The sequence below is a fragment of the Enoplosus armatus genome, chromosome 13 (genome assembly GCF_043641665.1).
Source record: "Enoplosus armatus isolate fEnoArm2 chromosome 13, fEnoArm2.hap1, whole genome shotgun sequence".
Taxonomy (NCBI): domain Eukaryota; kingdom Metazoa; phylum Chordata; class Actinopteri; order Centrarchiformes; family Enoplosidae; genus Enoplosus; species Enoplosus armatus.
In genome coordinates this window covers 3998307-4114831 of record NC_092192.1, presented here as the reverse complement: position 1 = coordinate 4114831, position 116525 = coordinate 3998307, and the positions used below count along the sequence as shown (strand labels likewise).

General features: G+C 40.0%; 6 protein-coding genes across 7 annotated transcripts; 4 read left to right on the top strand and 2 right to left on the bottom strand.

The window, feature by feature from the left end:
* Positions 1–3917: 3917 nt before the first annotated feature.
* mpzl1l (myelin protein zero-like 1 like) lies at positions 3918–17585 on the top strand. Its single transcript, XM_070918028.1, has 6 exons — positions 3918–3990; positions 6898–7079; positions 11160–11370; positions 13451–13580; positions 16475–16580; positions 17298–17585. The coding sequence occupies exons 1-6, from the start codon at positions 3918–3920 to the stop codon at positions 17391–17393; spliced, it is 798 nt and encodes a 265-aa protein (XP_070774129.1). The 3' UTR covers positions 17394–17585.
* A 10041-nt stretch (positions 17586–27626) lies between these two features.
* Positions 27627–36784, top strand: lrrc32 (leucine rich repeat containing 32). Of its 2 annotated transcripts, none has more exons than XM_070917565.1 (3): positions 27627–27737; positions 29839–29932; positions 31983–36784. In XM_070917565.1, the coding sequence occupies exons 2-3, from the start codon at positions 29843–29845 to the stop codon at positions 33822–33824; spliced, it is 1932 nt and encodes a 643-aa protein (XP_070773666.1). In that variant the 5' UTR covers positions 27627–27737; positions 29839–29842; the 3' UTR covers positions 33825–36784. The 2 variants fall into 2 exon arrangements, with proteins under 2 accessions (XP_070773666.1, XP_070773667.1); XM_070917566.1 differs by having other exon boundaries at positions 27702–27732.
* Positions 36785–45576: 8792 nt separating this feature from the next.
* emsy (EMSY transcriptional repressor, BRCA2 interacting) lies at positions 45577–62283 on the bottom strand. Its single transcript, XM_070917164.1, is given in 20 exon segments — positions 45577–46841; positions 47407–47811; positions 48273–48842; positions 49811–49971; positions 50654–50809; positions 51562–51771; positions 51932–52115; positions 54700–54873; positions 55870–56006; positions 56095–56268; positions 56474–56623; positions 57057–57275; positions 57692–57926; positions 58009–58268; positions 59331–59486; positions 59572–59747; positions 59877–59951; positions 60083–60182; positions 60508–60616; positions 62101–62283. Coding segments are annotated over 20 exon segments (3837 nt in total). The 5' UTR covers positions 62104–62283; the 3' UTR covers positions 45577–46658.
* A 1360-nt stretch (positions 62284–63643) lies between these two features.
* LOC139295091 (rho guanine nucleotide exchange factor 12-like) lies at positions 63644–95150 on the top strand. Its single transcript, XM_070917176.1, has 38 exons — positions 63644–63710; positions 73170–73261; positions 75311–75409; positions 75764–75813; positions 75947–76004; positions 76614–76846; positions 77954–78031; positions 78212–78325; positions 78518–78634; positions 79339–79464; positions 79648–79746; positions 80265–80375; positions 81168–81266; positions 81369–81411; positions 82064–82169; positions 82287–82424; positions 82539–82571; positions 83015–83129; positions 83302–83407; positions 83607–83840; positions 84061–84211; positions 85082–85251; positions 85347–85493; positions 85937–86022; positions 86490–86615; positions 87239–87353; positions 87460–87560; positions 87656–87733; positions 87920–87995; positions 88231–88398; positions 89144–89231; positions 89312–89392; positions 89470–89564; positions 90117–90404; positions 90599–90826; positions 91209–91405; positions 92329–92401; positions 92498–95150. Exons 1-38 carry the CDS (start codon positions 63679–63681, stop codon positions 92509–92511), a joined length of 4365 nt encoding a protein of 1454 aa, XP_070773277.1. The 5' UTR covers positions 63644–63678; the 3' UTR covers positions 92512–95150.
* Positions 95151–97187: 2037 nt separating this feature from the next.
* LOC139295751 (TLC domain-containing protein 5-like) lies at positions 97188–98642 on the bottom strand. Its single transcript, XM_070918005.1, has 2 exons — positions 98453–98642; positions 97188–97729 (listed from the first exon to the last, which is right to left on the bottom strand). Exons 1-2 carry the CDS (start codon positions 98640–98642, stop codon positions 97188–97190), a joined length of 732 nt encoding a protein of 243 aa, XP_070774106.1.
* Positions 98643–102178: 3536 nt separating this feature from the next.
* Positions 102179–114226, top strand: rcc1l (RCC1 like). Its single transcript, XM_070917869.1, has 11 exons — positions 102179–102463; positions 103353–103482; positions 104113–104241; positions 105843–105909; positions 106560–106611; positions 107504–107588; positions 108431–108612; positions 109687–109774; positions 111536–111709; positions 113181–113266; positions 113867–114226. Exons 1-11 carry the CDS (start codon positions 102179–102181, stop codon positions 113942–113944), a joined length of 1356 nt encoding a protein of 451 aa, XP_070773970.1. The 3' UTR covers positions 113945–114226.
* Positions 114227–116525: the final 2299 nt, after the last annotated feature.

Below are 116525 nucleotides of genomic sequence, written 5' to 3'. Positions count from 1 at the left end.
ACGGTTCATTCATCACTACGAGAAATTCTGTTATCTGTAATTCAAGGGGTCAGCTCACTTTAAGGATGTCAGTGCATTAGAAGAAAACCACGAATGGTCTGTGTTTGACTCGTGAAATGATTTGTAAAAACAGCAACAACTAAATGGAACATCCTGAAGACTTTGCAACTGTGCTTCAGTCACCAACGTCGCTAAAAACACAGTTCTGCTTCACCAATAAACCTGCCAGTATGTTTCATCAGAACTGCTTGTCGGACGGTCGGATAGCTTCAGAAACCTCCTCTGTAACTTTTGGAAAACTGACAGTCCGACATTCACGCTCACTTCATGCCATGATTGGTCAGCACTGTGAGGAAGGAGCCAGGGTTTAAGCTCAGCTCTCTTTTAAATTATAGACACGACTGTTTCTGTCACTTAAAATGTGAACAACCCAATAAAATACAGTGAATGAAAAGATGTGCTGTTATGCCCGTATTTAAATTATTACCACGTCTCCTTCTCTCTATGGTGGCCGGCTTTTCACTCCGTCCTCGAGTGTGGCCGTTCAGAACAGCTATAAACACTTTTGGACAACTCGTCGTACAAACCAGTTCTTTTGAAGTATAAGATGATCCTTAGAAGTTGATTTAAACACCTCAGTATGCTTCAAAACAAAGTCAAGTTGTACAACGTGTCACAATGAAGTTTAAAGTGTGAAAGTGTTCATACTTGTTCCAAATGGCTGCACTCAAAAGAACACTTTGTACTCTCGACTCAGTATATCTTACAAATGGGGATAACAGTGCTCGTCTCTCCTCGAAGGCGTCTCTGTGTTTCACATGAAAAGTGGCAGAAGTAGTTGTGTGAAGAACGAAAACAGAAAGTTTGAGAGAGAAAAGTTTGAACCCTGGCTGCGTAAAGACAGCGCGATTGTCAGATTGTCTGTTTCTGGAAAGTTGTAAATTTATGATGCAGATTGAAAGCGGGATTCAGACGCTGTTAGACGATCCGACAAACGCTTCGTTTGAAGCACAGCGAGGCCTTAACCCATTCTGAAAATGAACAATTGCACTGTGTCCTTTTAAAATAATTAATAATCCATTTTTAATCCAGGCAGTTTGTTTAAGAGTAGGATGTTAAACTGACAAAAAAAAACAGTCACAATAGAACCAGAGAGATTGCCTCAACCGTCTTTCTAATGTGCAGACAGAGAAAGTGATTTTGAGAACTACAATTAATAGTTTCACTGTTTTCAAACTTTGAATAAAGATTGTGAATCAACGCTCTCCACTCACTTTCAATGATTGCACACACGAAACTGCAAATATGGAAAATATGAGGCTGAAGGAATTTTTCTTCTTTGCATTGCGATTAAAACAGCACACAATAATAAAGAAAATATATATATATAAACATGCATACAGCAGCATTGTATGGTTTAATGTTGATCACTGTGGGTTTTTTTTTTGTTTTTCCACTTGCATGTATTGCATTTCCTTATGTTGCATATGTCTATACTGTAGATATCTTGAGTTGATATTTATGATAGAGTCATGCGATGTGTTCTGAGATGATATGGATGTGTGGGCGAGCCAGCCTGAGTTGCACTGACAGAAAACTTTACGTCTTCGGCTTGTATGATTGTGGGCTGAACTTAAAAGTAGAAATTTTACTTTGTGAATTCTGGACGTTCTGTTTTTTTTTTGTTTTTTTTTTCTGAAGGCCTTATTGCATTAATAGCTTGGTGTGTTTTTAATTTTATTTGTGACGTTTAATTTAATGTCTTGTCTATTACAGTAACAAAATCTGGCCCATATGGCATTAATATGAGGATTCCTCTGCAGTCATCACTCACTAATTCGTTGTGGTCATGTTTAAGAGTTGATTTTTATTGAGTAATTTCTGATCTAACATTGCTGGATTATTTGAAAAACGTTGAATCCCAGAAAATTATTGGAGTAGGTGGATGTTTGAATCTGTGGTCAGGGTCTGAAAGCTCACGCTGTGTACTACATACTACTTCAGGATAAATAGAAAAGTCACGGCAAATAAAGTGCACTCAAAAGCCCAAATTTGTTTGCAGTCTGAGTATTAAGTATAATTAGTTGTTTTTGAGGAGTATGACACGTGTACACTGAAAATTCACAATAAGATGTAACAAATTAAGTTTTGTCTCCGAAAAATCACAATATTACATGTTTAACTGGGAGGTGACAACAAAGAGCAGCATGTGGAGGGTTTTTTTTGCACTTTACTGGTGATTTTTGTTTCGGTTACCACTTAATACTGACTCGAGTGCACAGTTTGAGCTTTCACAGGCAGCTTTAATCATTCCTTTTGATTGTGATGGATCAAAGCATTGTTATCATACATGTTTTATTAAAGATCTGTACTAGGGTTAGACCGATATTCTCGTTTTCAGACTGCATATTTAGCTAAAATTAAATGACATACAGTTTAAAATATACACTCCAGATCCAGTTTGAGTTTATACCTTTTTATTTTTTTTAATGAATAATAAATTGGCCATAGGAGTTGCCGTCTATTCCACCTAAAATTATTTTATAAGCATGGGTTTCAGCAGAGATGTAAATGCTGTTTCACAACAACAAGAAGTCTTAAATACCTGTAATTTTGGGGGCTTTTATGCCATAAAAATTAAAAATCTTAGTAATGTCAGACTTTCAAGAACCCATATCGGTCTAATCCTAGTGTGTGGACCTGCAAACTGTCCCAAAAAACAAAACAAAACACAAAAGGTGAAATGTTTAGGAATTGTAATGAGCTGAAAGAGAGGCATGAGCAGCACGCTGAATGATGAATACCATGACATTTAAATAATATTTACCATAAAGTTCTGCCCACTGAATGTGTGTGTTGAGTTTTAATCATGGTTATCTTTCTATCACAGCGGGATTTGTAATATATGTGGCAATTTTTAAACAAACTACTGATGTCGTACTTGCAGACAGAGTGAATCCCCCCCCTCCCAAAAAAAAGAGAAAGATTTAAGATGATTAAAATAAATCATGAATTCAAATATTGGTCACACATGTTCATTTAATGGTGACTGCCAGGGTCCTGTCCCCAATAAGGATCAATCTTAGAAGTTAAGATTAAAGTTTACTACTTGATTTGAATCTTTTCTTTTCATGCCACTTTCTTCTACTCATCTACATTTCAGAGGGAAATATCGAACTTTTTACTCCACTACATTTATTTGACAGCTTTAGTTACTAGTTACTTTAAAAATGAAGATTTCTGTACACAAAATATATTTTGCTATAAATTAAATTACTCAACAATATGTACAGCTGAAACAAATGGGAAGATTTGCTGCTTTTCCTTTTGATTATTTTAATAACCTTCATTCATTTTTTTTTAATGAATTTTGGGCTTGGCACTGTTGGACAAAACAAACATTGTGAAGGTGTCACTTCTGGGTAAATATGACAACATTTATCAGTTTGTCAGAACTTTGACAAACCAAACAATCAATTGATTAATTGAGAAAATAATCAACAGATTAATACATAATGAAAATAATCATTAGTTGCAGTCCCATACACGACCTCAGCCAATTACAGTAAACAGTAAAATCCTGCTTTTACATTCATAAATGAGTAATAATAATCTAATGATATATAATAACAGTCACAGGGGACATTTTTAAATACGTTTACTTAAGTAACATTTCCAATGCATAAGTATTTTTACAGTGTGGTATTAGTACTTTTACTTAAATAAAGGATCTGAATATTTCCTCCACACACTGTACAGTGAAAATGGCTGCTGCAAACCGACGATGCACTCGGGCACCTGTAGGGGGCAGCACTCACATTCAGAGCTGTATAGCCGCCGCTGCAATTTTCCACGAAGAAGAAACGACTTTTCGATAGAGGGTTTGGTGAGGAACTACTCCTGTTTACAACAACATAATGGAGCCAAAATGGTCAAATACCATCTGCAAGCGAGTTTTATTGACTGGATTTACGCTATGTATTGTATTAGGTGAGTGCTGAAGCCCAACTTGGGCTAAATTTCAATTTGGAAATGCTTGATTTTGAGCTTATTATTTAAGGTGGCATATCAGGTTAGCTAGCTAGCGATGTTATATCGCATCTCATGTACGGGAGTCACCTAACTACACCCCTTACCTCTGTTCACAGTCTTGCTAATTAATGTATCTTTGTTCACCCTCATAGCTGGAGACTTGATTTAACAGTACCGAAAATAGTTTTCTTGGGAATGTTAGCTAGACCTTCCCTGTACACACATCGACATAACGTTACAGATAACGTACTAAAGATTTGTTAAATTCACTTAAATCTGAATGAGAATTGGTACAGAGTGGTGGCTACCGCCCTTGATGGTGTCGTACTGTGGAAGGTGATGGTGGGACCAACCGAGGAAGTAACGTTAAATAGAGAGGCTAACACTGTAATATTGAGCTGAATTAAGGGTTGCTGGGTGTTTTGAGTGTATGCCGATTTGAAGAGTGTCTTCTAGTAATACAGAAAAGTGTTATTTTTAAGTGTTTGCTGTCCTGGAGGCTCTTTGGGCGATAAACAAAGCCACATTTAAGTGCCAGATTTTTGAATGACGGTGTTGTTAAACGTTAGACGGTCACTACGTGTCGTCCGGGAAAGTCGTGTAAGTTACTAAGCTGACTAGCACCCCATATTAATAGTGTCTACAGTAATTTACAGCAGGATATATATTTATTATTGGCATTAACTAACAGTTACTATTACTTTATTAACACACAGTGCCAACGCATCAGCTCTGTAGGAAGCCAGACTATCTACCTTGACTAGCTTAGCGTCCAAAACCTAAAATAACATCTAATTTCCTCGTTGGCTAACCTCTTCCTGACCAAGGTATTAAAGTTACCATCAAATATACATTATGCACTTAATGATACAAGTAGCAACACAACTGTATTTGTTTTATAAGAGTTTGTCTTAAGATTTACTTTAATTATTTGGATTGCCTCGTCTTTTAACTACGTGGTACTGCTGCTACCACTAACGTTATTGCTAATGGCTGGCTATCCAAACAGCACGAAGCTCTCAGCTCAAACATTTGAAATAATGGATTGCAACATCCTGGAGTTTGGAGACTTTCTGCTTTCAATCTCAGACTAACAACATCTGACAGGAAGAAATGGATGACAAACTTCCTTCCGTTTCATATTGTGAAATTATCTTCAACAGACTGGCAGTTTCTCCTGCTTTTAATGCTCAGTATTCCCTGGAGTCTGAATCTCTGTCTTTGTGCATTAGACAATATTTGGTCTAATTGCAGAAGACGGGGACTATCTACGCTAAGGTGTACATTAAAGTGGGTGTACTGTCAAATATTCCCTGTTCAGAGCTGTCCCGTACAAGTTATTAATCAATAAGCTGTGCAGTCAGCACACCTGAACAATCAAATACAATCTAAAGCAATGATTCTGCAACAAACTTGTCAAGAATATAATGTTGATGTGTTGTTCAGGATTGCCTGTCAGGTGTTATTTCTGTCAAATTTGTTGCACAAATGAGTTCAGATCAGTTATCATATTAAAACTGTTTAAAGAACCTTAAAGATAAAAATGGTTGTGTTTACCATCCAGAATTTCAAAACATACCCACATCTCTCAGTCTGAAATCAAAGCCATATTAAACCCTATCAGCTCATTTAGATAGCCCATGATCTGACCTTCACTGTTTATTTTGCACTGCACCACACAGGGTTATGTATGCGTTTAGCACACAGCTGCCCAGCAAAGAGTAAACAAGAAGTACCAAAACAACATCCAATGTAGCAACAAAACAAAGACAAAGTTTAGAAGGGACAAGGACAAATGGTTTATAATAATAATAATAATAATAATAATGACAATAATAATAAGTGGGAAATAATTCAGTAATTTGTGGGCACCTCCAAAAACACAGCTGCCAAACTGCAACAACCTGTAACCTCCGTTTTTCTACTGCCACAATAACTCAATGCTTTTTATTTGAGGCAATTAATTAAGTAATTTGACTTGAGGGCACAACTTAATGAATGTTTAATAATTTAAGGACATGAATTATTAACCTTTTTTTCTTGATATTAACCGCACACCATAACTGAAATGCCAAACATTCACTGCTTCGTGCTTTCTGTCTGGTTCCGAATGAGAGTATTTGCTGAGTAGTCTTCTATGACAGTAAATTCTTGAAATATTTCTTAATAAAATATCTGCCATTATCCAATATCCATTATCTTAGTGTGCAATATCTTTGGATGTTTGACTGTTAGTCGGACAAAACAAGACATTTGAAAATGTCATCTCTGGCTCCAGGAAACTGTGATTTGTTTTTCACTATTTATTGACCAAATAAATAGCAAATTAAAAGTGGATTTATCGGTAATGAAAAATAATAATTGGTGGTTTCAGCCCTGAGGCCGCGTTCAGACCGTCAGCCCTCTCATTCACTTCAATGATGCCGGTCCGTCTAACGTAGGTCATCACATGGACATCCAGTAAAAGTCAAACAACTTGTTGGCCAATCAGATACATGCAACGGCACATTCCTGGTTGATTACTTTGTAACGTAAACATATTTCTACTGTTAACTTTGTGATTGTTGTGACAAAAGATAAAATAGTTATAAAATCCTGTCTGTGAGTATTATAAACAAACAAATTAATCTGTTTCTCTAACTGGACTTCCTGGGTTGTATTTCATTGTCTCACTGGTACCTGAAACAACACACCCCCACCAACGCAGCCCGCCTGTGTTGTTTTAACACAGTCCCTGCTAATATGATGGGGCTGTACTTATAGTTATGTTGCACTGGTGTTCCCCACAGTTTTCCTCATCCCACTATACCATTCAAAAGTGCATTCAAAATTTTTACTTATTTTTATCCCCTCGTTTGTTAACAGTCACAAAACCTACATCAGCAATCGACATATATGCCGACCCTGAAGTGACGGTACAGAACGGCACCGTGGGAACCCTTCGATGCACCTTTAAGTCGAGTGAAGTGGTCAGCAGCTTCACCTCGGTGACCTGGAATTTTCAGTCGAGTCAGCCCGACAACAAGTACTTCAAATCTCCATACGTGGTAAGTCCTTGATGGTCTGTATCCGCCCGGGGAAGATTTCTCACAGCTCCAGGATGTTTTCTTGTGATTGTTTTATCTGTGCTAACACATGGAGAGAGGCTTCAGCTGCTCCTCAGGGTGGTTTCAATATACAATAGGTTACAGTTTCATTCTTAAATTTTTAGACACAATCTCAGTGCCAGGCATTTATTTATACAGGGTTCGTACAAAGTCTTGAAAATTTGGAAAATGTTAACCGTTTGTTTTGAAGGTTAGGAATATGCTTGAATTTGAATACATTCTTTGAAAAATGCTTGATTTTTCAACATAATCTGGTGTTTCATCGACACATTCACTCATGAAAACATAAAATCTTTTCATATTTGAAATGAAACGATCCCGTCGTCATATTTGTTTGTTTGTCTCCTGGCGTCTCAGCAAGCATTTAATAATCAGATCAAAACACACAACCAAAGTTGTCAAACATACAATCAAATATGAACAGCTGGTTAAATAAACAAAGTGACAATGTACATTGATTTCTGTGGGTATGAAGGAATTATCTAAATTGAAAAGTGCTTGAATTTTACTCTTAAAAAGCTGTACATAACACTTAAAGTCCTCTGCACTCTGTTTTTACTCCTGCGTCCACCTTGTATCACTGTGTATCTGTCATGTTTGTTTTCATGTGATTTTCATGTTTCCTTTCATCTATTTATCTTGTGTGTCTGTCGTGCTTATCACGTTTTACTGTTTATTTAATGCAGCACAGTGACGACACGAAGCTCTTTGGTAAACACTGGGTTTCAGACGAGAGCTGATTTTGTTTGTGGCAAAATGATTCATGAGGCTGGTGATTACCACAGATTCAAAGACATTTTCAAACAGTCAAGATTTACTGTCTCAGCTTCAGGGGACATAAGTAGTAGCACATATGGCTGTGATTCTATTAGTGTACTAATGTGAGACACTGAAGCGTGTTCATGTACAATATTTAATATATCACTAACAGTAGGTGCTCTGAAAGGTTCACGTTTAACTGTCACATTAAAGGAGTTTTACTTTAAACAGTTCATCTTAGAGAGCAAAGTCTTTTGTGCTGAATCCAGAAAGTGTGTGGCGTGTCGAGGACTACATATTATGTCCCATTCACGATGCGTACTCCTTTTTGTTTACAGGCTGGGTGGGGGCTTACCTGTCTGCTGTGATCTCCTGCAGTGCAAACATAATGATATAGCCGTAGGGTTTTTAAATTGCAGAGTAGTCTTGACAAAACAGATACACGCAGTCAACACTTGGACTATGTCCACTTTAAGCCGTTTGAATTTGTAAACGCATCTTTTTCTCTCAGTTTCAGCCCTCCGTTCAGACTACAACTAAAGTGTTTCTCCCCAAAAACTTAACTTTTCCAAAACTGTCTCAGAGTCTATGAGTCTTAAAACGTCAGCTCGGTGTTTCGGTGTGGTATGGTATTTATGAGGCGTGGATAAATCACCATTTCATACTCATTTACTTCTCTGACAACAAAAAGAGGTAAATATGTAAATGAAAACAAGTCATATTTTAATATAATTTCCCCTTTTTTTAAGTTCATTCTTGCTCTTTTTAATGTCTGCTACTGCTGGTCATGCTAATTCGGACCAATTAAGAGTGTCAGCATTCAACATCATTTCTTTTTCCATCAGGTCTTTGTTTGAAAGCCTGTTGTATTGTTGCATTCACATTTAATCTACACAAATGTAAACTCACATTTCTAACAACAGTGTGTTCTGAAGTTGCTTGACGCCTCCCAGACCCATATTCTTCATATATGTGTACAATCTATAATTTAGTCATCCAGGTTGTCCATAAGGTGATTTAACACACGACATCAATGCATGTCTGTCTGTCCTGGGAGAGGGATCCCTCCTCTCTTGCTCTTCCTGAAGTTTCGGACACTTTTGTTCCTGGTAAAGTTTTTTTTTTGGCAACTTTTTCGTCATCAGAATCGAAGGTCTAAGGGCAGAAGGTGTCGCACGCTCTACAGATTGTAAAGCCCCTTGAAGCAGATTTGTGGGCTTGACAGTTTTTCCTAACTGGAACTTCTGGACAGTCACGTCAGTGGTGGGCTGTCATTTCCGGAGTCCAAGTGTATGAGAGAAGCCACTGTCTCTTTCCTCAGCCTCTTTCTCAGACAGAGGTGTAACTCTGTGACACTCTGCAGAGTAACGCTGCCTCTGTAGCCTGCGTAGACTCAGTCGACTGCGCGGCGGTGAAGTCAAGAAGACAACTTTCTAACCTTTTCTGTGATCTCTCATTTTAAATGTTGATATAGGCGATGATGTTGCCATTAACCTGTATTTATATTGATTTTGTCAGACGACATTGCGACCATAAAATAATGACTTCCTTGCCAGATTTTGGCGGTGATGCACAGTTTTGTTGATTGTCAACAGAGGAGAATTCAGCAGGTTTTCTGTTGTTTTCACGCCAAAAAATGGCGTAATGTTGATGTAGACTCAGTCAAGCTAAACAGATGCTGGCAGGATCTGAACATACATTTGATAGTTCAGTGCGACATCAGGCTCATGAATAACAGGAATTCCTTCTCAGCATTCGTCCTGTACTTTAATGTGAAAGTGATATCAAACCGGACTGCTGACTAAAGCTATATTAAAGCTATCCTCTGACTGCAGGAAACAATTCATTAGAATAGAAATTGTTCCTCATTCAGAGCTCTGTTTACACAGCTGACACTGCTGAAAGTAACAAGGTCCGTGGCTTCACAAAAACTCTGGCTTCTGTATGAACCAGAGCCAGATTAGTGTTGAGGATGCTTCAATCAAATGTTTTTATTTTTAACCGTGGCACTCTCAGCAAGGGCAGGTGTGTGAAAGAAGAGTAGAAAGACGAAATCCTGATCTTCATTTACTCCAACAAAACAGAATATCAGAGAGGATCAGGCTTCGACTTATGTTATGCTTCTGCCCTTGCTGAATTATCTTGACTTGATTATGCACTTCGTTGTTGTCCTATAAAGACAGTAGCCATGTTTAATGTCAATGTGGTTTGAGTTTTAAGAATGAAGGACCAATTCTGCAAGAGGAAGCAGGAGAAGTTCATGGCTGTTCTTCATGTTCTGATTATTAACAACTGGCTTTGATGATGTCCGTGTTTCCCATAAAGAACTTTATGTTGTTGTGTCATGCAGCTTTAGGCCTTTTGACGTGTCAGAGCAGGAAAAGCACAGGTGGAAATAATAAACACATGCTTTTCCCTGCATTACAAGTCAAAATATCTGCTGTGATAAAGGCCTGTTAGACTGAGTAGTCTGATTCAAAAAAATGTGATAGAATGAGTGACTATTTTCATAGGAAGTACAAATCTAGTTAGTTAGTTTAGTCTATAAAATGCCTGTTTTAATTTCTCACAGTTGAGTTGATGTTTTCATACAACTTCTTTTATTGGCCCAAATGTCCAAAACCCAAAGATACCAATTTACCATTAACCTTGTGTGTTGTCGGGTTTGTTTGCCCTCTGCAGCCGCTGTCTGTACTCAGCCAAAGATTGTTTATAAGGTAAAAGAAGCATCACTCGTTTTCAGCCCTCAACAGGCTCCCGCTGTGGTGTGACTTTACGGCTCATATCCGGCCCTGAGTTGGCAGCCAGTGTGTTTCTGAAGTTCTCACAACGTCTTCTCTCCAGTGGGTCGCTTCACGTCAGTTTCAGGAGTCCCATTCTTCCAGTTAAACTTTCATTCATATCATATAAATAATTTAAGGTTACCAGCTTTATAGTTTTGAATCAGGACCTTCAGTTTTTGGATCAGGAAGCTCGTGAAAATTAAGATGTGCCGACATTTAGAAGGCTACAGCTGTTCAGTGTGTCGGGTACATATTTAATTAACATTTAAGTAGATATAAGTGTTGGATCAGACTCGTTATTGGCAGATACACAATATTAAAGGACTCTTTAAAGGAAATACTTGATTGGGTCAAAGAAAAGCATAGAATCTTTATATTTGATGGGCTGGAACAAGGGGATTTTTATACATGAGTGAATTGTGTCAGCTGAATAATCTCCAGTTTACACAGTTAAACCTGATTTTCCTTCTCTTTGTAGATTTTCTACTTTTTCAATGGGAAAGAATTCCGGGGAGCAGATGAGTTCAAAGATAGAGTGCAGTTTATTGGAGACATAAACAAGAGGGACGTGTCGATACAGCTGAATCCGGCTCAGTTCAGCGACAACGGGACCTTCTTCTGCAACGTGAAGAACCCACCAGACGTGATGGGAACAGAGGCCAGAATAGAGCTCAGGGTCGTTCTGAAAGGTGAGCGCACAGATTTCTCTCCAAACTGAAATCATATGTTTTTCTGGACATCAATTTAAGGAATACTTATATAGATTGTGATCACACGAGATGCTTTTTTTTTTGTCTTAAAATGCTGCTGCATTAAGTTTTTAATCTAGTTTTAAACTAAACTAAACAGGATTACCTTTTTAAACCTTCTTTAAATCTCATCTCTAAACCTACATCATCTCCTCCCGAAAACAAATGTTAAATGTGAGAGACTGCAGTAAAGTTAACAGTTAACCATGCTGTGACGTGAGCAGTGCACTCATGGTATGAGAAACTTTCCGTCTGACAGGATGTAAAAGGAGTTTATCTTGGTTACCGTGGTGTTGGAGGTGTGCCTGTTCTCACAGACAGCAGTAGAACCGGTTACCTTCATGCCGCTCTTTATTTAATCGGCACGATGTGGCTGCTTCGTGTGCTGCTGTATTTAAAACTGGTCCACATGTGCTGTAAGAGGCGCTTGTTGTGCACATGAAGCTGTAGAATCAGAATCAGCTTTATTGACAGTATGTGTAAATAAACAAGGAAGTTGACTCTCAATGCAGAACAATTTACAGGAAAGATTGAAATAGACGTTCAGCTAAAAACAAACACAACGAAGCTGAACAAAGATATGAAAAATAAACAGAACGATACAAAAAGTTGCATATATAAAATATATAAAAACATCCAGTGTCTCTATACAAATCAAGTGTTTCTGTAAATTGTAAACAAGTAGTGCAAATGAATAAATATGGAGTGGGTAATGTAATAGATTACTTTATATACATGAAGTTGGTGGTTATGTACAGTATACGTGTGTATATACAGCGTGCAGGATTTATAGGTACGTACATGTTAAAGTATGTATTTGAAACTGTGAATATTTGATTTATAATTTGTAGGTAAGTAGCCGCTGTTCGCAGTTCTCTTGTTAGCGCCTACCAGAGCAACCGCAGCGCTAACCTTGTTCCTGTAGCTGCTTTACAATAACAGCATCCATCTTATTTGCCTAAAGAAAGCTTTTAATGTGAAATGCGAGCAGCAGGAAGGGTTGGTTTTAAATTGCGGCTCTAGTAGAGCAAGATGATGGAAATTGAATTACTTTTAAACTGAAATGCTTTCTGATGGACTTGTAAACCCGCAGAGATCGATGTGTTGGTGACACGCTAATTAAGTTTAAACTGACACTTGACACGGTAAAAAACGTGGGTTGATTTGGATGTCCAGATTCACGCAAATATCAAACACATTTTGATTAAATTTGCCTTGTTCTCACTCTTTTTGGGTACACAAATAATACCTGCTCCATAACCCTCCATAACACTCCTAACCCATGCCATCCAGCCAATCAGAAGTGAGGATTCCCAGGGGTCATGGTATAACGAGGATTAAGCTTGAAGTACTTCTTGTTGGCGTAGCGCCTCCAGTAGATTTCCTAAGTTAAAGTCTCCTCACACAGTGTATTTGCTCTGTGAGGTCTGGTGTCGTATAAAAGCCGTTCCAGCAGGTGCATTCTTTTCATTTGTTTTCAGTTGCATGAAGCCCACATGTGCATGTGATGGCTTGTTATCGTTCTGTCTCACTGGTGGTTGCCCCAGCTTGTTCTATATCTAGCACGCTTGGCCAGGAAGCAACACAGTGTCGACACAGGCGACGTCTGTGGGTTTGGGGAAAAAATACCAGCGATTCTTTGCAAGAGCTAAAATAAACACACAGATGTTTTGTTACTGCTGGATGGCCAGGTATCAGTGACACGCCCAGCTGTGCTTCATACCTGACCATGACTAAAACCTGTTTTATTTATATTAACATAATAAACACAACATAAAAATGTGTTGTGAAAGACATTAAAACTTTAGATTGAGAATTTACATGTAAATAGTATAGTTTAAATGTAAATAGTTTTATATCTTACTTTTCTGTGATGTATTTGTGCGTATAAATAGTGAAAAAATATTTTTTACAATCATGAACTGTTCTATAATAATATTTTGAGTGGTTATCGCTGAAGATGTGTACATTTTTATAGACTTTTTTCTTGCATTTGTGTGTGTGTGTTTGTCGTGTCCAGAATCTCTTCCTCAGAGCAACACCGCCGTTATAGTCGGAGCAGTTTGTGGTGCTTTATTTCTACTCGTCATCATCGCCGTAGCTGCCTGCATCGTCATGAGGGTGCTTCACAGCCGCCATGACTATGAAGGGTGAGTGTGCCGTCTTACTTGATTCTACGTATATTACAGGTTAATATCGATTCCCAAAATAACAAATAGGATTCAAAAAGTAATTTGAAGTCCACGAGAATGTTGTTACTTTACTTTAACCCCCTTTAACTATTTAGCATTTATAAGCAATATATAAACATTTAATGAATGTAGTTATAAGCAGATAAAAGCGTTTATTAATATATTTGTCAACAACTATAAATCCTCCCATGGGCAACCATAATGGAGGCTGGTGTATAAACAGATAATGAATGACAATATAGTAAAACACAGTATATATACAATATTATAATATAATAATAATCACTGAAAATATCCTTCATATTTGAATACGAGTGTGTTATCAACTATTTATTACATGCTTATATACTGCTTATGAATGCTAAATACGGGGTGTGAAAATAAAATTACAATATTTAGGTACATTTTAATGCCAGTTTTTATTTTCAAGTCTTGTATTTGTTCCACTGTTAAGATGGCATTCATTTCTACATAAGATTTTTGACTTTGCCACGCGGAAAACACCAAGTGGAAGAATTTGAACTGTATTTACAGCTACCACAGAGGTAAAACGAATTATAATTAGTAATTTTAATAGGTAAATGATTAGTGGAAATATGTGTGACATTAATCCTCAAAGAAAATAAAACTCACAAACTAGTTTAATAAGTGTTATTTTACCTCTCAAACTAAGCTAATATTAGATTGTCCCAACTATAGATATTAATTTAGAAAGATGATGAGGATGTTACATCATACACACCTCTTGGCCAATCAGAATTAAGTATTCTCTGTGGCTATTGGATCATTCAGCTTCATTGAGTCAATCTACTTGGTGCATGCAGCGTTAAGTGCTCACATTCAGCCAGTGCATCTCATGTACGATGAAGTTTTCCTCTGTTGGATTTTACGCCTCGTGCGATTCAGCTGGTTTTTCCTGTAATATTTTACTCCTTCAGAGATTGAATCATCAGACCTTAACACCTCGCTAACTCTTTCTGCATGGGAGCAGGGTTCACTCTCTCTCTCTCTCTCTATCTGTGTGTTAAGATCTGATGTTGTTACTAATTATTAATATGTTTGTTGAGGACGTGGTCAAAGACTAGACTTCCTTTGTGTGTTTGAGGTAGTTTGACCATGTCTACCTCGCATGCTGCCGTCTCTCTGCCCCTTCATCTCGATGGGATAACCACATAATGACCCATAAACGTGAGAGCTGTCGGAATTAGCATTAAGATTTAATCTAGAGCAAGAAAACAAAGCTCCTGTTTGTCTGCTGGATGTTGGACGGTTTGAGCCTGTGAGCTCCAGCTGTCTTTGGGGTTGCTGCTTGCACTGGTGCCAGTCACTTTCCTCCATTACTGTGTGTTAACGCAACTGATCTCACAGCAACGCAGTCTGTTAACATCACTGATTAACAGTGAGCTTATCAGCATGTCGTCAAGTCATCGTTCATCGTCTTTTGTCACTAACACTAAAAACTAACCACTGTCTTCCTCATCTGTGTTCCTTCATCACCAGATTTCTTTTATTTTAAAGATGCAAAATGTTTCGAGGCATCACGTTGAGTTCAGACACCTTGAAATGTTAAGACAAAAAGCTCTTTATTACTTCCAGTGAGGTGAGCTGTTTGATTCATATGTCAGTGGACTGATGGAAGAATTGATCCAAGTACAAACCAGCTAACAGTAGGGCTCCAACTAGCGATTATTTTCATTACCGAATTATCTGCAGATGATTTCCTCCATTAATAGATTCTTTGTTTGGTCTGTAAAACATCATAAAATAGAGTAAAATTAACATTATAATGTAAGACTTCCAAGTTCTTTAATATCGTTTGATCTGATACTTTATTTACTTAAATATTGATTAAATCTTAAACACATTGAAATAGCAGCTGTAGCCTTCTTTATCTGACATCCTTATCCTCATTTTTCTACTTAGCTGCTTAATCGAAATACTGGAGTCTTGGTTCAAAAATATTACATTTATAAACTTGAATTATTGATATGATATGAGTGTAAGTTTAACTGGAGGAATGCAACTCCTGAAAGTGACATGAAGCCAGAGCGAAGACCTATGAACTGTATAAACTACAGAAACAATCTTTGTCTGAGTACAGTTGTCAACAGAAAAGTAAAATTTTAAAGTAAAGAAAGGATCTGCAGTATTTAGCCGATACGATCATCGTCACAGCTCTAGTAAAACTGGTAAAAGCGGCAAATCTTCACATTGCAGAAACCATCAAATGTGTTCGAAATCAGCTTAAATAATGAATATCAAAATAGTTGCCAATAAATTATCTGTCGCGCTGATCATTGCAGCTTCAGTTATTTTTGATATGATAATTGCTTTCTAGTGCAAAAAATCACATATTTAAAGTTTCATTAAACAGTTAAATAATGATAATTATTAACAAATAAACGTAAAAGCTGGTGAACAGATAAGAAGGTGAGCGTTTAAAAATAAAAGAACCCTGTAGTTTTCCTTTAAGTCAGGACTCATTTACCTGTGAAACCAGTATCTACTACAGTACACTTTAATCTGTTCACACCAGGAAATCGTTGTCCTTCCTCCAGAAACGTTTTACATTATTTTAAGTGTGTATCATAAAGGTATTTATCATAAAAGTACTTGGAAGCTGCAGCAGCAGCACCAGCCTGATATCATCTCCCAGAGTCTGTCACTGCTTTCAGGATCTCTGCCAAACCACTGGGAGCTGCCATTCACTTTGTTTGCATCCAGTGCTTCATGTGCTCACCTCTCATTGTTTTATTTTTGTCTCGTGTCCCATTATTTGTTTGTTCGTCTCCATTTGACTGTGCACCAATGGTTGCTCGACATCGTGGCAAAACCGTAAACCACTAAAATAGATGTACGTCCTTGGAAAGCGTGAGCTCTCAGGCTCCGAAGCCACGAAAGAAGGTGGAGTCCAGTCTGGAAGGCTCCAGGTCTACCAGTCTCTCGGGTCCACTACAGGTAGGAGCTGGGGGACAGAAAAATCCACTGGCTGCCACCATTTCACCCGGAAAATGTTGCATTTATGTTGTTTAGCCCAACGGACTGAAATAAAATACTTCAGTACTTAATAATAATAAAGTTGATTTATATCGCAAAACAAAGTGCAACATGATACAAAAGCAATATTTAAGATCATGTAGCAAGAATATTAACGTATAAAAACCGTGGGAACACAAAGACACTTTTATAGAAAACACGTATTTGCTTTCTTGCAGAGTTAGATGAGACAATTGACAACACTCTCATGTCTGTATGCTACGTACTGTATGTATCGATTAGCTTAACTTAGCGTAAAGACTGGAAGCAGGGGGGAAAATGGCTCGTTAATTTGCTGTTGATTGACTAATCGATTAATTGACTAATCGATTCAGCTCTACTTTTTACAGCTGTGTGCAAGAGAAGGCTAACTTGGTGGCTAATCGCTAATCAAGCCAGCCAGAGTCAAACTCCTTTTCATTGTGTAAAAATTGAACAAATCAGAAGTTCGACTGGAAAAATACCAAAATACTTATTGTTATTATTATTATTACTTGTCTCTTGATTTATGTTTAACCACCTGTGTGAGTTTAAAAATGACGTCGCCGTTAAAAAACAAAGGTCCTCTGCATACGTCGAGGTTCCCGCTCTGATGTGTCTTTTACTGACCGCTTCCCGCCGTTTCTCGTTATGTTTCAGGGCCCGGTGATATACGCCCAGTTGGATCACTCAGGCAGCAAAAACTCATTCCATAAGATGGAGCCAGTGGTCTACGCTGACATTCGTAAAAACTGAAGAGGAACTGGGGACCAAAAGAATAAATGAAACACAGTAAAGTATGAGACCTCTCTATCAGCTGCTCTTGGGAAGGGTGGGAATATTTCAACAGGGACAGAAATTGGTGCAGTTTCTTTTTTTTTTCTCTCTCTCTCTCTCTCTCTCTTTTTTGTCCTCTTAAAGCATGATGCTGTTATATGATAAAGTGATGTCTCCATGTGGTTTAAGCAAAGAAACACTATAGTGAACACTACATTACTCCATCACATCAGCATTGAAAGCATCTCCAACAAAGGGATCAAAGTAAAAATCAGAATGCCTTCATAGATACACTATATTGCCAAAAGTATTGGCTCACCTGCCTTGACTCACATATGAACTTAAGTGACATCCCATTCTTAATCCATAGGGTTTAATATGACGTCGGTCCACCCTTTGCAGCTATAACAGCTTCAACTCTTCTGGGAAGGCTTTCCACAAGGTTTAGGAGTGTGTTTATGGGAATTTTTGACCATTCTTCTAGAAGCGCATTTGTGAGGTCACACACTGATGTTGGACGAGAAGGCCTGGCTCTCAGTCTCCGCTCTAATTCATCCCAAAGGTGTTCTATCGGGTTGAGGTCAGGACTCTGTGCAGGCCAGTCAAGTTCATCCACACCAAACTCTCTCGTCCATGTCTTTATGGACCTTGCTTTGTGCACTGGTGCACAGTCATGTTGGAACAGGAAGGGGCCATCCCCGAACTGTTCCCACAAAGTTGGGAGCATGGAATTGTCCAAAATCTCTTGGTATGCTGAAGCATTCAGAGTTCCTTTCACTGGAACTAAGGGGCCAAGCCCAGCTCCTGAAAAACAACCCCACACCATAATCCCCCCTCCACCAAACTTTACACTTGGCAGAGTGCAGTCAGACAAGTACCGTTCTCCTGGCAACCGCCAAACCCAGACTCGTCCATCAGATTGCCAGATGGTGAAGCGCGATTCGTGACTCCAGAGAACGCGTCTCCACTGCTCTAGAGTCCAGTGGCGGCGTGCTTTACACCACTGCATCCGACGCTTTGCATTGCACTTGGTGATGTACGGCTTGGATGCAGCTGCTCGGCCATGGAAACCCATTCCATGAAGCTCTCTACGCACTGTTCTTGAGCTAATCTGAAGGCCACATGAAGTTTGGAGGTCTGTAGCGATTGACTCTGCAGAAAGTTGGCGACCTCTGCGCACTATGCGCCTCAGCATCCGCTGACCCCCCTCCGTCACTTTACGTGGCCTACCACTTCGTGGCTGAGTTGCTGTCGTTCCCAATCGCTTCCACTTTGTGATAATACCACTGACAGTTGACTGTGAAATATTTAGGAGCGAGGAAATTTCACGACTGGACGTGTTGCACAGGTGGCATCCTATCACAGTCCCACGCTGGAATTCACTGAGCTCCTGAGAGCGACCCATTCTTTCACTAATGTTTGTAGAAACAGTCTGCATGCCTTGGTGCATGATTTTATACACCTGTGGCCATGGAAGTGATTGGAACACCTGATTTCAATTATTTGGATGGGTGAGTGAATACTTTTGGCAATATAGTGTATCATTCCACATGTTTAAAAAACTTTTTATTTTATTAATCATAGCTTTGTGCCTACAAACGATTCTGCAGGCTGTTGCACCAGCCGAATGTTTGTGTTATCACGAACGATGTGCTACACAATAAATAACCTGTTCCGCCTTGACGACAGTTAATTATGAACGGCTGAAGCTGGACAGACATTGGATTTATTAACTCACCTGTCAAGTTTCAACTTCCATGTTCACACTGTGCGGTTTAATCATCCGCTCATGACTCTGGTGCTCACACTCAACATAAACACAGAAAAGAAGATGGCGGCATCCTCAACACTGTTGAGAAAAAAAAAAAAAAAGGGAAAGACCGTTTTACTTTGTGCAATTTTACTTTGAGAGTTAAGAGAATATGGAAAGACGAAGATAAGAAGAAGTCTGTTTTGCAGCATAATTCTAGCTAGCCGCTATCGCCCAAGTCTCACACCTAACAGTTGGTGGGTGAGATGCATTATGGGTAATGTAGACGGCAGGTTTTGACAAGGAAGGAAGAATGCGTGCAATAAAAAAAAAAAAAACAATTGATCTTTTTGTTTAAACTGTCCATCATGAGTGTGACAATGCTAACGCTAGTCCTCTTGATCTGTCCAGTGTCTGTCCAGCGTTACAGCTTCATCTCAACTCTTGAGTCGTAAACTAACTTTTATTTTTCTATAAAAAGTTATCGCCCGACTCTAAAATGACATTCCAGCTAAGCTACGTTTTGAATTTACACATCGCTGGTGCAACGGGCTGCCGAAGCCACCGTTCATCCCCCTCTGTTGGGCAGTTCCATAGTGATCTTGTTTTGTAGGGGCGTTTAATGTAGAGTTAGATTTTACATTGCCTTCAGTAAGTTTGCATGCAGTTATAATGACGACTACACACTAAATCTGGTACTCCTCAGCTTACTTATAAAAACAGAAGAAGCCGTCTGACATTGTATTACTGTGAATGCTTCAGTTTTCTGTAGAGTTCTGGCATGTTGTTGTGGTACCTTTTTTAAAATAAACTGCCTCCCATTTGATTTTCACCTCAGTGGAACAAGTTTTTAACCAGTTTTTGTTTCCTAACTGCTGGTTTTTAAACTCATTTCGTTTGCTCTGAGTGTCTGTATTTGTTTTCTTTACTTAAAAAGTGCATGTGATCACACGGGAAATGCAACCCAGGTAGAGTTTTTGTGTTCTGCGTCACACTAAAAGATGATTTCCTGCTTGTAGGTGTGATTCAAAAGAGTAAAAAAAAGTTTGCTGCTAGTGGTGATAACCTGGGCAGTTTTATTCCAGCTTAAGTTTTGATTCATTTTGAAATATGCATGTTAAAATGTTCAACTGAGGTGAAACATCTCTCAAATGCTAAAATACACTGTTTGCATGCAATTTACTAACATAACAATCATTATTATGAAAATATCCATCCTTGTTTTTCATCTGTCTATTGTGTAAAGCTCTTTTTTTTCCAAACTAATGGGCCAAATATATTAGATACGTTTCTTTCAGATACTTTTAAGCTTTAAAATGCATTCCAAATTTGTATGGTTTTCTTTTGTTTCGAAGCATTTAAAGGCCAAATGTATGTTATGATTTAGTTTGTTAATGTTTCGGTGACCTACGAGAATGATATTTGTGTTGCAACCAGTCTAAATGCCTTCAGCTTCAGCTTGTGACTCCGAATGCAGTAAATTTCCATGTTGACCAGTATTTGTATATACTTCCTGCTCATGTAAGATATAGTGCTGTTTACTGTAACTCATTCCAGTGTGGTGTGGCTGTGGATGTCTTTCCAGAGAAGGAAAGTATTTTGCTGTAGAGGTCTAGAAAGTTGGTGGCATGCTTAATGTTTTCTATTTTTAGTCTTAATTATTTTGTCACCGCACAACCCAACGTACAGTATACAGCGCCTGCAGGACGTGTTGAGCCTGTCGATTCAAAATGGCTTGAATTAAACTTTATTTAGACAAAAGTGTGCATAAAACCAAATTAATGTGGCCTTTGTTGAGTTTTAAGACAATGTTTGTTTCAAAACCACCTTCGTATTAAACCCAAAAGATGCATCTCTATTTGGCCACTGGAGGGCAGCAGAAACAAGTTGTGAACATAACATTGACATATCATAACTGGTATGTTGAACTAGTTTACACATCCAGCAGATACAGAGCAACATTATCATTCATCTGGGGTTGTGTTTGTGGCCACCTGATGAATATAAGTTCAATATTTACTCTCTTTTATCTCTGTTTGAACTCCTGAGCTGCCGACTCCGTCTGTAAATGACACAATGAGAGTGGTGAGAGTGAACCAAAATGGTAAAGTTGCAGGCGGATTAGTTAATTTAACATAAACTACTGCTTACAAGTATTGCTTCCTTGTCCAAAGTAGGTTTGATTGTATCATTGTGAATGTTTCAGTGTGTTTATGCACCGCTGTGCTCATAATATTTACCTTGTACAAGACAAAAAAGTCTGTATCCATAATGGCTGTAAAGCTCATTACAAACCTGAAAACTTAATCAGTGCGTAGAATAGAGTCTAACTTTATTGTCCTACAAATAAAGCCACTTAAAAAACACAGTAAAAACAATAGACACAACACAATAGATGAGAAAACTTATTAAAACGATCTTTTTTTATCATGTGCTACATTAGCATTCAGCCTTAATGTGCCTACAGTTAGCATGCTAACAATAAAGAATGTTTAGCTTGATATTTTACTAACATGCTAACATTAGTATGTTGACATGTGAAAGAGGAATTTGATACCAGGATTGGGTGTGTTGGGGCGTGATGTCACGGTGTACTGACATACCCTTGAGTACACTTCTACATCACTGCAGCAAGGTGAGACGTTGAACCAAAGGATGTCAGCAAATACAAGATTTACAGATGCTAAGTTGCAACATGCTAGCATTTAGCATGCTATGTTAGCGATAATCGCAAAATGTAGCTGAAGCTGGCAGGATTTCAGTCATTAGTTTAAGAGGAAATACAGCGAGAAGTCAGGAGCCACAGAGTGATCAGGATTCATCCTCTCATCCTTAAGAGATCAAGAATGTTTCATCCAAATATCACAACAATTAATCCAGAATGTGGGAATATTTTCAGTTAATGATAAATAACTGACATGTCTGCACGACTCTGGACTGTTATTTTTTTGTACACACCTGACCAAACATTTAATTAGTTGCTTCTCCAGAGTTATTTCAGATGTCTTACAGAGTTATCCTTTAACTTATTCCAAACTCTCTCTGCATTTTGGCGAAACACTCATTTACTTTGAAGATATTTTCATAACTTCCTTCCGAGTGAAGAAAATCTTAATGGAGTCCATTTTGACTTGACTGTGGCTGTGACAACACACAATGCAGGCGCTGTAGTCTTCCAGGTCTATCTTTCACGTTCAAGTCTTTTCTGTCGATTTGTTTTTGTTTTTGTTTTTTATTTTACTAGTTAGCATGTATTTCAATGTATTCACCAAATCAAAAAGAAAACAACCTGTATGATACCGACAAACCTTTACTGCTGGTCGCTTTGCTCCTGATTGTGACATGTTGCAGTGTTTAGTGCTGTTGTAGAAATTGTGATGTAAACTATAAATTATGAAAGATTTCCAGTTTGACCAACGTTTGGTGTGTTGGTGTCTTAAAGTTTGGAGCGAATGCAGGTTGCGATGTGCACTCCGCTCACGACGAGTCTTAACGTGCGTGCTTCGTGTTTTTCGATGGTAAATAGTTGTGTGTTATTTGAGAATTGTTTGGTATGTTATGTTGTAAAATCTGCACTATGTCTTGCATATCAAAGACAACAAATTCCCTGTGATTTTTGTTCTTATTTTGGTTCATTTGAGAATGACCCTGGCCTTTGTTTAACGTCTTTAAAACTGGAATGTTGTACATTTAGTGCCTTTTACATTTCATCAGCTAACTTGAACATCTGCTCCAAATAGAAAAGATAAGATTCATTTATTTTCCTTTTATTGTATGTATTTTTTTATACACATAATATCGCCTCTGTATCCACTGTTCAAATTTTATATAAAACCTATTCCTGGCCAACTATGTGTGTGTTTGTTCTGATTATTATATTCTCCGAAGAAGAAATACAAGTCGTAGCAGCGAGGAAAGTCTGCTGCTGGTCGAGAACGTAAGTTAGAGAAAACACAAGTGGAATCTATTCGCTTTAGCCGCACATTCAAATTTTCCAAGTAAAACATTAATGCGATAATGAAAGCAAGTTCCAAAACAGACAAAACAAAGTGATAATAGGTTCATGGTTCAGCTTCATTGTCATTATATAATATACGGTTGCACAATGAAATGCTGTTGTAGCCCCCTCGACGCTGCACACAAAATGTATAAACTAATCTTTAAATTTAAATACAATAAAACAAAATAGAATAAAGTCTGTAAAAGTAGCACTGAGGAAGGAATGAAAGAAGATATACATACACATATACACAGAAAACGTGTATTATGTGCAATATCGGTGTAATATGAGGAAAACAGGAATGGTTATAGTGTGACAGGTGGTGGTGTGTTCATGTGCAAAAGCAGCATAACAGAAAGTTCCATGTGAAAAAAACCCGAAAGAAATATGACCAAATAAATGGTTCAAATACAAACTTATAAACAAAATCAAGGCAAATAATTTACCAAACAAGCACAGACAGAATGATGAAAGTAATAATTACCACAATACAATCAGCTACAAAGAACACAAGCATCCATGAAATTGATAAAAACTAAGGCAACATCTGGTGGGAAGATTTGTGTATTCAGTTACATTCGTCTGTCTGCCTTTGGTGCATCTTCTAATACTAATCTGATACTGACTGATAACTTGTTTTAAAAGGTTAATCTAATTGTTGTTTATCAACATGCCGAGTGGGAAATATATGTAGTGTTGTGGGATATGTTTATATGAAGTGCAGACAAAAAAGATGCATGGAAATCAAACAACTCACGGGATTTTAATCTGTCATCTGACATCATTAAACCTGCTGCAGCCCAGTTAATCCGTAAATCACTCCCTTTTTTTTGGTGTTTCATTCTGTAGAAACAGACAAGAAAGCGAAGGGGGACGATGTGGAACAAAGATCTGAAGCCGGAATCGAAACCGCGACTTTGTAAATACATGTTATATACACCCTACAGACCATTAAAACTCATCCGAAAGGCACCCAGACTGGTTTTACTTTATAACACTGAAGTGTGTGTGTGTGTGTGTGTGTGTGTGTGTGTGTGTGTGTGTGTGTGTCACTTCCTGTGTGCTGTCGTTATGTTTTACAGGAGTTGTTCCCAGTGTTTTATTGTCAGAGGAACCCAACAAGTATAACTGACACCTAAACTGTTACGTCACAAATATTGATTTTAAACTAATTATTTAACTCTTAATTATAGAAAAATATATAAAAATGTTTTCACACAATTGAATGAATGTTTAGGTCAGTTTAAGTTAAGTTTCCATTTGCATCCCACAAAAGTATTGAACACAATTAACCAGCGGTGGAAGAAGTACTCTACTAGTAAAAGTAACAATATCACAGTGTAGAAATACTCAGTTACAAGTAAAAGTCCTGCATTCAAAATGCTACATGAGTAAAAGTACAAAAGTAATACCAGCTAAATGTACTTAAAGTACTAATTTTCAGAGTGTTATATTATGGTGCCTTCAAGGTCCCAAAAGATGATATACATTTTTAAAGTTATACACACACGACATGAATTAGTACATGATAAGAACATAAATCCTATAGAACTATAACAATAGAAGTTAAATACATGTAGTGGAGTAAAAAGTACAATATTTCCCTCTCAGATGTGGTGGAGTAGAAGTATATAAAGTAGTAGAACATGGAAATACTCGAGTATAGTACAAGTATGTCAAAGTTGTAGTTTGCAAGCAGTGAGGCGAGTTACTGGGAAACATTAAATGCTGCACTGTGTGAGTGTGAACAGCAGGAGGCAGAGTTGATCTTTCAACTGCTCCTCCCCTCCTCCCCCTCCTCCCCCTCCTTGTATTACTGATTCATTTCTTTTTTGGAAAAACATCCCACTGATCTCACCGTCTCCCTCCAGGAAACAAATATCTGGGGAAAAACAAACAAACCCAAACCTTCCACACACCCATCAGCGAGGGCGACGCTGAGCTGCATGGAAAGGGAAACAAAAAGTCTGGGAATCCCGGTAAATAAAAGGGGACAATCCCCCGAGGAAGGTGTGTTTTATTTGTAATATGAAGCGGTGTGTGTGTGAGTGTGTGTGTGTGTGTGTGTGTTTGTGGGTGAACACATGACACCACTGATAAAACATAATGAAGGATGAAAGGAAGGTGAATGTGAAACCAGACGTGATGAGCGAGACACTTCAGAAGAACCAGGTGAGACTTCTCCTTCTGCGCTTTTGTTATTTATTTATCATCTTTACTCTGTTTCACATGGTTTTATGTGCTGAGTGTGTTTATCCTAGTACTGTACTTGCAATTCTGAGGTACTTTTACTTCGCCCTCCACTTAATTTCAGAGACAAATATTGTACTTTTCATTTATATGACATCTGTAGTCATTTTATGTACAAAACATGAGTATATGTTTATTGTTGACGTTGGTGGCAGTATTTTGACAAAACAATCCCAACTCAAAGCCCACTTACTAGATTGATTCAGGAGCTTTGAACCACATCTTCATCAGCGGATTAAGTTTCCTCGGTTGCCATAGAGATGGATCTGTTGACCAGTGGCTTTTGTGATCGGACTCACTTCATTTTTAAGGTCTCGAGTCACGAGTCATCAAAGTTGACATGTTTGACATCGGAAATATTAACAATCCGAACTCTTTTACCAGAGCTTTCAATCATATTACACAGTCCTCATCAGCAGATGGAGATCTTCTTCTTCTTCTTCTTCTTCTTCTTCTTCTTCCTTGTGGGATGTTTTTTGTGAAGTATATGAAGATGTTAAAATTAGCTCCAATTGCAAAATATTACTTATACATAATCAATAATTATAATAATAATAATATGCAACACATTTTGCATAATGAGTACTTTTACTTTTGAGTTCAATTTGTTGACTTCTGTATGGAGGTCGGAGTATTTTTACATTGTGTTATTACTGTTTGTATTTAATTAAAATATCTGAAATCTTCCACAAACATATTTATACAATAATATCGACCTGCAAAAGAAGGAATGTGAAAAATAATTGAACAAGATGAAAAACAGATCATTTTTAGAATTTTGCTCCTTTTACCAAAGTAGAAGATCTGAATACTTCGTCCTTTATAGGACTAGTACTAGTGTATTGAAGTACAATTTTGAGATACATGCACTTTAACTATTTCTATTTACGCTACTTTATACTTGTATGGGAAACTTTTTACTCCACAACATTTATTTGACTGTTAAAGCTGCTGGTTACGTTTTATTAGTTATTATTTTAGATGTAAGTGCAAAACAGAATATTAAATAATAAAAGAAAACAACAGTAGAACTCTTTTTTTTAGCAGTAAATAGACAAAGTTCATCAGCTTATGGCAATGATGTGTTTACAGTGTGTTTTGTTGTGCTGCCCCCAAGTGGCAAAAAAAGTAAAAAAGAAATTAAAACAGCTTTAAGAACATTTTGTTGATAAAACCCATGAAAACAATGCGTCTCCAGTTTTGGTGATTTTGAGTTTTTCTCATAAACTGAAGGATGAAGTGTTTTTTGTGGGTTGAGAAAACTCTCAAGTTAAATAAACCACTTAAAAAGTTGATGTTTTGGAGATACATGGTTTCCACAGTTTAGCGACTTTTTAAACATATTTAATTTTGTCAAGTAGAATCTTAAAGTCCAAAAACAGTTTGTAGCTCATGATACCGCCAAAATAAAAGGTGATTTTCTGCACTTGAAATACTCGCAGTACAGTCTGTGGTTGAACACAGAAGTCTTGAGCAGTTATCACTGAATGAGGAGAAAGTTGTACTCCTTCACGTTCCCAGCTGGTCGAGACATTCAGACAAGTTGTACAGTCATTTAAAGCTAATGGTCTGTATGTGTAAACTGGTCTTACTCATTATAATTACTGTGCTGTTTGTTTACAGTACGGTGAACCAGAGAAAATCCACATGACAAACCAGACTTACTCCCACAGACTTGAAAAGGATGTGTGATTTTTCAACACACCCACACGTGTCCGATGGGCGGACAGATCCATCAATAACTGCTGCTGACATGTTGTTCTCTCTGGGTGGAGATGTGGAATATCAGCACAGTCTCTCTTTTCAAACATTTATCCATAAAAGGTTGCCTAAAAAAGTCAAAGATAATAAACATTTGGAGAACTAAGTATGCTTTGAACTTTTAGCTTTGTGGTCAAACATATTAAAATGCCCCAAATTCCCAATGGAGATTGGTGTGTGAGAACATCCAAACCTTTCTCTAAAGAAACCTTCCAAATTTAAGGATTAATAGAGGGTATTTTTGGAGGGGGTGGGGGGGTTGTGTCTCCTTGAAGTGGAGCATAAAACTGGACTTCCCAACCCCCCTTATAAGGCATTTCCCTGAGAACAGTGGGAGGGGGGAAGAGGGCCGAGCGATGCAGGATATTCTCACAGGATGTGATGGCTGGACAGCAGCCGGAGCCGTGCACTGTGGAGGGAAGAGTCAGCTGAGAGGAGCTTTTGGCTTGCGGTGGTTTGCTCGGTAACTATCGATCTGTGAGTGGGTGGGTGTGTGCGCTGAGGATGTGAAATCAACATGGTCAGGAGGCACTGCGACGATTAGTCATCAGCTGAAAGTGAGGTAAATGTTCAGCTCTAAAAAGCATGTTGTTGTTGCATGGTTTGGTTCTGGGAAGCCTTGGACTGGACTATGGGAGCAGATGCTGCTTGTTGGGAGTATGTGTGCATGCTTACCAATTGGAGTGGTGGAAGAAGTACTTGTAAACAATGTAAAACTAGTCCTTTACAAGTAAAAGTCCTGCATCCAAAGTAAAAGTACAGAAGTCTTATCAGTTACTAGTTTGCAGAGAAGATTTTACATTAAAAACGTGATGATCTAAGTACATGTTTCAGATAAAACATCTGTATTTTTACATTGTGTTATATATATATATATATATACAATGCTATATATAGAATATTTTACTTTCTTAAATCTAAGTCTGTGGATTGTGATACCGCCAAAATAAAAGTTGATTTTCTTCGCTTGAAATAGTCACAGTGGTCCTTCTGCTCCACTGAAGCAAGTTAAATAACTTGTACATTTAGTATTATTAGCAAAATGTACTTGAAGTATCAAAAGTAAAAGTACTCGTTCTGCAGTAAAATGGCCCCTGTGATTGATATATTATCATAAATGACATTATTAGATTGTTAATACTGATGCAGCATTTCGCTCGAGGTGGAGCTACTTTTAACTGCTTTACATACAGTTCGAGGGACTCAAGGTAAATCTGAGGGGTTGGAGACGATTAATGGGAGACAAAAGAGGAAAAAAGTCATTTCTGACACGTTTGTATTTGTTTTCACTAATCTTTGCTTTTTTTGTGAATTATTGGATACTTTAACCTCTTTGGGCCTCGAACATTATTTAAATGAAACGATGTGAGATGTTCAGAGAGGAAATGTCTCTTTGGTGGAACTGATAACAACTCGTGACGAGGAGCATCACCCAGACGTTGCTCTTTGTAAGAGAAAAGGTTGGAAACAGCTGGTTTAATAAGTACAATTTTGTGTGTAGTAAAAGTATGATGGGGCACAAAATGGAAATACTCAAGCAAAGTACAAGTACCTTAGAATTATACTTAAGTGTATACTTGGAGTTCAGCTTCTTGCTTGGAACAAAAGAGCGTTGATATTTCTGGTTGTTGATTAACGACCACAATGTTTTTATCAGACTGTAAATGTTTAAAAGTTGTTCTGTTATAAACTTTGTGTGTTCGACTTCAAACATCATTAAAAAGAAGCCGTGCGGCTTTTGATCTGGCTGAAGTAGCAGATAAATTTAATCTTTTTATGGTGCTTATTGAACAAACATTAGTTTCCCATTTCTATCTGTAAATTGCCAACAAATCCAAATGCTTTCCAGCAGCCCTAAATGAATGATGAGTTTGTATTTTAAGCGCTCTTCGTCTGCTTAGAGTTACTCACAAACATCACATGAGAGCACTGCGATGAACGTCTGTATTAAATTGAATTTGCTCACAGACAGCAAACTCGTGGATGTGTGAAGGTCTTACATGACGTGAAGGGACGATCTCACATAAACTAAACTAAAACTTTTGATTTCTACCACTTCTAATTCAAAAACCTGACTGGGTGTTTTGGCTATCTGCAAACCTCTTTTGCTTCACCTAAATTTCCACGTCCTTATCGTCCCCGCGGGTACTTACCATGGCTGCGATGCTAATTACTCCCACATTGTCTGCTCTGCAACTTTGCATGCTGTTTTGTTTGTTTTTTTCAAGGGAACCTATCAGGAGACATTTTAGTAAGTTTCCGAAACATAACGAGCCACAGAACATGTGTCTCGTAAAAAGATGACTCACCAAGACAAAACAATCTCTGCTTTTTCTGTTTCCAAACAATACCCACCAGTACAGAGCATTTACTCACAGAAACCCTTTAGCTTCGTTTGCTTAGTCATACGTTCTCAGCACTACCAGTTCTGCAGCTAAATACAGTATGTAGAACAGTGTAAGAGAGAAATGTCACAGCATACAAGTAACAGAAAGCCCCTTTTGTATCGCAGGGCATAAATAGCACGGTCATAGGTTCGCATGTCATACAGTAGGTAGGGCTACTTTCCTCTTCCTTCCCTTTTTGAGTCATATCACCTACAGCATGCTTCCTGCATTCATGTGTTTCTAACTGGTGTGATCTGGACTCTCCCTGTGCTGCAGCACCATGGCCGCCTTCCAGCTGCTCTTCCCGCTGTTGGTCAGCTGCGTGGCGGCATCCTCAAGCCATCCCCGCCACCTCCACGCATGCCAAGTTGTAAGTAAAGCCTGACAACAACAGAGACGCACACTTCTTGTAGTGGTTCGACAGTCACACTTTTGACATTTAAATTCAGATTCTTCTCAGTTTTATGGCATCTGCTAGGGCACATTCCTGACATTTCTAGTTAAATAAATCCTGAATATATGTAGGTTTTTTTTCATCTGTTGTTAGTATATTTTCATGGGTTGCCCACGGCAACTGAGATGAGGCTCCTAACCCATCAGGTGCTTGAGGTATTTTCAGATTATCTACAGGCAGATGGTTTATTTGACCTGAGATGTGGTTTATTAGCTTTAGCTCTTGAACTCTTGTTAATATTTGGACAATGAAACATTATTTGGCTTCGGTGTTTGTGTGTGTTAGGCTGCAGATGTCACTCGTCAGTCTGTGACTGTGACATCTTATCCCTGGAGGTTCTGGTGAATTCTGTAGTAGTTCTTAGTCCTAAGTGGAAATTTAAATTTTCTTTTCTCAGGAAAGACCATCAAATACGTATAAGAGCTTTAATGAAATGGCTACTGGTTGAATCACTACTGTGTGCAGCAGCTGATAGAAGAGCCACTCAGTGATGTTAGGTGTTGCTAAAACTGCTCACAGCCAAAAATAATAATGATAAGGAACAAAATACAAAGGTCCTCAACTGGCCTTCAACCAGGGATGTCACGGTTCATGGTTGGCGTCTTAAATCCCTAAACCAGTGGTTCCTAAAGAGGGGACCACTGCACCCCGGGGGACCATTTTTTGTTCGTATCAAAATGGGGGAAAAAAAGCAATAAAAATCTAAAAAAAAAAACCCAGTTAGATATGCAGTTTATGTGGCAGTGCTGACTGGTGATGACAGCTCATTGTAACGCGACAGGCTTTCCGGGCACACATGTTCCAGGTGGACAGCAGTCAGAACGAGGGATGCCACCAGGGCATCCGACAGTTTCAGTCTTTTAAGTGTAAAATTCCATCTTTGTGTAACTTTTCCTCAGCAAGGAAACACAGTCTGGGGAGGAGGACAGAAACTTAGAGGATAAATACTTTATTTGTTTAACTTGGACTGCTGAAGACTCATCCAACATGATTTAGATAGATATGGAGAGGAGGAGTGATTACAGCAACTACTAACAACTGTTTCAGTGTCAGTATTATATTAAAATAGACCATGACTTATTCATAAATTAGTGTTTCGTGTCCTGGTTCCCATCTGTTGGACTAGTAGTCATTTGTTGCAGCATTACTATGACTAAACGTGATGTAAACCACCGCACACATACATCAGATGTTATACAAACAAAGGCTTAAGTTCAGAGGTTTTAGGAATGTAAGCAGTTGCGCTCCACACAAGCAGCTTATATATCACTGATAACACCAGAAGTCATGAAGATACCTCTTGATTTTTTTCCTCAATGTCTGATGACAGATTCAAGATGTTTTGCCCTCCAGTAGTTCTCGAATAAATCAATGTGTTTGTTTACGGCCGGCTTGTAAGCAACGAGGAATGCCACTTTCAGGATACCACAAATATGCCGAGAAGCTAAATGTACTTTGCCTCAGAGAGAGAAAACAGAGAAGGGGACAGTTTTATGAGCTGATTTTGGACAAAGGGGGGGTCTCTGGCCATATGGTTTCAATTATAAACTACACTTAGTAACTTAAATATTTGAATCTATTAAGGGAAAAAGGGAGAGACGATGACGAAAACTGTGGGTTTGGTAAAAAAAAGGTGTGAGTTGTATTGTCTTTAAACTGGAGAAATCTTTCTTTTAAAGCTGTTTTCTTGGTTGAAGAACTTGAGCATGAGAGCTATATCATTAGTCATCAAATAGCAGTTAACTTTCTGAGTTAATCTAAAGAGAAATAGCCATTGTAAAACGTTTCTTTTCACCATCATAAACCTCAGAGGACTGTCTCGCTGCCAAGAACATGTCTTAGATACTCTGACTCATAAATCGACCCTCCACGTACGCTTTAAACATTTGGTCTGTATTGTGTCATGATCAGGCAATCTGGCAGCATGCCGACATAATCAGACTTGTGTGTTTGTCTTTGTTCATAGGTCCAGATGGATGTGTTTTGCAGCGATCTGAGTCTTCGAAGCGCCCCCGTCAACCTTCCTCATGGCGTCCAAATGCTGGACCTTTCTCGTAACCAGGTGCAAAATCTCACCCAGGAAACTCTCGCCTACCACACCAGCTACCATCATCTGAATCTTCACTCCAACAAGATCCACTTCATCCAGCCGGGACTCTTCAAAGACATGACTGATCTAAAAGTCCTGGATCTGTCCAGGAATCATCTGAATGTTTTCGCTCTCTCCAAAATCAACATTGGGCCTCTTACAGCTGTAGAGTCGCTTGATCTTTCAAGCAACGGGCTGTACACAGGAATGTCTGACTATTTCCTGGCTGATTCTCCATCGCTGGCAAACCTTTCTCTTAATAGCAATAGCATCACCAAAATAGCACAAAATACTTTCAGTGGATCTCTGTCCTTGACAAAAATCAGCCTCCACAATAATGTCATCTTGGAGATTGAAGATGGAGCTTTTGACTCCCTGGATCGTCTGACTGAACTCGATTTGTCCAAGAATTCAATCACATGCATCACAGACTTCAATCTCTGCAACTTAAAAGTGCTCAATCTCAGCAAGAACAGCATAGAACTTTTCCAAAGCACGATATCAGTGGATTTGTATAAACTTCTCCATCTTGATCTGAGTGAAAACAAAATGCCTTACTTTCCTCTTCTGCCTAGAAACAACATTCTTGAATACCTGGACGTTTCACGAAACCAACTTCAGAGCATCGCAGTCACAGGAAATCCTGAAAAAAAGACAAGCGTTATTTTTAAAAACCTGAGATACCTGGACATGAGTTACAACCAACTCAAAAGCATACCAGAGTCCTTTTTTTACTGCACGGGATCACTCGAGGTCCTGAATGTGAGCAATAACTGTATCGGCTCATTTTCTATCACTAATGAATGTCTTCTTCAGACGGTGAAGATTATCAATCTCAGCTTTAATGTGCTGCAGAGCCTGACATTTGGGGAAAACACTCTGCCCTCGCTGGAAGAGCTCTTCTTACAAGGAAACGACCTCACCACCCTGGACCATGGAATATTTCAAAGACTTACAAATATTAAACACCTGCAGCTCCAGCAGAATAACCTGGAAATCTGTGCCTCGGACCAAAACCACCAGGATCCTCCAGATTGTGTCTCCTTCACCTCCTTACCAAACTTGCAGTTCCTGTACCTCTCTGAAAACAATCTGAGGATTCTGCCTGCGAATGCGTTTGCCAACACCCCTCTGAAGTTGCTAGACTTGTCCCTGAACCCGGGCTTAGACATGGACAAAGACTCCCTCTCTGGTCTAGAGCATTCCCTAGTCCACCTCCTCCTGAGGGAAAACAACATTTCCAGTCTAAACACAGACCTGTCCTCGCTGAGGAGTCTCAAAGACGTGGACCTGTCCACCAACCAGCTGACCATTCTACCTATGTGGATCAAAGAGTCCTCCATTGAGTCACTAAACCTGCAGAACAACAACCTGGTCACCCTGGAGTACAGCACCATGCTCGCTCTGGAGCACTCACTAAAAACCCTCTACATGGGCTCCAACCCTCTGAGCTGCTGCAGCAACCTCGGCTTCCTCCACATGGTCCAGCACTCAGCCGTGGTTGTCCCCGACATCGAGACAGTGACCTGCGTTCACGAGGAGTTTTCAGAACCGGTCAACATCGAGAAGGTGACCCAGGAAATGTGTCATAGATCAGGCATCCAAAGCTATATTATCATTGTTGTAGTGATGGCGTTACTCATGATGATTGTGCTGGGACTGCTGGTTAAATGTTGCCACACAAGGAAACGAAAGCACAACCGAGGCTTTAGCGCATAATGTGAATGAACAGTGCACATGCAGGACCATGAAGGAATTCACATTTTTTCATATTTCATTTCAAGAGCTGGTTGGTGCTTTTTACCAGAGACAGTAGAAAAACATGAATGTAGTATTTATGTCACCCCAAGTCTTCCAAATGGACTATTTAAAGCCTTGATTTGGGTTTATCACTACCATCTTTGCTACAAGAGTGTATAAATCCAAATTTGATCAAGGGGGGAAGCTGAGATGGGACATGCAGGAAGCAACCACAATGTCTGACTGATAGACTGAGACAGCTGTCAATCAAGAAAACATGTGCCATAATATCCGCTAAATGAAGACAATACAATAGACAATCTATTGAAACCAGCACTTCTTGTGGAAAATATTCTCCTTGTATTTCAAACGAGAAGTTTGGACTTTTTAAATGGACTTCTAAAGGTTTCTTGCAGTCGGTATCTACAGAAGTGGCTATTTCAAGAACTGCAACTTTAGAGCCTTATGACTGACGCAGGGGGCGTTTCCTGCTCAAGCCACATGCAAACCATCAGTTTATTGAATGTAAAAGGAAAAATCCACACTAAAACACTGTCGGACCGTTTTCTCCAGTGACGGTAGCCTCAACAGACCAGACTGAAATGAAGCCATAAAATGTTCAAGGAAAAGTTTTACTTTTTGGGAAATACGCTTATTCACTTTCTTGGTTAGCAGCTGGTTAGCTTAGCGTAGCTTATAGACTGGAAACGGGGGGGGGCAGCTAGCCTGGCTCTGTACAAAGGTAACAAAATCCACCTACCAAGACTTCTAAAGCTTTATCTTGTTTGTTTAATTTGTACACATTATAACTCCAGGAAGTAACCATGCCGGGCCAAGAAATAGTCTGGCACATAACCCCCCGTGAAACCACAATGTGTTGTTCTTTTCAAAAATGAAGGAGTTTTAGATCATTAGTGAGTTTTAGAGTCACTTTCGACAGAGCTAAGCTTGCTGTTTCCAGTTCTTTCCAGTTTTTATGCTAAGCTAAGCTAACCAGCTGCTGGCTGTAGCTTTATATTTACCATGAGAGTGGTAGCAATCTTGTCATTTAACTTTCAGCAAGAAAGCAAATAAGCGTATTTTAAGGTTGAATGAGGGGTTCTTGAAAATAAAGACTTATCAGTGAATGAGTGTCGACACTGGAACAACGTCAGATGTCCTCATTCTGTGACGTTCAGAGTATCTGAGAGTGGAATTTCCTTTAAGCTAAAAATAAAGAACACGACACTACAGAAGGTCATGAAGCAAAATGCTCTATTCATGGTAGATGAAGTATATGTAGGTTAAGAGTCATCTGAGATGTCTCTGTTTTATAAACCGTCCCTTTATCCTTTATGTAGTTTGCACTTTAAATGTCCCCTTGTTTGTGTGATTGTATCTTGTTCTCTGACTGTTAACACTAAGAAATTGTTTTACTATAAAAACTAAGCTGGACATACAACAGTATGTTTTTATGTTTTCTATATTGATCCCAGGCCTGTGGTGCCCCCCCCCCCCCCCCCCCACCGGACTCAATATCTATTAATTTGACATGAAAATGTTTCAGTACCCATTAGGGATGAAGTTGAAAGCTGAACTAAGCACTGAAATTAATAACTGTGATACTCTGATAAAGAAGTACAATATACATACTGTATTTTTCTAAATAAAATGAATGAATATGACATCCAGCGCTGTATTGTAGCGGGCTACACTGGGATCCACAGTTTCATACGATTTTAATGTGCTTGATATTAAAATTATTATTATTATTGTTATTATTATAATTAAATCGAGCGGATTTGTAACTTTTATCATCCTGTGATGTTATTTTGTGACATAATATGAGCAATATTTTGTACCAAATGAATTTTCTACACTTAAACACTGTGTGAGACATTATTTGTGTAACAAACACACATTCCCACAGGACCATTTTAAGTTTCTTTTCTTCTCATTATTCAGCTAATACCTTAAAATTATATCTCACTCTGTACTCACTTATAATGTTTGGACTTTTGTAAAGAGTTTGGCCGGTTTCCTGTAGTTAAACACACATTATGGTTCATGTGAAATGCGTTGGTTTCTTGCTGAGAGGCAGATGAGAAGATTGATACCTCTTTTGTGTCTGTACGTTAACATGAAGCTACAGCTAGCAGCCAATTAGCTTAGCTTAGCATAAAGACTAGAAGCAAGGGGAAACAACTAGCCTGGCTCTCCAAAGGTAAAGAAAATCTGCCTAACATGCAAATTAGTGAACTTTAGTGTTGCTAGGCAGATTTAGTTATCTTTGGACAGAATGTTCCTGTAACCTGTTACCATTCTTTAAGCTAAGCTAAGCTAACTGCCTCCTGGCTGTAGCTTCATATCTAGCATACAAACGTGAAAGTGGGGTCACTCTTCTCATCTAACTCTCGACAAGACAGTAAATATACATATTTTCCAAAATGTCTAACTATAAGCACACTGCGAGTGCATGATAATTACTAATAGAGCATAATAAACACAGTCTGCACAGGATTTAAGAAGGGTTATGAGGATTATGATCTAAGATTAAACTGAATGTGATTTTCTAATATTTGTCTCTTGGTTATTGAGCAAAACCTTTGCCTGGCTCCAAAAGTCAAATATTAATTTTATATGTTATTTAATTAACTGCGTTATTTGTTGTTTGATGTAAGGCAAAACCATCACAGACACAGGCTGACTATTTATTAATGCTCAATTTTATAATGATTCATAAAATGTCAGAAAACAGTGAAAAATGTCCCCTCACACTCCCCTCACATCGTCCTCACATTTGAGAAGCTGAAATCAGATGTTTGATGCTTTTGCATATAGAAAAAAATTACTTAAACAATCATTTAAATTATTACTATTGAGCCTTTGACTCTGGGAAACTGTAATGAACATTTGTATCTGTTGAGAAAATAACAATAACACTTCTGTTTCTAAGCAAATTACGTTGTACTAGTTTTAATATTTTAGGCTGGATGAGGCAACATCGAGCAAGCTGGCGGCTGTTGAACTTCATTACCCAGAAATCCTGTAACACATTATCATTAAACTGCACACTGATGTTCATGTAACAAGTGGACAACAGAGGATGCTCTTCTCTGTTGTAGTTTCACTTTGTAATGGTGCATTTGGGTGGCCCATGTGAAGTGGGAAATTTTTAAACTTACCACCATGAAGTCGCTCTCAAACTATCAACAAAGTGGTGACTTCCACTGATGACTGCGGACTAATTTTATGAATTATGATGTTTCGCTTCAACACATGATAAACACGGCAATCTACCAGGTTAATGGTGATTATATCAATAAAACTTCCCCTTATCTGTCATAATGTAAGTGAGTCATCTAGGCTGACATTTATTATTTGCATTTTACAGTCCTACTGTAACACTTCATTTATTATAAAAACAGCTGATAAACATGATATAATAATGCAGCATAACTTGGGCCGACAAGATGGTTTTATTGAGCCAGGTTCAAAGGAAAAGTTTGACATTTTTGGACGCTTGTTTGCTTTCTTGTAAACATTTGATTGGAAAATCGATACCACTTTCATGTCTCCAGGATAAAGCCAGCAGCTGGTTAACGTAGCTTAGCACAAAGACTGGAAACAGGGGGAAACAGCTAGCTTAGCTCTGTCCAAAGGTAATAAAAAGCGGCACCTCAAACAGTTTTGACAGTTTTGGTTATTTTATATGAGATTTTGCTGTATTTGTGTTTTTGTCCTTGACTTCTCTCATCTCTTTGAAGTGGGCGAGGCTCAGTTAGAAAAATGTGATGTCACATACTTTGTGGACCAATCACAGTTTATCAACTTTTGACTCAAAATGTGATGACAGCTGTGGGGTCGTTTGCTTATGTTGCCATGCCAAACGTTTGAATGTTGCTTATCTAGTGTTGAATATGTGATCTTGTGGAGAAATACCGATGAAGATTTTAAACCAAGGTTTCCGGGGCTGTAAAGTTACTAGAAACTAGAGAAAAAAGCTAAAAAATATATTTTCTATCAGCGTGAAGTCCTGCATAAATACACTGTTGTTTTGGGCACTTTTCTGGTGCAGATTTCTAGATTTCTTTTTTTTCTCTCTGCAGTCTGGTTTAAAGTGGGCGTGTCTCAGTTGGAAAAATATTCTAGGCACCAATCAGGATTCAGCAGCATATGAATCATAATCTGATGACAGATGGTGGATTGTCGAATCTCTGTCAATTAAATCCGATCGAACAACACTCACACATTCTTGATGAAGCAGATTAGCTGAGTTTATAGATTATACCTAACCTTTCATACAGATTTGTGCAATCGAAGTGTTTTACTGATAAACTGATAATAAGACAATAAAAACAAGAAATAAAATGATGACAATGTAATAATAAAAGCAAGAGGTTCCTTTTCATTGTTACATTTGATCAGGCTCTGTCACCCTGAGCTCAGGCTTTTATTTTGATAGTTTTGACCTCCTCGTCCAGTCTTTTTATCTCCTGTGTTTACGTTTGGATTAAGGCTTTAAGGTTGAGAAAGTGCTGTTCAGCATGAGAAGCTTTATATTAACTGTCTAATAAAAGCCTTTCACCCTCTGTGACTCAGACCCCCGCCCCCCGAAGGAGAGAGAAACACACAGTTACTGAAGCTAATTTACCGTCCAGGGTGGTACAGGAAGTTGTCCACGGGCCGTCGGCTGTTTTACGTCAAAGTGGAAAAAGCCTCTTTATCACTTTCGAGACAGAAATGAATCTCTCTGATGTTAGTAAAAAAAATATTAGGAACAGGCTTTTGTCTGTCTTCATAATAAAGCATCTCGTTGGTTTACACTTTATTTTCTAGCGTGGCACTAATGTCAACATGTCAGTGGGTGTTTGTGTTTGATTTAAATACTGACCTGAAACACACCGTGAAGCTGTTTAAACACTGTGAAGTGTTTAAAGAAGATGCTGTTTCACTTAATCTTTGAAGAAGCTCCTCCGTGCTGTGAAGCATCTATTTGCTTCAATAATAAATATAGTTTTGTCCATGTGTTTTTGTTAGGATATAGTTAAATAAAGTTAATAAACAATATATGTTTTTTTTTGTTGCTTTTTTTTACCAGAACAAGAAGGTTTTCCAGTAAAACACTGAATCATTAAAATACTTTTTAGTAAGACGTTTTAGTAAATCAACTCTAGTCTGGTTGGATTTATAATTAAGAAAAAATAAATTGCTTATTTAACTGCTTCATATGCAGCGACAGGAAACCCCAGAAGTAATCTACATCCTTTTTATCTGGTATCTGGAGCTGTCTAGACTCTGTTTATGTGGGTGAGAGTTGTGTTTGCGCACTGCCTTAATGAACAAGTGCAGCTCTTCTGCTGTCAGCTTCCAAGTTACATAAAGGATGGCCTGAAGTGAAATGTACCGTCCTACTTCTACTGTCGGGGCGAGTTTAATGTTTTCCAGCTTAAACCTCTGAGTGGTTGTCAGGAGACCAGCCGACACTCCAGGAAGTGACTGGTCCCAAATAGTGCGGCACACAAACGAATATTAAAACGAATGAGATGTAACGTGTTGATTAGTGAGCTTTAGAGGTGCTGGAAGGCATATTTACTTACAGATAGACAGAGACAGGCTAGCTGTTCCCCCCTGTTCTTAGTCTTTGTGCTAAGCTAGCTAGCTGATGAGTTGTGCCAAGTGGTTGACGGGACATTTCCCCTCTAAACTCTTCGGATGGTTTCATTTAGATGACTGTTTGAATCCCAAAGAGATCCATTTATCCAATATTTCACTGAAAATCAAAGATTAGAGAAAAGTCCAAAATATTAATAGGAATTTTTGTAGCATAACTTTTGTTTTTCCTTCCCTGACCTGACTCCTAGGACAGGACGTCACTGTGTAAGGGCGTTAAAACTAGCTCCACTAACCACTACTTGAGCAGTATTAATAATCTAATAATGTAAAATACATTCATATAGAATTTGCAGAATAAAAGAAAGTACTTTTACTTTTGATACTTTTAGTATGAATGGATCGCTTCACACAGATCACAAATAAACACTCAGGAAATCTACTGGGGGATCAAATGAGACCACCACACTCTAACTTTATTTATTTTTCCAGCACCGTATCACCTCTCCGGAGTAGAAAATAGACAGTAGTGGAAGCTTCTCCTCCTCGGGGAGACGTGGGGTCATGATCGTTCAGCCTCTGAAGGGAAACTGTGTTTAAATCTATGAAGTCTACGTGTTTTCTCAAGACTCGAAAGACAAAACAAACTTCTGGTGGAGTCCTACCAGCCGTCGCAGCTGTACCACCCAGCCGAGAGGCATCATTTCCTTTCAAAGACTTTTCCTGTTCTCCTTTTGTAAAATCCCCCCACGTTTTTTTTCTTGTTTATGAGATGAGCAGTGATAGAATCAGAGGAGGCCGGGAAGTACGTGTGGTTTCTTAATTGGAAGCAGACCTCAGTCACTTTTCCTCATCTCTGTGAGCGGGCATTGAGTCATAAATGGATATTAACCTGTATTTATCATAGTTTAGTCATGCCGACATCAAAAAAAGCTCTTTTACAAGGGGAGGCTTGACCAAAGCAGGAGTGGGGCACTTTGGAAAAGAAAGTGAGAAGAAAGAGAAAACAAGGTCTTGTGTTGTCTGAACACCTGCTGTAAACAAACAAAAATGTGAATATTGTCGTGCTTTTTCATTGAACAACATGTTCCTTCAAGGGCAGTTATAAAGCCGCCCGAACCTGATGAAGAACCAACCTGGGCTCAAAAAAGACAAAGACTGGTTCTGCAAAAAAGAGACAGAAAATATGTTTTTCGTAATTTCCCGTCCCATTAAGATCAGAAAAACATTCAGGTTACCTTCTCAAAGAAATAGAAGTGCAGAGCAAACTTTTCTTCAATCAATAAATAAACTCTTCAACATGTGCATGAGACAATAAAATGGGAAATTTGGCAAGATATTGTGTTTATCTCACAGCCATATGCCCAAGATCTTGACCCGCTCATAAAACAAACTGTCTGACTCCAAACTGAATCAACCTGGACTCTCAAACACACTGTTCTTGGAAAGATCTCAAAGCAATTAGAGTAAATATGCCCTTTTTAGAAAAACAGCAGATGCAGGATGTATGATACCATTGTCCTGAGTGTGTGTCCTGTTTCCATTTTGTCTGCTGCCCTCCTCAAATGTTTCAACACAGACTTGAAGCACAACAGCTGTTTAGCGGCACAACAACTCGAGATACGAGTTTGAATACACATAGAATTAAGCACTACGTCAAATTCATTACAGGGAAATAAACACGAGCAGGCCACCTCTGACCTTTCCCGTGATCCTTTGCGATAAATCGGGATTATGAGCTCTGTGTGGGAGCACTGGGATTACTGTGGATGAATAATAGGATGCTGCCTGCTCTCAGTTTGCCAGTCAGTGAGCCGGGAGATCACGGAGCAAGGCACAGCCAATCACACACGTAAGAGGTCAACATGCACATCCATCTCCACCGAGATACTCCCGAAGACGGTTTCTTGACTTGAAACAGATGGAAATAGGACTGAATCATCATCGCTCACGAATTTACATTAGCATTGTCTGGTATGACTCATGAATGCATCATGCCGGTGGCACGGCTCTAAGGATGCCAACATCTTAGGCTGATTTTCTGGCTTACCTCTGGTGGTGTCTAACGGATAGTTTTGGTTTTATTTGTCCAGATTTTGAGATACCTGTCTCTAAGATTTCTGTGGTTAGAAAGATTCAGCCTCTCTTTGCAGAAACAGTGTCCCTGTTACTCTGTACACACTCTCAACAGGGCCATGTATAGCCAGGACTTCAGAAATACTGAGGTCACAAGTTGAACTTTCCTCCAAAGAAATGTTTGATTGCAGACAAAAAAAACCCCAAACAAAACAAAGAACAGAATATTTCTCTCTTTAGGTCATGCTAGCAGAGTGGCTCTAGGGATGGAAATGTCGGTCAGTCCACCACTTTGGCCCAGACCTCAACAATTTGATAGACTGTCGTGAACTTTTGTTCAGACATTCGTGGTTCACAGATGACTTCGGTGATCCCCCGACATTTCCTCTGGCGCCATTATGAGGTTAACGTGCTCTGGGTCTGCTGGATGCGTAAACTGTTCGCTAACATGTTCGCCATATCAACTTTGTAAGGTGATAATATGTCAGTTTGTGTTTCCCGCTTGCTGCGCTGCCCCCAAGTGGCCAAAACCCCCCCAAAACAATGCAAGTGTAAATGTACTTTGCCTTTACGCGCAAACATCCGTACAAAGATGGCAAGAATCGTCTACTGACATGCTAACTACGTAGCTAGCTACATTGACTGCTTGCTAGCCCGTGATAGACAGATGGTTCATCCAATCACCTGCCAAGTATGTTTTGAAAGTCACTGCCCTTTTCCAAACAGTTTCCATGGACGACTTCTCTGATGGTTCTGTGGAGCGAACCATCTGGCTGGTCCGGTTAGGTTTAAATGAAGGCACCTGAACTCAAGCTGCTCAGGTCCAACAAAGAAGCTTTTTTTTTTTAAAGTTCAAGGTTGTGGTTGTACACTAAACCACAATGACTCACAGCACTCTCGGATTTCACGAGTATGTGTGGTAAGTATAATTTACATCCTGTGGAGAAACATTTTCTGATGATTTTATCTTTAAAAAAAAAAAGCAAAAAAAAAGCATTGTTTTGTATAGACTGCTCTTCAGCCATTACTCTCTAGACAAGAGGAACCAGTGAGTTTTCCCTTTTAGGACTGAAGGACTCAGCCTGGACTCACACTGACTAAAGGGCAAAAAGAAGAGAAATCAAGTAAACTCAAGCTCAAGGAATGCTGCCCCGGCCTCAATGACAAATTACATGTCGGAGGAAACCCCTACTCGACCCGTTACACCCATAATCTTTCCTACAGGGTTCGACTGACTTTAATTGTCAACAACAATGCAAACAGACCACCAAACACACTGTGTCTCAGAACGTCTACTAAGTAAAAGGCAGCTGTTTGGTTTTGAAGATGTTTCGACACGTATCCAAAATGTTTCATCAGCTCTACTGAACTGATGAAGCCGGATGAGACCATAAATGGCAAAATGTCTTTATAGAGGAAAAAAGAAAAAAGAAAAAAGACATCTGTTGTATAAATATATCCTGCATGTATCAGTCTTTGGCACACTGCCCGCCAAATACTTCCCTTTTAAAGGACAGAGTATAATGAAGACAACATGAATGACTAATAACGTCAACAACAACAACAAAAATACAATGCAATAACATGCTTACATTACATAATCTAAGCAACGGGATCCTGAGAAACAGGAAAACAGAGGAATCCCAAACAATCCACTTCATGTTCTGCACCATCAGTAAGGGATGATGATGTACTGGTAGTAAATACAATTCGTCTTTGCATCTCTGCTGGAAGGAAATTGAATGTGAGGAAGGGAAGCGAGGAGGCACATGCTGTGTTTGCTAAATGTAAAGCGCCCAGAAAGTACAGGGACAGGGTCTTATGAAGTGTTAGTGATAAAACACTTAACAAGTTTGCTCCAGCAGTTTGTGCCTGCCCCCCTCCCACACTGTTTCCTTCTCGTTCCAGTGTGCTAAATTCAGACTGACTGAATTTTTAACTGGCAAAGCTTTGTTTATGCTCAACACGTGGTTGTGCACCTCCCCAATTTGTGAGATTAGGAGCCCGCTGCAGGCAGGACTTTTCATTTCAAGATGGACGAGTTCGAATGTAGACTGGCTGAACAGGTACGTCTGTACAAACATCTGTTGACCCTTCGTGAATATCTGAGATGTTGGGGGGGGGCGTATATGATGTTCCTTGTAGTTGTTTCTCAGTCAGGTGAGTCAGCAGAGAAGGGTAAACTGTGCTATCCTGTGGGACTTTTGGCAACCTTTTCCAAGCAGGGGTGCAGGGTGGAGCGACGGTAAGTCAGCATGCTCCTAAACAGAGCCACATGTCTTTAGGTTGAGGCCAACCAATCAGACTCTGCAGGCTGGACATGAGCCCCCCAGGAGCCCCGTGGATCACTTTCAACATGAGGAGGAAAAGCTGCAGCGTGGGGCAGGACTCTACCAGGGAGTGTGCATTAAGGCTTTTACAAGTGTGGAGAGCCAACAGATAAAAACTCTAACACCACGGCACAGTGTCCAATAAACATGAAACTTGGCTCAAATGCTCTTCAAAATGCAATAAATGTGTTTTTATATTTGCCAGTAGGAGCCACCATAAATTCCGCAAATGTTTTTCTGGCTGCCTGAGCCGATTTCAGGCCAAGTGTAAGTAGATATATAACAGTTGTATGTGGCCAAAAACGGCTCATAACACTCACTCACTATAAAACCTGATCTGTTTTTTACGAATCTGAATACGTTCAAGAGTCGGGCAGTAATGTGACCTGTAAAGTGGAAAAATCACAGGTTTGATCGAAGCAACAGCAAAGACTCCTGTCAAACTGACACCCAGCTTAAGTCAGATACATAATCAACAACTGATTAGAGGAAGTTTGCTTTTAAAAGTCTCAATAGTCAAACTATTTGCTCACACGTCTACACTAGGATTAAAAAATATCACTAAATAACAATGCATACAGCAGTTACAGCAATAAAAGGTGATTAACACATGTAAATTGTTACATATTGTAAAGTAAAATTTTGAATGTGAGTTTTGCTTAATTAAAAGGTCTGAATTCTTCTTCCACTACTGAATACGAGTACTAAACTCCAGTTCCAGCCCATGTAATGCTCTGAGGGGTGAGGATCCCTTCACATGAAGCTCTATTGCTGCCTTAAAAACACCCAGACTGCTCTGGGCTTTCTGGCCATCTGCACACTTTACAATCTTCTGCTTTAACCGCAAAACACAACTATCTGTCCCATTCACACCATGAACCAAAGTGGTGGGCTCAACTCGTCAATGGCTCTCTTACACAAGCCTCTCCATGAAAGGAACCTGCTGGAGTTTCAGTGTCAAAGTCCCTCTTAAAAATGAATTTCAGTAGAAGTTAGTTTTTACTACAACTTCCTTCTTGTACCCTTTAGGTTTATTTGGCTTGTGTTGCAATAATGAATTTGATTTAGATTGTTTACTTTGTTTTGTTTGAATGCTTCATACATTCCAGTATGAATTACTGGAAGTTGTAGAAATATTTACACACTGCCGGATTACTGAGCAAGAAATCAGTTTTTGTCCACCCTTGAAATCAAAGGAAACCTGAATGTGTCTTCTGACAAACTGTGAAGAAACAACTGGTGCATATATGACGTGACAAAACGACCGATTATTCAAGGTACTACTGGTAACTGATGTGCTCCTAAGCAGACAGAGCACATCCACTGTGTACATGCTTTTTGGTCGCACTTGGTTTCAGGAGGGACTTCATCAACATTGTGAAAGTCAAAATTAAAAAGAGTATCGAGTATTAGAGTATCGGCAGGGAGGGTCGAATGAAAACATGATAAACAAATGGTGCTACAACCTTGGCGTCGTTGACGAACTACTGTGCCTGGTGAGCTAACCGCTAACACGTTAGCCAGCCGGGAACATGCGAGAACTAGTCCGTCCAAATACCCATACTTGCGGTATTTGGGTGGATTTGTGCCGTACAGGACTCAGTCAAGCTCCAGTGGAACAATATTTGCATATTCATATGATTTTTCAATGAGGAAAAAGGAATCTATGTAATTTTAAGGCATTTTAACAACATAAGTTAACCTTTTTGTGGAAAAACCATATCAGAGACAAATTATTATCATAAGCAGAGTTTTTATGTCTTAAAACATCTGATAATCTTTTCCTAGCTCCTTTTTCTTGCAACCAATAAAACTGTATAAACTGACGTGTTCTACTCAGCTGATTTATTGTGCGGATTAAATGATTTTTCTCAACTAGTCGTCTAGTTTGAAAAGGTATAAAAGAAATGCATAGCTTAAAACACACTATGCAAAAAGAAAATGCATACTTGGTGAAATTCTCACAGCAGCCTTTGAACTCCAGAACATATATCTTACAAAAAGAAAGTTGTTTTTTTTTAACATTACATCAGTTACAATGAACAGTAACACATATGTTGGACTCCCTCCTCCAGAACTCTTTCCTGGTTCTGCTTTATGTTCCACGCAGCAATTCATTCTGCTCCAGCTTTGTTCTCTTCTGAAAACTTAAATCCCATAAGCGTTTTACGAGATTTTACTTTTACAAAGTTGCACTTCAGTCAAAAGGAAATACTGTTCATCTGGTGGTAAAACCGTCAGGTCATCAAAAGAAGACGTCCAACAGCAGGAGAGTCATTTTGTACAAAAATCTGACCAAAGCAGGTTACTGGGGAGCGTGTACTTGAAACGTTTGGACAAGCGACATAAATGCAGGCCTGCAGAGGTCTGATCCAGCTGTATGTTTCTGAACTGACAAAACAGTGGCACAAAAAATCCAAATAATCAATTTCACAAATGTGTAAGTGTTTTGCAATGTCCTGCAAGAAACAATGTTAACATACTGGAACAATAAAGTCCCTGTATGTCTGGAGAGACTGCTGTCCAACTGTCTGGGGCTGCACTAAAACTAATCCTTTCACCTCGCTCCCACAGTTTACATCCAGCACTCTTCACTGGCAATAAAAACCACATGTGCCATTCGTTGTGGGGAGGAAAAAAATACTTAATACATAATTATGAACAAACTAATATTTACACAAAAACAGAAAGCATTTTTGCTCTTGCACTATGAAAAAAAAAACACAGCCTGAAATGTCTTTGTCCGCTGGGTCTGAGGCTACAAACAAGTCCTTAGTCTGCTTGTTCAAATCTGCTCTCCATCGGCACGGAGTGGCTACGGCTGGTTGGGGGGACTGGCTGCCGTGGCCTCGTCGTTGCTGCTGTCCACCTCCTGCTCCATGGGGCTGTCCTCCTCCAGCTGCTGGCTGGTGTAGTTGGTGATCTCCAGGAAGCCGCTGGGCTCCACCACCACGTTGGACTGGCTGGAGTCCGGCAGGATGGAGTACTGAGGAATCACCTGCATGTGTTAGTCACATTTGGGTTTCTGTCAGTTCGATTTCCAGTAAGGTAATAAAATGTATAATGGCCAATATTGACAATATAAATGATGTCAATAAAATCTCTTATTTTCCTCCTGCTGGCTCCAGAGGACGGGTCTAATTGCTGGTGTTTGAGACCAGATGGTGAAGCTTCAGGTGATAAATTAAACATAACTAAAACAGATAAACAAAATCGAGTTAAAGCATGTTGTTCTGCTTTTAAACATTGAGTTTTCCTTGGTTTGCTTTTGTTGACGAATGCTGTCTGTAGTTGTGTTGGAGCTATGGCTGAAAATTTACCGTTTAGTTAACTAAGAACATTTAAAGTGATGGTTTATAAAATGTAAACGTTTAAAAATCAATTCATACACTTGTCAGTGACTAGTTTTACGCTTTTATTTTGACAAATTAACTATTTTTTGTGCATTATTAGAGCAGTCTGGTGCATCTGAAAGCTACCGTCATATGAGGACTGAGTGATGAACATGATGTCAATATGTGGAAATCTTCATCTCTCTGATTTATTACATGTAAATATTTTACCTCAATGACCTCCAGGTCTTCTTTGCTCCTCTGTGCTGTGAGGCCCGGCATGCAGCTGAACTGCTGGGGCTTTGTGTGGGAATGATGCATGGAGGCCCCAGAGCTGCTGATGAACTGGCCCGAGTCCAGAGTGCCGGACATGGCCTGGACCTCCAGGGCTTTCCCCAGGGGGCCACAGTCGCTGGAGGAATCCACCACCATGGGCTCTGTGCTCGGGTCGATCTCCGCCTCCATCATGGAGATCTTCAGGATGTCCGACACCGAGGGCTTGTCCCCCGACGGCCCGGAGGTGGACTCGGGGATCAGTTTGGCAGTGGCCTCGCCGCTGCTGAAGACCGGCGATGAATGGTGGGAGCTGCCGAAGGTGATCTTGGTGACGGTGGCGCTCTGTGTGATGATTGGCTGCTGTGGTGAAGACATTTCAACGAGGAAACAGACAATTATTTTTATTAAAACGTTTTTAATAATGATATTAATAATTGAGTCAAATGTCAAAAGCAATGACAAACGTCCTTCACATGTTAGGTCAGACACACAGCGGCACAAAACAGAGAAGAGCAGCCGCTGCAGCCATTGTTGATAAAACTATAAATCAAGTTTCTTGCTGCTTATCAGCTTGTTCAAGGTAAATATGACAAACTGCATTTGACGGGAAGGTCGGGAAAAACCCCAGGCACCTTCACAGAAACCGGTTACCTCAGATGCCTCAAGAAAAACTCGTTAAGATCAGTGACAAAAGGTGGGGCGGGAATTTCTAAGTGAAGGAGTTGCTATCAACTACGCATTTCTTTTCAGATCCAATGAGGAACTTGAAGGCTTCTGTTATTTCTTACTGTGCTGCACAGTGTTGGTGTAGAACCACTCACCTGGCTGGAGGCGGTCTTTTCGGTGCTGACAGGGTGGTGCGCCTGCAGTGGAGGAGGGTGGGACATGGGCGTGTGCAGGGGCCTGTGGTGGGACGTGGGTGCTTGCTGGAGCTTCGGGAGCTGCGGCGTCAACAGGGGCTTGGTTGGTGTAAGCGGGCTCGTGACCTTTGCCCCGCCGGATTGTGCTGGTGCAGCCAGGGGTCTGTCTTTGGGGCTCTGGGTCAAGACCTGGGGTTTGGGCTGACTCTGCTCTCTTAGTTTTGGGAGTTTCTTAGTCAGAGGAGGAGTGGAGGGAAAGGCGGTGGAGGAAGAGGAAGGCTGGCTGATCTGAGGTTTGCTCTGCAGCTGCGGCGGCGGCGGCTGGGTGGAGGCGGAGCTGTGGCGGCTCTGCTCGGCCTCCGCCTGGCTCAAGGGGGGCGGCTGAGCGCCTGCAGAGTGGGGGGTTTGCTTCACGGGATCTGTAGCTGGTTGGCTGGAGCGGTAAAACAGGCCTGTCTGCGGGTCCAGAGTGTCGCCCTCCATCTCGCCCACCTCTAACACGGCCTCAGTTTTACCGTGACTGTCCGAGGGCTGAAACACAGTCACAAAGACGACTGCTGAGAGATGTTACGCTAACAGGAGCACTGCAGAGCAATACAACATGCACATGTACATGGGGACTCTGGGGCCAAAATGATTTGTTTCTTTTTAAACTTAAATCTAAAATGTACAGGTTTAAAAAAAAAAAAAAAAAAAAAGAGATAGAAATAAGAACTCATAAGTCTGCTAAGCCAGTGTTCATTCTATAAATCTATCACAAAAACCTGAATGAAACCGTTAAATTGACTAGATATTAACCGTTAATACTGTAGGTTTTTGCCAGTGAATTAGACTGGAACCTGAACAAAGTTACTGATAAAAGAAAGTCAGTTGTTATAAAGAGAAAATATGGTATCGGTAGAACGAAAAAACAACCCTGTCATCACATTAATATAACGTGTATGTCAATTATCTCAGAGGTCATTTCACCCAAATGACAATTTTAAAGGGTTCTAAAATGTTCTCACTTATCTTTAGTGGTACTCCACAGAATTCACATGGTCGTCATTGGAAGTACAAACTTTCTGCTTTCGACTGAAGAAATAGTTTCTATGAAATGAAATCTGCTTTGTGGATTATCCAGAGTAGTTTGTGGTGCTCACAGTATTTTACGGTTGTGAGCACCACAAACACAGTCCCACTCACCTCCACTGTGTCTGGGTGGAAGCAGAAACCTCAAAACTATTTGCATGGTTAAATACAGACAGTGATAAGCGCTTGAATCTTGCATCAGAATAATAGATACAAACCAAACGGACACAAGGAGGTTAGGCTCTCATCCCTCCACTATATTCCATGTGCTCTCTGTCGTTATGTATTACACTATCTACAGCTTTGGTTTGCTGATTGGCGTCTGTCCTAAAACTGCAATTTATAAAAGCAGAACAGGAAACAAAAACCACTTTAGTTTTGTATATACAACAGTATCAGACCACAGTCCTTCTCTCAGGTGTCCTCACCATGTGGCTGACGTGCGAAGCTGCGGGCGCAGAGGAGACGGCAGCCTGTTTGGTTACCACGGTAACCTGGCTGCTGATTTTGTAAGGCTTCCCCACCTGCTGGCTGGAGGACATGACCGCGTCGTCGCCCTCGGAGGACACGCCCACTCTGCTGACTTTACCTGGCGGGGGAGGCATGATGTCACAGGAGCATATTAAAATGTATGCAAAGGCAACACACACACACACACACACACACACACACACACACACACACACACACACACAGTTTATTCCATCAAAGAATGAAAAAGAGAACTGTGTTTTAGTTTGAAGTTTACTTTGTTCCACTGAAATTATGAGCTGCCAACCAAAACAGGAAGTGCTCAGTGTTGATAAATAAATCATGTATAAGTACATTTACTTAACTACTGTACTTAAGTACAATTTTAACTTGAGTATTTCCATTTTATGCTACTTTATACTTCTACTCCACTTAATTTCAGAGGTAAACATTGTACTTTTTATTCCACTACATTTATTTCACTGCTTCAGTTACTAGTTACTTTGCAGATTTAGATTATTAATACAAAATATAATCAAACTAATACATTCTGATGTATTATCATGGCGATGTACACAATAATTGAAATTAGCTCGACCTTTACCAGCTGCAACATTAAAATTATGTACATATCAATGCATCACTAATTATAACCCAGTGATATCATATATATCATTGTGAAATGTGCCATTCTACATAATGAGTACTTTTGGTACTTTAAGTATATTTTGATGCCAGTACTTGTTCCACCACTGAAACATTTCATACAGTATGTCATGTAGTAGACTGGAGAGGCGTACCTGCTGTGACGTATTCAGTGCTGGGTTCAGCCTCTGAGGTGGAGGGCCTGGGGGACTCTGGGCTGGGCTTCTTCTCCTGGGCCAGCTGGATGGGCACGGCCATCTGACTCAGGTCGATGGTGTGCTGTCTGGGTTTGGACTCTCCCTTCTCCTTCACTGCCATCATAATGCAACAATTCAGATCAGTCATTAATTATCTTCTTTAACAGCTTATTATTCACAAATTAATTAAATTAAACGTATACCAGGAAAAGGAAAGGATTCAGACTTTTGAGCTACTGGAAGGCTTTTAATGTGAAACATCTGTGCAGGAAGTGTTGAGTTTCACCGATGCTAGCATAACAGCGATAAAAACCTGCAAAGTAGAACTCATTCTAGTCTTCAATTAACGCTCGTTTACTTTTGTAAGTAGTATGCTAGTTAGCTGGATATGCTAATGATTGCAGCTACGTTACAGCAGATAAACACACATTCCTTTTATGCTATGATTGGACAATCATTGTTTGGGGGGAGGGGTTTAACTAACAGTTAATAGGGAGTTGATGAGTGAGTGACAACACTATTACAGTTAAAGCGAGTCAAGTCGACATGACTCTGTTGTTGTACTGATGACATTAGTGCTATTTTCACTGTATTTCAACTGTAGCGCACTGTATTGTGTTAGCACCTATGAATCACAAGGTGTTTTTAGGATAATGGACGACAACACTGGGCAATACATCCATGAATAAGTGGATCTGTTGAACTGGTCTGGTTCAGGGAATTTTCAGTCAGAATAGGGGAAGGTCATTGGCTGTTTTCTAATGCATTTCTTATGTACGACTCAGTCGAACAATTGTTCCCACCTTCAAATATTCCCTGGGAATGTTTATCTCCGTCTACAGCCTTTCTGTGACATAAAGGCTCACCTGTTGTCTGTTGCAGCTCCAGCAGGGCTTTGATGGTAGAAGTGGCGGACTGGGATTCCCCGCCAGACACCTCCTGGTAGATAATAGTGGGGGTGGACTCCACAGATACTTCCTGCTCTGTCCAATCCTGCTCTCTGGAGGACACCACATGCACTACAGGCTGAGGTTCTGAGGAATGACGGGAACAATGTGAGACAAGTTAACAGGAACCTCACAGCCTCATGCATCGATCTGCACAGGTGTATTTTCACATTAAGCTCTTGTTCCTGAACAGGCGAAAACAGACCCAGAAGAGTGAAGCAGAAAAGCTGAGTCGTCTGACCTTCGTGTCTCTATTCCAGGAGGAAAGAAAGGAAAAAGGAAAATCTACCTTGAGCGCTGCCATGGGAGGCCTCGCCGGTTGACTCGTCCTTTGTGGACCCGTCCTGGCCGGAGGTCTGAACCTGCCCGATGTCTGCTGAGCGGGTCACCTGCTGCAGAGTCTCAGTGACCAGCTGCCTGGTCTGTTCGCTCACCACCGCGGTCTGGAAGACTGGCTTAGGCTTGATGAGAACCTGGAGGGAAACCAAAGGAACACACATACAGTGTTGTGTAAACCAGCGGTATAAGACAAGACGTAGCGACCCTTGAATTGTCAATGTTTAGACTCAAGTCTCTTTATTTCAGTATGTTGACATTCATACTACCACAACATGGAGTGGCAGAAGCTGAATGTTTCATCCGTAACTTTTAGGGCCTTACATCACTTCTCTGCTGACTTACTAGTTTTACAGCTGACTCGGTCGGTGGGAGGCGATTCTTGTGCAATCGGCTTGTCGTTGTTATAATAAATATGATAAAAATCAGTTTCACACCAATTTGCAACCCTACTTGTGTGTTTTTATTTTCCTCCTAAACACAAATATATGGATAGATACATGTGTTTTTTGAATAAAATCAAAATTAGCTGAGCTACTCCACAATCTTTGCACATCCTCTGGCAATTACAGAAGTTCTATAACGCCGATATTGACTAAGGATATTATTAATGCAGGTTTTGTACTCATGAATTTCTATGACTAAGCCATATATCCGTCTGCTTTGTCAGATGTTCAGTAATATTACAGCTGCTGGGAACAAACGTTTTGTAAACAGTTGTCATTTTCGTCACTGGAAAGTGTTTAATAACGTCGGAGCCCAAATTGGTGATTTTCAAATCTAGTTTGTGGCTTCAGTGAAACAGCATGGCGGCTCGTCACTGTGGGTGTAGACAGTATCTACTGTATATTTGCACTACGCATAGCTGCCTGACTCACTGACCTCAATTTCCCTTGATGACTGAAACTGAATTCAGGCTATATTTAGACTGAAGTTTGATACTGAAACTACAACATACTGTTTGTGAATGGACATGAAGAAGTCAGCACAATCTTGTTGCATTAACTGAACATATTTTTTTATGACAAGACGCTCATTCTATAACAAAGTGTTATTTTTATAGATACCATCTTCCTTCATCCCTCACCGCTTCGAGTGCATGAAGGTACTAAAGCAGCAAAAAAAAAAAATTAAATTCAAATTCCCCCAAAAAGATTTAGAGAGAAATATTGGTTAAATATCACTTTAGTTATCTCTTTTCAGTGGGCGTTTATTTTTAAATCTTTCTACTTTCAAAATCACACACAAGGCGTTCTTGGTATTTGTCAGAAATATATGAATTTCTACAGAATCCTGTCTTGTTTTAAGTTCTTAAAAACAGACAATAAAAATCCCCCGAAACCAAAAAGCACCTACAGTGGTTGCTGGTTTCATTGTCCAGGACACTGATAAGAGGTTGTAGAATACAAATAAAATACAAAAACATAAAATAAAAGCAAATACACAAGACTTCTGGAGTATCCCTCTCTCATGTGACCACGTCCAATGTCCGTTCTCACTTTCTCTTAAAGTAACAAAGACATTAGAGACGGTTATTACGACTGGACACACTGAGAATCATCACCTGACTCTGATCTCTTTCAGCTCATTGGCTTGGTTTTACTGTTTCGGTTCAGTCTCACGGCTCTCATCAGACACTGTGCGCTCCCTCCCACCAAACAGCTGACACAAAGTTGTCAATTGAAAGAAAATGAACTGCTAACTATTTTGATAATCGATTAATCGAAAATAATCGTTAGCTGCAGCCCGAGAGCTGAACAGAGCGGACATGAGACTGAATATATTCCTCAGAGACGTGACTCCATATAAATGCTAATGTTGCTCTGTGTCTGCTTGACACCAACACGATCACCACATCAACTTTATAGGATGATAATATGCCAACATTGTTGCTCCGCTGCCTGCAGGTGGCAAAAAAAACAACAAAAAAAAGAATCAGTGAATGCAGGTTTAAGATCATGCATCAGAAACATGATCCTGTTGCAGAGACAGAGTAGCAGATTAGGTAGCTGTCAGTCTGCCCGGCTCACTGGGACTCATTTCTCTCCCTGAAGGGGGGGGGGGAGTAAATGGAGGAAGACGAAAGGTCAGTGTTAAAGCCCCAGTATATATTTGTCAGCCAAGAGAATTGGGGATTTTTCTCTTCTGTTTAAACCGATGCGTGATTGTTTTAAAGAACTAGCTCTAACTTCTCCAGAAAACATCCAGCGCAGATGTCATCAGGTTAATGACTGAATGCACAACTCAGGGAGGAGAACAAGGAGGCTTGTTCTCTCCTTCGTCTTCTTCTTGAGACTAAAACGAGCGATTTATTCTCATTTTCAGGGAAAGAAGCTTTTGTCTTATTTGGCATTTACAATTAAAACTGTGCTTCTAGTGTCGACATTCACAAACAAACATTGAAAAAAAAAAAAGGCACCCTTGTGGTTACTTGATGTCAGTCAACAGGTCATATGAACACCCACTTGATGTCCGTGTATAGTCACAAGATAACCTCATTGGCCTGTGGTTAACCAGGATCTAATGATGACAACGTTTAAATTTCAAGCCTTGAAGCCACTATGAGTGGAAAATATCTGGTGCCCCTCAGTGGTAAGAGGAATATTTCAGAGCTGTACATTGTTGGAACAACACTGTAATAAAAGGTCAGCAGGGACTGTGTTTAGAAATAAAGAGAACAAAAGAGAAACATTTGATTAGCTGGAGGAGAACATGTCTCACTTGTGTCTTGCCCTGCTGGCCGTAGACAATCTTGGTTGGGATGATCTTGGTGGCGGTGGACTGGGATCCCGAGCCCATGCCTTTGGGCTGGGTGACAATCATCTTGGTAATGGGTCTGGAGGCGGTGATGATCGCTGGTTTGGTTCCCTGAACAGCCTGCAGGCCCTTCTCACCCTGAGGCACACAGAGCACACAGTTTACTACAGCATATCTGACAACACAGAGCGTCAAAGGACAAAACCCCAGTAATGAGTCTGTACGACATCACAATTCATATTAACTTTAAAGAAACTGTACGTCTCTGCAACAAAGGCGATATCTCTTTACACGCTGTACTGCGCTAAAAATAGCAATATCATTTTAAAGACATCATTTAAAGCAAAAAAGTCAGGCTAGCTGTTTCCCCCCCGTCTCCAGTCCAGTACTAAGCTAAGCTAACAGGATGCCTGCTGTAGCTTCATATTTAACAAACATACAATATACAATAAGAGTGATATCAATCTAAACATCTAACACAGAAAATAAGCATATATATCACAAAATGTCAAACTACTCTTTTAAAAAACAAATGCAACATTTTACTGTATTTAACACATTTTAAGGTCTGAAATTGAGAAAATGTAATATAATAAAATGTTAAAAGGACCTTTGTGTAGGATTTGAAGATTTCTAACTTTGGCGACACCTAGTGGTAGTATCAAAAAAGACAGTGTTGCAAACAGTGAGATAAATGGGCTGAATCAACACACAAACTGCACCAATTTTACAAACAAACATTTATACCATCAGATTATTTTAATTCTTTACTACTGATTATTTCCTTAATTCATTGTTTGGACTGTAAAGTTCCAAGAGCCCATGGTGGCGTTGTCTTGTTTTGTCCGACCAACAGTCCAAAGCACAAAGATATTCAGTTTAATATCATAGAAGACTAAAAAAACAAACAAACTATTATAAATATTCACATTTGAGAAGCTGGAACAAGTGAATAATCGCCATTTGGCTTGAAAAACTACTTAATAGATGAATCGATTATCAGAATAGTTGCCGATTAAAGTTAAATTAATGTCAAAGCTTTCTCCATTTTCTCACAGACCGAAAAACACTCGGTTCGGAGGGATTACTGATGATCAATGACGATGAAATACCGATGAGTGGTATTTGACTGACCCCGGCGTTTAAAAGTGTGGTGACCACGTTCTTGCCCGGCAGTCCCTGGATGGTCGCTCCTTTTCCTGTGGTTTTCTGAACCACAATAACATTTGGCTTGGAGGTCATGGGGATGGTGGTGATCTTAGTCGTTGTGCCTGAAGCAGAACGAAGACGATACTTCATCAAACCATAACTGATCAGAACGTGCGTATGTAATGTCAGTCTCTCCTGTCATTGACTCACCAGAGACAATGTTGCTGCTGATGATCTTCCCCCCCAGAGTGGCCAGAGACTTCGGCACCACTGTGATGATGCTGCCGCTGGTGGTCTTGACGTAGGTGGTCCCGCCACTGGAGGCTGATATTCTGGCACCGATGCCGGGGCTAACAGTGGGTCTCGTATAGGTGGCCTGGGTAGCTGCATACAAAAACATTATAGGTGTTAGTATTTAACAAACTAGGCCTGGGTATCGAACCTTGTTTACTTATTCTCTGATTAGATTTGAATCAATAACAATGTGAAGAAAACTGTTTACAATCAAAGGAAATTATCAACCTGTGAGATTCAGTGACATGATTTGGTTTTAGAGGGTTTAAGCTGCCATGAGTTCTGGATCACTCACCTGTGGGCTGAGTGACCAGTTTGGTGGTCATGATGGCTCCGTTGCTACTGACGACCATGATGGGGGACGAGCTGCTGCCAGACAAAGCCACCGATGAAGGCTTCGGCAGGATTTTGCTGGGCTGAACCTGCTGTGTGATTATCTTGACCCCTGAGCGCGCACACACACACACACACACACACACACACACACACACACACAATACATTGACTCAGTACAATGGGGGAAAAAAAAGACTCCAATACGCTGCAACAAAATCACATGAAGTTATAAGAACTTAATTTCGAATGATAATCCCTGGTGGTCTGTGTTGTTCAAGACAATGGTTTATGACCATTAGCATTCAAATTGTTTTTTATAGAAATATTAAAATAAACTTATTTTGCAAAAAAGCATCCTACAACATAATTATATGCTTAATCATTAGCATATATAACAAATATTTTAATTTCTTACTGGAAATATAAAACATCATGTGCTCCTCAGCCACTTCCAGAGAAAAACATTACATTTAAATTTAAAAAAGAAATAAAGAAAGGGACAAGGAAGAAAGAAAAAGAACAAAGATGTAAGGTAGGATTACCGGACTCCTGTTTGATCTGGATGGTGGGCTTTGAGCCAGGTGAGCTGGAGGTGGTCTGGGTCTGGCTGATACCAGAAGCTCCTAAAGGTGAGCTCTGCTGCAGCTGTTTGGGTGACTGCTGTTTGGGGAACTGGGCCAGGATCTGAGCGGGTGACCCCATCAGGGTCTTGGGGGAAGGAAGTCTGGCTGAAGCCACCTTCACTCCGGCTGAAGCAGCACCTACAACAGCAAACACTGACGGTGAGACTTTAAAAAGGTGACTGTCAGAGTGGCTGCTACTCTGGATCCGTCTACTGAGATGCTAACACAGCTAGCTGCTCAAACATGTTGGCGACAGAAATCCGGTGACACAAGTGACACAAAAACAGCAAATGCGTTAGAGTAGAGAAAAACCTGCCCAGCTTCACATTGTTAGTGAACATAGAGGAGCATTTAGCAGCTAGAGAGCCAGATATTTGGTGGAGACCATAAACGGAGCTAAAAGGAGAGTGAATATTGCGTTTCTGATTAATTCCACAACTAAAAATAAATGCTTTTTGCTTTGCGTCTGCTGGATGAGAGGCTCATTTCAAATGGATGTTTAAAAGCTCCACGTGTGACTCTTATACTTATGTTGGTGCAGATGAAGGACCTACATGATGCGACAGTTGACATGACCACTGAGGGAGTGGAGGAGACCACTGTGGTCACTGCGACGGTGTTGGAGGAAGGGTTGGAGCTGGCTGGGAAGACCACCGTCTGTTTCTGGGTGGGCGTGCTCAGCATGGATGTGGAGCCCAGTTTGGACAGAGCAGCATTGTTGTGAGCGTGAGACTTGGACAGGATGTTGGGCACGAAGTTGGAGCTGGGAGAAGTTGTCACGATGATCACCTGAATGAAGATGAGACGTTTAAAACTCTACTGACGTGTTCAGGAAGCGAAGCATAAGAGCCAGAGAACAAGTATCACTCACCTTCTGTGTGGTGGTGCTGGTGGTCTGGATGGTGGGTTTGGTGAAGGTGATCTTGACGGGGGACAGGTGGGGCGGCAGCGAGTTGGCGATGCTCTGCATGATGTTGCTCATCTTGGGGCTGCCGCTCACCGGCACTGTGATGTTCTTGGACACCTGCGGCGACACCTTGGTGACCTCCTTCAGCATCACCGGCGACGAGCTGGACGAGTTGGTCCGCCTGCGCTTGCGAGGCTTCTCGTCCTCATCGGAGCAGCTCACACCTGCGAGGGAAGGGGAGGACGGACATTCAGGATACCGCAGGGATGACAGTAGTCTTTTAAATTATAATTTGATCTGCCGATTTTCTCAAGTAATTGTCCAGCACAGTTTCCTCGAGCACAACGGGATGAAGACAAAGAAAAGCTCCATGGAGGCACTAAATGTTTAGCATTTTTGCTTGAAATGATCAATTTATCGACTAATCGTTGCAGTTCTAGTTCTGTCCGTGAGTTTGTTTGTTTGTTATTTGTCATCTGACCTACATGTGTACTTCCAACAAAGAATAAAATTAAGTGGAAAGGTCTGCAGAGTAAAATCATGGGTTAACACAACATCTCCACTTGAAAGTCCTGATTTTCAAGTTCCTACTCAATCCTATTAATCAGGAAATGTAAGACTGGTTTCCCAGCTATAATTCTCATCTTCAGTGTCAAAAATGTACAGACACATTATTATCATTATTATTATTATTATCTTTCTATTTCTCTTCCTAAATCACACTGCTCACACCAGCTGTTTCATGCACACACCCATTTAATCCAACAGATCTTAACAGATGCTGTTAAATCCCAGCTGGTATAAAGTCTTCTGAATCATTTGTCTTGCGATAAGCCCGAGCCGTCACACACTGTAAACAGGATGCGTTTCCATCATGATGTTTAAGTCACTTAGTAATAAATAAACAAGCCTTGCAGCGCCCCCTTCAGGCTGATCGGTGCACTTGTTAAAAACCTGAGCAGAGCAAAGTTCTCTGTGAATTAATCATTCCTTGATGTTTTGCTAAAATCCAATCAACGTTGACTGAGACACTTACACTGCAGTTTTAACATGTTTTATATCTCGATTGTATTTTGAGAATTCATTTAGCTGGATTACCATTCTACCGAGCAATATGTCAACGATATTCACACTGAAATACCTCATCAAAAGGGTGGATGTCAGGCAACTCATTCCTTGGATATGTCTGTTTTATTTCTCTTTTCATAACTGGTTCAAGTTTCCTGCATTCCTTCTCTTGTTGCAATCTACAGGGATAAATGAGCAGTTATGATGCTGACACTCACTTTTTACATAGACCGTGCTCCCGCTGGGCAGCACCACCACGTTAGATGTGGGACTGGGTGGTCGTGGTGATTTCACAGTTGCTCCTATGGTGCCGCTGGTTGCTGTAGCGCTGGTGGAGGTGCAGGTGGTGCTTGTGTAGGAGTAACATACAACCACTGCAGGGAAGAAATTAAACACGTCATTCAACATCTGATCTGTTTCAAAACACCTGTAGTCGAATGCAAAGTGATGCCGGCCCACCTTCTTTGTTTCCCGTTTCAGCTGGCAACAGAAGGGAGGCATTCTGATTGGCTGTGGCACTGGCCACAGCATTAGCAGTCACAGTAAAGGCTGTCTGAGGGACCAGCCTCGGCATCAAGGGAACCAGCCGGCGTCCTTCAATCGACCATTCAGACGAGCTGTTAGGACCGGACATGCTGGAAAAGAAATGCACCGTTCAGTACTTTCCCAGTCCAATGGTGAGCATTTGCTATGTTACTCCACGCACTGTAAGGTGCTGCACACGACGAATGACTCCTACATGGCTGGGACAGTTACACACTTACTGATATGCGATGGTGGTGAGGCGTTCATCATTGACAGCCCTGCGGACCTCTGCACGATGGCGCTCCGTTGAGATCCTGGGGGGACGAGAGGAGTGGGTGGACAAAACGGGTACAGCACATATTAAATAAACCAAAGTTTGAGTGCAAAAATTGGAGAAATTGTTTCTCTAAGTTGTCAAATTTTAGAATCGGTAGGAACTTATTACCCAAGGATTTTAGTGAGTTCTCCCAGCAGGTCCTTCTTGTCCTTTGTCAGGTCTCCTTGGGCTCGCAGGGCACTGATGACCCCGGCATAAGCCTCCAGCTCTGGGAGACAGAAACACACATCAACCACCAGGCAGCACTGCAGCATCTGGTTCATCCAGATAAACAGTGACACCTAAATGTTCAATGATCCTCTCCTAATGATCGCTATGTTTTACACAACTGATACACATGAAGAGCACTGCGTCCAGAGTGTTTGTGTCATTCAACATTTATACGATTAGGATGTGAGTTCAATCAGATAAACTCAAATATGAATTTCTTGTCCTGATTAAGTTTCTTGTCCCAAATCACATTAACTAAGTGTGTAAAAATTCTGTACTCAGTGACGGTCCTCCAGTATTTATTATATATTGCTTGAACGTACCCAGTTTACGGAGAATTCTTTTGCACTCATCCCTGCCCAGGTCGAGGATGGTGGGCCATACCACAGGCATGGTACCAGTCAGCACCGGTTTCTCCAGCTGAATCATGGGCTGAGTGGAGAGGAAACAATAATGCACGTTAAGAAAACATTTTAGCATAAACCATACAGCTGCTCGCTGTTGCTGTGCTATGTGTTTATTTTAAAGAGCTTCAACGAGGATGAAAGACACTGACGGCTCTTGACAACAGCAGAAAGTCATTCATTCAGATCGTGAAGTAACCTGAGGTCCAAAGTATGATGTTAGAAAAACGGACGTTTATTAAATGTGTTTACTTCATGCAAAGGAGAAAAACTACTCCTTTTTTATGGTATTTGTTTACTGTAACTGTGATGATTTCTAAAAGTTAATATAATGATATATTAAGTTATATCAGTATACTAAACCACTATTAAACTTCAGAACAGTCTGACTGACAAGATGATTATCATTCATATACAATTACTGCATGTTTAGTGTTATAAACGCAGTCTGAGCTAATTTGGTTTTCTAAAGTTCCTTGACATATTTCAATTAAATGTACTCAAGGTTCAATTGAATTAAATGTTCCCTATGAAGAAGCTTTTCTCTCAGATGAACTGCTCTGAATAATTACTCTGCTAATCAGTAACACTCCATCATCATGAATCTTTTATGCAAAACATTGATAAGAGGACAAAAGGTACCTTATTGAGATGTTAGGTGTGGGAAGGAAAGAGCAAATTCAGGTTTTTATCATGACATACTATTGCAGGATCATCGTTTATCTTTGAATCGTCAAACAGACAAGCAGGAGTAAACACTGCTATATTAATACTTGCTAAGGACTATTTACAACAACAGATTAATACATATTTGGTGCTCAAGTGAGTATTTCTGGAAGCTGGGTGGTGTATGTAGGACTGACTTATAATAAACTACAGTGGCCGGGTTGAAGGTAATGAAGGTTGGCTGTCACTGATGTGTTTAACAGACAGAAAGTGAGCTCTCAGGCACCAATGAATTAAGAGGCTAGGACAGGAGCCACTCCCATATCACAAAAAAGACTTTTTAACTTTTACACTGACCAGTACCGCCCACCACTGGGCATCTTAGTAACTACAAAACATTGTGGGCGTACAAGGCCAACCAAACACAAAAGTATGTTTTTGATTAATTAAAATGCTGCGTAGTGAAGACTTCACATGCCGAAAGCATCAGAAGGTTCTAACGTTATTAATTAGAACCCCGTTCTGCGTTGGTTCTACCAGGGTCCGACATTTGGGTACAAGCAAAGAAACATTTAACGTTATGATGTTGTATTGCCTGGGTCAAATTCTGTCAATAGAACAGGAAACGGCACGTATCAGGTCAACGTTTGCAAAATGTCCCATAGCAATGCAAAAACTATGCAATACCTTCGTAAAAATGTTCAGAGCAAGGCGTCAGATCTCGGCAGGATGAACCTCGAACAGAGTAACATTTTATTTTGGTTTAACGCGTATTCAAAACCTTTGCAATGGACGTTAGCTTAGCTAGCCAGCTAGCTATTTCTATGAGCCAAATCAATGTCTTACCATCGGTTAGCAGGGCAACTTCAAGGCCTTGGTAATCCCGAGATCCAAACAAACATGACTGGCCATAAGACTTTTAGCTAAACTACCGCATCGCGTAGTTAGTTTTCAATAAACTGAGGCAAAGAAAACAAAAGCTAAACAGCTAAAGTAGACCGATCTCCCCACGGATGTACTGGTGTTTATGTTTTCTGCTAACTAGCTGCGGCTGGCCTGTTGATGTATGAGGTTTCTTCTTCGTGTGATATATGAGGACACTAGATGTATTTCTTCTTGACCGGCGCTGTGCCGCCACCTACAGGTACATGGGTGGAATGCTTTATTAATGCAGCCAAAACATACATAAACATCACAAAACAAATAACTAAAATATGAATTAGAAACTGAACTACATTCAAAAATAACTATATTAAGAACGAGGACTAGTTCATACAGTATACTTTATCTAGTCAGCAACATAACTAAAAACACCTGTGAGGGGTTTTAATCTATAACAATGCCTATTTAATGAGTTGATCATATGATTTGTATGTAAAATCAAAGTAACTAGTAACTATAGCAGTTAAATAAATGTATTTCCCTCTGAAATGTAGTAGTAGAAATACCCAAGTACAAGTATGTCAAAACTGTACTTAAGTACAGTACTTTAGTAAATGTACTTAGTTACATTCAGCCACTGATGTTGCCTGATAAAATACCGTGTGTCCAGCAGCACGGTATTTGTAAGTAAAAAGCCAAAATAAAACCACATCATCAGTTTTCTATCTGACAGTTTAGCGAAGTACGAGGAGCTCCTGAACGCAACGGGATGGAAGGTGGGTTTTTCTCCTCTTTTTACTCTTTTGGGGAAGGAGGAGGGAGTGGGGGGCAAAGCATTTCCTTTTTCCATTTACATCACACTGTGGAGCAAAAAAAAAAACAAAAAAACCCCAAGGCTTCAGTACAAATGAGAGCGGATTTAAGTGAACAGACCTGGAAGAGGATGCTACAGAAACTGCTTCCATATCAGCACTGACTGGACACTGGACGGAAACAAGAAGACAGAGTTCATTTTGGATTAACAGACAAACTTTTTGACGTAATTCTTCCCCGGACATCAGGAATAGACTGGGGTGTCATCGTGGAAGTATTTCCTAAGGAAAAATAGAGATACCCTCAACTTGGACTCGGAGGTAATCTGACAAAGTTTGGGGGAAAAAACACTCAAAGCAAGTTGTGTGCAGTAGTTCACGGGTTTCCAGATGTCTCTGCAGCGGCGGGCTAATGAAACACATTCACACCCCAAAGAAAAAAGTAGCACAACTCTTCATTTCTTGCAACTCTGAGGATTTTAGCCTTTATAAACGTCGACTGTGATAAATACATGACCAATTTGGGATTTTCCAGCCAACACTCCTATTAGAATAACGGAGTTTTAAACTCTTCATGCTGGATATAACGACTCCTTCTCGACGTTTTTGGACATGGACGGACACCGAGGAGACAAAATAAAGGAGCCGTTTTAATTAACAAATAAGAGTCAGACGTTATCATGAAAATGTTATTTGGGTGAAGTCCTCGGAAACTCCTAAGTGAAGCCCAATGAGTGGCACACAGTCAACACTCACTGACAGGTAGGTCAAATGCTCATTTTCCTAAACTGCTAATTGCTATTTGAATACAGCATTTGTTTTTAAAATTTATCAAATTAAAATTTTTTTTGTGATCGGTTTATTGGAATGGAACAACTGCATCATGCCAAACTCCATTAAACAATCTCCCAATTTAAGGTTATCTTACTTGTTGGAAAACCTAGGTAACTAGCAGAACGTAATATAAGATATTTTACCATTTAGATCAGTGATCTGGTAAATTTGGCAATTAAATGATTGAACAAAAAAGCCCCAGATTTCTACAAAGTATTAGTTTTTAAATTTGCTATACTAGCTTGCCCTCTCACGTCGCAGTGTGGTAGGAGACGATGGCCTCTGGGATCAGTAGGGAATGTCATTTAAAAGTTGTGTTTTAGTAAATGTAAAGGTGCTTGATCTACTGGATGTACGCCGAACTAGATACAAGCCTTTGTTAGTATCGGCGAGCTTTAAAATGCCTTCTATATTCTATGTCTAACAGGGAAACTAATGGCAAGTTAAAATTTAAAGATTTCTCAACGGAGTTCGGAAAAGTGTTCCCATAACGGGGATCAGTTTTTCCCTTTTTACTGGGGGAAGTTATTGGTTTTGAGTGTTGATGACAAGCTCCCCTTCCCATTCAGCAGGGGGCATTTCCCTGGAATTACTCATTCTTTACTTGTGGCCTTTTTTAAAAGGTTACCTGACATCAGAGGCACATATTTCTGTTCATTACCTCCAGGACAGGATGCTGAAGTGCACAGACCAGTTCTCTGGTACAGATTTTGTCCCAGAAACCAATTTCCTTGTTGTCTGGTTTTACTGAAGGTGAACTGATTGAAACATGTCTGTGTAAACATGCCTTGTACTTTTAAACAGTGAAACGGTCCCATATTTTGCAGGAGCCTCCTAGAAGTCCCACAGGGGGACCAACTGATACTGCAGTCACATTATATTTTCTGTGATTGTCAACAGGGTTAATCCACGGGTCTTACTGACAGCATCGTGCACAAACAAATGTTGGTACAAATTTGATTATATGATCATATGACTTTCCCTTTTATTGATCAGTGAAAACACACGCAGTCATAAAGAAAAATACATTTTATTTTGTGCCTTTTCTTGTCGGGTTCTAGGCAAAGAAATTGTGCATTGTTGTAGAAACATTAAGGGTAGACTTTCAGATGTTCAGATGCCATCCCACATAAGTCACTTGTGTATTTTTACACTCAGTAATCAGGAGTTTCCTCTGAGGAAACGCCAAAACAAAGGTACACATGACTGCCTCGGAAAGTCAAACAAAGTCATTTGATTTCTTGACCTTCTGCCTGCGGAGAGGACTAAGCTATTCGTCTGTTCTGCTGCTTTTTTACAAGAATGGGCCTCTTTTTTATGTAGTTTTGATTTTCTGTAATGTTTCCATCACAAACTCCACATAAAGACCATATACAGTTTAAAATCCTAACAGACTGTGGAAGTGGAAAGCATGACACACACCAAAGAGCAGACTTAAAGGGAAAGTCTACCCCTGAAATGGGTTTCACAGATATATCTGCAGTATTGTACAGCTGAAGTTATATTTGCTATTTGAAACATCTCTCTCCATATGCTGAACAACAGAGGGACAGACTGCAGTAATGATGTTATCTACAGACACATGGAGGCTATGTCAAACTCACTAAGATAAAATATCTGAATCATTAATGGTCCACCTGAAAACAAGAGCACCGGCTGTAGTTTGTAAAATAGAAAAAAGAAATAGCAACGGTTTAAAGTATTAGTTCAACATTTTGGGGAAATAGTTAGCCTAGCTTAGCATAAAGAAGCAAGGGTACACAGCTAGTCAAGTTCTGTCCCAAGTAGCACCTCCAAAGTTCACTAATTAACCAGTGTGGACATTTAAAAATGACAATTTGTCAGTTTATCCATCTGTGCAGCATCCTCACCTGCTAGATACAGTCAGAGAGCGCAGGTACCAAAACTGGCAACCTCGCTGTGACAATAAAACATGAAGAAGTTCACTGTGCCTGGATGTTGTTAGTCAAGAAAAAGTCACAGCATGTAGTCTCGCTACAGCCACAAGTTGTTGTTGTTATTGTTGTTGTTTGCCACCATGAGGTTGGCCTTTGTGATTTTGAGTGAAATGTCTCAACAACTGTTGGATGGATTGCCTTGAAGTTTGGTACAAACATTCATGGTCCCCTCAGGATGGATTGTAATACTTTGATTTATGATTAAATACCTGTAAAACGAATGACGTTTCCATCAGCCTCCGCTGTACGCTGTGTCTTGTGCTAGTTAGCATGCTAACATGCTAAACTAAATTGGTGAACAAAAGTTGTCATTGTGAGTTGTGTTTATTTGTATAGCAGAAAAATATGTTCACTGCACGTAAACCATATTGCACTGTATCTGATGTCCTGATAGTTTCCACTGAGGCACAGTTCAGTACAAATGTTTCACTTGCAAATGAGTTGACTTGTTGAACGTTGTCACTGCCATCTGATCTTTATACTGGTTATGAATATATGTCTAAGAGGTTCATCCCTCCTATAATGACCGCTCAGAGAAAGACACTCACTGGACCCTGTGCGTACTTTGAGGCTGCACACCTCTCCGGTTCATATTAAAGCTTTGCTCTTGCGTGACGTGGTGATTTAGTTTCATTATCTAAACAACACACTTGTCCGTGGATTTTGAAGGTTATTACTGAAGCCTGTACTAAAAAAAATGGGTTCAGTTGCCTGGTAACATTTGGGCCAACTCCAGCAGTGGTTAGGTCACTTCTTGGACGTTGTTCAAGGGTTTCTCAGTGAGAAGAATTCAGTTTGAGCAACCTGCTAGGTTTCTCTTAACATTTGTGATATTTTACTGTCTGGATGTGACAACCCCCAGCATGGTACATGTTCTCCTGTCTGCCGAGCCTCCAGGGAAAGACTGAAACCACCCTCTTTCCTCTAGAACAAAGTCTCGTTGGGCTCACAGTAACTTTACTAGCAGAAGTAACTTAAGGCACAGCACAGTTCCCTGGAGGTTGGGGAGAAGCAGTGAGCTTTTAGGCCTTTAAAGGAAAACTACGGTTTATTAAAACTTGGGTTTTATTTTCGTAGCTCTGACCGTTTCTTTTATCGGTTCCGATTACATTGTACTCGCCAAAGTAGTTGCTGATATCTGGGAAAATGTCAACATTGCTAAAAATGGGTCCAACAGGGCAACAAACACAAGCAGACAGGTTTTAAACAAGCCAACAGGTTAGTCAAACTAAAGCAAACAGTGAAATTATTAAACAAACTCTCATAGTTTATAGACTGACTCTCTGCATCGACTTTGATCTACCCTACTTGCTGTAGTTGTTTCAGATGGACATATTTAAGTGATGTCCTGCATTAGAGGATCTCAGCAATGACTGGTTAAACAAAAAGGATCTTACTCTTTAACAAAAAGGTCTCTCTCTCTGTAGGGATCCTTTCCATAAGGTTGTCAGACACTTACGTAACAACCTGAGTCTGTCACTGGCAAAAACAAGCACTTTGAGTGGACAGACGTTTCACGGGCGCAGTTGCCCGCCATTGCAGCCTGTTAGCAGCTGCCTGCTGAGGCGATCTAGAGGACCAATTTCTTTTGGTAACTATTACTGATTTAGACACCAAAAGTAAAATAGGGCCCAAGTTAAAAAATACTAGAATTTCCATCTAGGACCTATGATCAACCTGAATGCCAGCAGGCCGTGAACCAGCTCTTTTGCTCTTTGTCACACAGTTTTGCTGATCTGTGTGTTTTCCCGCCCCGCCGACCTCCCACCTTCCCCCCTCTCCACCTCTGACGGGAAGCGGTGACATCACTGTAAAACAATGTCTGTCGGGCCCACCAGACCACTGGCCCTTCCTGACTGACACTGGCCACACATCAGTGCAGGATGGCTACCAACCAGACAGAGCCCACTGTCGTGCTACTGCACATATACAGTACAATAATACAATACACTAATAGATTAAGAACCCTGTTGTCACTGTTTAACCTCTTTTCAATATAGTTTCAGCATTATTGCCCATGAGAGAGAGAAATTCTACGAAGTGTATTGTTCAAAAGTTGGATGTTGCAGTCTGGTGTTTGTTTTGCTTCTTCACTGACACCCAAACTATGTGCAGTAAAAGTGCACCCTCATAAAACTGTCCCATTAAAGTCACGTTTGGAAAGTTACCAGTCATATAATTAAAAACACTGAATTATGTTTGTCAGTGCAGCATACTTTAAGCCAATGATGTCTCAGAACCCAAACATAATGTAGACATGCTAATTTTCCACTTTTGGATGAATTATTTGGGATAAAATGAAACATTTTAATGCAAAATATCCAACTTGATCTCACTCGCTTTAATAAATTTTAGTATTTTGGCCACTGCTGTCTCTATCTCAATAAGAGCAGGATGGGGCTTATAAAATAACATACTGACAATGTGTGTGAGAGGGAGAGCGTTACCATAGCAACTGCAGATATGTTGAGATTGAGCCTTGAATTAGTTTTAAAGCACAATTCAAGTGTCTGAACTTATTAACCACTGAATGGGAACTCACTTGAATGAGACGAGTGCATCACGTACAAAAAATGTGCCTGTGGCTCGAATTGTTTGTTTTCTAGATTGACTTAGACTTTTGTCGTCCGTCACGACGAAGCTTTGTTTGTCTTTAGTGATGAATATACAGAAAGAGCCTGCAGGTCAACGAGCATGTGTTGTGCAGTGAGCGGTCTCAGCCGTTCATGCTGAGATGAAATAATTATAATTATTTACTGATGAATCATTCAGACTTTAAACTGTGTCTGAAGAGTTTGTCGTAATGGTTTCAGACGAGACACTGCTGGATATTAATGAACGTGCAGTATTTATATTGTGTTATTCTGGGATTCGTCAGCCCATAAATAGGTGCTCCGTGGGGATATAGCCACGTCTGTATGCCAGTGGTATGATCCTTATTCATCAGCTTGTAATAATTAACGTTTTCATACATATACACTATTGTACACACAGCCTACATTGAGCTGCTTGATTAGATAATTCCTGAGAGTTCACAAGCTTATATTGAATTTGGATGTTTGTGGTGATACAGCGGTGGGAGCCAACTAATGTCAGATGCAAATGCGCAATGATTCATTACTGAAACAGACATGAAAACATTCATTCTGGAAAGCTCAAATAATTACCCAGTGAAGTTATTGTTTACTTTAAAGGATTAGTCTGGTGAATAGATCCCACTAACTAAGTATATATCCAAAACCTGATACATCTTATTTAATATAAACTATTAAAAACACATACTGTTACACTGGGCGACATGTTCTTTCAATGGGATGGACACACACACTGTAGTTTAATTCAATCCCACAAACACGGTCCTGCTGCTGTAAATACTCACTAGAGCACCAAATGTGTATTAATCCGCAGCTGAAAATAGTCCCCAACAATTGCACAATTTACTCCTGTTTGAGTAACGTTTGCTAAACACTACAGCGGCCACCTGTTTCATCAAATGATGTAGGCTTTTCTTTTTAAAACTGAAAGTACTGTATATATTCATGGCCTGTTTTTAAATATTTACATCTTTAGTGGGAACAAATGGGTTTAGGGCCGAGAGCCACAGAATAGGAAAGTCAGGAGGTACTGAGAGATGCACTAACACATTGTTGGCTTATCCTTTTAACAAATTAGTTTTAAAATGGTGGTTGAAACAGAAATTAAAGATGCCATTAGTTGATTTGTATACATGGTTAATTTTGCATGGTTCCCATTAGGCTAATAGTCTTATTTATTTATTGGTTACAAAGGTTCCATGTGTAGCACCCAAACTTAAAGGTCTTTATCTAAACCACAGGAGCCTCACAGTGCTGTTGCAGTTGTTTCTCACAGTTTCATACTGGTGCCGAATCAAGAATGATCTGTGACCGTGGTGTAAGATGAGATAAAAATTGTATAGCAAACTTGTTGTTGTTCAAAGTACTGAGCATTGATCTGGCGTTGAAAAGGAATAGAGAAAACAATGGTTGTGTATGGTTTCAGAAAGCCGTTAAGACATAAATCATGTTTTATTTCACTATATCTCGCTGCATTCATAATAAACATTGAGATCTACTGCATGTGGAGTTTTAGCTTCTTTCTCACTGGGCTTTTGTCTTCAACCCTCTGGAGCCGAGTCCTTTGCCGTTATCATCCCAGAGGAATTATCTGGTATTTTTGGCATCTGTGGAGTGCTGCAAGTTTTTTTTGGTCCTCCTTTGATAACTGTGCAGTAAGGAAGTAAAGAAAGTCCGAACAAATTAGCCAGCTGAGTGTTTCCCAGCCGAGTGACACTAATACAATAAGTAAATTAATGATTCCCTTTGAATTGTGGTGCCAGTAAACCTTTCTCATGGACATGAACACTTTTTCTTTTATCATGGTGGATTGGTGAACTTTTGAACCTTTTGGTGCTTCAAAAGTACTCGGCGGAACAACAGAAAAATACATTAAATTTTAATTACCTCTACAGAGGCAGGCCATATCACTGCACTGTTGGTAACTTGGCAAGCTGTTATGACATTTAGCAACATCCTAGCTAGAGTCTCGGTATAGCCCGGGACATTTATCGAATATTATCGGCCATCCATTCATCCACCCTTTTTCTATAAATATTAGCTTATTACATATAATTTTTGGTATATTGCCGTATATGTCGGCTGATAAATAATAAAACATATTTTAGGTAATTTAGAAACTGTGTCCTGTTTGTCCACCTCGGTTGACCTCATGTTTTGGTCATGATTCTTTAAAGCTGCTATAATCAATATTTTTACATTAACCATGGATCATAACGTATGTAATGTGATGTAACTTATATAATGTGAGGGGTCACGTCTTGAGGAACACACACAGAGGATTAGATTTTAGATTTTCAGATTTTATCAGCTGTAGCTAGCTAGCGAAACAGGCTAACGGTATGTTGGTTGAAAATGCTGTGTTCGGCTACAGTTAATAAATGTTTTTAGCTGTTTTGACTCATTTTTAAACGAGATTTTTGTAAAATGGGTCTTAAATCGGTCCATTTGATAGCTGCATACACATCACGCTAACGTTAACTTTAGCTCTGATAACATCCAAGACCACCTTGGGAAAATACCACACAGTGTATGTGAATTAGCTAGGTGTAAACACGAGTGTCTTTCTTACTACAGCCCCATGCATTGATTATATTTTGATTTTTTTTTCAGCTGTAGCTAAAAGGATAACGTTAGCTCCACATTGGTTTAAAACGCTGTATCTGCGAACTGTTTTTTTTACTCGTGTTTAAACAAGAATCTCGTGAAATGGGTCTTTAATAGCCACTTGATGGCTACATACATGATATCACGCTAACGCTAACTCTGATAGCATCCTCGACTGGCTTGGTGAAATACAACACAATGGAAGTTTTAAAAAAAGTTTTTTTAACAGAACCTGTTACTTAATTGGCTTTGAAAGTAAGGCTTTGTTATTTCTGTAGGTAGTAAGCTAGTTAGCCAGACATGCTAACAATTTTGGGGTCACTCTCTGTAGTCTGAGTACATTCATATGGCTATCAGGTCTTGTGGAAATGTTTTCAGGTGTCCCGGTACCGTAGTGTTGTGCCACAAAGTTATCACCTGACCTGAATGAAAGAACTAAAGCCTCTGAAGTTTGTGCCTTTAATGTGCCTGAAATATCTGAAGCTGGAAGCTGAATTCTTCCCTCTTATCCAGCAGTACTTACTTAGCCGCCACCCACTGAGCAGGATGCAATCTGTCCTTGTCTCGCCATGTCTTATCAACTGCTAATCTCCTCCAACCACAGCAAGGAGGCTCCCTAAGTGGGCCTTCCAATCTCAGAGAGAAAGACAAGGTTACCACCGTAATGTTCCCCTATTCAACATAATTTCACCCTTTTTTTTGTCTGTAATTGTGACAGTTTTGTTGTGTCTAGAGACTGGAATCTGTTTCAACTAGTTTGGTTTATTTTACAGGAGCTCGACACAAAGGAACATTATTGTTTTTTAGTCTGCTATTTGTCTGAATCTGATATCCCAGGATTTAATTTATTTAATCGTTTCTCTGCACCGTGAGGTTAGTTTAGAGAGGACTGCTCACACACTGGGAGCTAAGTTGAAATTTCCTCTGCCCTGTCCTCTGTCTTCCCTCAAAGACACTTGTGCGCCTCCTCCTTCCCGTCTCCCTCCTCCATTTCTTTCCCAGCCTTCTCCCACATTCAGGAAACTGGAGCCGAGCCAAAAACCCTAGTCTCCGTTTCCGGGAATCTGTCCCACAAAGCCACAGTATAGTAAGTTGGCTTTGACGTGGGAGCCATTGTTAAAAGCCCAGGGCCCCCATTGTCCAAGAGAGGAACAGCAGCACAAACAAAACCCCCTCTTGTGGAACGAGTAGGAGGAGCTGCAGGGGGGGACACAGAGAGCGGAGCCTCTGCTATTAATATATTAACCACCACCATCAGGTCCGCCTCCCCCGAGGGATATGCATATTAAATCAGTTAACCAAATACCGAGAAAGAGGGAGTACATGGAGCCGTTTTTTTATAGTCATGTAATTCAAAGTTAGACATCAACAACTTCGTCTTTCCTCTTTGATAAGATCTGAATACATGTCTTCAAGATATTGTTTACTTTATTAAACCATGTGTTGCACTGACAGTATTAAAAAGTGTGTGAACTGCATGTTACACCGCAGCTCTCTCGTTTGTGTTTTCGGTTCATTGGCATCGCAGTGAAGAACCTCCAGGAATTTATCCAACTTTACTCAACTTCTGCTTCATTTCATGAACATATTAACCAGGTTTATAACATTATTCAGGTTTCTGATCACTTGCACAGGCTTATCTTTGACTCCTTGACATCTTCCCACTGCTATGTGAATTGAGAGTGAATTACGTTTTTACATTATTGAAGCAATAGTTTGAGATTTTGGGAAATAAGGTTTTTCACTCTGGCCAAGAGTTAAATGAGAGGACTGGCATCTGTCCATTCAATATGAAGCTACACATAGCAGGCTATCTTAGCTTAGCATAAAGACTGGAAACGGGGGAAACGGCTAGCTTGACTCCACCTGCCAGCATTGTATCTTGTTTTGCTGTACAAAAACCAAGTTTTGTGCTATGAAACAATCCAGTCAATCCTCTTTCTGACATTTGCAATAATATCTCATCATACTTCTAAAGACCTCACTGTACCTGATGCTCATCTGTTGGCATAATAATCTACACTTGGAGGTTACGTGTGCATACAAACGTTGTTTGCAAGATATTGTATGTTTAATTCTTCTCTTTTTATCTTAAAGATACACTCCCTTTTTGGAAAGGTATATCAAAATCAGGTGTATCTTTAACAGTTTTAGTTAAATTGAAATTTTAAATGTATTTATATATTGTGAGGTTTCTTGAGTTCTCACTTCGCTGTATGTCTCTCTAGGACCCCAAGCATTCTCAACAAGGACCCCACAGACAAGAAACCTAAGAATGAGAAAACCTCTGTCTCCCTCAAACATGAGTTTGACCCTACAGGTAAGAAAAACACAGATTTACGTTCAATATGATAATATGCTAAATATCTTCGGGTTTTGGACTGTTGGTCAGACAAAACAAGCAATTAGAATATGTCACCTTAGGCTCTAGGAAATTATGATTGCATTTTTCACTTATTTAAACATTTACAGACAAAATTAATTTCAATTAATGAAGAAAAATAAGCAGATAAATGATTAATGGAAATAATGTTGCAGCTCTAATTAGATTTACAGCTTTGAGTTCAGTGAGTAAATATATTTTGAATTTTTAGCCCCATTCTTGCATGAAGAGGTTTGTCCTTTTGCTATACATTTGCTTTAAACTTTAAAATATGAATCGTCCCATAGTCTTTACCCCAGGGCCTGGTGAAAGGGGAGGACAGAGATGGTGAAGGGGAGACCAGAGGTGGTGTGGGTGTAGGCAGCGCTCAGGATCAAGTTGTTAAGGTGGTTGCCTGGGTTGCATGGTTGACATTAATCCGTCCTGCCCTTTTCTTCACCCTGGAGTCTTGAGGCTCCTTCGTGGAGGCCAGAAGACAACCAATTATCCACTCAGGAGAAGGAAAAGGAAAACCACGCTGAGGCAGATAGTGAGATACTAAACTTCCTCAGTGGCTGCAGGAAGAACCTCCCTGATGGAGCTCTCTTGATCCAGCAGATGGTCTTCGCAGATTTCAGGGTGCCGGTGAAGTGTAGGAATATGAATGACTCGGCTTTACAAATGGAGGCACTGGTTTCACAGGGTCGCGAGGACTTGGCAGATTCAAATGGGTACTATTAGCTGTGCTCCTGGCACATGGTCATGCGGTTTCCCAAACTGCCAATAGAACAGAACACAGATTTAAATAGGGTATGAATAGGTTAAAGGGATCTAGTGGAGTTTTTGACCACTAGTAGCGCTATGGAGCAATGTTTTTTTTTTTTTTATATAGTCCCGTGTATTGTTTAACGCTTTTCCACTGATGGACAGTTGGTGGCAGTAACGCACAACACAGGGTATTAATGCGCCCGAAATGTTTTATGAGGAAGGAAATGCACATACAATGCATTTTTGTGAGGAAAGAATGAATCCGAATCAGAATCAGAAATACTTTATTGATCCCCGGGGGGGAAATTGTACAGTACCGGTGCTCCCATTCAGGAGTAAAAGTAGCATAATTTAGAGCTAAAAGTATGTACAAAATATAAAAATAAGAAATAGAAAATAAAAATATACACATTTACAGTATTTAAGTGAAAAATAAAGTAAAAAATATATACAATAACAATGTATATGTATGTGTATATATATATGTATGTATTGCACTGTTGTGTATGACTATATGTGTATTGCACTGAAACATTTAAAGAATAAATAGTGAGGTAGTGTATGGATGTAAACATAATGTAAACATAATGTAAACATAACTAAGTCCACAGGATACATAGCGTTGTTTAGTATAAGCACTATTTTCTGTAAGAGAATGAGGAGATACACAATCTCAATTTAGAAGTCAGTTTCCTGAAAGTCCAGATTAAAACATCAACAACACACTAATCAGACGGAAGTTGTGTTGTTTGTTTGCATCATTTTAATGTATTTGCTAATTTAAGTTTTTTTTATAAGTGTGTTTTATGCAAGTTTTCATATGAATTTTCGGTCCTATATCCTAAAACGTTTCCACCTAAGTATTATTATTATTATTATTACTACTACACAAAGGATACCAAAGACAGAAGAGAGGGAAAACATCTCTTGCTCGTCCAGTGTTTGTTGGAAAGAGAGCAGGCTTCTATTTAAAAACCTTTTCTGTTTCGGTCTCTTGATTTGTCACTTCCTGTGTGGAGGATTTTTCCCACCAGACGCTCAGTGCCAGAACTTCTTTTTAGGCAAATAGTACAAAACTATGAGACTTAACTTCGTTCATAAGTTACTTTTTAATTAATTACAAACATGAACATCACACCATGAAGTTACACCATGTTTGTCACATTCACAATTAGCTTTAGTTTATGTTACCATTGGTAACATGTAATGTAATGCAGTGTGTCTGTGTGCAAATGACAGGTCTCGTCCAGCGCTGTGTGATAATCCAGAGAGATGAAAATGGCTTTGGGCTGACCGTAAGTGGAGACAACCCTGTGTTTGTGCAGCTGGTAAAAGAAGGTAAAGCTCACACACACACACACACACACACACACACACACACACACACACGCACACAAACACTCACGTTTGTCTTTATATACTTGTGAGGACCCTCATTGACACAATGCATGCCCGAGCTCTAACTCTAACCTTAACCGTCACAACTAAATGCCTGAAATCGAGTCTAAACCTTCAAACAGCCCCCTTTGAAGTTGTGAGGAACGGCCAGAATGTCTTCACAATGCAGAAATGTCCTCACTACGATGGCTTAAAAGTGAAAGATGGCAAAACAAGCCTCCACACAAACACTCACACGACCACAACACACTTGTAGAAGCAACATGACTCTGTTCCTGTCTGTTTGTGTTGTAGATGGAGCTGCAATGCGAGCTGGTGTTCAGACAGGAGATAGGATCATTAAGGTGAGCAACTGAACATCTCTGGGTCCGAAAGAGAGTTAAAGGATGAGTCTGATCCGTTTAGCCTTGGCTTTTGTGTAGGGATGCACAGGTCTGTCCTGACTGTTCTCTCCCAATGCCTTCTGTTTTCTGACAGGTTAATGGGACCTTAGTTACACATTCAAACCACATAGAGGTTGTAAAGCTGATAAAATGTAAGTATGCAACTCTAAGTACATCTTCAGTATGCTGTGTCACATTTGAATTTCAGTGATTTATTTGGCACATTAAGAATATAATGTTACCTAGTTAGCAACAAGGCTAAAGCAAGTCTTACAGTGGTGACTAATCACTGTGTGAGGACCAAAGATTGTAGAAAAACATGGACATGGCATCTTTGGGGGTGTTTTAAACTCTGGAGCCATTGTTTTTAGTTACTGGAACCACAAAATCCACATTTGGGCTGACTGTGATGGGCTGAGACATCTTTCAGTCAAACAAAACAGAGAAAAAAACGAATTTCTTGGGGAAAATAAATATTGAGATTTCATTTCTAGAGGGGGAATTTAGGGGTTTTCCCATTCACTTGTGTGCACAGCTGGATTTGACAAGACATATAATTCATGACATGATGCATCAGCATTATATTATTATTTAGTTCTTTTCGTTTCTTTTATGTGGTCATATGTTTCTCTGACTCAGCTCTTTCTCTCAGCTGGTTTTGGTGATCAGATCTTCACGGCGGCTTGGATGCTTTTATTTATCAGCATTCTTCTTTCTCTTCACCCTCCCTTCATTCCTTTCCCATGACTCCTCCCTTGCAGCCGGTTCCTATGTAGCACTGACGGTGCTGGGGAGGCCTCCGGGGCTTCCTCAGATCCCCCTGGAGGATGGAGAGGAAGGAGGAGAGGAGGAGGAAGGGGCATTGGTCAGCACACCCTTCTCTCTCTCAGGGCCCCACTCACCTGCACTGCCAGGTGGGGAGCAATGCAGCCCCGTGACCAGCAGCACATCCTGCAGCCCGCAGGAGCACATCACCTCCTCGCTGCCTGATGGGGTAAGTGATATCTACTTTTCAGATCTCTATGTCTTTGATAAAGGATGGGAACACTTCATCACACAACATTTAGCTCTTACTTAAGATTTTCTTCACACCACGAATGTCCTCACACCTTTTCCTTTTCCAAACAATTTCACTGTTAAGTCTTTGAGTAACGGCTTAATTGTTTGACATTTAGAAAAATACAGAATGTCAATTACCGTTCATGACCAATCATATCGCAGCAAGCAGGTTCATTTGAAGCCAGGAACTAAGACTGCTGCTCAAGGAAGATTGGTCATTGTTGGTCACTGTTAAGGCATACAATTCCTCCTAGGAATATTATAGGAATATTATAGGAATATTATATGGGCTTTGGCATGATAAGCTAAGTGAACTCACTCTAGAAAAATGTGTTTTTGAACAGACTACACCATAACATTAGTTTTCCACCAGCATAATGGGACACAAACTGAATTGTAGCCTCTTTATTATATTTCTGTTAAATGTCTCGACATTCTTGATGGGTAATGCCGCCCAAATAATCGACAGACACACCACCTGCTGCTGTTGATGAAATACTGTAGCTGAGCGATTTGAGGGTGTAGGAGAGACGTTTCCTTGTTTTTAAAATCATATTGGACTTGTGGTTTGTGTGTGATTTGTCTGCTGGGTCTCAGTGGTGAACTGAAACTTCAGTTCTCTGAAATGATGATGAATGATGTTATTTTTAGCTATGGTTCATGATATCAGCAGCTTATCTGGCTGGTTCAACCCACGCAGCTCATTATTTTTAAATAGCGCCCTCGTTTCAGTCCATTACTGCCAGCTTTTACCAAAACTGCAACGATTTGTAACACTGAACGTGTCAAACTAGAGCTTCAGAAAATCTGATATAACTGTAAATCATTTGTTCCTTGTTAGAATTATGTACTTATTCGCACCAACTTTCTCTACGAACAAACTACGACTGTCCCCCATGTTTCTCTTCACTTTCAGTCTGATTAGTGTCACTTCTCTCTTTCTCCTGCGTAGACCTAAATCTCCCCTCAGTCACATGATGTGTTTTTCAGTGTATCTCTGACTCTTTTGGCTCAGTGTTTCCTCTTTTCTCTCGTATTTAAGGATGAGAACAAAAGCACGCACAGCCAGAAGGCCGGCACCCTGCAAAAGATGCTAACCAAGGAGCAACAGGATCTACAGGTGTGTGTGTGTGTGTGTGTGGATACAGTGATTATGAAGGAAATGATATATACAGTACATAACCAACTCCTGAATATGTTAATCATGGTGTGTCTTCCTCATGTTACTTATTATCACATTTGACTCATAACTATGTCAGGAGATCATCAAAAATATTTAAACATCTTTTTGTGTGTTTAGGCAAAGGAGGAGGAGTACGGCAGAAACCCCCGGCCTAAACTACTGAAGGAAATCCAGGAGGCCAAGAAGCACATTTCACTGCTGCAGGAGCAACTCAGCAAAGCAGCATTACAGGTGCTGTACAAACACACACACACACACACACACACACACACACACACACTCAAAATGTGTTGAAACTCATCTTTTGCGTTTCACCTCAGACTTCACGTTATCACAGGTCCCTGCGGACTCTTTAGTCTGCAGGATATTTGTTAATTGTAGCTGATAAGAAGGTGAAAATATTCATGTGTGTGTGTGTTTCAGGATGGAGTCATGGGGACGTCCAGGGACGTTGAGGCCGAGGAGGGGGACAGTGGGCCTCCTCTGAGGGAAATGAGGAGTGACGGCGGTAACGACAGAAACTCGACCAACAATAACTATGTGGGTATAATGACAGATCACAGCAGTCAGTGTGGTGAACCACACTACCCAGAAGCACTCTGTGCTTGGTTTTGTGCCACGGGCTCAGGCCGTGTTGGTAGACAGCAGATTGGAGTTAATTAACTGTTTAAGTTCTCAACATTCACTGGTTGCAGCTTCTCAAATATAAGTATTTTCTCTGTTTTATATCATTGAACATTTGATATCTTTGGATTTTGGACTGTTTGGTCAGACAAAACAAGCAATTTGAAGATTGGTCCTTGAGCTCTGGGAACCTGCAAATGAAGAGATTAGTCATGAATTTCTCAGCTTCAATGTCAGTATGATTCTTTGTGATTTTAGTGACAGTTTAAGCTCGTCATACTGTATGTGCTTTTTGTTTCTTGATTTTTATGAAAATAAGAAATTTACCATGGGTCAGGTGCTACTCTTGACCAGGGAACAATGTCGATAGTATATCGTAAGAGTACCTACGATCTAATGTTAAATACAACAGGAAGCCTGTCTGAAAATACTGCTTACACAGACTCCTTTGTAACAACAATCTTTTTTATCACAACTTCTATAAATAGAGATGAAACAGGCGTACTTTCCAGTCTCTGGGGATTTCCCAGTATTCAGCACCAGACTAAACAATCAATTTGGCTTAAGTGATGTGTTGTTCTGTGTGTGTATTAATGTGTGTTTCTGTCTGTGTGTATTAGATGCACAGCAGCCCCCTCCCAGAGAGTCCTGGCAGAAGAGAGACACCGTGTCAGAGCCCGGACATCAGCCGCCGAGACGGCCTCAACTTCTGCTCATCGCCCGACTCTGAGGACACCACTGACACAGTAATATACTCTCTGTCTCTCACACACAGACACACTGAAGTCTGATCATTGTAATCCTCATTGTTTTTGACTGTGAAGACATTGTCAAGCTAAAGTAAGATTTTGAATGGAATACATGTGGGTGTATAATGTGTGTGTGAGTTTGTCTATCAGTGCCTATAACCATACCAATATATCACTCAGGACTCCAGTGCCCAGTGCATTATGGGTAGCCCTCCCTACCTCCTCAACCCCCAGATCATCGGAGCAGAAGATGATTACTTTGACTCCCAGCAAGAGCAGGTATCTAAAGAACTGTTTGTGGACTAATTGGATGAAGAAGTTGATTGGATGATCTGCATCTATATCATAGTCTGTATAAAAGAAGTGGATGTAGCCTCCGGGTATAAACTGGCATTCTTTGTAATGGCCAGCAGGGGGCGACTCCAGTGCTTGCAAAAAGAAGCCGGATTCTATAGAAGTCTATGAGAAAATTACCCTACTTCTCACTTGATTTATTGTGTCGGTGAACATTTTCCTAATGACTTTATGGTCTCAATCACTAGTTTCAAGTCTTCTTCAATACAGCACGATGTTCATTTTGTAAATTATGGTCCCATTTAGAGTAAAATCGCCGATAAAGCAGGTCCACTTCTTTTATACAGTCTATGATCTATATGAACATTTAAATGTGAAAATAAGGAAACAATAAGCCTGTTACCCAGGATGAATGATGCAGTTACCTCTCCTGTGGCGTTAAAGGAGCATTTTGTGGATTTGGGCCGATCTGATGAATTGATCCCTCTCTCTGTCTCTGTCAGATTAATGGACAGTGCAGCTGTTTCCAGAGTGTAGACTTGCTGAAGTCTCGGCCGGCTCACCTCGCTGTCTTCCTCCATCATGTTGTCTCGCAGTTTGACCCTGCGCCTTTGGTATATATGCAAACACACACACACACACACACACACACAATACAGACTAAGATATGATAATACTAATAATGCTGTTAATTTGGTCAGCATTCTGAGGATTTATACAAAATTAAATATACTGTACATCTACTGTATGCCATTGTACTTCTTTTACTTTGCATGTTCTTAAAGAATAATACTGGCGATATTCCACATTTTTCTTTCTGACAAAACCACAATGTGTTAGTTTGTCTCTCAACACTTTCCTACTTACCTTCCCATTCTGATGAACTCCATTATTTTCTACTGAAGACAGAAATCTTTAAAAACAGGTCACAAATATATAGTCTCATTTTAAAAAAGTAACTTCCTATAACATCTGGGCACTTTTTTTCAGCAAATGTTACTCAAACAAGTTTAAAACATGCATTTGTCTGGGACTATTTTCAGCTGCGGTTTAATACACATTTGGTGTTCTACTGAGTATTTACAGTAACAGGAAGGTGTATGTGTGATTGACCCAGAATGAACTACAGTGGCTATGACAGAACATGTCACTCATTGATGAGTCTTTAATAGTTTTTGGCCAACAGTGGAGATCCATGGCTTTAGCTGCACAGACAATACTTGTTCGTAGCCTCAATTAATTGTAAGAATAAGAAAAATATAGAATATTACCACATTACCCCTTAAATACGAGAAAATACTATTTTGATATAAATGAAAGCAGGCCAAGGATCGATCCTTGTGGAAGGCCTTCACTGATCTGAATTAAGCTGTAAAAAGCTGTCTCTGTCTTCTTCCCCCTGTTAGCTCTGTTATCTCTACGCTGACATGCACAAGCAAACCAGCTCCAAAGAAAGCCGACGCTTCTTCCTGGAGTTCCACTCACTCTTTCTGGATCGAACAGCAGTAAGTCATCTTCTCGCTTTTTCTTCCTCAATCAATTTCCTTTCTCATAGACCACATATTTGACGTATGTTGACTCATCCTTTTTGTGGTTGTCTGTCCCAGAATCTTAAAGTACCAGTGCCAGAGGCCATAGCAGCTGAATTGGGTAAGGGATAGAAAGACTCTGAAATGCATCTCAGATTTCTATAATGAGCTGACTTGAAATGCCAAAAATGTAAAATTTAAAATAACTATTAGCCTCTAAAGCCGGACATCCTGCACACTAAGTTGCTTTGATTTACAAGACCTTTAGTTGATGTACAGTTTTGTCTTGCTTCACAAAGTGGGAATCACAAGCAAGGAAACATCAGTAGGCTACAGAAACTTGAGCCTATAAAGTCGCTAATCTGACTTTAGCTACTTCATGTTTTTAATGATACAATCTTTTCCATCAAATCTCCCCAATGTACTATCACTTCCGCAAAAGGATACAGAAGCTATCTAGAAGAAAACAAAAGAAAATTCACACTCATATTTCTGTGGAACTGGTTGATAGATAAACTGTCCTCTTGTGCAGAAAATAGATTCTTCTTCAGTTTAGAATATTTTACCACGGATTAGGAATCTGGCAAGTAGTGTTGGATAGACGAATGGATGGATGAAGTGCCTTTTCAGAAAGATTCATATTTATCAAGTTATTGTGCCTGCTTTCTTAATTAGTTCCTTTAATGCATGCAGCTGTTTCATTTAACTTGTTGGAGTTAAGAGTTGCAATGAAATATTGACTATTTTCTGCGTGTGTTTGTGTCTCCGCACAGAGAAGCGGAGGCTCGAGTTAATCCCAGAGGAGCTCTGCAAACAGTACACCCAGATGTTGCAGGACACACTCCTGCCAGACCTGCACAAGAACCTGGACGACTTCAGGTGAGTCACAACTGTCCAACCAGTCGGACGACGATTTAACTTGGAAGCAAGAAGGTAATATCTCTATATGTTGCCCTGTGAATGATGTCATTTGTGTGTTTATGTTTGTGTGTGCAGACAGAAGCGCAGCATGGGTCTGACTCTGGCCGAAGACGAGCTGTCTAAGCTGGACTCGGAGCGAGGAAAAGAACAACAGGCCTTGGAGAAGGAATGCTCCTGTGCTGAACACATCCTCTCCAAGATAGAGGACATCCTGTGAGGACATCTTCAGCACACACAAACACAAAGACACGTACATGTGTGTGTTCAGCTCCTATATTCCTTGCATGATTGGATGCGTGTGTGCTAACCCTGATTTACCTTTTGCAGGTTGACGTCACACCCCACCGAAGAGGAGAAGTGGTACGTTATATATTTTGTATCATCGATAAGCTGCAGGACAGTCAATGTGATGTCTGTTTTAGTTTCTGTTCAGATATTTACTGTTAAACTAATTATATCTGTAAATCATTTTGGATAAAATAATCTTCTCAGTGCTTCAAGTTCACTCTAAACTGTGTGAGAATTCCTCAAAAGACGACAGTATGACAGCAGTTTGAGTCACATATGTGAAATATGATGTGTGTAATATAAAAATGATAATATGAGTGTGTATAATAATGTTGGAGAACAATAATACTGTATTCTACTGTCATTATCATTACTATTAGCTGTATCAGGATCATTAGTACGTTGTTGTATAATAAAGAAATCTGCAGTTGAACTCTACAGATTTGTAAATATTGCCATACAGTAAATAACAATATGCTTTTCTCTTCTTGCCTGTGTGTCCTGTCATGTTGCAGCCAAGCAATGCAGTATGTGATTCTCACCTATATGAAGCACCTCGGGGTGAAAGTGAAGGAGCCTCGCGGCCTCGAACATAAACGAGCGCGCATCAATTTCCTGCCCAAGATTAAGGTCCGAAACACGCACGAATACATGTACTTTATGGTTTTCAGTCCCACACGTACACGTGGAGGCAAACTGTCTATCTATGATTTAGCAAAACAGTTTCATGAATCATTTTGAATTATCACCCATGCTTTTAATGGTCTTACGATTTGTTTGTACGTCTTACTTTAACAAGCAGAAGAGCATCAAGCCTGAGAAGGAGGGTGAGGAGAAGGTGAAAAAGCCTCGGTTTCCCAACATCCTCGGCCCGCCTCGGCGACTGAGTAGAGTGGATTCCACTTCAGGTGAAAACTACAGTTTAAACCTTAAGTTTAATGTTTTAAAACTTCCCACTACTGTTAATGCAGAGTGAGGCAACTGGTAAAAAACAATAAAACCAGTAAAATCCTGAACTAAGCACATAAATGCTATAAAAATAATTCTAAATGTTTTACTGAAGGTAGGAAACCCATGTTCTTTCCGCCCTTGTATACGTGTGTGCAGTCGGTAAGGCCGTGGAGCTGAACAAGCAGCGGTCACCAAAGCAGCTCTCTCAGCCGGCCTTCGGCATCCCTGAGCAGTCTGACTCTTCTGCCTCGAATTCTGGACGGATCCGTGGAAATCAGCTCAGCGAGGGGTCGGACGCCGGCGCCCAATCTTTGCCTTCCACCACCTCCCCGACACACAGCTCGCCCACCGGTCAGGCCTCAGACACCAGCGGACAAGACTCAGACTCCAGTAAGATATACCGGTTTACATTTAGGGATTCTGAGGACAAGATTTTTGTTCCCAGACAGAAAATACGCAAATGAATCCTAAAGGACGGTGCATAAAGGCACTAAACCAACAAGTAACTATTGGAATATTATCGGAAATATGACCATATATATATATCTATATATATATAGATACTGACTGTCTTTATTTGTGTTTCACTGCTCTCCTCTTTGCTCTACAGATGTGTCTCCATTCTGCCTCCAGCCCAGACTGGGAGAGGGTCTGCAGTCTGGCGACCACCAGGATGGCGTCTCCACTCCCACCAGCACTCAGTTTGACTTCAGCCCATCCAACCTGGAGCAGTTACAAGAGGAAGACCAGGAGACGTTCAGGTATTTACAGGGTTTGGATTTTCTCTTAATAGTCGCACTCCAACAAGAGGAAGTACTAAACAGAGAGAAGCCAACAGCCTTCATTCTTTACAGAATATACTGTAAAAATGAATTACTGCACGGTGGAAGTAATTAATGATAACGTCGTCTCATGTGGACTGTAGACTTCCACACTAATTATCTACTGACCTCTTTCATCACCGGGTCCAGATCAGCAGGGATGGAACGTAAATTGGTGAAAAATGACTTGTGACCTCTTTGGTTATTTTTAAAACAGCTCCAGAATTATGTGCAACTCATTAACAACTCTTTACTAAAGGAAATGGTACACACCGTTTGCTAATAAATTAAAAATAATAGTCAAATCTTTCCACAAACAAGCATATGCTGCACGCAAATACCCCAGTATTTAATATGAACTGCTGGTTTTTGTAATGTAGAGGCAAATAATACAGGTAATTTTGCCCTTTAGATGTGTCAGTATGTCATGTTCAGTTGGGATTAATCTGGAAAGCACAAGAGAAAACATTAATGAAGGGCTGCCACAACATTTATTGACACTATCTGGTGTTGAAAAACAGTTCAAAACTCAAAGTTCAAAACTCAAAGATATCCAGTTTACTGTCACATAAGAAAAATAAAAGCTGCAAATCCACACGTTTGAGAAGCTTTCTTGAAAAATGACTCAAATGATTCATCGATTATCAGACTAAAATAAGAATAAATAATGATAAAACATAATATAATAAATATTCTAACACTGTTTACTGCATTAGAGATTAGCATGACATATAAAATCCCCCATGTGCCCTTCTCTTCTACCAGCGTAGTCTTTGTAACAGCGTCTCTCCCTCTGTCTCCGGCCGGCAGCAGGATGGAGGTTCAGTGTGCGGTGACTTCAGCTGACATCCAGAGTGAAGACGACCAGGGAGGGGAGATGGAGTGTGAGGAGGACCCTCTGAACTGGCAGAGTCTGGTGAGCCGAGGCGTCCTGGCCAGCTTAATGCCGCAGGAGATCAAACGGCAGGAGGTCATCAATGGTGAGTCTCCAACATTTCACAACTAACAAACACGTACATACGCACAGTATATCTGCTGATACGTCTACGTCCACCCCCCCCCCCCCCCCCCCCAGAGCTGTTCTACACTGAGCGCGCTCACTTGCGGATGCTGAAGGTGTTGGACTGTGTTTTCTACCAGCGGTTGAACAGAGACGGTATCCTCCCCGCAGAGGACATCAAACACATCTTTATTAACCTGGAGGAAATCATTCAGCTGCACGGTAAATCTCAAATCTCAAATCAAAGAATTATTGTTGCTGCATGCTATTTTCCTTTCCTGGCTTTTCCTTTCTTAATGAAACAGTCCAGTAAAGCATAAATAAAATAAATATATATGATCTTCTCTTGATTTTACGTGACTAAATGTAAATCGTCAACCCTGATCTATAATTATAATTACGTTTTCAGTACAAGCTGCATCCTCTCCGTTTTTACAGCGTGTTATGTTCTAATACTGAATTCAGGAGAGATTTAGGTGACAGGTTATTTTAAGCACCGCAGTTTGTTCTAAAGATCTTCAACTTCCTGTCAGAGCTTCATCGAACGGCCACATAAAACAGGATTAGGCTTAAATTTACAAAGGTTGTGTTATCATACTGCTTTCCAACAACAACGCGATACTGAATGTTTGTATCTGAGAATTTCCTCTAACTTTGCTCCACAGTTTCTATAACAGAGCAAATGACAGCAATCAGGAAGAGGAGTGAGACGTCGGTGATCGGTCAGATCGCAGACGATCTCCTGGCGTGGGTAAGACCAGTTCCAATTAAAAGCTTCAGCACGGGATGTAGCGACATGTTGGCACACCTGTATGATCCAAATGACTTATTAGGATTGCTTATTGGGTTTATTAGGCCCTGCTTTTAAGTACAAAACCCTGTTAGGATTACCAGAGTGGACAGAGGAGGAGGAGGAGGAGGAGGAGGAGGAGTCTCCTGAATCTTCTGATGTTATAACTGTGAAACTTCTTACTGTTGAGTGAGTGAAAAGCATCAGTTGGTGACTCGTGTGTATTGATGAAGGAATCTGGATTTCTTCTCAGTAAAAAAAAAAACTGCTATAACATCATGTTGAGTTTGTTCTTATTTGCTGATGTTGATCCTAAAGGATTAACTTTAAATTATGTATATATATAAAAACTTTAGCGACAGTAAACACCTCAAATGTAAATGTACTGTGTGTGTTTGTGTGTGTGTGTGTGTGTGTGTTGACTCCAGTTCAGCGGGGAGGAAGAGGAGAAGATAAAAAGAGCGGTGGGAACTTTCTGTAGCAACCAGCCGTCGGCACTGGAGCTCATCAAGAGCCGGCAGAAGAAAGACCAGAGGTTCACGTTGTTCATGCAGGTCAGCAGAATAAACAGGAAGTGACACTCACATTTGATGTAGTGAACGTATTTTAATCAAGAGGAAGTCCACGTCTCTACCGTCTCTCATCAAAGAGAAAAAAATCAGAGGAATGAGAGAGAAAGTTCATTCTTGACCTTGGAAGTGACAGTTTGACAATATAATCTTAACTCAAAGTGAGATGCAGTTGAAAGCCCCGGGGAAAAAGCTCGTAAGACGACGTTGAGTGCAGATTATTTTGTGTTGAATAATTTTACTCCATTTTAATACATAAAGAGCAAATATGAAGTCGCTGATATCATCACTGGAACTGAATTTTAAAAATGGTTATAGTGCTTTTTCTATGTTAATGTGAGTATTGATCACCAGCCAACAGTAATCTTATTATAATTATACATTGATGTGTTGAATCAGGTGTGGCCAACAGATAGAGAACTCCTTTAGGCTCATTTAGAGTGAATGTAAGGCTCACAGCTTCCCTTTTTTTTTTTTTTTTTTTACAGATAACCACCATAAAATACCCCAATTTTAAAGTTTCATATCACATGTATTGTATTAAATGTTGTAATGTTAGAGGTTTCGGATGATTACCCTCCTGTTTTCTCCTCATTGTCTTTCTTCAGGAAGCTGAGAGCAACCGTCTGTGTCGCAGGCTGCAGCTTAAAGACATCATTCCCGTAGAGATGCAGAGAGTGACCAAGTACCCACTGCTGCTGGACAACATTGCCAAGTACACAGGTTGTAAATGTGCCTTTTTGCTCATGATTTTGGTAACAGAGTGGATGGTTCACTGAAGAGAACGACAGAGTTTTAATTGTTTGTTTGTTTGTTTATCTTCACACAGAGGACGGCGAGGAGAGAGAAAAGGTGAAGAAAGCCGGCGAATGTTGCAAAAAGATCCTCAACCACGTCAACCAGGCCGTCAAAGAGGCCGAGAACAAACAAGTACACACATTTGAACCAAAACGTTTACACTTTACACCAGCTAATGTCCAGCGATTGATGAAAAGCATTTAATGAGCTGTGCTCTTTCTCTCCAGAGGCTAGAGGAGTATCAGAGAAGGTTGGACCTCTCGTCACTCAAACAGAGTGAAAACCCCATGATCCTGGAGCTGAAGGTAAGAAGCTAGTTTTCATCCTTAACATTTAAGATAACGAGCTGGTGCATCAAATTAAACAAAAGTTGTAAACGTATGTCTGATAGTCCATTTTATTGTACATTAAGGACCAACATGTAGTCATGGGAGACGGGGAGATGCTGATGAAGCTGCTGTTTTTATTGAAAGTTGATTCTTGTCCTGCAGAATCTGGACCTGACCAAGAGGAAGATGGTGCATGAGGGACCTCTCTCCTGGAAAGTCAATAAAGACAAGGCAATTGGTACGTACACACACCAGTACGTGAGAATAAACTTTCCACCAGTGTTTGAATAAAGAGGAGGATGTGCAGATTTAAAAAAAACACAGCAACAATTGATTTGAGCAGGATGTTCATTTTCAGGAATCACCCACTTTCTTTAGTTTATAACATAATGAAATGAATTGAAATACCTGAGAAGACAATACAATACAACAAGTGAGGTACAGTTTTATATCACCAGTGTCCTTCCTTTCAGAGCTGTACACGATCCTCCTGGAGGACATTCTGGTTTTACTGCAGAAACAGGACGAGCGGCTGATCCTCAAATTCCACGGCAAGAATCTGGCCAGCGCCGCCGACAGCAAACACATCTTCAGCCCCATCATCAAACTCAACACTGTCTTGGTTCGTCCAGTAGCAACTGGTGAGCGCTACAGTCCCTCCAAAATATTTTCTGTTTTGCATTTAGCATTTTGTGTTGCGCTGGATTTTTATGGTTCAGTGAATCAGTCCTTGCTAGCAGCACTGGCAGCATGACTGTAGGGATGGCAGTGTCAGTTGGTCCTCCATGTTGGGTCCAGACTGACATCAACTAGCGGATGGGTTCAGGGTCCCCAGAGGATGAATCCCAGTGATTTTGGTGATTCCCTAAAAGCCAGCGCCACCATGACGTTCACAGTTTAGATATCTTAACAACTACTGCGGTGAAATGTATAAACACTGAAATATTAGAGGTTAGAGGATGAATTTTAGTCACTTAAAGAACATTTTTAAAGAGACTTTTCATCTAGCGCCACCATGTGGTTTTGAGTGAAATGTCTCGACAACTATTGAATTGATTGCCATGAAATTTGGTACGCACATTCATGCTCCCGACAGGATGAATTGTTATAACTTTGGTGATCCCTAAACTTACCAACTAGTGACCAAATACCTGCAGAACTAATGACATTCCCATCCCCCTCAGCTGTACTTTGTGTTTAGTGCCAATTAGTGAACGAACACGCGACACTAAGATGGTGAACTTGGCAAAAAAAAAACACCTGCTAAACACCAGCATGTTAGCAATGTCATTGTGAGCATGTTAGCATTTAGCTCAGCCTCACATAGTCTTTCCTTAGGCTCTTACTGTTACTTACTGTCATTGTTTGCACGTTTGTCCTCGTCAGACAACAAGTCTTTCTTCGTGCTGTCCATGTCGGAGAACGGGGCTCAGATCTACGAGCTGATGGCTCAGACGGTGTCCGATCAGAGAACGTAAGTCTCGCGCCACAAACGCGGCTGCATGTCGCCCGTCTCCTCCGTCTCATCCTGCTGTTTCACCTCCTTTCATCCAGGTGGCAGTGTCTGATCACGCAATGTGCTGACGCCATGAAGGCCAAACCTCACAACAGGGACGCACCTCCAGCTCGGTCTGAGTGAGTCCACAAACGCAGCCGCTTAACTGACCGATGTTGTTGTTTGAGTCTTTGTTTCTAATGTGAGTGTATTTCAGTGCCGAGCGGGACGCTATAGAGATCATCAAACGTGGGATGCCCAAAGGGAGCAAAGATCCTAACGGCACGTCAGGTGGAAGCATCCATTCTTCAGGTACTGATGCTGTGGTTGAAGTTTCTGTAAGTGTCCAAACATTTAGTTTATTAATCAACCAACAATCGACAACACCTTTGATTATCATTTAAGTAATTTATCAAGCAAAAGGCCCATCATCATCAACTGGTTGCAGCTTCACACTTGTTTTATGTAATTCTGAACTGAGTATCTTTTGGACTGTTGGTTGAACAAAACAAGTAATTTGAAGACGTCACCTTAAATTGTGATGTGCTTTTTTGTGTTTGTCAGAACCGCTGCTCTAACAAACATAAACAAAGTGTCCCTCTATCTGCTTATAGACTAAATAGTCAGTTAATAGAAATATATGACAATTGAACGAATACAATCGTTAAAATAACCATTCGTTGCATCTTCAGTCCATTGAGTCAAAGTTTGGTGCCCATCAAGAGGTTCAACATCAACACAAACTAACTGCAGCTTGAATTATTTTACATGAATATTTAACATATTTTAGTATGAGATTAAAAACTAGGCTTAAAGTTTTTAAAAATGTATCTCCCTTTGAATCCAAATCTCAATGCCTCCCAGATAAAGATGCCGCCTCTTCTCCAGACATTCAAGCTCCACCGAGTATGAACCCGTTTGATAGCATGAAATCAGAAGACGAGGAAGAGGAGCTGGCCGTGACAGACAGACAGGAGGAGGAAGAGGAGGATGATGAAGAGGTGGATGAAGCAGAACTGGAGGCTTTCCTGGACGGGCAGCTGGCAGACAGACTTCTGCAGGAAGGGTCACGTCAGGGCATCGCCATTGAAAACCAAGAGCTTGATGCATTCGGCATACCCTCCTCCAAAGGTGAAGAGGCTCTCAGGACATGTAAGTTCCACGTTAAAGGTTCACTTCGCCCAGATTACAAAAACATATTTCCTCACTTACCTCTAGGTGGTATCTAGCCAAGCAGATTGTTTTGGTTTCAATCTGGTTTCGAGAGATCTGTCACAACAGTACTCTTATAAAAACCCATGAGATGACATTTACTTCAGAAAATAACACGTTCCTCTCTGTTCTAGTGGCGATGCTGAAGCAGGATCTTTTCAACCACATGATGAGCAGAGAGGCAGAGGAGGAGGCAGAGGAGAACAAGCAGAGTGGGTGTCAGCTGAGTGCCTCTTTGCCTGGGAGCCCTGAGGGGCCCTCTGCTGCGAGCGATGAGAGCCGAGCGTCTGCAAGCTCACAGAAAGACGCCGCTCGGCTCCCCTCAGGACACACGGGACTGTCTGAGACAACTGAACGCAATGGTGAGGAGGTCTTTAATACCGAAAGAAGCCAGCAGCCGGTTAGCTTAGCTTAGCATAAAGACTGGAAACGGGAAAACAGCTAGTGGTATCTTGTTGTAACATGTTAATTAATACATTTTAGGTACTTCAGGTGCTGGTAGGCAGATTTTGTAACCGGTGGACAGAGCCAGGCTAGCTGTTTCCCCCTGTCTCAAGTCTTTGTGCTATGGCAAGCCAACCGTCTGCCGGCTGTAATTTCATATTTAATGGACAGATATGAGATTGGTATGGATCTAAATCTCAGCCAAAAAATGATTACGTATATATTTCCCAAAATGTTGAACTATTTCCTTGAAAGTTTTGTTTCTAAAAACAAAAAAAATATTGTTGATCCTGCATCCAGGTGGTTTTGTGGTTCTGGACTTTGGTGGGGGCTCCGAGGAGAGCAGCACTGACGATGATGGGGGAGTAGGATGCGATGTGGGGATCGACATGAGGAAGCTGCTGTCCTCCTCCTCTCAGGCGGGGGGCGGCCCAAACCTCAGCAGGCAGCTCATGACCCACCTGCGTCTCCTACAGGCCGACCTGCAGTATCTGAAGGTACTGCACACGAGACTGACAGCCTGTCGTAATTACACACAAAGACACACGACCAGAATATTTCTGCACACGCATACGGGCCAAAATGTTTTACTGGGAAATTTAGATCCAAGTATTTCTCTGGAAATCTCACCAAAATCACAAGTTTCTTGTAAAAAATACCTGCAGGATTTATATAATATAGTAATATGTACTGAAGCAAAGACGCCTTCTGCAGACTTCATGAACGCTACCACGCATTGGTGTTATTATAGTGCTATAACTGTTGTGTACTATAGTACTACTTCTGTACAACTACTGTGAACTGTGGGTGTGATGCCCGTGTAACCACTAAGATGTAAAACTGGTGAGGATATGCTGGGGAAAAAAGATCAAATGATTCTGTATCGCTGGCATGTTTTTTCCACCTTAAAGATTAAGAGGAATAAAACAACACACATAATATAACGATAATAAAAGAATAGCATCAGAAAATAAGTAACTTTATTCATGTTTAGAAATCCCAGTAATCCACGGTAACCTTTAACCCTAACCAGTCTATAACCATGTGAATGTATCAATGAGGCGATTTCAGCAGATTTTTCTCTTAAACACTTAAATACTTTTTAACAGTAGTACTTTCAACTAAAGAGTGAAAACTCAGTGTTAACAAGCAGACAAAAGGCCACTGTTGGTATAAAGTGTCATAAAGCTTGTTACTGATAATCTACTGAAGATAAAGGCCTCTAGTTTACAGCTGTAAAATGAAACTGCGAGGCACAGTGTGAAGTCTCTCCACTTCATAACATTTTTACATTTTGCGTCATCCGTCTATTGATTTCTTCATTTCAGCGTGTGCACGTGCGTCACACTTTGTTTGCTCAGCTGTGTCTTTGCCTGATCTGTGGACCGCAGTGAGTTTTGTTGTGATGATCTGCTTCCAGGAGGTGGAGATGAAGTACAACGAGCTGCGACAAGCACGCGGCGACCTGGCTACTGACTCAGATGACAACAATGGTGTGTTTCACTTCTCTCAGCTGATTTTCGGTCTTATTTTATCAATCTTTTGTACATTTAGAGTGAATCTCAAACCCGTTGTCTTTTATTTTCCAGATGGGATTCAGTGAAGAAAGACTTCCTGCTCTCTCGGTCGTATGAGCCAAGTTTCATGTTTCCACATGATTACTTCCTTCTGGATGAATCCTTGAACATTTAATACTGATTTTGCCCGATAATGGAGGCTTAATGTCTGGTCTCCCACTTCAGGCACATATCAGTGGAATACGTTATCATCATTATCAGGAATGTCCCACTATAAACTCAAAATCCTTCTGAGGAGAGACGCTGTGGATGCACCTGAGGACTATTCACTCGCTTTTTGCTATAATGATAATAATCAGCTGCATAAATGATCTTAAACACTGGAGATATGAAGTGGAAAAGGGCAAAGTGAAGTGTGTGTGTGAAGACACACAGATGTACAGCAAAGACTCATTAAGAGATGAAAAGAGACATGAAGACTGAGACCAGGATGAGGATTCGCTAAGGATCAAGAAGGTAGATTGTCTTGTTCAGGACTCACTGCTGTAAGCTTGATATAAACGTCTGCAATAAGAAATAAGAGATAACCTCTACTGTACATATTCAGCCCAGCACATAGTTGAACACACTTCAAGATAGAGACTGAAAAGCGCTGAAAAGCAACCTTTTAAATGCCAAAATGTTCTCTGGTTATGTCTTTAAATTCAGCAGCGTTCACAGAAAACATCCACCCCTACCATCCCCAAATGTCTCCAAAAGTGGTTTTATGTTGTATGTCTTTAGCCTAGCTTAGCACAAAATGGAATTGGGGAGGAACAGCTAGCCTGACTATGTTAAAATAAATAAAAAATATTAGAAATGTAGAAATCTCAGTTTATGGTTTTAGGGAGGATTTACTTGCTTGAACGAACAACAGCCGGCAGCGTGGCTTTCAAGGGTCTTGTTGTCACAGTGAGGTTGCCAGGTTTGGTACCATTATACCTGTACAGAGACCGGAACCTGTGCTCACCTATCCTATATGGCAACCCACACTGTAGCTGGAGGCTTGGCACAGAAGTGTTGGGTGGATGGATAAACTTTTGTTTTGCGTCAAGAAATAGTTCCAGCACATAACTCCCACTAAAACCACAAATAGTTTTTACATTTATGTTTCTGTATGTAATTTTGTTAATTAGTGAGCTTTAGAGGTGTTTGTGAGCGTGTTTTTAAACTTTGGACAAAGCCAGGCTAGCTGTTTCCCCCTACTTTCAGTCTTTGTGCTAAGCTAAGCTAACTATGTCTAAAAACCAGCCCCATACTTAACGCACAGACATGAGAGTGATATTAATCTTCTTGTCTCACTCTCGGAAAGAAAGCAAATAAGCACGTGAATAATACTATTTAAAAATGGTTATTAGAGGATTGTCCGGGTTTACAAATTGAACATTTTGTATTTGGGGACTGGCTACAAATTTCCAACAGAAAATTGTCCTCTTTGCAAAGCTAAACCTTTTGACCGTCCAGTACTGTTTGTCTTTGTTTGAATGTCTGAGCAAATAACATAAAACTGAAAAGCTATTCAGCAGCAAGTCCCAGATTTGAGAATTTCCTATAGCACTTGAATGTAGCATAATCAGAATCAGAATCAGAAAATACTTTATTGATCCCCGGGGGGAAATTGGACACATAGCAAATAAATAATATAGCAAACAAACTCCAGATCACTGTCAAAATCTGATCAACTCTGTCTACAGTTCACCAAACTTCAGCCAAATTCATTATGAATAAACAAACAATACAGAAGGATGAACGGACAGATGGAGATAAAAACAGAACCTCGTTGACATGTTTGTGTTTTAAATATCTGCATTGTTCAAATGGAGTTTGGCACCATGCAGTAAGGGAACAGATTTGGCAAATACTGATGCTGTTTTTCCCTATTAGTTTTACCAAGATGAGATTTCGCCAGTGCTTACTGATGAATACACATAGAAATACTGCAGCTATAAAAACAATTATTCACATTGTGTGTAACTGCTGTTGTTTTAAGAGCACAATACACCATAAAATAGACACTACAAGCTTCTCCAAACATGGGCACATATGAATTTATTGAATTGAACTTTATCGTAGAATGTATTTTTCCATTTGTATTCCAGACCTTTTGCTCTTCCTTCCACTGGCCTCCATGAAAGTGAGCACAGTGAGGTGACCGACTAACCTGCGTGCAGCTTTTCACTCGTCAAACACTAAAAACTAGTATCTTCATTCCCCTGAAATATTGTGAGGAGATTTTTCTGCAGGATCATTTCAGGCCATCTTCAGCTTATAACACGAATCCGTTATATGTTTCATCTCTCCAGCTCTTTGCCGTTTGCATCCCTTTAGGCACAACGATTTGCTCATCTAACCTCTGCACTTCACTTTAACGGTTGGACTGAAAGGACTCAAATATTCATCGGCCACAAGACTGCACAGACGACATTATGGCTCCGATTTTTGAAATATATGAAAAATTAGGGGGAAAAAAGGAACCTGAAAAGAATACGTAGACTAAAAGGATTGTTACGGACTGTTTTCAATGTAAAGGAATATAATGTACAATTATGACTGTATATCAAAGGTTTTGTGTGTTGTTTTGTTTTTTTACACCATGCAATCATGTAATGTTTTAACACAAGCTACTTAAAAAGAGGGTGAAGTATTCATGCAGCATTAATCTGTTTTATAAATGTCCTGTTCAAAATGTTCTATTTTATTACGTCGTTATTAACCCTGTTAACACGTTTGCTGACTTTGTCGAGAACACGGGAGGAGATTTAAAGCTGATCTGTGGTTAAAAACGGAGGGAAAGACTGAAAAAATTTCATTTCATTTTCGTTGGTCCCGGGGTTTGATGATGGCCTCTTATTAACCGGTTTGTGGGCTCCACTTGTAGCATTAGAGGAACAATCCACTCTGAAATGAATCTTAAAGTCTTACAAAGCTTTGAATATAGTTTCATCAAAAAAGGGCCTTTAAAAAGTATTTTTAATTGACAAAAGCCTTGTTAGTTGTAAAATGTATATGATGAAATTATTGTTATATAGATATACAGTATATATTGTTATATACTGCCGGAACCTACTTTAAAAATGATAAAAAATTATTAGTTTTTCCATCATACTGTGGTTACACACGAGAAGGTGCCCTTTTAGCTTGAAGCGCTCGCAGCTCATAGAGGAATATGTTGAGGGTTGTGAGTTAAATTGGGAGGCAGAAAGGTCGGGAACCACAACTGTAGTGAGTATTTACTGCAGCAGTTTCACACGTTGTGATGAACTCCTTTAGCTCGTGTGAAATTAATTAACAAACTACGACATTTGCTTGCTTCCATTATCTTAATACAAAACCTTTTTCTTTTCTTTTTTTCCACAAAAGCTTTATTTTCTTACTGCTTTCATAGAAGATCAATTCACGCCACACATAAAAGTCAACACAGGTTTGGTGGATTGAGGTAAAGTTTCAATAGCTACAAGAAAAGATGCCCTCCAAATGTTTCCTCTTCCTATAGCAGGTCTGGCATGAATACATTACGGCAGCGGCATTATAACCTTTTAAACTAATGTTGACACACAATCACACATCATACGTTTGCTTGTGGATTTAGGCCACAAGTACTTTTGCTACGTAGACAACGAAATAAGCTTCAGATCAGTTTAAAAGCACACTCGGTAGACTGGAGTAAAAAAGAGAAAAGCAGTTTGACACATCGTCTTTTTTTTTTCTAGATGCAAAGGCGTTGATACAATAGTACCACACTGCCTTTTATTCTGAAAAGTTGGTATAATTACCTTGAAAAAATAAGAGCATGGCTGATTTGACTAATATTCTATTTTTACATTTCAACATGTCAGTAAAAAAAGCCATGTGGACGCATCAAAATGTCAACTGTGAAAAAATCCCGTCATTAGAGATTATTGCTGTGTCCCAAATCCATACTACATACTAATTCTACACAGTTTATACTTCATAGTAATTGTCATAGTACACTGTTTGCGCATACTTTACCATTTTGTACGAACAGGATACGGTCGGTATTTAAACCTTAATCTTTGGAACGCTTTTTGTTGTTTTTGTTTCAGCTGTGAGCAGTTTGTCAATGTCCTGTGTGCATTGCATTGTGGGAGAATAGCGTGCAACAACAGTATAAGTATTTACAGTAGTACGCGCATTGCCTGCTTTGAGTATACTGATTCAAAACCTGCTTAGAATCAGTTTGTAGTATGGATGTGAAAGGAGGGTCTAATGAAAGAAGCTATTGAGTTGCATTATGGGAAATGTAGGCTCCAGTGTTTTTCCAGCTCTACCTCGAAACTAGGGTCTGAAAGTGTGCTGCTTTCCATTTATTGATCTGTTTCCCATTGACTTTATGAAAGTGTGATACTTCAGTTAGTGCTGGGGTACTCCTTGGTACTCCTTGGTACTCCTTGATTAAGTTTTTGTCAAACTATTTGGATTTTCAAGACTTTTGGAAGTCCAGAGGCGGCCATTTTATTGGCAGTGATTCTGAAAAGTCTCCATTGTGCCTCTGGCTGTAGAAACATGTTCCCTGCAGAGTAACTGTATGGATTTCCAGTTTAAATACAGCCCACCGTGCCTCCACCCACTGCACTCACAGTAGAATCTCCTGTTTTGTGCCATAAAGCGATCCTATGTAAGCAAGCTTACGTAGGCCGCACTTTGTAATCCTTTGTCCCTGCAAGATGTGTGAGTTTAACTACTTTTTTTAAGATGAATTCCTTCAGTCACTCTTGTCTGAATGTCCATCCACTTTTTGTGTGTTGATTTTCTTGTGTTTCTCCAGCCACCTTTTATACTTGGCCCTACTTTTCTTGTAGCCAAACCTGGCTATGTCCACCATGAACACCCAGGCCAGCCCGTACATGGCCACGCCGCCGAGCTTCATTATGAGCGTGGTCCTGGGAGAAGTGAGTTCACAGTAAAACATCACCGTGCCGACTCCCACGCGCACGGTGGCAAACAGTAAAATAAAGAGCAGGTCCACCGCATCGCCCAGCAGGCTGTCGTACAGGCCCAGCTGGCGGAGGAACCAGCGGGTCTGCAGCAGGGGGTTGGTGATCTCGCTGCCGAAGATGACCCCACAGGTCTCGCAGCCTGAAACTCCCATGAACAGAGCCAGCAGGATGCCCACGATGCTCGCAGCGTGGTGAGCCAGCATGACGGGCCCCTCGGTGCGGTTGCACACACACCAGCCCATATCAAAGAAGAAGTAGCCGAGGCAGACGGCCAGGGCGAAGGTCTGCAGCTCAGTGTTTTCTGAACCTGGGGAAAAGATAGCAACAGGGTCAGGCAAGAGAGTAAACTGTAATGTGAAGAATTTAGAATAGAAATGCTATTTCCTCTGGGAGTGATTTATTAGTATTGCTATAATAGCTCTCTTTAAGTGCACAGTATGTCAATGAAGAACTCCATAGAGAGAGATCTGCAAATGTCATGTTTCTATTGTAGATAATCAAAACAAAAGTTCAGATATGAATATATGAATATAGAAATTCCCTGCTGAACACGCATGTGGATTAACAGGACAGTGTTATTAACCCTCAGTGAGGACAGCAGGCCACTAATATTAGAACCAATATTTATTTATAGCTTTTTCCAAGCAAACATAATCTCATAGTGTGACTAACTACATGTGTCTTAATTTCTAACATATTTCAGATTTTTTTATTAAGATATATTTTAAGCTGCATTTATAGACTTAAATTATATGATATTCAGAAGAACCACTAGATGTCGGACTAGAGCACCAGCATCTCAGACCTTCTCCTCTAACCAAAAACAGAAGCCCTCCTCAAAGCCACCAGACTCCATTGACAAAAACACAAATTTTGCCTCGCAGATCATCATTAAACACACTTCATTCAAACTTGATAGAAACACAATACAATTCACAAAACCGTCTATAAATAGCCTATAAATAAATAAATAAACAGTAAAAGTAAATATTCAACTTGAACATATATCAATGTTGAAAATATCACTGACCTGCATGTGTGAGGGGCCAGGGTCCGTCTATGAAGACGACATACGCTGTCAGCAACACTATGAGGACCCCGTGGGACAAAGTGACCAGCCGACAGTTCCACTCGGGCCCCCGCTGAGCGAAGGTACAGCAGAACAACAGGTAGAGACAGAACCAGCCAATCAGGCTGCAGATCACCTCCAGTACTGGCATGGCTGTCTGTGTGGGCAGATTGAAGGGATGTCAGCATCATAGATCCGGCTTGTATGTCAACATAAATGCCATGTGTGTTAAATTTGAACATATTTCAAAATCAACAAAGGGGCATATCACTTAAGTCAACAATTTACGTTTACATTTTCAGGCTGTCACAAAATCTATAATTACTCTAATTCATTTTGTTGTGGAAAAATCACTATTCTGGGTTAACTTTACACAGAACCAGTGGGTTGTTTGTTATCTTATATTACTGTTGAGTTATTTACCCAAACACGGTTATTTTTGACCCAGCATTCGACACAACAAGCTCAAGTTTGACCCTACAACTGTCACAAATGTATATAGAATATAAAAGTGCTATAACATTTAGTAAATGGTTTAGAGCGTACTATAATGTAGTTGTTTATTAATGTATTTGTCAACAACTATAACTCCTCCTATGGGCATAAACAGAGATGAATGTTAAAAAAAAATACATTTAAATGTCATTAAATATTTGGAGGAAGGTTAGAATAAAGGGATACCCAGTCTGTAACAAATACTTTAAAAAGGGCAAAAAAGTTGATTATAACAGTTTGCAAGCAGTTTGCATATTTTAGTTTGGGTAAATAGCCCAACAGTAATATAAAAAATAACATTCTTGAGTGGTTTTCTCCCCATGTGTGCTGGATAATGTTAATCCAGTGTTGCATTAGTGCTATACTGACCCAAACTGGGTCAGTTTTGACCCAGTGACTTTTTTTTTAGCATGTAACACTATTAAAAAAGACTTACCTTAACTCCTCCTCCTCGGATTCAGGATACGTGTAGAAAATTACTCCAACAATCGCGCACAGCCTCGGCCTCCATCACTGTTTATCTTCCATAAAAGGCATAAAAGACTCGACCAAAGTGCACAAAAGCTCAGCACATTTCAAATGGACACATGTTCGCTCTGTCAAGATGACAGAAATGCCATATGCAACCTACTATAGACAGTTAGTGGGTCCTTTATCCCTTCCCCCTGGATCTCAGACTTGATCCTCTTAAAGGATTACAGCCTCCACTCCTCTGCAGATACCTGCTTTTAGACGGGACGAGTGATACGAGGCTGCAGCTGTTTCACACTAAAGTAAAACTACACTGAAGTTTTGCTCAGAACACCCTGTACAGATGTGTTTGCATTAAAATCCAATACAAGCCAGAGCTGGTTTTAAAATCCTCCTTTTGATTTACAATTCTTTCCTTCCTCGTCTCCAGTCTTATTATGTTGTCTTGATGGTGGTTATTTCACTGTTCCTAGATTTGATGAGGATGAACTAAACAATGAGAAACAGGAAAGACAAAGTCAGTCTGATTTGAATAAGACTTCTTTTGGGCAGCATAACATTCCTCCAGCGATGAAGCTGAAGTTGTGATGTCTTGCTGTTTTAGGGTTTTCAGACTCCTTGGCCATGAAGTAGTGTGAGGGGAAAAAATCCCCATTTTAATGTCTCATGAGCTGGTGACGTACATTTATAATGACACCAGAAAGAATCCTGGACTCACAGAAGTTGTGCTTTACATTATAGTGATTTAACTGACAGTGAAACAGAATGAGGTAGTTTAATGGAGGAGGACTGACGTGTGATACCTCAGAAACAACAACCAAAATCAGTGATGTAATGAGCAGGACAGAAACACAAGATTAGGTTTTGCAAACACACCCAGCACACAAATCCAAACCCCAGTCTTGTCTGCAGGCTTTTACGAATACTGGACATTTACGAATCTGATGTTACCTTTTAAACTGTATTTTCCCACGTGGATTTTGCTATTTTGCATGTGGTAATGAGCTTGAATTGAAGGAACCTTAAATGCTAAAGATTAAAGCTAGGGTTGTGTTGTGTTTTATTCTTTCATAGCAAATAAAACTGCAGTGTGGAGAAGAAACACAGTGTCATATACAGCAGACATGGACCTCTCAACGCAGTTCAGTTAAGACGAGGAATGATCCTGAAGACACTGCCATGATGCCAAAAGACCTCTAGGAGAAAGACTAACTAACTGTGAGGAAATAAGTGAATCGATTAATATGTGACTGAGGTGTATGGGATATATGCAATGTATACACAGATAAGAAGTTTTCACATGTGACTCTGCAGGTTAATAACCACTGACGCGAAGGTCAGGTTCTGCAGCACTGACCCACTTCCAGAGTTGCTGTAATCTGACACAAGACTAGATTATTGGTCAATTGTGGACAGTTAAAACAAGCATAGATATGATTTGGTCCATGCATTGGATAGTAACGTCTGAAAATATAAATAAATAACCCCCCCCCCACCGGAAAAAAACGATCCAGTTCTTTTTAGGGGGGTCAGGGGTTGCTTGTCTAGGGTACTGAATGTGTTAAATCCTGTTAACTACATTACTACATTTAGTAGGTAGACTTAAAGTTGTTGTGTTACACACTCCGGTACAGTAGGTGGCGCAATGCTTTTGTAATGTAAATAATGTTCATAGTAAAACGGAGAGGTCAGGGGAACCGTAGAAGAAGAAAAGCTTTTTTCCCCTTCCTGGTTTAGCTTAACTAAAAGGTAAACAAACGTGCGATAATGACATTGAAATATATTATTACCATTTCAGCTGGTTCACATCCGTTTCTGTACAGCACAAGTTCGTCCTTCAGCCTTTGAAACACACTATAAAACACCGGTCTAACAGGAGGCAAAGGTAAGTTCACCCCAGCTCAGGGGCTGCATGTGGAAAAAGCGGAGAGAACACGAGGTGAAACTGCGTTCATATTACTAAGAATTTAATGTTCCCGTGAATATTGTCACATTTATATTTTTATTAAAACACGGTGTATTACCTTAAACGAATATTTATGGCCTGCTTTCCCATTCGGCATTAATTAAATATACATAACATCACTTATTTTAGGATAACCTATATTGGTCGTTTCATGTGTTCATCGGTGATACGCCTTTGTTAGCTAACTTTAACGGTAGCAGTTACTACGGGGTCCGTTGGTGGTGAGGTGGTGAAAAGGTGACATTTAATTAAAATATAGAGTTGCTTAGTAGACCACCAGCATGCCGAATTTACCAGTTGACCCTGACCATTACTCGAAGTCTTCAAGTCTCACCTTATCCTATCTGCTATTTTCAACAAGACTAAGGTGGCATTACTTCTCAGAATAAGTGAATGAAATTTGGCGCAGTTATATTTCCTCTCCATAATACAATACATACAGTTGTGCGGTTGGAGCTTATTAAACTAACGCTAGAATATGTCTTAATGATTCATTTATGCAGGTTCAACATTTGTAATTGCCATTGTTTTTCAACATTGTGTTGTATATAAATGTTAATGGAAACAATATATATATATATCTTAAATCATGAAAATAAACTCCTTAAAATTATCTTCTTGTTGTTACACACATATATAAATGTATATATCCATTGAAGTTTAACTGAATGAACTTTATTTCTGCTCCAGCTTGTGTTAAACTACCACCTGCTGTTATAACAGTCATGTAACCTTGTCTCATCTCTTCCTACAGGATGGCTTTTCCATGCCTGCGGCTGTGCTCTCGACACACGAACACAGGTCTTCAAGTCTGTGGTTATGCGACACTCAGTAAAGCACCCAGACCTCAGGAGAAAAGCAGCACTGGTCCAGTTTTTCAGTATGTCGGCCAGCACAAAAAGCCCAGCCACAAAGTGTTCGTATGGGGCTTTAGCTTCACCGGTGCTCTGGGTATCCCCAGCTTTGTGGTGCCGGACAGCGGCAGGAAGAAGCCCCGCAAATACCAGCTGACTCCTTACCGGCTGGAGACCGCCGAGCAGGTGAAATCAGCTTATTGAGCTTCATGTGGAGCTTCACGGGTTTCAGTGTCAGTGATTATTGTTAAGGGTCGTTCCATAAAGACATCAGCCACATGATGCATTTTAAATCAAATCAGGTGCATCATTGCAGCCTGGAAATATATATTTTTTCTTCTTTCTAACTCTGATTTACCCAAATTAAACAAACTAAACTTAATTTTCAACCTTGACTAAGACGGTTTCTTCAGAAAATGAACATTTATTTGTTTTTATGAGCAGCACTGACTTCTTAATCATTCATCAAGTACACAGTTTGGATATCAACATTGTTCTAGTTGACACAAATTATGCCATAAGACCCATTTAGACTGGATTTATTTCTTTAGGGGAAGTTGGGTGATTTTAATATTACATTCACTGATTGCTGATCATTTTAATTTTGCTCATATTTCACCTACTACCCCAGTAGTAACTACAGCTCTGTTTACCTTTTTAATTATGGACCATATGAAGAAGGAAAAAAAGAAAGCCATCATGAATGAACTATTATAATGTTGGAGGTGATTCTGTCATGGCTAGTTTGCCTGCATGATTTTATAGGTAGTGAGCTACATGTATGTACACTTTCTGTGTAAATTAGATTACCGATACATATTTGAATAATACTCATATTATGAATAATATTAAATTAAATTATTTGGTAACCCTGCTGGTGATGAAAGTCACAAGGTCACATATCCTTGTATACTGAACCAGCTCCAGTAATTTGCCAAAGCCAATGCAGAGAGGCAGGGCCGGTATTTCATTACCCATCTTCCCCTGTAATATTATCACTATACAAGATTACTCTTATTGCAAAACATATTTAAATCAGGTGTGGACCTCACTAGCTGCTCTTCTTCTGTGGTAGATCTCTTCTGCTGCTTGTGGTTACGGCTTCTCTCTCATCGCCTCCCCGACCAAAGATGTGATCAAGCTGTGGGGCATGGGCCTGAACAAGGACTCCCAGCTGGGCTTCCAACGCACCCAACACAGCCGCCGTAAGACGATACTGGACTTTTAATACTGCCCTCCACTTTTACTTTAACTTGTAATTTATAGCTGCACTAATCCATATTGTTATTTTAAGTCTGGGTCAAATGATTATGTGTAGCGTGAAAGGTGTCGCTTGTGGTGACGAACCCACAGAGAATTATCACCAGACTCTACTGAGCGTTCGAGCGTCTTTCTGTGTCCGCACACTGCGTTTTACAGAGTGTGAAATTACATAATCAAGATAAAATACATGATCAGTTCACAAGAAAAATAGATAGTAATAACACAAATTATAAATTATTTGTTGTAAAAAAGAGTTACAGCTTTTTTAGGTGCTGATAATGTATTTAGTCTTTATTAGGTATTGAATCCTATCGTGAATTGTCCGTATAATGACGTCAGCATGATGTAATATATATACCTTGCTCTTTGTCTCTGTTGTCCTGCACCTGACATAAACATTGGATGGGATGTGCACACAACTACCTCACACTGCAGTCCACACTGTTTGACTGACACACTGTTTTATAACCCATATAATAACAAGGTTTTATTTTATTATTACATGAATAACATCAGTGCAGCATGTTCGCTGCCTAATGTCCGTAACCTTTTCTGCTGCCCCGCCTCTGCAGATCAGAGCTACGACTACGTGTTGGAACCCTCCCCGGTGGCTCTGCCTCTTGTCGAGCCTCTGCAGACCAGAGTGGTTCAGGTTGCATGCGGCCGCGCTCACTCTCTGGTCCTCACCGACCGAGAGGGAGGTAAGAGACTCGCACTGCCTGCTAGCTGCCGTACACGTTGTTCAACTTGGGCTATAAACATCGCTATAAATCACTAAAGACGTGGCAGCTGAGTGTTCGTCACAGCTTGTGGGAAGAGGAAGAACACCTGGTATTGTGTTGTTACCAACCACCTGTCACACTGTGTGTCATTTTACATCCTCCACCCACCTCTCACTGAAAATGAATGATTATCAGGCAGCTGTTAAAGCTCTTCTAAAAAGCCCATTAGTGTCTTCTGGTACATTCAGTAAATTAGCATACAGATGTTCTAACGAGCACCATTTTAAGTGTCAATGAGATAGCTGTTTTTAGAATGGCTTCATGCCTCTTATGCTGCCCTCCACATTGTTTAGTGTTTGTGGATATTTTGATTTATCGTATGAATTCTATATATAATTTTTGGATATTTGCCAAATTAAAGAGTGACACATTCCTGTGTGTTTAAGGTCTCAACATGTTTTATCTGGTATGTACTTTACTGTTAGCCATTTAATTGCCAGATTTCTGAATGTAGTTTGGCCTGACACAAGAGAATGACGAGTCACGGCTCACCCACAATGTGGTCGAGATCTGAAACGATTAGTCAGTCAAATTTATTGGTTTCAGCTTCTTTTCTTAGTCTTCTGTGATAGTAAACTAAATATCTTGGGCTGCTTTGGGCTGTTCTTTGGGCAAACCAAGCAATTTAGATATGTCAAGTTGTGATGAGCATTTTCTCTGTTTTCAGATGTTAAATAGACCCAACAGTAAAAAAAAAAATAATAATAATAATTGTCAGATTATTCGATAATAAAAATAATAGTTTGATCTATTAAGATTTTTTTACATTCAAGGATACTGATGTTGATATTCTATAGTTTTCCTATCTAACACATATTGTCTGTGTAGCCTGATATATCTTCTTCCTCTGTGCCAAAGAGCTGCATTGTTGTCTAAAAATGATTAAAAACGCATCACTGAGCCACACTGTTGCACTGGGTGACATGTTCCTTTATTACCATCAACATGGGCACTTTGATTGGAGTCAACCCCAAATACACCGTCCTGCTGCCAAAAACACCCACTCGAGCACCAAATGTGTGTACATGTACATGTTCTTCTTGGCATATAACCTTTGCAGTTATGCAGCAGCTTTTAATTACCAGATTTGTGACTGTAGATTGGCTTGTATCTTCGCTAACCTTGAGTGTGGCTCTTTAAAAGGGAAACTTCAGTATATGTGAATATCAGGACGTGACTGTTGCAAATGAAGCTCAGCAGTCTCAGACTCCCTTTTGGTGCTAATTTATCAACTTTATCAAATTTTCTCCCTCAAAAAATGTTAACTGGACTCAATGGGGAGTAAAACTAATAAAAATGTAATTGTGTTTTTTATCATTCAAAGGATGCTTTGGGGCTTTAACCTTGTCGAGAGTCTGGGACTAAATGAAGCAGCTTAAATATGAGAATAAAACTTTTATTTCACATAAATAGATAAAAAAGGTTATGTTGGTATATTAAAGTGGCGCTCAGTTGCCATATTCAGGGTTTTATAGATCTGTGAAAGTCCCTCACCCCCTTGTTTTCTCTGTCTCTTAAAGTTTTCAGCATGGGCAACAATGCGTACGGCCAGTGTGGAAGGCGGATAGTTGAAGATGAAGTCTACAGGTTTGTCCTGAAGCTCTTTGCACACACAAACACAGCGGCGTCGCTGCTTAGTCAAATGTTTCAACATCATTTTATTTATACTAGTGATGTTTGTTGTCATGTCAACATTTTCAGTCTCATTTGCTGCTTTTGTCAAACGCTCCAGTTTAAAGAAAAGTTAGTACAGTTTGGGTCTTATTTTGGTACCTATAGTTTTGGCCATAATTTCTATGGATTATGGTACCGTTGCTGAGATGTGGAAACACAAGCAGCCAGATGATCAAACAGGTTGTAAACAAGCCAACAGTTTAGACAGATTATCTAAACCACTTTATATGGAGGTGAAACTGAAAGTGAGCGCATCCAAAACACCAGTAATAATCCCTCATTGTACAGACGTGTGCGACTATAGTAATGCCATGTTCACGTTATATAACTGATAAAGTAGAAAAGATTTCCATGTTTATGACATCTGTCAGATGTCTGCAGAGTCATAGAAGTCTTTAGAAAGGACTCTGCATGCTCAGTAGAGCACTATACACGTTAAATCAGGATATATTGTTCATGTGTGAGGGAGGTTAAAGGAAGTCAGAGAGAAGGACGTGGCCTCTCAGAGTTGCGGCTGTCCTCCAGTGATGGATCGGTTATTTCTCTGTCTCATGTTCAAACAGCGGCAGTCACATCATTCACAAGATGGAGGGCTTCAGCAGCAGGGTCACCCAGGTGAGTGCGGCCTTTGTCTGAGCCGTGATGACAGATGGTTCTGGTTGTAGTTCGTCTCATTCCTCATCCTGTACCGGACCTTCAGGTGTGTCCAGATACCGTGTTCAGACCAACACCTGCCCAGAGTACACAGTAGAATCTAATGTGGCTCTGTTGCTACACTCAGAACTCCATTCAGTAAGTGCTTAATTAACAAAACAGCCTGTTAGTTTAATCTTACTTGTGGGATGAATTCAACATTTACACTTGTAGACGGTGATGGAAAGTTCTGAAAGTTCACTCAAGTACTGTACTAAAGTACACTTTTGACATACTTGTACTTAACTTGAGTATCTCCATTCAATGCTACTTCATGCTTCCACTTTACTACATTTCAGAGAGAAATTATGTACTTTTTACTTAAGTACATTTATTTCACACTTATAGTTGCTAGTTACTTTTTACATAAAAACACTTCTGTTACATGATGCAGAACTATACTACTAATCTACCCAGTATTACACAAAGTACAAGAACTATGCTCCACATTGACAAACTACAACATTAAAATGCTCTTACATGTGATAAAAACAGAATAATATAATATAATAATATAACCATTCTTTCACTTTTGATACTTAAAGTACATTTTGCTGGTTATACTTCAGTACTTTTACTGAAGGAACACATTAGAACTTTTAGTGGAGTAATTTTAGACTACAGTATTTCTACTTTTACTTAAGTAAAGGATCTGAGTACTTCCTCCGCCACTGCTTGTAGGTGAGCCTAAATGTGACACTTGTTGTTTTAGTTGATTGGATTTTGAGTCATGTATGTATATCTTTTAATCTTGTAATATTTTTTAACACACATGGGACTTCATGACTGAAGAATCATCTCTTTTTGTTTGCAGGTGGCATGTGGACAGGACCACAGTCTTTTCCTCACTGAGACAGGAAAAGTGTTGTCGTGTGGATGGGGTGCAGACGGACAGACGGGTCAGTGCACTTCACGAAAGAAGGGACAATTTTTCTTAGTATTGGACTGAGTCGGCCCTCTTAACCTCGAAAGCCGGATGAAAAATGTGTTTGTGTCTCCTCCACAGCAGCCACTTCTGCTACTGCGAAGATGAACAGAGACATGGTGAAATAACCACAAACTGCAGGAAATCAAAACATTGTAAAACCACCTCAAAGTACTTGTGCAGCATAATCTATGGATTCTTCTTGGATTACTATAACCAATTTATGACGATTTAGCGATTTAGCGACTCAGTCCTAGTTTCAGTAAAGTGTAAGAGAATCCTTTAAAAGCAGCTTTCAAGTGATCACACGATTAATTACGTGTGTGTTGTGAGCAGAAATAACCTGTCGGAGGCAAGGATTCGCCCCATTGTTCAATCTTCCTTACACTTTACTCAGTCATGTTTTCTGCTAAACATGCAATTTTTGATTTTAGTTGTGTGAAGTCCTTAATATCTCTAGTAACAATTATCATGTGAAACTAACAACAATGTCACGTATTTGTGATATGTAAATAGGGATAAAATACAAGGAGATTGGCTGAAATGGAAACAAAAAGAAAACCAAACTGAAGCAGGAAAGAAATTCTGGAGGAACATCAGAGAAATCATATGATAAGAGCAGAAAATGAAGATGCGTTGAAAGTGTTTGTAAACAAGTTAATTAATTAAAGCTTTATATTGTGTTGTTTCCACCCTCTGAGTGTTTTTAAGACCTAAGAAATTTGATGAATAGCATTTAATCTTAAATGTGTGAGCTGAAAACGTCTCTTTTAGCTGTTTGATAAACGTGTGTCATTCCTCCTCTTCGTCTTCCAGGTCTGGGACACCACGACGTCAGCTCCAGCCCGGTGGAGGTGGGAGGGGATCTGTCAGGGGTGGAGGTGCAGCAGATCAGCACGTACGGAGACTGCAGCCTGGCTGTTTCCAGAGACGGACAGCTGTACGGTTGGGGCAACTCTGAATACCTGCAGCTGGCCTCGGTCACCGAGGCCACACAGGTGAGGAGAAGCTAACATGGCCGACAGGAGTGTAGAGGAGGAGGAGGCTGATGCAACTGCAGACAGACAGGATGCTAGAATGGCGTGTTTTGGTATCTGTGCTGGGCCTCTGTGTGGCTGCTCATGTGGCACAAAGAGCTGCTTGATGGCTCTGTTGGGTTTTATTTCCAGCTGTCAGTCACCCGTCCAGGCTGTCAAAAGGTCTTTCTCAAGCTGCTCAGTTCACAGCACTCACCAGTCAAACACACAGGATCTGATGTTTGAACGTGTTGAGCCATAATGCTGAACATATAACAAAGTACAATTTTATTAGTATTTTAATTTTATGCAACTTCTACTTCACTACATTTCAGAGAGAAATGTTGTACTCTTTAGCTTTAGTTACTAATTACTTTTCAGATTTTACATGCAAAACATGTGAGGAGCTTATAAAATACGATATATGTATGATGATGAAAGTAACCAGTAGTGAATAAAGTACCTGAAATTGGCTGCACATTGACAAATTACAACATTAAGTCATAATATCCAATAAAACAATGTATTATTAATGATAAAACACAGTGAAAGAAGTGTTTCTGCATACTGAGAGTACTTTTTATAAGTAGTAATACTTGTGCTTTTACTTGAGTAACATTTTGAATGCAGGATTTTTACTTTAAAAATACGTAATGGAGTATTTTTAGACCCTGAGAGAAAAAAGTTGTCATGCATAAATACTCACAGTACCCCACAGGCCCACAACTGGCAACCCATGATGGACATGAGTGCTCTTATATTCATTTTTATTCATTTATTTCAGTTGTTTTGGGAACATTTACACCCCAAATTCGACGACGGGTCAGGACCACTCAAATAAAAAGTCTTAAATCACTCGTGCACGTGACGAAAGAACAGAATCTGTTCGTACGAGTGGGTCTCATGAGGCCAACACGTCGTAGAGGGAAAAAAGTCATATGCTACATGAATACTATATGAATGAATGTATTTGGAAATACAAGAGGGACCAGCAGCACACGCATCCATAAGCAGCAGTTATTCGCCGTCACTGAGCTCTTGTTTATCTTCTTTCAGATCAACTCTCCTCGACATCTTCCTCTGAAAGGCTGCGGAAAGGTGGTTCAGGCAGCGTGTGGAGGCACACAGGTGGCCGTTCTCAACGGTCAGTTCACGCAAATACACCTGGAAACACAATGTGGGCCGATGTTTGTTTGAGGTGTGAGCATGAAGTACGGAGCTGCAACAGATTTAGATGTATCAGGAGTAAAGATCGCTGACACTTGACCTGTTTTTAGCTACAAAAGTCTTCAGTTTGGTGTCAGAGGAGTGACTCCACACATGGCCTCTTGGGGGCGTCACAGATCACAGCTTTGGGTGTCTGCTCGTCTATTTACCCTCTAGACACTAACAGGACAACCACCGACTGTTTCTGGTAAACATCTGTGCAAGATCTGAGCTGGAGCTTTTACTCATCCACATGTGGTGTTTTTTTCCCCCCTTTTGATGCTGTTTGAATGAGAGCTGAATCAACCAGCAGGCGAACAGCCGTCTTTGCAGTGTTTAATGGGCTGTTTTAAAGGAGCGTTAATGTTCACAGCTATTCAAAAATCAGGGCCTGTATTTATCAAACACCTCAGAGCCAGAAGTCAGTACATCAATTAGATGAAAAGGCATTTTTATCAACTTTCTTCACTTAGGAACTCCCTCCTATATTATTGTGCAATTATCTACTATTTAAATTGTTTGTTCATTTACTTCTTAAGCTGTGCAAGTAGCTTGTCAGTGTTTACGTACAACCTACAATGCAAATGGTTTATTGGTAGATGTTTATCAGTTTTGGCATCACATTTTCACATATGTAACCTAGGTGTTATCTGAGTTATGCATATTTTTGGCCTGTACACATAAAGCCTTCACATAAAAATGTTGCTGTTTTCTGCATTTCGAATTTTGCCACTAAAGACTTCAACAATCATCATAAATCTCTCTTGTAGTGCTGGTGGGACCTTCAGTACTATTCCTGAAGGGATTCTGAGGTGCTTGATAAATAACGGCCCTGATCATGGGAACACACAGCTATTTAAAAACCAGATCTTATAAACACACATTTGTTTAATGAGTGCGTTTTTAGCTAGCGGCGTCGCTCTACGGACAAAAATATCTTCAACAACTATTGGACGCACTGAGATGAAAGTTTGTTGATGTTCGTGATGCCCAGAGGATGAATCCTACTGACTTTGATGATCCTATGACTTTTGCTCTAGTGCCACAAGCAGGATGACACTGTTTTACTGAAATATCCCAACAAATTAGCTCATTTGTGCTAATTGGCTGCTAATTAGCTAATGTTAGCATACTAACATGCTAAACTAAGAAGGTGAACATGATAAACCTTGTGCCTGCTAAACATCAGCATGTTAGCATACTGATGTTAGCATTTAGTTCAAATTAGCTGTCTCAACGCTGTGTCCCAATTCAATACTACAAACTGATTCTAAGCAGCTTTTTCAGGATGTAGTGTGTTCACACTGGAAAATAAAGTACACTCAAAGCAGACAGGAGACTAAATATGGTCCGTTTTTGGGTGTGCTGTTGATGAACACTATCCTCCCACAATGCAATGCACAAAGGAAACAGAGGAGCTGCACACAGCTGGTTGTTGTTGGTGAAACAGCTCCAAAAATTATATTTCTGTTCGATCTTTTGGTCTCTTTGTGAAGTGTTAAGTTTCAGTTTGATTGATCCGACATATTGCATCATTTCCTGTCAGTATATAATAGTTAATTTATATGATATTTTGGTATACCAACTGCACAAACAAAATACTATGACAATTATTAGCTATATAGTACATTTTGTATAGAATTTGTATGTAGTTTGGTTTGTAGCCTCTGTCCATCTATGTGTTTCTGAATCTTTTCAGAAAAGGGAGAGGTGTTTGTTTGGGGCTTTGGCATTCTTGGAAAAGGTCCAAAACTATCCGAATCGTCGACCCCGGAGATGATTCCCTCCACACTGTTTGGACGCTCAGAGTTCAACCCCTCGGTATCTGTCACCAGGATCAGGTGCGGCCTCAACCATTTTGCCGCAGTGACGGGTAAGAACGTTTGTCTTGTCGCTTTTTTGTGAGCTCTCCATATGAAACCTGCATCACAGAGTGAAATATAAGTTTTACTGATGCTTCTTTGCATGATTTCTGCCTCAACTTTCAAATATCAGCTTTAATTCTCCGGAGCCTTTTTGAGTTTCCAGCAAGGATAAGAGATGGAAACATAAAAAAACCTCATAAACAGCAGAGTCATTCTGTCTCATCCAGTCTGAAGTGCTAAGAGTGAGATACAAATGTCTGGGGAAGCAGTTTACTGTTGAGTCAGGTAATTTAGTCTGTTTATGGCACGGAACAAAAAGGTCTGCTGCTTTTCTTGTCTGGTTTTATCTCTGAAGCAGCAGCGGCCTGAAAGAAGACGTGGAGCGGCTGACGTGAACGGTGAAGGATCGACTGAAAAAACCTTTAAGCCAGTTTTTATTAGTCAGACTCAAACTTCAAAACCAGGCAGCGACAGGAAAAGGCACAAGTGCAGTGACTGTGCTTTGAACTGAACATTTCCCGAAATCAATGATTGTTTCTTTGGTTTTAGACGGTGGGCGATATAAGTAAGCAATAATGAGGACATTTTGACTATAAAATGTCACAAAAATAGTGAAAAAAACGGCACTCACAACTTCTCAGAGCCCAAGGTGACGTCTTTTAATATCATGTTTTGTTTGACGAACAATTCAAAACCCAAAGACGTTCAGTTTACTGTGATGTGTGACAAACAGAAGCCCATATGAGAAAAGGTAGCATTTCTTCACCGTAAGATGATTCATTGATTAATAGTTGCAGATTAATTTTCTCTCAGGCGAAATAATCAACTAATTGTTTTATGCTGCTTTTATACTTCTACTCTGGTACATTTCAGGAGACATTTCACAAGATGTTATCTTTGGACAGAGGCAGGCTAGCTGTTTCCCCCCTGTCTTTATGCTAAGCTAAGCTAACCGGCTGCTGGCTGTAGCTTTGTATTTTCCTCACAGACACGAGAGTGGTATCAGTCTCAAAGCCCTCAGTGTGCCTGGAGAGCCTGATTATAATACACTTGTCTGTTTTTGAAGGAAGTCGCAGCCTTTTGTACTTTGATCATTGTTACAGGTACTTTTCAATTCAATAAAACCATCTCATGAGATTATATTATTGGCCCTATCCTGAGGGGTCTGGATCTGGTCCATTCTGGATCCTAAGTCTAAGTCGTGTATTTATGCCTTGCACTAAAGTAAACTTTCTTTTTACAAATCAAACTCTTATTACTTTTGTTATATACTATATATGAGATGACGACAGTTTACAGGCAGCTTTGTCTCAACACTAGCTGTTGTTTAGACAGCACATTTTTTGCTGGAATATCATGTTATTATTGTTTCTATTATATTCTACGTGTCTGACTTGTTCCAAACTGCAGCTGCCCTGTGTTGAGGCTCAGCAGGCGCTCGGCCTCACAGCGGGCTGATGTTTGATGGTTGCATTGCAGATCGAGGCGAGCTCTTTGTCTGGGGGAAGAATGTGAGAGGCTGTTTGGGCATCGGGAAGAGAGACGACCAGTACTTCCCGTGGCGAGTAAGACAACACTGGTTCAATATTAGTCGTGCAAACAAACAGCTGACGTACTGTGCAGAGGAACATTTGTGAGCTCGGAATAATAAAGGTTTTCTTCTGTCTTTAAATCAACATAAAATGCACACACTGGTTAGATATTTTTCCAGCAGATTCTTATCAAGTCCTTAAAAGTAAAATGAAATGCTTGAAATGTTTAAAAACAGTATTTGGCTCGATGCTGCATGCTTCAGTATCAAAAAGAACATTAAAGTAGTAAAATGTGTGTGAAAGGTTTAGAAATCTCACCACCTGTAAGTCCCCTGTGGAGGTTTCAGATATAAGTCTCTCAGACTTACATTAGCACAGGATTTGAAGGTGTAGAGCTCACACTGCGTCTCAATTTTGCACAGTGTGCAAGCCCTGGGTCACTTATAGACGGCCTTTATTCCACGTTCAGAGTTGGAAAGAAGATAAATGTTCCTTCTGCCATCATAATCATCATCATCATCTTTTTTTCAGTAAAACAGGAACTAAGTGATGAGAACAGTCAAACTCTTGTTTTACTCAGACTTCGACTCTCTGCCTCTCTAAGTGTCTCTGTGTTCGATGGTTTTCCGTCAGGTGACTGTGCCAGGTCAGGTGGTGGACGTAGCGTGCGGCGTAGACCACATGGTGGCGCTGGTGAAGTCCCTCCTGTGACCTATGTTCCTCTAACCCTGAATGTTTGGCTGAGCCCCCCCCACTCCGCTGACCCCCGGGGCGCCTCAGGGGGCCGATCGGGGGCCACGCCGGAGTCTTGAAAGCCAGCTGCTCTCCACAGGCGACGGACCCTCGTGTCCCTCCGTCCTCCGGTGACGTCAAAGTGAGCGCAGAGCCGTCGATTCTGCAGCAGACTGTCACTGACACAGCTCGCTGTATCCTGCATGAAGGTCAGCAGGGAAAGATATCGAAGGATAGTTATTACAGCTAGAGCTGAAACGATTAGCCAAGTTATTGATTTAACCTTTTTCTTTTTTTTTCCCCCCATCTTTTAAACTGTTAAAAGATGTGAATAATTCTCTGGTTGCAGCTTCTCTAATGTGAGGATTTGCTGCTTTTCTCTGTTTTCTATAAATGTAAAGTGAACATCTTTAAGTTGTTCGGACAAAACGAGACCTGAAGTTGTCAGCTTGGACTCAAGGAAACTGAGATGAACATTTTTTTATTTATTTTCTGACATTTTATAGACGATGAAACTGCAGATGAATCGATAATGAAAGTTGCAGCTCTAATTACAACTTCATATTTTTGGCTGTCGCTTCTATCATGTAGTCTCTAGAATAATTACTTTACTGAGTAAAATGTAACATAACTGACAGAAATAATGGCCAAAACCAGGAAAATCAGACCTAAGTTTTAATAAATAAATAAATTGGACAAGCTTCCCACCAGAAAACACAGCCAGCTTTGAGGCGGTTAACTCAAACTAAAATGTTATGTTTCGTTTCCTCTCACATGTTTATTTGCCGCTTCACAAGAAAATCACTGTGAGATAAATGTGGTCCATGAATGAAGTGATTCACTGTGGAATCAACAGATTAAATTATGAGATGTTTGTGAAACATTGTTCCGTTTGAAAAGCCAGTGACGGCATAAACAATCCACAAAAACTGATTATCTCCCTGCCAACTGCAAATAGAGGTGAAGGCCTTCTGTCTGGGAGAAAAGTGGTTTTTAGGAATCAGTTTTATAATGTGAACTCGTGTGTCGTCAGTTGTTCGTGCATGTTGTGCACAGAATAGCTCAGCGGGAGCAGCAGAGAACTACAAACATAGATGTTTTGTTTCATTGTTTTAAGTGTTTCGTGTCATGTGTCTGGATGTATTAAGAGGTGGAACCCACTTTTCCCACAGTGTTACTTTGATGCCATTAAATACACAATATGAAATTAATCTAAAATAAATATATTTTTATTTACCACATCAATAAATACTGCTTTGTTAAAGCTTTGTTTTATGTGTCTGTTAATAATTTCCTGAAGTTGTAAGGACAAAACTTTGTGTTTAAAGATAAGAATTTGACAGTTTTTCACATTAAAGCTCATTGAAACTGTTATGAAAACTGAGCCAGAGTAATTTCTCAGAAAAACGAACTGATACCAGTTAACTGCTGTAACGTAGAGTCTTTTAATCAGTGCAGGTCTGTTGACCATGTAGAAAGGTGGTTTCCAATAATAAATGAATGTTTCCTTGGATTTAAATGAGTTCTTTCAGGGATATTTTCTGGAAACGGTTTCTCTAATATGTGCCAAATTACACTGTTGTTGTTTTTTTTTTATAGTAACTTTAAAGAAATGATGATGAAATAACAGACCTGTTCTAAATCATCACTAAGCCTCTCTTTAGGTTGAACTTTGCAGATCAGTTTCAGCTGATCTTGACTGTAACCTATAATTCACTGATATTCGATATAGTGAGTGTGGCTGAGGTCAGTGCAGTCACCCCGGCTCCGCTGTGCTGTGCTCTGCTGTGCTCTCCCCGTTGACTTCCTGTATTTTGGGGCCATTCATCACTGTGACAACTCGAGGCCCCTCAGAGAGTATGGAGATGTATTTATGACAAAACCACTGAGGGAGCATAAAACACACAACCTGTGATCAATCTGCAGGGCAGGATGTGAGATCACACGCGGATGATTTGTACCGAACAGGTAAAATACTGATTTTATTCACAGTTTTCTCCTGCTGGTTCTGCTAAAATGCTTTTAATTCGTTCTGGAAAGTTCGAGCTTTAACACCCGGAAGTCCTGCCGGGCGACGCCAGCAAACTATGTTATGATTTAAGTGTGTTGTTGGATGAAGTGCTGACTCACTGCTGTGTGGGTTTTTTTTTTTTTTATCTCGCTCGTAAAGTTTGGATCTGTCATGTCTGTGGGAGGAGATTTCCCACCGGTGACCTTGTAACTCAACAGAATGTAAATCGATCAAGCGGAGCAAAGTGATGCATTTCAATCAGCAGTGATGAGACGCTCCTCTGTTTGCAGCTCGACTCGAGTTTTGACTTGTTACTTTAATTGTAGTGAGTGGGAGCTGAGAGGGAAGCAGGGATGGAAAGAGTACTAAAATACTTTACTCAAGTACAAGTAGAATTACTGCGTTACATTTGTCAAGAGGTGTTGTATATTTTATTTAGTATATTTAAAATGTATTTCCATCTTACGTTTATTCTGTATACTTTAACTCTGCTACCTTTCAGAGTGAAATATTGCACTACATTTATTTGACAGAGGGAGTTGCTAGTGA

Bases quoted from the DNA above. Each gene is read 5' to 3' on its own strand.
- mpzl1l (XM_070918028.1), top strand. From the start codon at position 3,918: ATGGAGCCAAAATGGTCAAATACCATCTGCAAGCGAGTTTTATTGACT. The intron at 3,991-6,897 runs GTGAGTGCTGAA...GTTTGTTAACAG, and splicing joins TACGCTATGTATTGTATTAG to TCACAAAACCTACATCAGCA. The intron at 13,581-16,474 runs GTGAGTGTGCCG...CCACTAAAATAG, and splicing joins AGCCGCCATGACTATGAAGG to ATGTACGTCCTTGGAAAGCG.
- lrrc32 (XM_070917565.1), top strand. From the start codon at position 29,843: ATGGCCGCCTTCCAGCTGCTCTTCCCGCTGTTGGTCAGCTGCGTGGCG. The intron at 29,933-31,982 runs GTAAGTAAAGCC...CTTTGTTCATAG, and splicing joins ACCTCCACGCATGCCAAGTT to GTCCAGATGGATGTGTTTTG.
- LOC139295091 (XM_070917176.1), top strand. From the start codon at position 63,679: ATGAGTGGCACACAGTCAACACTCACTGACAG. The intron at 78,326-78,517 runs GTGCTGTACAAA...TGTGTGTTTCAG, and splicing joins TCAGCAAAGCAGCATTACAG to GATGGAGTCATGGGGACGTC. The intron at 84,212-85,081 runs GTATTTACAGGG...TCCGGCCGGCAG, and splicing joins GAAGACCAGGAGACGTTCAG to CAGGATGGAGGTTCAGTGTG.
- LOC139295751 (XM_070918005.1), bottom strand. From the start codon at position 98,642: ATGCCAGTACTGGAGGTGATCTGCAGCCTGATTGGCTGGTTCTGTCTC. The intron at 97,730-98,452 runs GTCAGTGATATT...TCTTTTCCCCAG, and splicing joins CTGGCCCCTCACACATGCAG to GTTCAGAAAACACTGAGCTG.
- rcc1l (XM_070917869.1), top strand. From the start codon at position 102,179: ATGGCTTTTCCATGCCTGCGGCTGTGCTCTCGACACACGAACACAGGT. The intron at 103,483-104,112 runs GTAAGACGATAC...CCGCCTCTGCAG, and splicing joins ACGCACCCAACACAGCCGCC to ATCAGAGCTACGACTACGTG. The intron at 107,589-108,430 runs GTCAGTGCACTT...TTCGTCTTCCAG, and splicing joins GGGTGCAGACGGACAGACGG to GTCTGGGACACCACGACGTC.